The 144,179-nt window shown below is 42.8% G+C and overlaps 1 protein-coding gene and 1 non-coding gene across 8 annotated transcripts; both read right to left on the bottom strand.

The window, feature by feature from the left end:
• Positions 1-57,541: 57,541 nt before the first annotated feature.
• Positions 57,542-142,533, bottom strand: PIK3R1 (phosphoinositide-3-kinase regulatory subunit 1). 7 transcript variants are annotated; one of them, XM_036280914.1, is made up of 17 exons: positions 142,373-142,533; positions 132,409-133,115; positions 89,326-89,448; positions 84,954-85,046; positions 84,461-84,535; positions 78,197-78,328; positions 76,978-77,179; positions 76,718-76,797; positions 64,434-64,536; positions 63,590-63,688; positions 63,306-63,486; positions 62,934-63,059; positions 62,104-62,246; positions 61,708-61,884; positions 61,541-61,609; positions 60,553-60,723; positions 57,542-59,021 (listed from the first exon to the last, which is right to left on the bottom strand). In XM_036280914.1, exons 2-17 carry the CDS (start codon positions 132,740-132,742, stop codon positions 58,832-58,834), a joined length of 2,298 nt encoding a protein of 765 aa, XP_036136807.1. In that variant the 5' UTR covers positions 132,743-133,115; positions 142,373-142,533; the 3' UTR covers positions 57,542-58,831. The 7 variants fall into 7 exon arrangements, with proteins under 7 accessions (XP_036136807.1, XP_036136800.1, XP_036136801.1 ...); XM_036280907.1 differs by lacking the exon at positions 89,326-89,448 and having other exon boundaries at positions 142,373-142,532; XM_036280908.1 differs by lacking the exon at positions 89,326-89,448 and having other exon boundaries at positions 142,459-142,526.
• LOC118642984 lies at positions 116,556-116,715 on the bottom strand. Its single transcript, XR_004961890.1, has one exon. It is a non-coding gene; the product is annotated as a U1 spliceosomal RNA (small nuclear RNA).
• Positions 142,534-144,179: the final 1,646 nt, after the last annotated feature.

The following is a 144,179-nucleotide window of genomic DNA, read 5'->3' as shown; positions in this document are numbered from 1 at the left end:
TCTAACCTGAGCCAGGAGTTTTGATGTGAAGTATGTTCCCATTAACAGTTAGTTTAAAACCTTTTCTAATTCCCATGTGATTTCTTACTTAGATCAATGAAATATATACCAGTTTATTGATGAATTTTCAAACATGGAAGAGTTATTTAGTGATAGTTTTGTGAATGATTTGTAGCTTAATACCACTAAGGTCAGAGAAAATTTTTCAATCCTTTAAAATTTGTTGAGACTTGCATTATATCTTAGCAATTAGTCGATTTTAATGAATAGTCTGTATTGTATGCTTAAAATTTGCTAAGAGAGTAGATTGATCTTGAGTATATGATTAATCTGATACATGCTATTTATAGTAGCTGGTAGTGAGTCTTCTATCTGTAGCTTTTGATATCATTTTTTAAAGTATTTGTATATTTATTCTTGAAATTAAACATGTTTTAAGCATGATCGGACCAGCCTAACTGGAGCGGAAGGTGGGTATAGGAGAGTCGTGGCAGACATGTGTTTTTAAGCTGTGGTATGTGCCAATCCATACTTGCAGTGTTGACTCACAGTACTTCAAAATGATCTTGCCTTAATGCAAATGAATGGGACTCAGTTCAGCTGAAGCTGTCTTAATAATACAACCCTTTCAAAGCCTTGGGTTTTTATAGTTTTGGGGTCATTCTCCCCAATTCTATAAAACACGTCAAATCACAGTTACCTTGTTGCTGATGACAACCATGGATACCAACAATAAGAATGAATTTGAAATGAGTTATCCATGAAAGCCTATGAGATTCTTTTGGCAAGTTTTAACTTTTCTTAATTCTTCAGTCTTCAAGTAGTAGATCCTATTTATGACCATTTACTCTCTGGTAATTTATTTTTATGAAAATAATAATTTTAATAGTATAAACTTTTTATTTAGTCTCTAAGTCACTACGGGTGCACTAACATAGGCCTTTTTATGCATGTGTAAAGCTGTCTGCAAGTCACTTAAAATATATACAAGAAGCTGCAGGATTATTTGCTCTAAATTTATAATCTTTATGTAGTGATTCCACTTCAATGTGTTTATAATAAGAAAATAATTACACATGCATCAAAATGTATCCATAGGAATATATTATTTAGCCCTGTTTATATTAGTAAAATATTGACAATAATATTAAATAAATAAAACATTCAACAATAGGACATTGTATTTTAAAAGTGTCATATCCACAGTACTGAATGATATGCCACTATTTTAAAATATTATTTTAGAAGAATATTGCATGACACAGCAATTTGTAAAGTAGAAAAGAAATATTTTTAAAGAGCTACCTGATGTTTGAACCGTTGGTCCAGGAGAAAGGCGGGATTCCTTTTAGAGTAAGACTTCTCTACTGGTTTATAGAAAAGCACCTGAAAAGGCTTATTTTACTTAGAGCTGTGGCCTTTCCCCGGGGCATGACCTAGATCAGCATTTTCAACTGGTGTGCCAAAAGGATTTTTAAAACATGCAATACCTGACTATTTAGTCAGGGACACTGACCTCTTTCCCCTTAGATTGTCAAATAAAAAATGACAACAGCCAGCACAATAGCCATCGGTGTGAATGAATCAAAATTATATGGATTTTTTTTTTAAAAAAGTATACCTACTTTTTGTCAAATATATTATATTTTTTTGTTGTGCCACAGAATTTTAGTAATTAGTTAATGTGCCATGAGATGAAAAAGGTTGAAAATCACTGACCTAGTTGGAAGACATTTAGACAAGGAAGACTACTATTCCACTACTTAAAAAGCAAAAGAGTTTGGGGTGGGCCTTTAGCAGCTCCCCAGAGCAGTAGGTGGGGGTTTAGATGATACAGGAAGAGTGGATTGATTGGGGGCAGGGGGAGAGTCAACTACCTGGGAGCAGATGGGGCCCAGGGAAAGAACTGGCCAGTGGAATATTCCTGTGGTAGGGGGTGGCCAAGGAACTTACGAGCATGAATGTCTAACATTAAATTTTGTTGTTTTCTATCTGGATGGAAAACCACATGCAGTTTGTTGAACTGAGTATCATCAACAAACTACAAATAGCATAACATGTTTCCGGTCTCTTCACCATAGACTTGGTGAGAACCACAAACAAACTGTGGCTTCGAAATCTGTTTGGGCCCCTGTCTGGCCTTCATCCTTTTCTTTCCTCCTTCTCATTATCTGACCCTTGTCTTTCCCCTTCTTATTCTTTCTGGCCATGTGGCATGTCTTTGTTCTAATACTTCAACATCAATTACAGAGAACTCTGTCTTTCTATCCACAACTGTTTGAGCCCCACAATATGTAGTATTTGGCCTGTGAATGATATCCACTTTTACTTTTTTATTTTCTCTTGTGTTCATGCTCTAGCTGAGAGGAATTATGTCCTGTGCTCTGGCTTTGGCCAGGAGGCTGGGGACAGCCTCCAAGTTAAATCCATCCGGGAACGAGGCGGTCAGGTGCTACGTACTTCATACTTCAGTGCCGCAAAGTCACATAGTCCCCTGGCTGCCATCCTTCGTAGGTCTCGTGAGCATGGGGCCCCTTGGAATCCAAAGTGATTCCTGAGTCAGCCACTAAAATCTAGAGCCTTGCCGCTCTCATTTCCTTTCCTCTTTGGCCTTCTCTGCGGCCGGTTGGATTTACGCCACAGTCACCCCACTGCTATCACCTTTGCTCTGCAGCCTTTCAGCAGCTGCGGGGCTCAGAAAGCGCGCTGGGCAGAGTCCATGAGTTAGGTCCACGGACACAGGAAGGGAGAAATCTGAGGAACAGGACACATTTTATTCGCTTACCCTTTGTTACAAGATCGAACGATCACACTCCTCACCAAACCACCTTGTTTTCAAACACGAAAGTTTTACGTAGCACACAGTGACGGTGTCCTTGCGAATGTCATCCCTTTGAATGGATTACATCATCTCAGTCTCAAATCTCACCATGTTCTCTTTCGGGATCCCACTGATTTCTCAGGTTTCTTTTGTGTGTTATTTTTATTTATTTATTTATTTTGATGAATTCTGCTTTGTTTCTTTTAATGATTTTATCATCAGCTTCTTAATTACCATTCTGCATGCTGCCCTGCTTTTCAGCTCTTTCCCTAAACGTAGTTCAGACACATCCCCAAGTCCCCAAACAACAAACCAGAGTATATATCCTGTAACTGGTAATTCACTTTAGAAAAAAAATCAATTGTTTTATAAAGGCCAGTTCCCCTGGAGAGCTCATTTGAATGAGATCTAAATATTCGCTTCTCAGGGTTTAAGAGCATTACCTCGGAAACTTTAGTACACTGCCTTGGCAGCTGTCCTTACCCGGCACTTTGACCTGCTACTCCTTTGAGATTCTCGATAGCAGAAGCTGTCACTATCAGGCAAATGGAAGATTTGTAAATTGTTCCTGCTTGCGGGGAAATCCATTGGTAGCTGGCATTTCATGTATCAAATTAGGCTTCTAAGATTCAAGTCAATGTGTAGCTTACTGTTGGCTCTGTGCAGGTTATCTAACAAACAGGAGGGTTTCACATGCTTTATGGACCATGGCTCGAACATCCAGCTAATGAAGAGTTAGAGAGTGTATTGCATTATTGATAATTAATTTTCTTCTAATAACAAATAAGTATCTATTAAACAGCAGACAATGAGCTGGGTCCTGGGGCCAGAACCACCTGCACCGTTTGCAGAGCCCACTACAAAATGAAAATACAAGGCTTCCTGTTTGAAAATTATTAATAATTGAATGTTCTGACAGCAGAATAGCTCACCAAGGGTTGGGCCGATCTGAGCCCTGGGCCTCCAGTGACTGCACAGGTCACAGGCCGGGGAAGCAGGCCCTGGCCGAGGCCTCTAGGACCGCAGTGTCCCTGACCCAGACTAGTCCCTTGTGAGATGCACACTATTCTAGAATCCCTCTCTGGAGAGTCCTTCAGCGGAGGCTTCCCTGTGAAATTTATATTTTACAGTGGAGGAAATCTAAATGTTACCTGAGTTTTTCACCTTCCTTTATTTTTTTAGTTGTTAAACAAGTCACAGACCTCAAACTGCCTGAGGCACTGTTTTCACCCTCAGCCAGTCAAATGCAGCTTTTCTTAGCTTTCAGGTAATTCTTTACACACAGGGAGTCGACTTGAAAATCCTGTTTGAGAAGCTGCGGGGTGTCGTTATCTTTTGTCTCCATTACCTGGCCTGGGAAAGCCAGGTGTTCTGCTGGAGCTGGGGAAGGGCGGGGCTGTGTTTCCTCCTGATCTGTGGGCCAGGTGTCTTCTGATGTAGCCCTGACTTGGTGAGAAAGGGTCAAAGGGTAGAAAAGAGGAGTTGGAACACCCTTTCTGATGGTACTGCTGACCATGAAACAAAAGTAGATATTCCCTCACCAAAAACGGTTTACTCGGGAAAAAGAAAGGCTTGTCAAACCAGGTGTGCAGATGTGGCGAGCCACCGGCCAGAAGCAGCAGGAAGCTCGTCCACAGAGGGGAAGAGGAAGTTAAGGGGAGGGGCTGCTATACCATAGAGCTCTGTTGGGACCACAAAGTTTTCCCTGTAGGGTCTTGTTGAGGACGTAGGGTGAGAAACCACCTTCCATGGGCCCTCTGGTTGCTGTCTGGGTTAAGGTGTCATACATTTTGACGTGCAAGTCAGTCTCCAGTCCACTTCTCTGGGGAACTCACTGTGAGGGACATGAGAGTCACAGGGTAAGTGCAAGAGATGAGCTGCCACTGTCTCAGCCCCGAGACGAGTCACGGGACCCAGCCTTGTTATAAATAAAAGCTACCATTTATTAAATGCTTGCTCTGAGCCCGGCATGGTGCCAACCGACATCACTGCAATTACTAGTTACTCCTCTAATACTTGTTTCCACAGAGGGAAGCCAGGGCTTGGAAAGGTAGGTAGCCTCAGACAGCTAGTGAGGGCCTCAGAGAGGACATAACCCAGTACTGTCTGCTGCTGGTACCCCTGCCTCACCACCACACAGTGCTGCCCATCATGCCTGTTGGGGAACCTGGGGTGTGGGGATTAAACACCCACACTGGGAACAGGCCCCAGCTCAATCTCCAAAGAGGCCAGGAAGCAATTCCTGGGAATGTGGTATCGATATAGAATATACTAGAGACAATACACTGGAGAGAGAAGTGTTAGTTTTCAACGTGCCCTGAGGTAAGACCTCCTGGAGCTGGGCTTCCTCTGCAAAATGGAATCTCGTCAATGGTGCAGAGAGCTGTTGGATGTGGGAAGGCCATGAGGTGCTCTGGTGGCAGATCTCGGTGCGGGTGTCTAAGGAGCCCCCTTGGCGAGCTGGGGAGATGGCCTGGCTGGTTACTACGGCGGAGGGTGTGGCGAAGGCAGGGCTCAAATCCCAAATGGCAGCCCAAGGTTGTGCTGAGGGCACCAGAAAGCAGAGGGTGCGAGGGAGATGGACCGTATTGATTCAGCTTGGGTGAACTTACCCAGAACTTTGAAATCAGGAACTCTAGAATGAAATGTTTTGTTTCAGCATACATGTGGCTTCTGTGTTCATGTTTTATGGTTTTGTATAATGTTTCATATGAATTATATTGGGTATGATAGATATCAAAATCTTATCAGTGGTTCTGGCCTCCAACAGTTTTTGTGTGGTCCTGACTTTCGGCAACTTTTTCTCGGATCACCCATCCGTCACCTACAGATCCCTCCTTGGGCTATCCTTGCGACTAAAACCCTACACAAAGGCCCCTCTTTGGAAGGGTAAGCACTTTTGCCAGTGCATTGGGGACCATAACAGTTCTCAGTAGTCAACCGGTTTAGGGTATGAAGACACCAACATTTTCAGGATACAGGTGAGGACCTGGGGCCACTAGGAAAGGCCCTAGAACAGGGCTGTAAGCGGCGTGTACTTCTCCGTCATCTACAGTTGGTCCTGTGCACCTGTCCAATCAGTTCCAGCCTGCACTTTGGATACTTTATTTCTAACTCCAAGAGCCCCACAGAGAGCTCTTCTCTCACCTCATCGGAAGGAACGCAGACCCCTACTGGATGAGAGAGTCAACTCTATACCCGGGACTGCATTTCTTCCCCGCACCCTCATAGGCCACAGACCTTAGATATACAGGGTGTCCCAAAAAATGTATACACAACTTTGAATACTTTAAAAGCCAGTGTTTATTAAATATATTTTCTTTTCAAAATGTAATAGAATCTACAGACATTCTGTATACATTTTGGGGGGACACCCTATGTATTTGAAAAGTTACCACTTCATGGAGGACATAGAAAACCTTTGTGCATGACAAGATGATGTTGAAATGATGATAATAAGGTCTTTCATTTTTATGTGAGTTTATATTCATTAAGAACTTGGCATATAACAATTCATTATTTCTTTTAAAAAATTGTCTGAAGTGGGCACTCATAGCCCCATTGACAGACAAGTAAGCTGAAGGAGACAGAGGTTAAATAATTCACCCAGAGGCAACAGTAAATGGGGCTGCCCCGTCCCTGGTCTGAGCCCTCCCCTCCCCTTCGCCCTGTCTCTGCCTCTGTGGCGCTTCCACTTTGCTATAAAATAAGAAGGAGGAAGATAGTGTGGGATGCTGGGATCTTAGTTCAAAGGAATAATTTCTTACCTCTTTACCTTTTTTTACTTCCCTTTTATTTCCTTTAAGAGGGAAATAAAACTTAATAATCTGTTGTGAAGAGCTGTTTGCAACTGAAGTGAGAGAGGCTAACCCCTGGGAGCAGAGAACTCTCTGGTGGATTTTATGGGATTAATGAAAAGGTATTTAAATGCAAGGATAAGAGAGATAATGAGAAGGAATAAACCATCACTGTGACCTGGAGCTCCGTACCTCGCCTCCCACAAAACCCACATACATATTTTTTGAATCAAATTGAATCCAATTCTTTGGTATGCATTTTCCTCTTGAGCAATCTAACGCCAATTCAAAAGTAGAAGAAACAGCCTGCTTTCTAAAACATTTAGGCTTTTGCAAGACTGAAGGTTTTTCAGTCTCCTATAATTACCTTCACATTATTGCTACACATCAATTTAGTGTCCAGATTGAAAAATGGAATAAATGTTTACCAGAAACCCATTTACTTGTCAACTTCAACAGTGAGTCTGGGATGAGACACAATATTCTCCCAGCTGAGGGGTGTAATTTCACCCCTCCATGCCATTGTCATTGTTTCATCAATTGAAAATCAATAAACCTCAATCCGTTCCCTGGATCCTAGTACCTTAATCTTTGGACAGCAAACGGGTCCTTTCTGTTCCGGAGACCTTCAGGTGTAGCACAGTTTTACCTTTTTCCTATAATCAGCAAAGCTCAAACTGCTTGCTGATTGCAGAAAATTGCCCAGCAGCCCCTGGCAAAGGACTGGAAAGTGTTTTCCAGTTTCTAGCAATGACCTCGGGAAGTGAACGCAATTGCTGAAGGCCAGGCTCTCAGCATCGCTGCAGGCCTCTTCGTTCTTTTGTTCTTTTTCCTGTTTTATTATTTTATTTTTCCTGTGTTTGTTGTAGTGCCCTGGAGTTAGCTGGGCCACTGTCTTCTTCTGAAAGGGCCAGGGTGACCCCCATGGGGAGCCTGCTTTAGCAAAGACCTTGCATTGCAGGCACCAAATTCCCCATTCCTCCCCTCGCCCCCAGACCCTGCCGCTCTAGGAGATTTCCGCAGACTCTCCCACAGTGCAGGTGGGCTTTTCCTTGCACAGGTTAACTCTTGGGCTAGTTGGTTCTTCTGTATAGCTGCTTCTGCCTATGCTATTTTGCTAAATTCCTCCCAGTTGCCAGCACTTTTTGCTGATTTTCCGATTAAAGGTTTTTTGTTTTGTTTTTTTAATTAAATATATTCCAAAGTATGTTTTTGGTCATTTCTATAGGAACTTGGGAAGAAAGGGAGTAGTTAAATGTGCAGACTCAAATCGCCATCATGAAACGGAAGTCTTGACATCCTTTTCAAAAACAATTACTAATACAATTTATAGTCCTGTTTATGGCATAAGAGTAAAAAGCCCATGAAACTGCTCAGCACTGTAGGAAATGAATAGTTTATTAAACTGTGACTGTGCTCTAATCCTGGCTTCAGAATGATTAACTAACAAATCCATCATCTGGGGGAAAGCTGGCTTGGCAGAGATTAATTCTTAAACTATTCTTATTTGGGGGTATTGTTTGGTTTTTATTTGGGAGAACTTACAGAATGGTAAAAAAAAAAAAAAAAATAAGCACACAAAAAAACATTGTGTATGTTTGCTTTTTAATTGAGACAGATAACCTGTATTTTATTCATAGATACACTTCATACATTTTTACTAATTTTGATTTTTTTAATGGTGAAAAAGACAAGAACAGAATTTCAACAGACCCAAAAGGGAGGTAGGTATATTAGTTAGAATTTAATTGATGGCATGTACCAGAAACCAATTTATGTTAACTTAAGATCAAAGGGGAAATTTACTATAAGGCAGCTATGATGCAAGGGGGGGTCTTCCCAGAAACTAGAGCAGGTTATCAGCTACAATGTACATAGCTATGATGAACTTCTTTCTGACTCAGGTAACTGGAAGTCCAGAAGTAGGAAAGTCTCCGGGGTTGGTTGGTGATGTCATCAGGGTTCAGCTCTATTTGCCTTTCCGACTACTGGCTTCATTCTTACCCTGGTTCCCATGGTCACAAGAAAGCTGCCAGCAATCAATCCATGAGGTTTGCTGTCTTGTCTTGGCCTGGATTCCCAGAAAAACTGATGGTTCACCACTTGACTAGGGACTGGATGGCAATTTGGGGAAGCAGGAGAAGGAAAAAGGGCAGTGAGGTAGGACAGGAGAGAGCAAGTACAACGAGGAACCTTTAGAAAGTCTGCATGAGCTACTGTGTCTCCAGACCAGCTGTGTGGGTGCAGGAACAGAGAATAATTTATCCACCAGCAACTTCCAGCCCCCATCTTCACGGATCAGAGTCATTTCCATGGGCTGTAATTCTCCCTCCCTTCCTGGTTTTGTCCCTAGTTTTCTCTGTGTGGCTCCTGGGGAAGCCACAGCCCCCACAGGACCAGTGACGCCAGGGCACAGATTTGGCAACCTCTCCTTTTTTTTAAATTTATTTATTTTATTTTATTTTTATTAATTAATTTATTTTTGTTACAGATGTTTCTTCTTTTTCCTCCATTGATACCCTCCTCCTGTCCTGCATCCCCCCTCCCCCCAACTAGCATTGTCTTCTGTCCATCGGTTATGCAACCACTCCGCCAGGTACACTGCACGTGTGGCCGCTCCCTCTCTAGTGCTAACAATGGCAACTACTGGGACCTGAGCCCATAATCTCAGGAACAGCACTGTTGCTGGGGCCTTGCTGGTCTATGAGCAAGGCGAGTGCGCGGAACGGAGTGGCACGTAAACTGAGTCCCCGCGTCATCCCCATCTGGGGTGTCAGGGGGTCTCTTCCAGGAGCTGCTTCGGAAGAGTGAGGGCGCCTCTTCCTTGAATCCCACAACAGCTATCATCCTGTCTCACTGACTTCACCTGGTACCCTCATTAATGCCTGAGCCAACACCTGTGCCCAGGGAATAGCGTTATGATAAACTTAAGTCATAATCATTTGCTCATTTCCAGTGGGTGCTTGGGGTAGCTGTGGATATCACAAAGGCAGTTACCAAAAAAAGAGGAATAAATTTTAATGAGATGTTATAAAATCTACTTTAAGAAAATGCTTGGACACAGGAGCCAGAAACAGTATAAAGACTCTGTATTTCTTCCCCATGCCCATTGTTATCCTAAAGAGAATTTAGTGTGCAGGCCATAAAATATGGCCTCTAATAGCATGGATGTTAATTCCAAATCTAGACACACTCGGAGAGACAATCTTTCCTTTGTATCTGACTGACTCAACTTGAGTTCCATGTCCTCTCTTGTACCAGTCCTGCCTCAGCCAGGGGGAGGGGTGCATAAAGAATGCGTGTGATAGAAAGAAGCCAACTCCCACAAAACAGCCCTGTGGATGGAGGAAGGGTGTTTATACAACAAAACATTATTCACAACATTCCTCGATGGAACCATTTTTACACATTTTAAGGATAAACTGTGTATTTACCTCTAACATTGCCCAAACGTGACATCTAGTCAACCTCTCTAGCTATGGCCAATACCATTGGCCTGTTACTAGGCAATATCTTCTTTGGTTGTTATTACATCTATTTCTATTTTGTGGATGGTGATAAGATTTCTACCCCTTTCCTGAAAACACTAAACTTCTGCTTGTTTAAGTCTCACAACTTTTTGAAATATCCAGGAAGTCGCTCTCTGCCTGAATACCTAATTATTCTGTAAGAGCTAGCATCCTACCTTAAAAACTGGCTTTAGGTATGTCCTGAAGTCCCACTTGCCAAGTAAACAGGTGATCCACCACCGATACTCAAACTGCCAACAAAATACACTACTACCTGTCATTTTCATGAAGGAATCATAGTTGCATAAGTTAAAATAAAGGGACAAGAAGTTAATAGTTGTCCATTAAAGACATGAAGTAGAAGTGGGAAAATTGTCCTGAGGACGAATCTAAGAACAGAGAAATCAAAGAGAAATGTCAGTGTCCTTTCATAAGTGAATAGATAAACAAACCTTGGTGTATCAATACATGGAACATTATTCAGCATAAAAAAGTGATGAGCTATCAAGCCATGAAAAGGTGTGGAGGGACCTTAAATGCATATCGCTAAGTGAAAGAAGCCAGTCTGAAAACACTGCATACTGTGTATTTGCAGTTCTATCACATTCAGGAAATGGAAAAAGTACAGAGACAGTGAAGAAACCAGTGGTTGCCAGGGATTTGGAGGGGAAAGGGATAGATAGATGGAGTGTGGGGGATCTTTAGAGCAGTGAAACTATTCAGTATTGATATTGCAATGATAGAGGCATGTCATTATACATTTGCCAAAACCCTTCGAACTATACCACACAGAGAGTGTAACCTAATGTAAACTGTGGGTTTTAGTTAGTAATCTCCTATCAATATTGGTTCATCAATTATAAAAAGTGTATTGTGTTAATGCAAGATGTTAATAATAGGGGAAATTGGGGGGTGGGGCAGGGAGGGATAAGGAATATCTGAGAACTCTCTATTTCCTGCTCAATTATTCTGTAAGCCTAAAACTGCCCTAAAAAATAGAGTCTATTAGAGAAAGGAAGGAGGGAGGGAGGAAGAGAGGAAGAGAGGGAAGGAGGAACAAAGGGATGGGAAGTAGAAAGTAGAGAGGAGTGACATTTCATTATTTACACATGAAGGGAAAAAAAAAACAAGGGCCAAGCCTGTCTAGGCCTCAGCTTTGCTCTCCTTGGCCATGTAGGTGTGGTAGCTAGGTTGTCTTCCTAGTCCCCCATCTTGGGAACTGCATCCTCCCCCACCCACATGCCTTGTGGGAGTGGGTCTCTACCAGGCACATTCTCTGTGCGACTCCATCCCCCTGGCTGCCCTTGGTGGGTCCAGGAGAGGCCGCATCACTAAAGTTGGGCCAAGTAGACTCAAAGGACAGATTTGGTCTCTTTGAATATAGGTGGACTTGTAATTTTATGAACAAACAAATAAAAAATGACCCATTTAAGAATTGTAATATCAGAGAATAGATTTTGCTACTTTTAAAGATCATAACTTGTCTTCTTAAAGATTTTGCCCAATCTAATGTAAAAAGGAAGGATTTTAATTTAGATCTCCATAATATAAAGTTCTTGAGGATGCAAATTCTATCTGTAGTCAGCCCTCAAAAAACGTGTGTTGTCCATGATAGCAGTGGTGGTCCTGATGATGATAGAGGAGGAAGTCATTCAGCAAATCTTATACCAGCCTAGTCACCAGCAAAATAACATTTTCCCTTGATGTCTTTCCAGAGATGTCAGTCCTGAAGATGAATTCGGGATATCTGTCCACCCCGCTCCAAGCTGGTGCTGTGTGCATGAGTTGTAGTTTGGGTTGTGCTCCGGAAGCCCGAGGCTCACCTGCTGTGGATCGCCACAGTCCCCCTAGTCTCAGGTCTCTGCTCATGGCAAGAGGTAAGAATAGCACACAAACCTGCTCTTATGACAATGACATTGTTAATGCTTCTCAATGTTTCACCCTTCTCTTCTGTGGACCGAGAGTGCTTCCCAGCACACAATCTCTATTCTCGGACTTCCTGTGAGGCAGGCAGTCAGAAGAAATTGGGGTTCACATCTTGCACATGTCAGCAATAGCAAGTCCTTCTCCCTAAAGTGGCCTGGAGAGAGCTCGATGGCAGCAGCAGGGTCCCTGCCCTCCCCCACACTGCTGCGGAGCTTCTGTGCACAGGTCAGCAGGCATCTGGTGAGCTGATGGCAGTTAGGAAACCATTGAGAAAATGGGAGGGACATCATCTGCATATTGAAGGAAGTTGCAATGTAAAAGGAAATAAAATCTTTACTTTTTAAAACAAGGAGGCAATCTTGCCTGTCAATACTCTGACGCTTTTTTTTCTCCTCCTTTATCTTTTCTTGGGCCCTCATTTAGAGTTTCTGAACTGAGTTGCTCCTGCTTCAAACAGCTGTGTGGTTTGCGTAGGTGTGTCATGATGTGGGCGTGTAACGGCTTAGTGAGTTCAAGCTCCGTCCACTGAGTGAGTGCAGCACAGAGCTCGCCAGGTGTCGGGGGTGCGTGGCAGGCTCTGGTTGGGCAGTCATTATTGTATTCAACGGGCATGCAAAGGCTGTCAGTCAAGTGACACTGCATCGAATGACTGTCTGAGGGCCCTGATGAATGAGGGGGTTACTGCTGGGACAGGGTTGAGCAGCTCACTGAGTATCACTCCAGCTCATCTAGGGGTTACTTCTTCTGATGCTTCCCAAATGTTAACATTCATTTACATCACCGGGATCTTGTTAAAATGCAGGTTCTGATTCAGCAGGTCTGAGGTGGGGCTGATGATTCTGCATTTCTATCAAATAGCAAGAGCTTCACTAGTCCTGGCTGAGTACGCCATCATATAGCAGCCAGCCGGCATGACTACATGGGAGCATGGAATCCCATGTGTGTGTAGACTCTTCCAGCCTCACCACCTCCATGAAGGGGAAGGGACATGGCACTACCACTGACGAAGCCTCTGTCACACCCAGGCATGAGGCCAAGCTGGAGAACTTAATTATATTCTCTCAGTTGGTGAGAATCCGAGTAACTTGAATAAGAAAGTGACTAAGTGAACCTTGGTTTCGTGAGTCCCACCCCTTTCTGAGATTCTGAGTTGCTAGTGTTGCCAAGGCAACTCGAGTGGCCCAAGTTGCCAATTCTCAGAGTGGGGGACCTCAAAAGAGACATAGCACTTAACACACTACAGGAAATCCCAACTCCAAGAAAGGCCTGCCTAAAATAGAGATGTACCAATGCGGATCAGTAACCACTGCTGTTCTCGGGGTGTAAGAATAGGCTGGAAACCTCTCTGGTGACTCACCAGCTTCCACTGTTGCCAGGAGTTATCTGTAGTCAGGCAGCAAGTCATTACCTGGCAGAGGGACGCCTCCCTACAAGCCTCTTCTCAAGGCTGTTCTGGATCTGAGGAAGGAGCTGTCTGGGACCCATCAGTTAGGTGGCACAATGGGCTGCACCCTGGATTGGCCTTTCTGAGGCACGAGAGCCAGACCAGCTTGTCACAAACCCCACCCTCCCAGACTAAGTCACATGCATTGAGGAGAATGAGTTGTAAGTCTAGTGTTCTCCAAAGCCAGGTCGAGACCCATTTCTCTGGGAAACTTGGCTATATGGCCAAGTAGATGGGAACCCACAGAAGAATTAGACACTTCAAGCACCATAAGGCTGGCTCTAGGCACCAGCATACAGAGCTGGATTCTCTGTTGGGAGCAGAAGCCTTGAAAGGTTTGGAAATTGACGGTGCCACTGGCAGTAGTGTGGGAAATGCCTTCTTCTTTGCCCTTCCCTGACCATTCCGACTTACAGACTTACCTCTTCCAAAGCGGGGCTCCTCTGACTGAAGCAACTAAGAGCAGACAATTAAGGATGGTTTCTAATGATGCCAGATCTTCTGAAATGTTTACTTTTCTGCAAAATAGTCCCCAAACATCAACCACCTAGCCTCAAGCTTAGCAGAGGTATCGCTCTGGATTGTTGAAAGGGGTGGATGGACAGTGGTCATGCTGACGGGCAGCACTCTGAGGGGCTGCTGTGGGTGGAACCTCATGCTGGGATCTGGGAGATCCGACAAGTTACACCTCAAATCCTATGATCTGAAAGGGAATGGGAGTTGTGTATTCTAAATACACTAGAGTTTATAGAGCCCCTTTATATAACTTATGCTATTTGTTATAACCAACCTGTGAGGCAAAAAAAAATTATCTTCTGCAATTTGTAGATAAAAAAATTAACCTTAGAGAGGTTAATATAATTTTTTTCAAAATTAAACTGGTGTCTATATGCAGATTTGGGATTTAGCTCAGGGGTCGGGGTCTTTTCTCTTCTTCACGATGGCCAGGCCAGTTCAGCCCCTCTGGAGTAAAGGACAGCACCCATGCTCAGGACCTGCGCCCTCACCCCAGAGAGCCCTGAGCGTATACGTCTGGTTGACTGAGAGCCATCCCACACCCTTCCCTCTTCCTTCCACGGCCCCTCTTTCTCCAAAGGGCAGAGTGTTCCAGGGCAAAGCTTATAACCTTTGACAACACAGCCTCCCCCTGGCTCCCCAAGGACTTCATTTGACTTAGCCATACTGCCTTCCCTTGCTTAAAGGACAAGGAAGCAGAGTTGCTGGTGTGCAAGGGGTGAGGTATGAAAGGGACTCTACTCCACCTTGCACTGGAGCATTTTCACCAGTTACGTTTTCGGTACAGTCTACATGCTTCTAAATTACTGTGTCAAGCACTACCTTATCTTGCCAACTGATCACCTGTTCATAAGCACTCTAGACATGAATTGTGTTTTATTCTTCCTATTGGTCCAGTTCCTAGCAGAGCTTTCTATATAGTGTTTATGATTATTAGAATAACTCGGGGGTATTAAGGAAAAGCCTGGAAAACTTCTCTATTCAAGTCTATCCTCTAAGATTCTCTTTGGTGGGGGGGAAGCTTGCAGAGCATAGGTTTGCTCTGGCCTTGGTAATTCACTAATGGGTTCACCGAGCTGGGAGTTGGAGAAGCTCTTGGAAGAGGTTCAGCTAACCCACCTGAAGTTTCATCCCATTGCGCCTCTTACCTCAGCTCAGCTTGATGATTCCATCAGGCTCTGGACAAAGAGAGGACCAAAGATGCAAATTCCCACCCCATCCTTGCCCAAGAGGGGCTAGGTCTATAGATCTGGGTGGAGCCCAGCCTCGTGTATTCAGACAGGCACTCCAGGTGAGTGTGATTCAATACCAGAGTTTGAAAAGCATTGTATTAAACAGAGATTGCCGCAGTGCAGTGGGTACCATTCCCGGGGAACCTCAAATCTGAGTCATGCCCAGTCTAGTCATACCTCATCAGGCAATCCAGAAAGGCATTTCTGGGACACACCAAGGCCATTCTATGGGACTATGATGCTCCTGGTCCATCCCACAGTCGCAGTGCATGGCCTGGAATACACCCAGTATTCTCCCATTTAGGTGAGAATGAACTCACCTTCGTCCCCACCCAACAGATTTAGTAAGTACTTTCTATGTGTCCGTCAGTGTGGTGGGTCTGTCATATGTGTCATTTAATCCTCACAATAACCATATGGGTTATTCCTCCATTAGAGATGATAAAACTGAGGTCCAGAGAGGTTCTTAATGCCTAAAGATGACGTGAGAGTAGCTGAGTTGGGATATGCACCAAGCAGCCTGGCTCCACTGTCCTGTGCTCCCTTCCATCTGAATCAAACAGGTCCGGTATTGGGGAGCAAGGAAGCTCAGCGGGGCTTCTTTCCACCTGAAGGCATTTCATCTTCCACCACACTGCATTTTCATCCTGTGATCGAGTTGGAATCTTTCTCTTTGGACATATGTTCAAAGGACTAAAATAAAAGCTAAGTAGGAAGTCTACAGTGGTGAAGGTGAGCTGGAGCATTTGTGTGCAGGGCTAGATAGCCTGCCCATCTGCCATGAAATCCACCCTTTGCCCCGCACACCAACCTGACCTCGGGGAGCACAGGCAGCCCTCGCCAGGGCGACCAGGGCAAGGGTCAGGGGGAACAGACGCTTGGACCTCCTCATATCCTGGATATGTTGGTTTTGGCAGAATCTGACCTGTTCTATCCACTTCAGAATATCTGTCTCTGCATCTAATTAAAAAAAAAAGAACAGAAATGAAGGATCAGCAGAAAATATAACCATAATTAGGAATTGGTGAAAACTCTTTAGGACAGACTCATAGGCTATGTATTTGTTCTATATAAACATATATATATAATAAATTAATAACATATGTGTGTGTGTGTGTGTGTGTATTATAAATTAATAACATCTTGGTAACTTTTTCCTACAAAATCCAAAACACGGAATATCGAGTTTGGGTTAGACATGCATGGATTCCCATCGGCTTCTGCATCTTACTTGAGCAAGTTATTTAGCCTCTGCTTGAAAGTGTGAGTTGTGTATTTTAGAAATAATGTGAGCAGAAGAGGCTCTCAACCAATGGTAGCTAATATTATGGTAACTACTCTAGAACTCATTTCCAAAGTTAATAGAGTGTTTGAAGAAGAACCTAATTGTATGAAAGGTGTAGACTTCTGGTTGTTATGGTTAAAAAAAACAAAAAAACATCAAGTTTTAATTGTCATATTCTTGCTTTTGTTAGCTCAAAACACTTTACAAGTAAATAGAAATTTTGCATCTATTTTTCCATTCAGTCCTCATAACAATCCTGTGATATAAGGTAGGTATTATTTTCTTCATTTTACAAATGGCTAGGCTAATGATAAGCAAGATTAATGGTTTACCCTTAAAATTTATAAAAAGAAGACCTGAGGCTCACAACAGTTTTCTGAAACTAAATTCAGAGCTCATGCTTTCTGACCACACTAGAATTCGTCATTCATTTTCAAAGTGCCCAGTGAAAATTCATGCTCTTATCCTCTCTCATATTCAATTATTAGAAAATTGTATCCCAGAGAAGGAAAGAAAGTTTACTTGAATCACAAAAAATCAGCAAGAGGAGTGGGGATTTTTATTTATTTTTATTTTTTTATTTTTTATCCTCATTCGAGAACATTTTTGCATTTATCTTCAGACAGAGTGAGAGGAAGAGAGGGAGGAAGAGAGAGAGAGAAACATCAATGCAAGAGAGACACATTGACTGGTTGCCACCCACATGACCCCAACCGGGGCCGGGGACAAACTGCAACCAAGGTAGGTGCCCTTAGCGGGAACTGAACCTGGGACTCTCTGGTCTGCGGGCTGACGCTCCAGCCGCTGAGCCAAACTGGCCAGGGCAGAGTGGAGATTTTTAAAAGGAGAACCTGCCCTAGCCAGTCTTGCTCAGTGGTTAGAGCATTGGCCCGTGGACCAATGAGTCATGGGTTCAATTCCAGTCAAGGGCACATACCTCGGTTGGTTTGTCCTCAGCCCTGGTCAGGGTCGAGCAGGAGGCACCAGTCAATGTGTCCCTCTCATGTCAATGTTCTCTCTCTCTCTCCCTCTCTCCCTCTCCCTCCTACACTATCTGAAGATAAATAGAAAGGAAAAAAAAATGTCCTCAGGTGGTGAGGATTGGAAAAAAATAAAAAATAAAATAAAGGAGACCTTAATACATAACCAATAGAATGGCCCAAAGAGCTTGTGAAAAGGCATGGGTACTGCTACCTGGTCCCTGTGCCTCTTGGACAAGTAACTACAGCAGATCAGGCTGGAGTTTCCCAAGTTCTGAATTGAGAATAACAGTATTCATTTCACAGTGTTGCTGTGGTGATCAAATTAGATCAGAGATGAGCGCCAGGCAAATAGATGCTCAGTCGATGTGGATTTCCTCTGCCTCATGCCTTAGCTTAACAAATGTCTACTTGGCAAAATCTGGTAACTAAAGGCCTAGAGTCATGAAGCCTGCTCATGCCCACAAACCAGGCACAGCGTGTACTTGGCAGGGATGGCCAAGCATCTCGGCTGTCCTGATGAGGAACTTGTTCCTGGTGGGGCCAATGAAAATACTTCGGCCTCTGTAAGTAAATTGATTCCTGCCCTTTGGTGTGTCCGGGTAATTGCCAGTGAGGGTGCTAATGCGATCCGAAGGTTGTAGTGGTTTGTCTGCTCTGCATGACTTAGATACCGATAACAAGTAGATAGACAAGCACTAACATTCAAGTGTCATGTGAGCACATGCTTCCTGGGAACATGACGGACCATTAGCTCACAGCACAAAGACTACTGAGCCTCTTTGAAGTGATCACAGCACTGCCTTGCTATTCCCCTCAAAGCAGCAGTGAGTCCTGAGTCCCATTACCTGTTGGCCTTATTGTTGGCTACCTGCACCCAGGAGCAGTTCTCAAAGGTGCGAGGGGGAAATCCATCCGACCCAGAGGAGCCAAGCCTTTCCTGCTAGAGCTCATTTCTTCTTGGCAGACAGGGTCATTGAAGAGGCTAAAAGTTTTTCTGTCTCTGTGAGTGTATGTGTGTGCGTCGGTGTGTGTCCCCTCACCAGCTAACCATGAAGGAATACTGTTTTCATGACCATGTCCTTCTACACAACCTTGATATAGAGAACATTATGAAGGTCACCTTTTGTGAGGACATTAGCCAAGTCACCTTTCTAAAGGCCAGGCTGTGTCCACAACTCTCTATTAGGGCTCATTTACTACCCTGTCGGTGGGTTAAGCCCTGGTTTCTTGGCTTGTAAAATTTGAATTCTTGCAGTATTCTACCCACTTCATCCTGGTGGGAAAGCATCCAGTTGTTTGTTTATTTAAATTTAGTATGCTCTAATTTGATGCCAATACCTTGAATAAAAATGGTGGTCAAATGATGACCGGACTCTGGACTGCCTTGACAGCAGGAAGGACAGAGCAGGCCAAGAGAACCTTGTTCTCTGGCACCTCCGTGGGTGTGGTCCACTTCTCCGTCACAGGAACCCTAGCATCTTCCTCTCTTGTCCAGCCTGGGGCCCCTTTTGTCTTCTGAGATCACCAGAGGGGGTCACAGCTCTGTCCTGATCCTGAGGGTCATAGTCATCTCTAAACCCCTCTATTCTATGTACTTTCTGGGAGGAGGCTGCTAAAAGCTTGAGCCATAGTTGGTAGTTTTTTATTGCTGCTGCGGCGAATTAAAACAAACTTAATGGCTTAAAACAACACAAAGGTATTATTTTACAGTTCAGGGCTCTGAAGTCTCACTGGGCTAAATGTAAGGTTTGGCAAAGCTGCCTTCCTTCTGGAGGTGCTGGGGAAGAATCTGTTTTCTTGCTTTTCCAAGCTTCTAGAGGTCACCCACATCCCTTGGCTCATGGTCTCCATCCTCTCTCTTCTAAGCAGCAAGGTCTGGGTGAGTCCTTTTCCTGCTGCCATTTCTCTGGTTCTCTCTTTTCCACCTCCCTCTTCCACGTATGAGGCCTCTAGTGATTACACTGGGCCACCTAGATAATCCAGGGTAATGTCCCCATCTCAAGGTTAACTGATTAGCAACCTTAGTTCCAACAGCAACCTTAATTTCCCTTTGCCATATTCCCACAGGTCCTCAGGATTAGGTTGTGGACACCTTTGGGGGGCATTATTCTGCCGACCACACCATCCTCCTTTTCCCACATGGCAGAGGATGCACAGGGCCATGCAAATAGTAGCCTAGTCAGGTGCTGGCCTTGCAGCAGCCCCACCCCGGAGCGACCTCCTCCTGGCCATTGGTAAATGTTTGTGATCAGCCTCTCTTGGCAGCCTTTCCAGGCATGTGGTCTGAATCAACTCCCAGGGATCTCAATGTCCTCTCCCTTTCAACTGACACAGCTCTGTGTTTTAAGCCATCACCCTGTGACCAGTTCACCAAACTCCACCTAGGATGGGAATTTCACTTTGGGGGAACATGGTTGAGCTATGCTCCCTGAGGCTTTAACCATCTGATTGCTAAAACCAAGCATAGTTTCAGCCCTGAACCTAGGACTGGAGCTGCTGGATCTCTGAAGATGTTTGCAATGAGCTTCCTCCTCAGTCCCTGGGGTGGCACATGGCCTAGGCCCAGCCATGTGAGTATTTGATCCTCTGATCACAGTCTGACCTAAAGATGGGCATAGGACCCAAGCCAGATGTGTCAGGAACAGTGATGTTTCTCAAGCATTCTAAGTCTTCTCTAATATTCCTAGTCACCTTGCAGTTAGGCTGCACCATGGGGTTAGTTCTGGGCATAGGAAGGAAGAGGAAATGATATTGGTCACTTCTGAGCCCATGCCTAATTCTTGAGTCATGCTGTAGCAATAAAGGAAATCTAGTGATCCAGATGGTGCAGCTACAAAATAGTAAGAGTGTCCACCATCCTGGGTGCCTGAAGATCAATGGCACACACTGGACATGTAACGTGAGTGAGACACAAACTGGGCTGTTGAGCTTCAGATTTGCTATCATTTGTTACTGCCGCGTAAGCAGCCTGCACTGACTAACATACCAGCCCAATGAGAAGACTCGCCGGGACTTCCCAGAGCACTCAGAAGACTCTGCCTCTCTCTTCCTCTGCACTGCAAGCACATTTCGAGCTTGGAACTGCCCACGGTCACTTTGGCACAACGAAGAATGTCTGAAAATGAAGTCACTCTGAAGCCCACAGAGCTAAGAGATGAAAATGAATCCTGTTGACCTCATGTGAATCTTTGATACCCTTTGAATCTCTCAGTGATGTGACAAAGACATTCCCATTTTTTGCTTATGCTGAATGGTTTTCTGTCCTTTGCAATGGCAAGTGTTCTCCTAATCACGGCCCTTTCTTCCTACTGACTCATGTGGCCATCTAGGGTTATCTTTTTTTTTTTTCCCATATAAAGCAAGATTCCTGCAGATCAGCGTGGGGCCTTCAACACAAGTTGCTGGCCCTAGAGACAACAGTTCTTCTGTATTCTATACACATGTCCCCTGTAGAAGTATAATTACATTCTTCTTCTCCATTTCCTAAAGAGGGAGAGTGTATTACAGTCAGGAGCAGGGAGGTAATGGAATCATGAAATCACTACAGGGAAGAATTCACCAGTGGCTGAAAGTAAAACAAAGGGAAAGTGGATATTGAAGATCTCCACTTAAAGACAAAAACAATCCAGGGAAAATGGCACTGTTCTGACGCCACGTACTCTGTCAACACTGACGTGTCTTCACGGGCTTCCCGTTTGTTAGTTTGGGCCTTTTGGAGGATGACCAAAGGTTCTGAGGTTCTCCTCCCCAGGAGAAATGATGAATGAGCATAAAATCATCCACAGTCTTTCTTTTGTTCCGTCTGAGCCAGGAAGGAGGCATGTGTTTGGAACACTACTTGGAATGAGGTTCCACTCTGTGGCCATGGGATTGAACCAAGACAACAGGTCCACTGAGGGGTCAAACCAACAAAGCTGACCTCCACTTCATGCTTTAAGCAGCGGTGCCAAGTTCTGACCAGCTGACGAGGCTAGGCTGAATCACACCTTGACGTGACCCGAGCTGGCCCCCATTCCCCACAACCCGAACCTGTGGTTCCTCAGAAGGCTCCCTGAATAGACCAAAGGAAACCTCCCAACAGAAATGGCCAGTGGCCTGGAAGTAGCAGACTCAGAATTTCTTCAACCTTGACCACACACTGAGTCAGTGGATAACACCGAGTCGTCACCAAGTGTCCTTCTGGTATAAACTCAGGAATTCAGCAAGATCTATAGGAGAGATGGCATTTCACTGTGCCCAGGAAGTCAGGTTCAAGTTTCCAAAAAGCCCATGGTTAACAAACAGCTTTTATTTAGCAAGAGAATGTATACGCACATTCCTGTGTGAATATGTATTACTGACTTGGAAATTATTATTAGAAGTTTGGGAATCTCATTTCTTATTTGGACGGCTTCTAGAGGAGAGTGTTCAGACTGTCTCCCCCGCCCAACTCACCAAAGCCAGAATCAATTGACGCATATTTCAAAAGGATTTATTTCTCCACTGTAAGTATTACTATTTTGGGGTCGTGGCTAAATAGTTACTGACTTGAAGGAAAAAAAGTTGGAGACTATTTACAGTATTTCCTTAAGTTATACATCTCATTACTCTTGATAATTATAATGTTAACAACGTAACATACTTACTAGCTACAAAAGTGTGATGGCCCCTATGACCATCATATAGAGAAATACAGAATTTCTTATGTGAAGGGACGATCTAATCTGCATGCTCAGCCCTTCTCTGCAGCATCCCCACCAGCAGTCTCCCCTGCTTCCAGAGGCAGTCTGTGGCGAATGCTGCCGGAGCCCTGTCCCATCGCCCACCCACCTCTGATTTTAGCCACAGCCCAGGCCAGACTCCCCTTGAACTGATGCCGTCTCACCTCCAGTGGGTGCCCCTCTTATTTTGACATCTACTTGTGACCTTATCCCAGGCCACTTATCGTGCAAATGCAGCCCAAAGGAGGGTGCTGCTGCAGTCTTAGGGGAAACCCTCTGTCAAAAGAGGTGGACCCTGGGTCAGTGCTGCCGCGGACCCTCCTTCGGGTGCATGATTCAGGGAGGCTTTCTGCAAGATTCTCAGAGGTTTCTGGGTAATGCTCACTCACAGCAGCTCTCCTTCCTTTCTGCCTCACTACCCCACCCCCTTTTCTCTTTTCTGTTACCTGGATCATCACCCAAGTAAGTGGCTTGCAGTCAAGCCCTTGCCTCAGGCTCTAATTTTGAGGGAAACTAACTAAAATACAGCCTATTCTGCTATGGTGAGAAGAATATGAACTTTAGAAATATACTGCCTGATGCTACCTATGTGGCCCTGAGCAGCTATCTTAACCTTCTGTGCCTTCATTTATTTCATCTGTAAAATGGGAATGATGATAACATTACCTACATCCTAGGATTATTATCAGTATTTTGAAAGCTCTTGGAGGAGTGTCCAGCCCATTGTAAGTGCTGTATGAGCATTTTTTCCGTGAAACTACAATCCACGTATCCATGAAACTACAGTCATTGTTTAAGAGCTTTTCCCAGTGGTGAGTGGAATCTGTCACCCTATAAATTTCATCCTTTAGACAAAAATGGTCAAAAGTTTCAGGTCACAGTAGCTCAGATTTACAAATGAGGAGGCTGGGAAGTGAGGCAAGTTTACTGGGGATTCCGAAGTTACCTGGTAAGTCGTTTCTCTGGAGCTGGCTTTGTCCTAGGCACGAAGGCCATTAAAAACCACAAGTTCTACCGTGATAAGGCAAATAGATTATTTTGATAAATCTATAAATGGGTAGCAGTTCATTGTTACAAAGATACTAATGAAAATTGCATTATTAAATGCAATAATTTTTCCCTCAATTTCTTTTTCTTTTTAGAAGCAGGGTCTTAAATAGCAGAATACAATAGCCAGCCTCCCGACAGCCTGCGTTTATTACTGGAAATGTTCTGCTGCTGATAACACCTTGCCTCCCTTTGATACAGAGCCTAACACTGTGTTTGGATTTAATTTGCAAGTATAAAACATAAGTTCCAAGGAAGTGATAAAAATCAGAGATTGTGAGACCACAATGGGTACTTGCTGGGGTCTCCAAGTGGCAGACCCTGTGTGTGACCAGGAATACAGGGAAACCTACTAAATTGTAACCGCAGGCTCCGATTAACCCTTTCTACTGCCAGTCCTTCCCAAACAGGTCCTTTTAGTTTCCATGGCCTCTTTGCTCAAGGTGTGGTCCATGGGCCTGAGCATCAGCACTACCAGGGGCTCATAGACGCCCGGAATCTCAGGCCCCGCCCACACCGCTGAGTCAGGATCTGCGTTTCAGCAAGACCCCTAAGTGCCTCCAGAGTGCTTTACAGCCTGAGAGGCTCTGTCTAAGGAAGGTGGACCGTTTGCCTGCTTAGCCAGTCACCAGGTCCCAATTTTTCTGATACTTGCTCACATCTTCCCAGGCTTGCCCCGAACAACTGAAGGCAGATGGAGAGTAGAGCAGACTGCTTTTGCGTGGGGGAGGGGCGAGATGGCTCCGTGATGGCAGCAGGGCCCAGAGGCAGGGAGGGAGGGGGGCGGGCGTGAGCAGTGGGCCTGAGGAACAAGGTGTGTGAGGAGAATCCTGGGAAGTTGGGGCTGTGATCTCTGTTTCAGTCCTGCTTTTCAGTTCCCTCAAGAGACTTTCAATGAAACCTTCATTTTTATTTTATTTTATTTTTTACCTAGAAAAATAGTAGAACGCTGTAAAGTATAATATGGTCAATATTTATGTGCTCACCACATGCAATTCATAAAGGTTAATAATTTTGCATGTTTACCCTTTATTTAAAAGAAATAAAAGTTGTTGATAAAATAGATGTCCCCTGTGTCCTCCCTGGTCCCGTTGCCCTGTCTCCTCCAGGCAACCATTGTCATGATTTATATGCTTTTACCGCGTACATCTCTCTGAACAATATAAAGCATTATTTTTGTGGTTTTTAAATTTACATAATTGTTATTTTGCACTAACTATAACATTTTAGAAGTTATCATTTTGAAATATATGCCTATCAAAAAGATATAGATCTAGCTCATTCACTTTTCTAATTTTATTTTTTATTGTGGTAAAGTACACATAACACAATTTGCCATTTTTAAGGGTACATCAGTGGCATTAAGTATATTCACTAATTGTGTGACCATCACCATTACCCATTTCCAGAACTTTTTCATCATTGCAAACAGAAACTCTGTACCAATTAGATGATGATTCCCCATTACCCCCTTTCCCTAGTTCCCGGGAACCCCGTTTTACTTTTTGTCTTAGCCTATTGTTTTTAACGTCACTTATTTGCTTTTAATGGCTACATCACATTTCCGCGATACATGCATATTATGGATTCCCCTTTGGACTAAATCACTGTATGCGTTTTCTACTGCTGCCCTAACAAAGCTACCACAACTTGAGTGACTTAAAACAACACAACTTTGTTATCCTTCAGTCCTCTATTTCTGAAGTCTGACGCAGGCCTCGCGAGGCTAGAATCGAGGCGCTGAAGGATGCAATCTTCTCCAGGGGCTCCAGGAAAAACCCAATCCCTTGTCTTTTCCAGCTTCTAGAAGCTATTCTCATTCCTGGCCTGTGGTCCCTTTCTCCATCCTCAAAGCCTACAACACAGCATCTCTCTGGCTCAACTTCCATTGTGACATCTTTTCCTATGACTCTCCTCTTTTGCTTCCCTTTTTCACTTTTAAGGGCCCTTGTGATTACATTGAGCCCACCCAGATAATCCAGGATCATCTTCCTTTGTGAAAGTCATTTGATTTGTAACCTTACGTCAGTTGATTAGTAACCTTAATTCTACCTGTAAACATATTGCCTGTCTTGTCAAGTAACCTAACATATTCATAACAGATTAGGATGTGAATATTGTGGGGGAGGGGCATCATTTTGCTTGTCACAATTATGAAAACAAACAAAATCCATATGTATGTCTCTTGGTGCTCATGTGTGACAGTTCTTTGAGCAGTACATTTACAGTAAAATTTCATCTTCCTCCTTTATTCTTTAAGGTCACTTTGGAATCAGATTTGTCTTTATTTTGGATACAATCTATGCTGAGACTGACCCCAAGGGGGCCCAGCTGTACTCAGGTTGCACATGGATGGAGGAGTTGACCTTTACCTTTCGGACCTGGCCTTGTATTGACTCCCTTATAATGTCCTGCTTTGGAAGCTTTAAGGTCATGGTGATAACTGAGGGAAGATAGCCAGTACCACAAAAGTCCCTGGAGGATTTTGTCGCAGAGGTATCTAGGACTCGTGCTAATTATCATCATCATCATCATCATCATCATCATCATCATCATCATCAAGAACTGTCTCTGGGAGAAGGGAAATCAGCACCAAGGAGAAGAGTTGGCAGTGGACAAGGCAAGGAGACAGTCCTGGCAGCTGGCCCCAGGTAAGACTGGGTTCCTCAGCACAGGTGTAAGTATATATGAGCTGTAATAAGCATGCGCATCCGGAGGGCTTTCCCCTTTGGAGTCAACATATTACAAAGATGCTGCTGTTGATCAAAATACTTTTAGGATTTTATTAAAACCAAAAGCACATTCTTTTGACTCTCATCACAGAAGGGAAGTCTTCACTCTTTTCAGAAAAGCTTATTTCCATAGAAAACCAAAGATCATCACAGGTCAAGTCTCGTGGAAAAGGAAGCTCTTGGCTGAGTAAGAACATTTTTGGTCAAACAGTGACTCAAATTGATTTTCTGATGTGGCTCTGGAGCAGAGTGATCACCCCTCCTCGTTGCCCAAACTGAGTTTTTGCCAATATCCCAACTTCATTATTAATAGAACCCACTGTCACTCTAGTGTGTGATTAATTAAGACACCTTATTCTGAATGCAGTTCCCCAAAAGGAAGCAACAAATGTGTGAGCAATGGCAGGATTTGGGGTTGAGTGCCCAACTTCCCAATGTGACTACTTTTCAGAACACATTGATATCAATGTATGAGTTCTGATGTGCATACTTGAAAAACAAACACACAAACAAGCCACCCTCCACATTTTCCTTGGCTTTGTTGTAAAATCATGAGCATCCAGACAGCAGGCAAATAGAGGGGTGGTGTGACAGTGATTGGCAGCAAGCACCCTCCTCCCCTTTCACACACAGGATGAATTTTCATGACTTCTCTGCCTGCAGATCATCCTTGATATTATTGACTGTAACTAGACTTTATCTCAGTAATAATGTTGGGAGAAAATGCAGGAGCTCCTGTAGTAGACTGTGTCCTGGGTCCTGCAGTCCCACAGGAATGCCCTTGGAGACATGATTTTGGGGGGCGGGGGCAGGACAAAAGCAGAAGGAGTTGTGAGAACCATGACTAATGAGGGCAGCTTATTCCCGTGCATTGACAACAACTTAATTCCATACCCACTTTATCTTCCTTCTTGTGCTGGGGAAAGATATACTGGCATCACTTCATAAGCATGACCTTACTCATTATCATAATACACTTTCCCGAAAGCTGGGGAGGGCAAAAATACCTCACGGTGACTTGTGACTATTGATGTAACATCACAAAGTTCTATTAGAAACATAAAGACATAATACTGACACTTCAGACTATTTTGGGCTAAGGAATGTAAATAGACAATGTTTCAAATAGAAACATCTCCAACCTTCTGATATCAAAAATAACAACTTTGCAACAGGCTATATATCTAGGGGTTCTGGGAACAAAGAATTTCAGAGTGGAATAAAAAAAAAAAAAAACAAAAACCCATAGTGATGAAATACAGAATCAAAATAACACATTTTGGACTATTTTTGGAACTCTTTTCTCCCAAGGAAGTCAACATAATGAAGATGTTTGATCATTTTCCCAAGTGAGGCTCCCTTTTAGAAGGCAGGACTGGGTCAGAGGAGGGCTGGGAAAATCAACAGTTAATTGATGAGCAAATATTTATTGAGTGACTGTTGTGTGCAGGGCATAGCACAGTGGTTAAGTACATAGGCATTAGATCTACCTGCTCCACCACTTTCTAACCTCAGATGACTTACTTGACCCCCTCTGCTCCAGTTCTTTAGTTTGGGGCTACGAATGGGACCTGCCTCATAGATTTGTTGTGAAAATTAACAATTAATTTTAGGTATTTATAAATTATAAAGTAATTGGGCATTTATAAAGTAAGTGGCATAGAACAAGCACTAAAACATTATAGTTAGGGGAAATAAAATATCTGTGCGAAAAACACAACTGCCAAAAGAAACAAAAGGCAGCATGTGTAAGTCTGGAAGGGTTGATCTCTGTGGCTTAGAGTGGAGGAGTTCTACATGGAGGAATTGCGGTTCTACCAGAGGGGAGGAGGCCATAGGACACGTCTCCGCAAGGCCGGGTTGCAGGTTTGCCATGTGCAGGTGAGAAGGGGATAACATGAATAGATTTTCTCGCTGGAGCAGGGGGGGTGTGCAGGGAACACGTGGGAGAAAAGGTAGTAGAGGTGGTCCAAGCTTAGTTTGGGAGAAACTTAGATTCTAGCCAGTTAAGGTTCTTTTTTGGACAAGCTCATGCCTTGGTACAAGTGATGGTGTTGGGAGCATCATGGGCAGAGTCTTTTGTCGTAAACAGGGGTCAAGTGTAAGGGCCTGGACTAGGGCAAGGCAGCTGAAAGGCATCTCTCCTGCAGATTCTTCCAGATAGCAGAGGCCTCTGCTTAACTTTTGCTAACTAACTCCAAGGGCCTTCTGGTACTCAGGGGAGGTCAAAGGCCAAGGTCCAGCCTGGGTTGCTAGAAAGGCGAGGTCTTAATAAAATAACTGGTGCCTGAATTTTCTTTGTGTGTGTGTTGGGCAAGAATGTCCAATAAGAATGAACAATTCTTATTAACCATAAGCTAATATTGGGTACCTATTATTCTGCAGACATTAAGAGGAAATACAAAACCAGTTCTCTAAGCTCCCTTAGGGTCTCACAGCCAGGACGGGAAGAGAGAGGAGGTGTTTGGGGAGAGGCATCTGTTCAGAAGAAGGCCAGCCACGTGGCCTCTGGTTGTCGGATAAGTGTTGTGAGGAATGTGGATAACGTGTACTACTGAAGGGCAAGGGATTCCTGCAGGCCACCGTAGTCAGAGAAGGTGGATCCAATGGTTTATTTTATTATGAGTCAAGATATTTCTAATTTTAGAGAGGAATAAAACAATCTTGTTTTGGTTAAAGTGGAGACTAAGTTAGAAAAATAAAGTGAAACTGGACAATATTATTTATCTTTTCCTCTAATGTAAAACTCCATTGGGGTCATAGACTTGAATGAGAAGAGAGATTGAGTCATAGTAGCTAACAGTGATTGGACACTAACTTTGTGTCAGGCACTATGTTACACCACTTACATATCAGCTCAGCTCATTTGCTTCTCACAAACTTTATTTATTTATTTATTTTTATCCTCACCTGAGGATATTTTTTACTTATCATCAGATAAAGTGGGAGGGAGAAAGGAAGGGGGAGAGAGAGAAAGAGAGACATCGATATGAGAGAGACACATTGACTGGTCACCTCCCGCAAGACCCAACCAGGAACCAGGGCCGGGAACAAACCGCAACCGAGGTACATGCCCTTGACCTAATCGAACCCGAGACTCATCAGTCCATGGGCTGACGCTCTAACTACTGAGCCAAACTGGCCAGGGCACAAACGTTGTTAAACAGGTAGAGTAGTAGTATGTTCATTTTACACATGGGGAGGGAGGCTTGCTCTCGGGGGAGGTTGGGTGGGTCAGGTGCCAGAATGGGATCACAGTTTAGGAAGTAGAGATAATTGTATATGAGAACAAGTTGCAACATGATTATAGAACAAGACTGATCATTAGGAGGTAGAGCAAAGGGAGGGGACAGCATTGCCAGAGGAGGGCCCAGTGCCCTTTTTGGCTCGTGCAGAAAGTCATCTTCAGTGCTGATCAAAGTGAAGACTGAGGACCTCCTGCCCGGGCCAGCTCATGGATCCTACCGATTCAGAAGCCCCGGGAATGTCTGGTGTTTTGTTTTTTTCCTTCTCTCTCTCTCTCTCTCTCTCTCTCTCTCTCTCTTCCAAAACAAGTATACTAGGTGATTGTTAGGCTCTTGAACATTTGGTTACTATTCACCCAAGGATTGAGTGTCCTGGCAGGATCAAAGCAGACTGGCGGCTGGACAAAGCAAACCTGAGCCTTGAAATTTGATGAAATGATCCCAATTCCTAGGCCTTCAGGACATCAATTGACCAGAGAGATCATTACAAACTGGCCTTGTGGGGCATTTATTGAGTAAAGAGCACTGATCACAATCTTGCCTAATGCCAGCTCTGTAGGACACCCAGTGATCAAGGGACATGGGCTTAGCAACAGCGCACTCTGCAATGGTTTCTTCCACTCTCTTCTCAAAACTCATCCCTTAATAACAAGAATTACAGCAATCAGCGACACTGCATTCCATGGTGCTCGAAGCCAAATGAAGCCATAAATCATAAGCTACAGAGACATAAAGCAGGTGGAAGATTGGTAAATGACTTACTAAAACAGTACGAGGTCTGAACGGAAGGTCTACAGAGGATAAAGTGAATTGAGCCAATTTGCCTACAAAATTCTAGAAAAGCATCAAAATCGGAGACACCAAGAATTATAAAATATGGAAAGAGACTGGGTGGAGGAGGCTGAAAAAGGTGAATGGGGTGATTAAAAGCTACGTGAAAGTTATTTGTACCCCTGAATTCCAAATAACCACCCTATCCACTTTTTAAGGAAACTACAGTATTGAAGGGTGTACTGACTAAAAGAGAGTATAAACTAAGAAAGAAGACAGGGATTTTGGAGACAGGAAGTCTACACCGGAAGGAAGTGAAGGGAATTCCCTGGATGAGACAAAGGGAACTCCCCAAACCACAGCTATGCAGCAAGAACAGAGAACCAGCCCAAGGGGAGCAGAGGGAGCTGGGAGTAATGTCTCCGCAGAGAGGGGGAAACACAGCTCTTAGATGAGTCTGAAGATGGGAAACAATGTATTGGAAGCCATGGTACAAACTATGAGGGAGACATGGAAAGATTTTGCCATTGATTTAAAAACCCCTAAGTAAATAAAAAACTTAGGAAATAGCTGTAAGAAAAAGTTATACAATATAGGAATGAAAATAGTGTAGACATTACTTAGCTTAGAAGTAAATATCAGTCAAAATAAAAAACCATCTATAAATTTAACCAAAAATTATGATTACAATTATATTGAAGGCATTTGAGAGCTAAAATGCTCATCTATCAAAAAAAATAAGTAGATTATGCAAAAATTACAAACCAAGAGATTGAGTATATGAATATGATTTAGCCCTCCGGTGACAAATACCCAAAGACACAGGAGTGGAACAGTGAGGAGAAGAGAGAGACAGAATATGTGTGTGTTCAGGAATCTGCTACTTTTTTATTTTAAAAACTCTAAACTCAACTTTTATTATACACTTTGTAGCAGAACAATATAATATTAAATGTGCTGATTCTGGAGAAAAACTGTCAGGGTTCAAATTCTAATGTCACTACTTGGTAGCATTGTGATCTTGGAAAAGTTATCGATGATCTGTGTGCCTTGGTTTTAACATCAGTACAATGGGGATGGGATGACCCATGAGCTGGCTTGAGAATTAAGTGAGATAATTCTTGTAAAAATGCTTACAATGGTGTCTGGCATATAGGACACATTCAATAAATCCTATCCATTATCATTTTACTTTTAAACTTGCATTAATGTATGACTTTGATAAGAACAAAATAATAAGTTTTTTAAAAAGGGGCTAGGATGCCCTGGCCGGTTTGGCTCAGCAGTTAGAGTGTCGGCCGGAGAGTCCTGGGTTTGGTTCTCGCTAAAGGCATGTTCCTCGGTTGCAGTTTGTCCCCAGCCCCAGGTGGGGTCGTGTGGGTGGAAACCACTCCATGTGTCTCTTCACCTCAATATTTCTCTCACTCTCTTCCCCCCTCTCTCCCTCCTGCTCTATCTGAAGATAAATGCAAAAATGTCCTCAGGTGACGATTAAAAAAAAAGCAGATAGGACAAATACAAATCCCTATCTAGAGAGCTTTCAAGAGGCTTTCTATTTACAACAAACCCAAACTGCATCCTGGTTTAGCAGGCCCCAAAGGAAACTTAGAAAGAGAGAGAATGAAGCTTCTTGATTAATATATCTATTTAAAACAAGTTTATTTCACTCATATGTTGTCATTAGCCTTCCTCTCTAAGTCTTCACATGTGTAAAAAGAGTTCCCTTCCCAGGCCTGTATTTTTCTAAGAAGGTGGGAGAACAGTCCGGTATTTCTCCTGATGAATTGGCTCAGGTGCTGGCATAGTCCTGCTATCACCTGTGGTCCAGGGGGTGCATAATTCACAGGCCAGATCAGGGGGTTTCATGCAGACCTGTCTCTCCGCTTGTCTAACTGGGGGAAATGACAAGTTAAGGTTGGAACAGGCTGAACTGGGTGCTTTTCCCGACTGCTGCTAAATCAAAACAGCTAATTGGTACCTTTTCCAGCTCACTCTAGGTGCAGTTGGCTGAAAATCAACCATAATAGCTGATACAGCTGGAACTTGATTTTGTTTCTCCTAGAGGTTTGTCTGTAGGGCTCTTATTGGGAGCAAATAGCATCTGCTGACTCACTCTGTCTCACTCCAGCACCCCATACAAACTGTGCTCCCGGGGACCCACTGCGGGTGTCTGGAGTGTGCAGCTTCTCTTATTGCCCCCTGCAAAGAGGTTCACTGATGGCCAGGCCCCTTCACAAAGCTTTTCCCAGCACTGACCACTGGAATGGAGATGACTTCTCACTTCTTCCTGCTTGGATTTGGAAATTGTGGGCCTCCCTCCCCCGAGCTCCCCGCCCCAGCTACCTTTTATGCACTTGACCTAAATGGGTCCATTCTTTCTCATCTATTTACTGTTTATGTTTAGGTGAAGTGGCCTATCTTGTCCATGTCTTAAGCTATGAATGCCCACGGGTCGAGGTCTCAGGTTCTTTGGTTCTCTGGTTTCAGCGGTTCGCACAGCTGGAAGGTGCTTCCATAGCTGCTTTTGTAAACGAGGGCCAAGTGGAGGATTTTATTTTTTTTATTTTATTTTATTTTTTATCCTCACCTGAGGACATTTTTCCATTTTTTGCACAGATAGAGTGGGAGGGAGAGAGAGGAAGAGAGAGAGAGAGAGAAACATCGACATGAAAGGGACACATCGAGTGGCTGCCACACGCACGACCAACCAGGGCCGAGGACAAACTGCAACCGAGGTACATGCCCTTAGCGGGAACCAAACCCGGGTCTCTCCGGACCGCAGGCCAATGCTCTAACCGCTGAGCCAAACCGGCCAGGGCCCAAGTGGAGGATTTTAAAGCTCATCGAGGGTTTAGGAGAGTAAGAGAAATACCTGACCCGTGGATAAGAGAATGAGAAGACCAAGTTGAGGGACCAAGCAGCACTTTGTAGGTCATCCCTTTGCTGTATGAAATGTGTTGAGAACATCCCGTTAGGTGAGGAGCCGGAGCTGCTGGGAGGATGAATGAGGCTCAGCACTCACTGTTGGCCTTCAGTGAGTCACACGAGCCATGGTCCCTCGGCATCCACATGGAAAAATTACAAAAATAATAGTAAGTGATAGAGGAATGAGATAAGGCTGAGAAATGCTTCTGAGAGCCTCCAAGAATTGAGGGTTTAAACCTCAGGAGTGTCTCTTTTGGTTAAGTGTGACTGGGAGGGGAAATGAGCGGACTGCCTGGAAGGTGGTGAGAAGTGAGGAGGGACTGACTGGTTCAGCTCTGGACGCTGGAACACCAAGCCAGGGGGGAAGGAGAGAGGGAGTCTGGCAAGAGGGCTGCCCCTGCAGCCACAGAAAGCCAGAGGCAGGAGCATGGCTGGAGGCGGCATCGCATGTCAAACCCAACAGCAGACCCTCTCATGTCACTCACCACCTTTAGGGGCACAGGAGGCAGGCTTCTGATCCCTACTGTATTAGTTTCCCGTTGCTGCTGTAACAAACTACACCACCAATTTATTATCGTCCAGTTCGAGAGGTCAGAAGTCCGGGACATTTGTCAGGGCTATAATCAAAGCGGAGCTGCTTGCCTTCGGGAAGCTCTGGGGAGAATCTCTCTTCTTGCTTTTTCCTGTCTCTAGAGGCTCCTGCTTCTTTGGCTCAGAGCCCCTCCCACTCACCACTCTAACCTCTGCATCTGCCTTCAAATCTCCTCTCTGACTGTCATCCCTGTCTCCCTCTTACAAGGATTCTTGTGACTATATTGCCACCTGCCCCCAAATAACCCAAGATAATCTTTCCTTCTCTTAATTTAATCACCTCTGTATAGCCCCTTTTACCAGGGATGGCAACATTTTCAGAGGTTCTGGGGACTGGGGAGTGGGCATCTCTGGGGGCCGTTATTCAGCCTACCACAACTGCACAGTGACGTTCATTCCCTCCCTGAAGGCTAGCTGTGTTAATGGTAAAGCGATGACTGTTGTACAGATGTAAAATAAACACGCCAAAGATTTTATTTAATTCACAAATTAATTAAGGAGCTTAGAAAATGGCACAACTATTTCAAAGGTGAATTAAAAATCCACACACATACACAGGTCATTAGGAATGCTGAACTGATAGCTATAGATGGATATAAAATTGGCTGGCATCTATAGGACAATCACTGAGAACATCTCTGCATAATTTACATTTCTATAAAAAATGATTTGCATTACTATCAGTATTCTACAATTTATAGAGCTGTGGCTTCATTGAAAGACAGAGATAACCCAGTGTGCTATCCAGACACCCAGTAATCCTTTTTGCCCCATTTCAATCTTTCACAATGGTTTTCCACACCTCCTACAACTGAACAATTCTGTTTGCTCCTCAAAGAAACACTAGGCAGCCCTGAGGTAAGACTTGAAACAGTCTATCATCAGCACCTCCAGCCTCCTGACTGTCCCCTGCCCTTCCTAAGTGCCTCAGATCTCCCACCCCTTAGACCACTAGGCTAGCTACTTCTTTGGCATGCATTTAACAATGCTCAAATGCTTAAAATGCATATGTTCCTGTAGTGAGTGTAAAAACAAGCAGGAATGTAAGCATTGTAAATATAATGCAATAAAGTTGAAAGTGCAGGCTGCAGTTTTCACCCTGGTTAGAACTAAGTAGGGAGATTTTTTTAAAAGTCCCAGTGCTGCCCTGGCCGGTTTTGCTCAGTGGTGAGTGTCGGACTGCAGACCGGAGAGTCCCGGGTTCGGTTCCAGCTAAGGGCATGTACCTTGATTGAGTTTGTCCCTGGCCCTGGTTGAGGTCATGTGGGTGGCGACCACTCGATGTGTCTCTCTCACATCGATGTTTCTCTCTCTCTCTTCCTCCCTCTCTCCATCCCACTCTATCTGAAGATAAATGCAAAAATGTCCTTGGGTGAGGATTAAATAAAAAAGTCCCAGTGCTGAGATTCAATCCATAACCAATCAAATTAGCATTTCTAGGGGTAACGCTCAAGCACTGATAGTCTAAAAATCTCAGCAGATATTTTCATATGAATTCTTATGTGAACCACAGATATGGAGTTTTGCTACTACTCAAAGTGTGGTCCAAGGACCAGAGCGTGAGCAACACCTGGGAGCTCCATCGATGTGCAGAGTCTCTGGCCCAACCTAGACTTTCTGAATCAAATCCTGAAGATTAGCACAATCTTAGGTGGTTTGCATGCATTTTTAAGTTTAAGGGGCACTAGAGTGGAGCAGTGATTTGGCCAAATTCTGGCCAAGCCTCAGAATAACCTAGTTGGCTTGTAATAACATACATAGATTGCTGGGTCCCACCCCCTGAATTTCTGATTTGGTAGGTCTCAGTAGAATCTGAGAATTTAACTTTCTTGCAAGTTTTCAGGGAAACATACATTGAAAACTACTATGTAGAACATTAGAGAGCATGAGAGAATTCTAGGGAAGCATTTGCTCTTTCACACAAACCATGCCATACTACTGACTTACCTATTCCATTGAGCTCGTTGGTCCTCTTAGCAAACAAATAGACTCATGTATGCAAATTTCTGCAAAGCCAGGCAGGGAGACTGTTTTCAGAGCAAGAATGTGCAGAATTCATATTGGGCAGAATCAGCTTGCCTCCCCTTCTCATGTCCCCATGACACTTCACTCTTTGGAAGGCTTTCTTTGGGGAAAAGCCAGTCTTCTTTTTCCTGAGGCTGGAGAGTGAGAAGAAAACACATTTATTTTCTTTGCCTTCCTGCCTTCCTGCCTTCCTGCCTTCCTGCCTTCCTGCCTTCCTTCCTTCCTTCCTTCCTTCCTTCCTTCCTTCCTTCCTTCCTTCCTTCCTTCCCTCCTTCCCTCCTTCCCTCCTTCCCTCCTTCCCTCCCTCCTTCCCTCCTTCCCTCCATCTCTCCTTCCCTCCTTCTCTCCTTCCCTCCTTCCCTCCCTTTCTCCCTCCCCTTTCCTTTCCTTTTTCCCTCCCTCTCTCCCCATCCCTTCCTCTCTGGATCTCTCTGTCTCTCTGTCTCTCTGTCTCTCTGTCTCTCTGTCTCTCTCTCTCTCCCTCCCTCCCTCCCTCCCTCTCCTGTCAGAATCCTAGATGAATCAGGATGGCTTGCAGTTAACTGACTCCTGTTGTTCTGAGGAAGTTTTTTTTTTTTTTTTAACAATTCACTGATGCATACCCCTTCTCTTGGGTAACATCAGGGATGAGTCTCATTAACTCTATTTTATGGATGTGGCATCTAAGGCTAAAATCAAGTGCCCAAAGTCACTTAGCAAGTTGGTGTTAAGACCTGGTCAGTACCCACAAATGCCTCTAGGGCTTTTCAACATAAGCCATCCATTCAGGCTTGCTTGCTTCCACTGTCCTCCCGGGAGAAAGAGCTGCTGAGGTGGTGAAGGTGGACAGGCCTGGAGCGCGACCCACAGAAGTGGGCAAGGGAGAACAGGTCTCTGCATCCTTCCAGGCCAGAGCCCACAGTTGCACCTGGAGGCCATCCAGCAGTCCTGTGGAAGAGGGTGTGGGGAACGCTTAGACCCAGAGAGAGTGGATGGGGAAATCCAGGGTCTGAGTACCTGAGGGTGTGTCTAGCCCTGTGCCCGATTTACAGAGAGCCTGGTATTGGTGGGCAGCCCAAAGATTCCACTGCCATCCGTCTTGTTTGTTTTCTTTATCCCTTCCTTGTTCCTCAAACAGCTGACCTAGGGCCACCTTCCCAGGATGGTTAGGAGGATAAAGGCTTCTTTTCAGCTGTACCGGGAGTCAATATAACATGTTGGCCTTATTCTCCTTTTCTTTTCCTCTTGTTCATTTTGTCTACATCCCTTCTCCCACCTGCTGGCTGCATCCTTAGAACCCTCCCAGGCCCCTCTCCTCCCCTTGGCCTGAGCTGGCACTCTCACAATAGTGCATGGCCAGAGGGGCGTGGGATAAGCGCTCAGCCTCTGGGCAGTGGGCCCTGTGTGAGTCCTTCTCCACCACCGGGCTCTACGGCTCTGCAGAGACTCTTTGCTTGTGATGGTTTCCTACCAATGGCTGATATTTACTGAGAGTTTTCTGCATGCCCGGCGCTGAGCTAAGTTCTTTTATATATATATAATTTTTCGCTCAAAGAAGACCATCTGCTTCTATTTTTTTTTTCTTTATTGATTTTAGAGAAAGAGCAAGGAGAGGGAAAGATAGAAACATCGATGAGCAAGAACACTGATTGGCCACCTCCTGTGTGCCCCCCACTAGGGATCGGGCCCACACAGTGAGAGGCCAGAGATCTAAGCTGGTGTCCCCTTGAATACAACTCAGCCTAGTAGTTAGGTCAGTGATTCATTCCCCCGGGGCAGGGAATGAAGTGAGGATTAGGGTCACTTTCCTTAAGCTCCATTGGAACAGCGGGGGGCCAAGGTAAGAAACATCCCAAACTAGAAATAAGATGACCAGGGTCCTTGGTCAGGCCCCGGCATGAGTTAGCGATGTGATCCTGGCCACGGGGCTCCCTCCCTGAGCCCGCGTACTCTCCTCTGTGACGTATAGACGTATAGACGGTGATACCTGTTCTTCCTGCCTCGCAGAGGGTGGGGGTGAGGAGCAGCTGAGATAACAATACTGAGAGAATGGGTATATTACTGCATTAAAATTAATGGCTTCCAAAAACAATACGCATTTGTTATCTCACAGTTGCAGTAGGTCGGGAATGTGGGGGCAGTAGCTGAGGGGCTCAGGTTTGAGGGCGCTCATGAGGCCGCAGCCACGACAGCTGCCAGGGCCGTGCCCTCGACGGTTGGACTGGGCTTGGGGATCTGCCTCGCACGTCGCGGGAAGCTGGTGCTGGCCTTGGGCGGGAGGCCTTAGTTCTTCAGCATGTGGGCCTCTCGGCAGAGCTGCCTGGATATTCTCAGGACACCTAGCAGGCTTCCCCCGGGGCGGGCCTTCCCCCGGCTCCACAGGTCAGTCCTGTTCCACGCGGAAGGGACCACATGGCAACAGGACCGTGAGGGTCAGGAGGAACCATCTTAGGGGCCATTCTGTAAGTTGGCTACTGCAGGTGACATCAGATTTATTGTCATATCTGAGAACATTGCTGTAAGTTAGAACTAATTCTAGCTTAAGGGATGACTTTGTGTACAGTTCAGTCTCTCAGACCAGCAGCTCTTTCTGTTCTCCGAGCTTATGACCCCAAAAAGCAGTTTTCTCCAAAGGACGTTTGGGGGAGCAGGGGTGGGAAGGGAGGTCGTGCGGACGGGACGATAGGAAAGAGAAGGCAAGGGTCGTGGGTAAGAGCAAAGAGCACTGAGTAAGGATCGGATAGGAAGCTCAGGAGAGTGTCAGGAACACGAAACCAACAGTGTCTCCCTGTGCCTGTTACAAGACGGACGCAGTGCCAGACTCGACTTGAACCAATAGCTGCACGTTTCCACCCCAGCAGCCCTTTAATCAGTCCTGCCACCAAAAGCAAATGTAAGCTTGACTTCCTGTGCTGTTTCCTGCTCAGCCTCGGCAGGGGTCAGCCGTCACGGAAACCGTCCGAAGCGGTGGCCGAACCAGCGCTGAGCCTGCAGCCTCCCTGGGCTCGGAGCCGTGCACCCCCGCCCCCCACAACAATAGTGAAATGCAATCAAATCTTGACAGAATTTCTCAAAGGTTTTCTTTCGCGTCTTGTGTCTCAGGGAAATGTCATCAGGAAAATGTAAGATTGTATGAAATAAAATACTTTTTTTAAAAAAAAACAAAACACATTCCTTATATTTCTAGCTATTTTATACCTAATAAACTCAATTTTACAGGTATTTACACACTACCAGCAGTGTGCCTCAGAACTCTGCAAGACAATGGTGAGAATGGGGACTGGCACAGTACAGAGAGAATTAAAACGAGTCTGCCTTCAAGAACCTTATGGTCTATGTGGGGTGATAAGGGATTTTTTTTAAAAGAGCCTACGCGTGCCACAGTGGCAGCCCCTATTGATTGGCGGACCAGCAGCCGTTTCAGTACCTTCTCCTTGTGTCCCTTTTTCTGCAGACGCAGAACGAAGGTACTTGCTTTCTTGGCCTCACTGGAGACTAAGGTGGCCACATGACCTAGGCTTGGCCAGACAGGTATCATGTCTTCTGGACATACTTTCCTTTTCCTTAGCAAAGGGACAGGTGTGAGAAAGCTCACTGCCACTGCCCCTTCCTCTCCTTCCTGCCTTGAATGTGAATGTGATGGCTGGTGTAGGGCAGTTATCTTGTGACCATGAAGCAACAAACACAAGGCCAAAAACCCTATATGCTGAGTAAAACATGAAAGGAACCTCGGTGGTGGATGATCTAGTTGCCCTACCAAACCAATTCCAGCAACTGCCTGCCTCCAGACCTCCAATAAGATTCACTCTGCCATTTTCAAGTGGCTTTTCTTTTACTTGCAGATGAGTCCTAACTGACATGGAAGATACAAGTTAAGGCCAAATGAGAGTGTCAGAGAGTACATGGCCTGGAAGGTCAGCGAGAGGTAGATTCAGTGAGAGCAGAGAGGTAAGAGCGGGCTGGTCAGAGAAACGGGGACCATGGCTGGATGGAAACGTAGCAGAGATGAAGAATGACGTTGTTGAGTGGACGCACCGAGAATCTCTGTTCATCGTTGTCACTGACTCTATTTCGAAAGACAAGATTGTGGGTTCTATTCTCTAAAATGTAGCTTGTGGCTGAGACATCTTGTGTACCTGGAGGCAGTTCAGGGTTGTGAGTGTGAGCAAGGGCTCTGGCATCAGACCAACCTGGGCTTGGGTCCCAGCTCTGCCACATATTCCCTGCATAACTCTGAGCACTTTGCATGGCCTTGTTAAAGCCCCAGCTTCCTCATCTGTAAACTCAGGGGGAAAAATTAAATAAGACAGCATGTAAAACTCAAACACATTTCTCAATACATAGCATTCATGATATGAGTGGTAGCTATTGTCATTACTATTGTGACCAGGTATTAATTATTGTGTCCATCTTTACATGCCACCATAGGGATGCCTTCTTTACCCCCTAGAACCCAATTGTTCCATCTATCAAAGTGGAATATCATCTCTCAAACATGTATTAGATGTTAACATGGGTCCCTGTGGAATTGTTTTTCTGTGAAGCAAATTTGCCTGGAGTGTATAAATAACATAGAGCATTCTGTTATCTTTAAGCCTTCTAAATACAATGTTGAGCTATAAATCCCTATGTGACTCTCCCCCCAGCAGAAGATACAAGAATTATGTAAGGCAAGAATATCAAAACTCTACACAATGACCTTTAGACTCAGTGAAGGTTTCAGGGTTGCCATAGTATGGAATAAACTAGCTCAGACCTGTATTACATATGTTCTCATTCAATAACTATTCTGTCATTTTTCTTCTTTTTCACATATATGTTAACAACAACTGTTTGAATATTAACCGTTTTTACTGCTGTCACTGTTCTCTGCCATCTTTTAAAAATTTTTTCCCATATTTGTGTTCTTTCTCTCGATTTATTTTTCATTTGGCTGGAGGATTTTTTGAGTAAGTTTTTTTCAGAAAAGGTAAATAGTAGTCACTCTAAGACATTACACGTCTTAAATTTCTCTTGTCTTCGAACATGAACAATTACTTGGTGGTCATACAGCTATTTTGTCAAAAACCCTTTTCCTCAAACACTGTAGATATTCTTCCACTGTCTCCTGCCATTGAGTGAGGTGAAGAAATATTCATTGGTAGCATGTTATTTTTGTTTGGCTATTTGTAAAAAAAATATATATATATATATATATATATATATATATATATATATATATGTGTGTGTGTGTGTGTGTGTGTGTGTGTGTGTTTGTTTTCTTCACATCCGAAGAAGAGTTACCAGCAATTAGAGGCTCTTAACTCTTATTTTATGTTACTCAGTGGGTCCTTATATATGTAGGCTCAGTCCTTATTCAACACAAGGAAACCTTTCCTCTCGGTTCTGTCGCTGGTCCTCTTGTGCCTGCTCGGCCCTCCTGGAACCCCGGTGTGCCTGTCTAAGGCTCCTCGGTCCCCCGGCTGGTCTTTTCTCTTTTCACTAGTAGTCCTCTCTTTTCTGTGTGTTCTGAGAGGAAGAGCTGGAATCATCCAATTCACCAGTTTACGTTTCTGTAGCACCCAAGGTGTTTTCTTACTGACACAATTCCCTTTTACACTTCACTAACCGTGTTTTTCATCTGATAGCAATTAGACCTGAGCTCAAATTGTTTCCTTTTTATTATAATGTAAGGTCCTTTCATTGAGAAATTTGATTTTATTTTTTCTCCTGTTTCCTGGAGTCAGTTGGTTTTACGTAGCAGACATTTTCTCTAACCTTCCAGACATGTCCCCTTCAGTTTAATTACTAACGCTTTCCACACGCCCAGTGACTGGCTGCGAAATTTCTGCAGCACCAAGACTGTGTGGCTGAGTACTGAGAGCACATAGGGATTCTCCCAAAATCATCAGGGGGAGGAGGGTTAATCAACATTTTTGATAATTTAAAGTAAATTAACTTAAAAACAATTATTAACATTTTAATCTAAAAAGTTCTAGTTTTCTAGACGAGGAGATCATTGTTCTATAGTGAAATAAGGCAGAACTGTTGAATAAAAACAGTAATTGCCCCCGACCGGTGTGGCTCACTAGTTGAGCCATCCACCAAGAGGTCACCGGATTGATTTCCGGTCAGGGCACATGCCCAGGTTGTGGGCCTGATCCCCAGTGCAGGGCATGCTGGAGGCGGACAATCGATGTTCTCTCTCGTCGATGTTCCTATCTCTCCCTACCGCTCCCTTGCTCTGATTCTAAAATCAATAAAGAAAAAAATTAAAAAGATTAAAAAAAAACAGTTATAGCTGCCTGACAGTGCTGCTAAATGGTTAGAGCATTGGCCCACACACCAATGGGTTGTGGATTTGATTCCTGGTCAAGGGCACGTACCTGGGTGGTAGGTTCAATCCACAGCCCCAGTCGGGGCATGTGCGGGAGGCAACCAATCGATGTGTCTCTGTCATATTAATATCGTCTCTCTCCCCCTCCCTCCTTTCCTTCCACTGTCTGTAAAAATCAATGGAAAATATATCATAGGGTGAAGAGTAACAAAAAACAAGCAAACAACAACAAAAAAACAGTCATTGCTCCAAGTGGTTTTCCATGTTACTGTGATAGCCCTAAATTAAGAAACAGTCTGCTTTTTCTAACTGATGTTGTTAGGAACCTAGTGTGGGGCTACTTTTGCTTTTCTTAGAATCACCCTTCCACGCAGAAGCTGGATGTGAGGTCCACAGCAAACTGGTGCATGTCAAGGCCCATGCATCTCCCAGAGGCCTTACACATAAGACTCAGCCCGTTCCGACTGCCAGTGGGATGCTGGAGCCAACTTAAAAATCAGTTCGCTAAATTTTCGTGTATTTTGTGAAATGATTGTTAAACACTGCTATTCTTAAAATTCAATGATTCAAACTTCAAATCAAAGATATGATCACAGATCTCATTAAGAATTAAATCATATACACTTACAATCAAAGTTCAAAACTCATCACTTCCTAATTCTTATGTTATATTATATGTGCTCTTGAGGGTACTTTTTATCTATTCTATCTGCGTCGGTGACATGGGGGAGAGCGGAGGGTGGAACGTTCTCCAGCACGCCCCTGCTGGCCCATCCTGAACTCCAGTCTCAGTGTCTCTGAACTGGGGGGAGGAGAGGGTTATGCTGTGGGGTTCTGCTGAGGAGCTATAGCCACTTACTCCCCAGAGACACCTTGTCTCTACTGCCTTTTATCCTAGACAGGTCAGAACCTTCTTTCATCCTATCCTATACTCCTAAATTTTTGCAGAAATCCTCGTAAAGTTCTATGTATTGATGACAACTCTCCCCTTAGGAAAAAAAATTTTAAAAAACTTGCACCTCCAAAGATCCACGAATGTTATTTAGCTAAAATGGGTCTTTGAAAGATAAACTAAAAAATAAGCAAGCAAACAAACACTGCAGGGAAAATGAGCTGGAACTAGCATGCCCGGTGGAAGAGTGATGAACAGAACGGAGTATGCCGTGACGCTGGGCTGCAGACCAGACCAAGCCGGTGTCTGGGTGAGAGAGTGCAGCGTCCGATTCTCCGTAGCTTGAGATTTGCCACTGCCAAAGATGTCACAAGGAGTCTAGAAAAGTTGCATTAACTTATATCTTGCATTACCTTTTATTATCTACACGCCAAAACTACCACTAAGTGGCCAGTGAGATTCACCCCTGAGCGTCTGGCCTGGAACTGTGTGCGCATGAGCTGTAGTCTGCGGCGGTCCCTCTGAAGAGCTTGCAGACCAGCTTTACCAGGCCAGGTGAAGGGCGGCCCAGAGTGCTGGGAAATGGACAAACTGCGCATGAGCAGGGTTTTAGAGCCAAGCCACGGAATCTCTGTTCTAGGACAACATTCAGCTTCTGACACAGGTTGAATCAGAAAGCACAGTGGGGAATATTTCTAAGTCGATTCTTGAAAATCAAGAACATTGTGTGAGAGGCACTGTCATTTACAAAGACCCCTTTCAAGTATCAGGCGAGGGAAATGTTGCCCTCACAATGAGCTGACAAGTTCCTCCTGTTGGAGCATCAGGACTGTGAAAACATTGTGTGGTCCTTTTTTTTTTTTGGTCTGGCTAATAGGAAGCTCTGTTTTCCTTCAATTATTGGAACTTTCCTTAGGCGTCATTTGGTTTTATTTTCAGTAACTTCTCCTTTCCCCTCCTCCACTACTTGTTTTGCACTTATGTTGATCTTTAAAAAAAAAAAAATCTTGTCATGTTTGTGTTTAACAAAACGTTATACAATATTTTTTTCAGAATAACTACATACATAGAAGAGCCAGACATTCAGGAATCTGTGATTTTAGTGTGTTGGATTATCAGTAATCCAATGCTGTGTACCTAAGTCCCAATAAAAGTAAAATAATAAAATATTTTCTGGATGTTGGTAAAGGTATAAATAAATATTTTATAAGTAAATACACTTTGAGTGGGTCTACCATATATCCAGCCCTATGCTAAGAACTTTAGTAAATCAAAAGTTGTAGTTTCTTTTCTTTACTTTATTTATTTATTTATTTGTTTGTTTGTTTGTTTATATTGCCCAGCTGGTGTGGCTCAATGGTTGAGCATTGACCCATGCACCAAGAGGTCACTGGTTCAATTCCCAGTCAGGACACATGCCCAGATTGTGGGCCAAATCCCCATTGGGGGCATGCAGGAGGTGGCCAGTTGATGTTCTCTCATTACTGTTTCTCTCTCTCTCTCCCTGTCCCTTCCTCTCTCTAAAATCAATAAAGAAAAATAATTTAAAAATATATATATATATATTGATTTTTTAGAGAGAGAAAAGGGGAAAAGAGAGAAAAAGAACCATGTGACAGAGACATTGATCAGTTGCATGTACCCAACTAGGGTCGAATCTGCAACTCAGGCATGTGCCTTGACTGGGAATCAAACCAAGGACCTTTTGGTGTTTGGGACAATGCTCCAGCCAACTGAGCCACACCAGCCAGAGCAAAAGCTGTAGTTTCTTAAGAAGCTAACCTTATTGGATAGGAAAGCCTTACCATCAACCATAGTTATTGGCTTCCATATATTACTTGCCAGCCATATTTCAGGGCCATTCTATACATTATCTTATTTAATCCTCACTCCCAAGACTCCAATTCAGTAGGTCAGGTTTGCTATTAAATTGCTACCCAGGTGATTCTAATGTATAACCAGGCTTAAGAATTTCTAATCCTCTTATAAGTATTAGAAATGTAATTACAACATGATGACTATAATTAACACTGTATAGTATATTAAAAAGTTAAGAAAATAAATCCTAAGAGTCTTCATCACAGGAAAAATTTTTTTCTTCTTGTATATATATATATGAGATAATGAATATTGATTAAATTTATTATGGTAATTAATGTCACAATATATGCAAGTCAAATCATTACACTCTACACCGCAAACTTATACAGTGCTGTGTGGCAATTATATCTTGATACAACTTAAAAAGAAAAAAGAAGATTCCTGTAGTGATATGCTGTGTAAATATAATGATTGTTCACTGTACAAACTTCAGATAATGTTTTCAAAAGAGAGCACTTGGTTATCTCCAGCTTGGTATTGATATCATAAATCAGTTCAACAGACAACTGCTGAGATGCTTTTGGAAAAAAAAAAAAAGATAGATGAGTAACCACCAACATGCTTATCAGCTTTTGCTTTCCAGAGGAAATTTAGAAATTCCCTGCTCTCTGTAGCACTCAATCACAAGAGTCTGAAGAATGACCTCAGGCTTAACTTGTTAAATACAAAATTATAATGCTATACCTCTGTTCACACATGTAAAGTTTTGGCCTCTAATACAAGAACAGGACAGTCGGCTTCCAGCTATCACCACTCATCACATTAACAGCAAAGTTCCAGGATAGCGGCATTCATCACCAGGACTGCTCATTAGAATTAGGGTTTTGACTGGAAAATACGCCATGCGTTCTATGCCTAACCTACTGGAACCAATTTATTTATGGAGTTCTCATTTCAGAGCTCAATGATTTATAACCCAAGCCTTCACAAACCAAAAAATATGGATAACTTCATCACAATGGAGAAATTGTGCTGGTCACTTGATTTCATATTTATGGTCATCTTAAGAGAGACCCTGCGCTGCACGGTCCAACAATAAAGAAGACAGGTGGCTGCCTTCAAAGATCTCAGCCTGCTGGAGAAGGCAAGCTCTTAAACACCTGCCATCCATCATGAGAGATACAGTAGAGAGGGATGAACGGGAAGCCTCCAAAGGCCAGAGGGAGAACAAGTTCAGCAAAGCTTCAGAAAGGAGCTATCTTAAAATGTTACTTAGTTTAGACAAACCGGCCCTGTGCCTGGTTGCTCCTTCTCTGACAGCTCCAGCTGCCTTCACAAAATTTTATAAACCCAGTAGCTCAATGGTTCTCAACCTTCCTAATGCCGCAACCCTTTAACACAGTTCCTCATGTTGTATGTGGGCGTGTCTGCATGTGGGCGGACCCGCCTGGAGATGGATAGAGGAGCTGTGTTTTGGTTCCTAAGACCATCAGAAACGTGTGTCTTCCGATGGTCTTAGGCGACCCCTGTGAAAGGGTCGTTCGAGCCCCCAAACGGTCACGACCGACAGGTTGAGAACTGCTGCTGAGTAGCTTATAAATACCAGAAAAACAGAAGTGTACTTCTAACCGTTTTGCAGTCTAAGGAAGTCCAAGGTCACAGTGCTGGCAAGATCGGTTTCTCCTTGAGGTTTCTTCTCTTGGCTTGTAGATGGTACTTGCTGCTCTGGGCTCCTGTGCTCTCTTCTGTGTGCGTGGAGGAGGCAGCACTCAGGTGTCTCTTCTCATAAGGGCACAGTCCCACCGAGACTCACACCCTTGTTACTTTATGTAACCCAATTACCTCCCAAAGGCTCCTTCACCAAACACCATCACATGGGGGAGGGGTAGAGCTTCAGCTTATGAACTAGCATGTGGGGGGGGGAGGCAAACATTTAGCCCTTACCATTCCTCCTACTTCTGGAAACCGCAAATCTGATCGCTTTTTCTATGAGTTTTGTTTTTTTTAGATTCCTCATGTAAGATCATACAGGATTTGTCTTTCCCTGTCTGACGTACTTCACTTAGCATAATGCCCTCAGGTTTCATTTTTGTTGTTGCAAATTGCAAAATTTCTTTCTCTTTATGGCTAAGTAATATTCCATTGTATATTGTGTGTGTGTATAATCTTTTTTTATCCATTCATCCATCAATGGATACTTAGGTTGTTTCCATGTTTTGGCTATTATAGATAATGCTGTTATGAACATGAGGGTGCAACAATGTCTTTGACATAAAGTTTTAATTTCTTTTGGATATATTTCCAGAAGTAGATTTATTGGATCATATGGTAGTTCTATTTTGAATTTTTTGAGGAGTCCTCCACACTGTTTTCCGTAATGGTGGTAACAATTTACATTTGCACAAACAACGCATCAGAGTGCTCTTTCCCCCACATCCTCCCCAGCATTTGTTATCACTTGCCTTTTATATAACAACCATTCTCCCCCCGACACACAGTTTTATTGAAATATAGTTGACATACATCACTATATAAGTTTGAGGTGTAGAGCATAATGGTTTGACTTGCATATATTGTGAAATGATTACCACAATAAGTTTAGTTAGCATTCATCATTTCATACAGATACAATAAAAACAAAATGTAAAGAAATATTATTCCTCATGTTGTGTTGAGAACTTTTAGGATTTACTCTCTTAACAACTTTCATACTGCAGTCATGTGCTACATTACATCCCTAATACTTACTCATCTTATCTGGAAATTGGTACCTTTTGACCACCTTTCTCCAATTTCCCTCCTCTAAGTCCCCACATCTGTTAACCACAATCAGATCTCCTTTTCTAGTTTGTATTTTAGATTTCACATGTAACTGAGATTATACAATATTTTTCTTTCTCTGTCTGATTTACTTTTCTTAGCATAATGCCCTCAGGTTTATTCACATTGTTGCAAATGGCAGGGTTTCCTTCTTTATGGCTGAATAATATTTCATTGTCACTTGTGGAAGAGGTTGGGTTTTTATCTGGAGTGGTCTGAAGCTGTCTACCAGGTGGCTCTCAGGCCTCCCAGGAAGTGCAAGGTCAGCCACTACCTGTGTGCTGCCCGGGGTCACCTGCATGAGCTGCAGAGTGTTCTGCAGATGGTTGCTACTTGTGCTGGGCTTGGAGGTGCCCGGGAGAGGCCAAGCTGCAAACTGAGGCCAGCTTCAGCTAGTGCCAGGCCTGGGACCAGTTAGCAAGAGGTTTGTGGCATGCTGAGGCCAGATGCTGCTTGTTTGAGAGATTTTAGGAAAGTCCAAAGCATAAGCCAAGAGAGGCCATTTGTATGGGAAAGCCACTGGAAAAGGCTTAGGTAGGCCCAAAAGTTGGGTCTCAGGGAATCACCAGAGAGGGGCAAACAATGTTAGCCAGGTTGATGGCAACTCAGATATGGTGACCTCCTGCTGGCTCTGTGGCTGGGGGTGGGGTGGTTAACAAAGGAACAGTAACCTCTGCCCGCACTTCTGTCTGAGAGAAAGCTGCCTACTCTAACCCTCTTTCTGAAGGCAGACACTTTCGTTCTTACCCCTTGTTCCTGGTGCCTGTCCAGCTGCTGCCCCAGCACTGGGCTTCAGAGCAAGTAAGTGAGTAAGTCCATGCACAAGCCCTTTAAAAAGAATTTCTGGGACTCTAGAAGCACCCCTTCTCATTCAACCACAGTCTCTGTTGCTATTCGACAGAATGTTCTGTAAATATCTTAAGTTTACCTAGTATAACTGATGTTTCTTTACTGATTTTTCTTTCTGGATGATCTATCCATTGATATTAAAGTTTCCTACTATTATTATTGTATTGCTGTCTATTTCTTCATTTAGGTCTGTTAATATTGCTTCATATAATTATGTGTTTCTATGTTGTGTGCACATTTACAAATGTTTCCTCTTCTTTTTGGATTGATTCCTTTATCATTATATAATGCCCTTCTTTGCCTCTTACAGCCTTTGTTTTAACGTCTATTTTGTTTGATGTAAGTATCGCTACTGAAGCTTTCTTCTGGTTTTCATTTGTATGGAATGTCTTTCTATCCCTTCATTGCCAATCTGTGTGTGTCCTTATATCTAGTTTTATTAACCAATGTCACCCCAATAAATTCAATACAAAATTAAGTGAGTCTCTTGTACACAACATATAAATGCATCTTTAAAAAAATTCATTCAGCTACCCTGTATTTTGATTGAAAATTTTAGTCTATTTAAAGTAATTATCGATAGGTATGTGCTTATAGCCATTTAGTTAAGTGTTTTCTGGCTGTTTATACTTTCTTTGCTCTTGCTGTCTTTCTTTGTGGTTTGTGACTTTTTTTAGTTATATGCTTATATTTCTTTCTCTTTCTCTTTTGTGCATTTACGATAGGTTTTTGCTTTGTGGTTATCATTAGGCTTACATTATAACAACTTATATCTATAGCAGTCTATTTTACGTTGATAACAATGTAAATTCTCTCTATTCTTGTTGCTTTTAAAATTCTTTCTTTGTCTTTGACTTTGACAGTTTAATTATAACGTGACCTGGTGTCATCCTCTTTGGGTTCAAACTATTTGGAGTTCTTTGGGCCTCTTGGATCTGGATGTCTACTTCTCGCCCCAGGTTTGGGAAGTTTTCAGCCGTCACTGCTTTAAATACGTTTTCTGTTCCTTCCCGCTTCTCCTTCTGGAGTTACCATAATACTAATGCTGTTTCTTTTCATTGTGTCCCCTGAGTCCTGTAGGCTTTCTTCTCTCTTTTTCATTCTTTTTGGTTTTCGGGTCATTTTCTTTTTTGAAAATCCTCACCCGAGGATATTTTTCTATTTATCATCAGATAGAGTGAGTGGAGGAGAGAGAGAAACATCAGTGTGAGAGGGACGCATCAACTGGTTGCCTTCTGCATGACCCAACCAGGGCCAGGAACCAAACCGCAACTGAGGTACGTGCCCTTGACTTGAATCAAATCCACGACTCATTGGTCCATGGGCCGACGCTCTAACTGCTGAGCCAAACCAGCCAGGGCAGTTCTCTGGTCATTTTTAAACATCTCATCTACCAGGTTGCTTATTCTTTCTTCTGCATGGTTCAGTCTCCTTCTGAAGCTGTCTGTTGACTTCTTCATTTCAGTTATATGTTTTTCAGCTCTAGATTTTCTGGACTTTTTGTTGTCGTTTTTTTTTAAATATATATGGTTTCTATTTCTTTGTTGAACTAATTTTGTTCATGCATTGTTTTCCTAATTTAATTTAGTTGTCTGTATTTTTGTAGTTCACTAAATTTCTTTAAGAGAATTATTCTGAATTCTTTGTTTGACATTCTTAGCTCTTCATTTCCTTAGGATCAGTTATTAGAGCTTAATTAGTTTCCTTTGGTGGTGTCATATGTACCTGATTTTTCATGATCTTTGATTCCTATGTTGATATCTGTGTATTTGAGTAAGTGGTCTCCTCTTCCTGACTTTTCAGGTTCCCTTTGGCAGAGAGTTTTTCACCAGTTATCTTAGTAATGTCTTGGGTGGGTGGGGCCTGCCTCTGGGGCCTATTTTGGGTGAGGCAACTGTTTGAGCTCTGAGGCTGGAGGTGGGGTGTGTACCACTGCCTGAGAATAGCTGGATGGGGCTTCTGGCTTGTTCCCTGCCCAAGTGAGGTGGGAGAGTGGGCTTCGCAGTTACTTAGAGTTTCTTGTCAGGCTCATAGGTAGTTAGGACCGGTTGCTATGCTCAGCAATAGGTGAGGCCATGAATTAGCTTCCCCGACCTGACTGGCAGCAGGATGGGACCCAGGGACTGCATGGCTCATTGTTTGGGGGCCCGGATTAGGCAAGAGTGTGTACTGACTATCCTGGTTAGGTGAGGCCACCGGTTTTGCCCCGAAGACCATGGGCTGTCTCTCTGTCCAAGTTCCGCTGAGAGCAGGGCTGTTGGATGGGCTTCACAGTTCCCAAGTGCTCTGGTAAGGTTCCCTGGTGGGGCAGGCTGAAGGCTGTATTCAGCGATGAGAGGCCTGTGAATTGATTTTCCTGCCCAGGCACAGCGGGAGAAGCAGCTCCAAGGCTGCTCAGGTTCTTTGTTTGTGGTCTTGACTCTAGCTGACCTGTGCCCCACATTCCCTGGCTGTAGAGGGCACTGGCTGTGCTCTGAGAGCAGTCAGCTCTGCCGCCCGCCTCTTGGCTCGAGCATTACTTGGCTGCAAAGCTTCCAGGTGTTCTCACCAGCCCTTCCTGTCAGATGGGGCTGGGGGCCACATGTCACAGAGGGTAGAGCGGTGACTCAGCTCTTCTGTCTGGGTGTGGCAGACCTAGCTCTAGGGGCCAGCAAAACTCCTCATCTGAGGGCTCAAATCAGGCAGACCTGCACCCCATCACGTACCCTGGTCAGACTGCACCACTGACTTAGTGTTGCAGGTGAGCCAAGCTGCTGGCTGGGCTCTGCAGGTAGGAGATTAGTCAGCCAAGATCCGAGTGCTGGTTGTTGAAAGGCCCTCCCCTCTTCTCTGTCACAATCTCATTCCTGGTGGTTGAGCCCTGCAAATTCCCTTCTGGGGCAAGACCAGAGTAGAAGCTCCCAAGAACTGATTCACAACGCTGGGGTGGGGGCTAGATGTCACCTCTGAGTTCTCTTTTCCCACTGGAGAAGCCATAGGCTCAAAGGGCTTCTTGGCATGGTGCCGTGCCAGCCCGGGGAAGGGGCAATGCAGTCAGCATGTAGCCAGCCCGCCTACCCTTGTAATGCAGTCTGTCTGGGTGCAGGGGATGCTTCAGCCTCACTCCCCAGTTCTAGGATTCTCTCAGTGGTGTCTTGTCCGCGAATAGTGGTTAGTTGTTCCTCTTGTGAGGGAGAACAACGTCAGGAATGACCTACGTGACCATCTTGGTGACGTCTCTCGCCAATGATAGTCATTCTAGCAGGTGTGAGGTGAAACCTCATTGTGGTTTTGGTTTGCATTTCCCTGATGATTAGTGATGTGAGCATCTTTTCATGTACTTGTTGGCCATTTGTATATCTTCCATGGAAAAATGTTTATCTAAGTCCTCTGCCCATTTTTAAATTGGATTACTTGTGGGGTGTTTTTTTTTGCTATTGATTTGTATGAGTTCTTTATGTATTTTGGATATTTCTTCCTTATCAGATATATGGTTTGCAAATGTTTTTTTCTATTTCCTAGGTTGCCTTTTCATTCTGATTATTATTTTGCTGTGCAGAAGTTTTTTTCATTTGATGTAGTCCCACTTATTTATTTTTTATTTTGTGCTTTAGGTGTCATATGAAAAATCATTTTGAAGATTCATATCAAATAGTATTTTTCCTGTTTTCTTCTAGGAGTTTCGTGGTTTCAGGTCTTACATTTAAGTCTTTATATATGTCTTACTTTTAGACAGACTTTTAAAAAAAATTTTTTTTTTTTATCCCCACCCAAAATCATTTTTGCATTTATCTTCAGATAGAGTGGGAGGGAGAGAGGGCGGAAGAGAGAGAAACATTGACGTGAGAGAGACACATCGAGTGGTTGACACTGGGGCAGGGGCCAAACTGCAACCGAGGTACGTGCCCTTAGTGAGAACCGCATCTGGGACTCTGCGGTCTGGGGCCCACACTTTAACCTCTGAGGACTAGACAGACTGTTTAAAGAATAAGTTCAGAAAAAGTTTTTTTAATAGGCTGACACAGGATCAGATCTTAACCTAGTATGTGTGCCTGCCTCCCACCGTGTTCCAGAGCACTTAGGCCGAGTCCTCTGGCGCAGGGCCCTGTGCTTCCGAGGATGGACAAGGTGTCATTCCCAAGCATATGCCCCTCCACGTTACCAAGAAGTCGGCTGCCCATTTTGATGCACCTGAAATGTGACTACAAGACATCAGCAAGATAAGCGGGCCCGAAGTCTGCTAATGCTTTCCCGGCCATTGTCACTGACAACACGAAGGCCAATCCACAGTCGACGGCCGTGTCTGCAGCCAGGAGTCATGTGTGGGTTATCACTGTGGTCAGATCGTAGGTGGAGAACTGGGGGTGAGTCCCGCATTCTGCGCACCCATCACAGTGTGTGCTCCAGATGCAGTCCGGGACTGTCCGGACTCCTGACGTTATTTCACAGACATGGAGTTGGGTAACATCTTCACAGCTGGGTAAAGACAGATCTAAGACCAGCCTGAACCTCCTACACTGTAATCAGTCTATTTCTTTCCTGTATAGAGTCTATACAATTGAGCATAAATTATATATAAAGTATATTTATATTATTTATCAATGTACTATTTCAACAATCAAGTGACCTTCAGTAGTCAGTCTCAAACTTTAGTACGCATTAAAATCCCCGGCAAAGCTTGTTGAAACAGATTTGCGGGGTCCTGATTTGAGAGTTAGTGGGCCAGGGGTGAGGCCCTGGAATTTGCACTTCTCCCAGGTTTCCAAGCGGTGATGACGCTAATACTGTCAGTCGGGACCTCACTTCGGGACCCACTGGGATAAAGCAAGCCCGTGCCATTTCCTGCCATTCACCATTGGCCACGTGTGCACTGTCCACCAATCGAGAGCCACATGCTTAGGTCCCCGCAGGAAGAGTGACTGGTGAACTTTACCTTGAACTTCCTAGTGCCTTTTCCACTGCACGGCTGTCCCAGCACAGGGTGAGAGGCTCTCTCCTGGCTCTCACTGCTGCATGCTCTTAAGTCATTAACATCTCAGCTTCAGCTTTCTCCCCTGCAGAATGTGGGGATATTATCTCCTAACGAAACTGTGGAAGGGTGAAATCAGATCATGCGTATGAAGTGGTTGATGGATAAAAACCACTTGGTACATCAAATACTCAGAGACCAGTCAGGAAAAAGAGAAATGACTCTCGCTCTTACAGAGGGAGTTGAATAGAGAGAAATAGTTACCCAGATGAGGGAAGGGTTCAGAAACCAAACAGGGTAATGAGAAAAACCAGAGGTTTAGCAACAGCAGAAAGCAGCTACCTACCTCCCACCTCAGGCTAGATGGGAAACCTTGCCAGAGCTCAGAAGCCAGAGGCTACTGCTGAGAGGAAGCGGAGTGAGGCCGCTCAGGCCCAGAGAGGGTCTGTCTGAGGAGTGGGAGCCGGTGGGAGGCTTACTCCCTGGAAGCCATAAGGCAAAAGATACTGGGAATATAGTTCTCTTTGGTACAGAACAGAGCAGGAGAAAAGCAGGAAACGAACCTCAGAGGTATTGCCATACACAGAGAATGTCACTCACTGTTGCCCTAATTACTTCTGTGACCCTCTCATCCCCATCACTAGACCATGTCTTTTTTTTTTTTAATCCTCACTCCAAGTTATCTTTCCATTGATTTTTTTCTGATAGAGCAGGAGGGAGACAGAGAGAGGGAGAGAAACATCGACATGAGACACATCAATTGGTTGCATCCCGCACGACCCAACCAGGGCTAGGAATCAAACCGCAACCGAGGTACGTGCCTTTGACCAGAATCGAACCCGCAACTCTATGGTCCATGGGCCGACGCTCTAACTGCTGAGCTAAAACAGGGCACTAGACCATGTCTTCATGTCTAGGCCTCTCACTGTGCCTACAGGCAAAGCACCATATACATGCAAAGTGGCACTGTCATAAATTCACTCAACAAGGACAATGAAACGGGAACGTTCTTTCGGCTTCAGAATAGTTTATGTACATACTGACTAGATGCTCGACGGTGAAGCCCGAATCTGGAGCGCTGTAGCTCTGTCTACAACCTCCCGCCACCCTCTCCGTGCTGCGGTGCCTCGTGCTGTCCCCGCACCGTGGGCTGGAGGGCAGACTCACCGATTCCTTCACAAACCGTAGTTTGTAGAGCAATTCTGAAAGTCTGGAGATGGGTGGTGGAGGCACTGAGGGACAGTGGGCATTCCTATCCTTTCTTGCAGCAAGAACATGCCTTGAGATACCACCTAGAGGCATTTCATCATTAAAGATATAGTGTAATTACGTAAGCAACACTAAGCCATCATTCGTGTGACCACTCATTTTTAAAAATGTTTTTTTAAATTGACTTTGGATGGGTTGCGGGGGAGATAAACATTGATGTGAGAGAGAAACATCCATCGGTTGCTTCCCTTACAAACCCTGACTGGGGATCGAACTGGCGACACTTAGGTGCACGGAATGAGGCCCAAGCAACTGAAGCACACCGGCCAGGGCCATGTGACCACTCTTAATGCCCTTCTCACTTCAAAAAAACGAGACCATAGAAACAGCAACTTTTATTAACCCAAAAGGCAAGAGAGTGGTTTGAGAAATATTCCTTAGGTGATCATTGAAATTTCAAACCACCACTTAAGTTTCAAAACAACCTTTATTCTGTTTGAAGACCTAATACAATGCATTAAAGCAACTTAAAACAACAAGACATAGCTCCATTAAATCTATAGCTTGAACCAAATGTCAAGGAGGCATAGTCCCCCGCCCCCCACCCCAGTTGCCTTGTAAAGGCAAAATTACAACAGACCATCACATCCTCCCTCTCGTCAAAAGACCAACTTTATTTTAACAATGTCATATAAACAGATTTGTAAAAACATTGAACAGATCGTAGCTTTAAAAAATACACACATATAAGTGAGTTTTTTGTTTTTGTTTTTTTCAATAGCAGCATCCTGGTAGCTAATGCTATCTCATGATGACAAATTTAATGTTAAGTTGGATAGTGTTTCCAATGAACCCAATTCTGTTCCCTCCCTACTCACACTAGTATTTTATATAACTAGATTTTTTAAAAATAAGAATTTGGCATTTTGGAACTTTGTCCCATGTGAGGCATTGTGCTTTAAACTGCCCCTTCCCTAAGTGGCCCTGACCTCAGCTCCCAGGGCCCGCGCTCCAGCTGACCTGGACACCACGCACAGCAAAAGCACAGTTGTGAAAACCAGCAGACATTTTCTCCCATTAAGGAACATCAGTAGGACTTCCCAAACACGTGACTAGTTCATCACCAGCTATGTGACAAAGCAATTGGTTCCCTACAGAGACAGCTCACATAAACACATTTTTTGACTTGACACATCGAAAACAAGGATTTCTAAGTGAAGCAAGTCATCCAGACCAGCTTCCCAAAAGGAGTCACTTTTAAAAACAGAAAGCAAGCCAAAGAATTATGAACTTCTCACTTCACTTGTGAACAATTTTCACCTTTATAAGACGAAACAAAGCAAATTCACAGGAAAAAAAATGCAACCCATACACATAAACAAGAACTGTACTAGACACTTGCTTGTTATGCACTTGAACTCAACGACTGTGGATCTGTTTTGGCTGAAAGGTGTACTGGAAACACAGTCCATGCACATATACATATATACATATATCAAGGGCTGTGAAGTTGTTAGCTGTTGCAAACACACACTTTTCGTGTGGTTGTAATTTCTCTCTCGTGTCTAACAGCAGGTCCCAGTGCTCCCACCTGTGGAGCCCCGTCAGCCTCTCTGCAGCTTAGCGTCTGGCTTTCCTGTTTCGGAAGCTGTCTTGGGTGGGGTAAATCAATGCATGGGTAAGTGTGTGTCAGAGTGCCTCTGCTATACCCACTCATACTCGTGAGCCACGGAGACGATGTCGTTAGGAGACGACCGTCCGAAGAAACCCAGAGCCCTGCTGGCCAAACATCTGCAAGGACATAGGTGGTGGGCATGCTACACGTAGTCAAGGCACCTGCACAGGTGGAACATCACAGGTGTAATGTAAAATCGATTGTGCTTGTGAGATGCAAAAATAAGGCAGATGCCGAATACCATGTCACCCTCTAAGCGTTGAAACAAAAACACTAACAAAATGCTTTATGAAATGCAGCTGTTAATAAAACATTCCATTTCAGATCTTATATTTTAGAAATTAAATGAAAAGTATCTATACTTAATAGCATACTTGGACGTGCTACCAAAAAAATACACAGAAAACAAAACAAGAACAAAACCACTCTAGTTTATAAACTACTATGAACTAATTTGTTAGAATTCTGTGACATGGAAGGATAGCCTTAAACTAGACACTCACAGACTCAAACCAGGAAAACCATCAATTGTCTGGCGATGAGAGGGAGAGATGGTCAGATCGGTACAGTCAAGTTTGAGGGCTGACAGTCTGCTGTAAGACTGACTATTGCTCTTGATATGAGTAGCTTCATGAAAAAAGAAAAAAAAAAATACATTCTACAGTTAAGTCAGCTGCTAGACTGATTCTTTCAAAATAATTTTAAAAGGAACAACATGAAAAAAACAAAAACCCCTCACCCCAATATTTGAAGGAAAGACAAATAAAGGTGTGGGTGAATCTAATACTGAGAAGGAAAAAGTGAAATGGTAAAGATTTTACTTTAATCTACCAGCATAGTGACCATGGTTATGATTATCCTTTATTCCTCCCAATACATGCACAAGTCCCACTGAACAGAAAGGCTTTTGCATATGTGAATCAGGGAGACCTCTCACTCATGCCCTAAATTGCAAAGATGACTCTGACAACCCCTTTCTTTCCCCCACAGTGAAGTATCACACACACCATTATTTGGATGAATGAGAAGAACTGCTATTATGATTCCTGAAATGGCCATGACTTTAACGAGCTCCACAGAGCCCAGAGCAGTAACAGTTACGATCGTGCCCATTTGCTTTATGATCTAACGTGAATGGGAAGCTAGCAAAATAAACAGCCAGAGAAACATCTTTTTTCAGATTATGCTTTTTCTAAAATGAATGTTGGTTGGTTGTAATGGTAGTATAATGTTAAAAAGAGACGTTTTCTAAATGTAGCGATTATACCTTGAAATCAGTGTTCCGAACAAGGGTGGGACACTGGTCCTTCCTAAGAACGGAAATATTTGACCAGCTGGCGGTTAGAGTCCTAGCAGATCAAAGTGGGAAAGACTGAAGTATAAGCAACTCCACTTTGCAGTCACCTACTAATCATGAGAAAGAGAAAGTGCATTCCACCTCGCCCCCCCCACCCACCTGTACATCCCTTTGCTCCATCCCCCGCCCCAGATTCAAGAAGTTCACAATTCTTTATGAAACAAACATTGCCAGGTACCGTATTTTAAGAGTCTTGAAACAACATTGTTGAACTCAGAGATACTTTGTCATATTCATATATCTTTCTCTTTTTTTATTGAATAAAGCAGCTTTGAAGCTTATCAGGCCCTGCCCAACAAAACATTTAGTCCAAAAAAATCTGTTACGAACTTTTTAACCTTGGGCTAATAGCCAAGTACTCTGTACAAGAAAAAACTGTAAAATATTTCATAGTTTTAATTCTGAAGCCTTTTTTTTTTCAAACTGGCATCCTGTACATTTCTTCTTTTTTTTTAAAAAAGTAAAAGTTTATAAACAAAATGAATATTAACACAAAAAATCAGGGACAAAAGTATTTTCAAGAACAAAAATGGGGGCACGGGAAGCTTATTTAAAACTGAGATAACAACTTAATGAAAATTAAGAATTGCATAGCGCTGTGAATTTAGCCTTCAGCAAAACAAAACAGAAGCTATTTGGTATTGATACAAATCCATCTATTTGATAGTTAGTCATCCAATATTATGTACATATTTTATATACTGAATGTCATTTTAAGTCCTGTTTTCCAAGTTCCATTTTTTCCATTGGTGGGTTTTGCTTTTCGTTGAAAAGTTTTTAAACAAAACACTTCCTGGCACTTGGCTCCAACAGAAGTTCCTCTGAACGTACACGAGCTGACGTTCTCCCAAAACGTCCCTTGTGGGCGGAAGTGCCTTTCTGCTACATATCATTCGTTAGAAAGTAAGATAATCCACAGTGCGAAGTGTCTGGGTCCACCGTGCACAGCAACACCAGGCTCAACCAGGCTGGACCGAGCATTCCCAAGCCAGGGCTCCGCAGCCCCGTCCATCCTCTGGTCTACAAGGTCCCAACGTGAGCTGGTAAAGCTTCAGAAAGCATGAACGAGCACCATGGTTAAAGGCCTCTTTGTCCCTGCACGCAGAGATTTTTGCATTTATTTTTCTCTTTGTGTTGTGTGTTGTGGTGGCTTTAAATTAAACCAAAAAATAAAAAATAAAAAAATAAAAAAAAAAACAAAGGAAAGGAAGGATAAGCACTCCAGGTTAGCAACGTCTGGTCATCGCACAGTGCTGGGCTGCATGTCTTCCCACCGCTTTTTTGTCGAAAGCGCGAGTCCCATCTGAAGACAGACGGCTGGATTTCCGCAGCTCAATTCACAGGGCAGGCCGGAGGGGAGCCCTGTGCTTTCCAGAGGCCTCAGGGTGGTTGAACTTCAGGAGGACCAGGGCCCCTTCATCGCCTCTGCTGTGCATACACGGGGTAGGCTAGCGTGACGTTGAGGGAGTCGTTGTGCTGCACGAGGGAGGTGTGTTGGTAATGTAGCACCAGTTCTTTCAGGGAGCTGTACAAGTTATAGGGCTCGGCGAAGCCGTAGCCGGTCGCCGTTTTGTTTATGACACAATGCTTTACCTCGCCGTCCACCCTGGAGAGGAGAGAGAACACACGCGTTTGACCTTGACCGGGACAAATCGTGACGCTGCAAGGTGTCTTTAACAAAATCATCCTCATCCAACAAGTACCCTGGCTGCTCCATGTGGGGACAGTCCCAGGCTACCTGGCAGACTCGCGGCTCTGTCACTGACTGGCTGAGGGACTTGGGTACATCACCCAGCTTCACTGAGCTGCAGGATCCTCATCTTTACACGGGTTTAAGAGGAACCGGACAGTAATGCGTGTGTCACAGGGTGGCTTTGGGAAATGAGATGATGTGCTTGACGGATCGCCTGGAGCGCAGTGAGCACGGCCCCGCGCTGTGTGCCGGTGAGTCGGTGTGGTTAGTGACTGACAGGCTGGCTTCAGGTGTCTACGTGTCTCTCCCTCCTGGCATCTACTCTCGTCCCTTGTCCTTACTCGAAGCTCTTCTCATGCCTCCTTCCTGTAGGGCTGCCTCTCTGCTCTAATGTTGGGAGCTCATGGAGCAGAATGTGCTTTTAGAACCTCGCTGCTCTGAAATGACGTCAGTGACCCCAAACTCCCTGTTCACTCAGAGCACTCCCTGGATGGTTAAGAAAGAAAAAGAAAAAAAAACATGCTGCAGGACAAAAATGTCTTCTCCTGCCCTGGGCAGTTTGGCTCAGCGGTTAGAGCGTCGGCCTGCGGTCCGGAGAGACCCGGGTTCGGTTCCCGCTAAGGGCACGTACTTCGGTTGCAGTTTGTCCCCGGCCCTGGTTGGTCGTGCGGGTGGCAGCCACTCGATGTGTCCCTTCACGTCGATGTTTCTCTCTCTCTCTCCCTTCCTCTCTCTCCCTCCCACTCTATCTGAACAAAAAATGGAAAAATATCCTTGGGTGAGGATTAAAAACAAAACAAAACAAAAAAACGTCTTCTCCTGGGTGTGATTATCTCAAGGACAGTGGCCAGGGTTCCTTGTTCTTGTTCTGACCTGGTCCTGATGGGGACTTCTTTGCCTGTGGGTGTGCTCTCACATGAGTTACCTCCGATTCTAACTATACTAGCCTTGGGAGGCAAAAATAAAAAGCAAGCACTGCTATTTCCATTTTAAAGACGAGCCGGGCCGGTGTGGCTCAGTGGTTGAGCATCGACCCACGCCCCAAGAGGTCGCCGGTTCGATTCCCGGTCAGGACACAAGCCCAGGTTGTGGGCCCGATCCCCAGTGGGGGGCAAGCAGGAGGCGGCTAATCGATGTTCTCTCTCACTGATGTTTCTCTCTCTCTCTCTCTCCTTTCCTTTCTCTCTAAAATCAATAAAGGGAAAAAAAAGATGGAAAAATAAAAAAAGACAAAGAAGTTGCTGAATTGGGACCCAAACCCCAATCTTCCGACTAAGAAGCAGGTTTCTTTCTACCAGACTCTATTAGACAGACTTTAATTTTACTTCCTCTCCTACACTGCTGTTCCACGAGTGTCCAGATTGGAGCTCGCCCCGCCCCCAGGCTGGCGGAATGACCCCCCCGAGCTGAGTGACAGGAGCAGCAGCCAGCGGGAGACACATACACCACAGAGCAGGCGTAGCAGCCGGGTTTGCTGCTTTCCCGGACCAGGAAAGTGCCGTCCCGCTTCCCCCGCAGCAGGTTCTCGGCCTTGTTCCGGTTGCTGCTCCCGACGTTCCATGTCTTCTCGTCGTGGTGGGGCAAGTCCTCGTCGTCTTCCACCAGCGAGTATTGGCTGCGGAGGGGGAGAGGATTCTCAGAGAAGTGCATGGGAGCCCCGGGCCTGCGCCTCTCCTCCCTGCTCCTGGTCTCTGCTCCCCCACAGCAGGGCCGACTCACCCCACCTCCCAGGCCGGAGTTTGTTCCCCTCCCGGGGAAGCCCCTGTAAGCTCCCGGACAGTCGGCGCGTGAGGTATACCCTTCTTGTTCTCCAGGGTAAGGTATACCCTTCTTGTTCTCCAGGGTAAGGTATACCCTTCTTGTTCTCCAGGGTAAGGTATACCCTTCTTGTTCTCCAGGGTAAGGTATACCCTTCTTGTTCTCCAGGGTAAGGTATACCCTTCTTGTTCTCCAGGGTAAGGTATACCCTTCTTGTTCTCCAGGCGGCAGCCAAGCTCAGGGCCCGCTCAGGGCAGAGAGGAAGGTAGTAAACAATCCTGTTTGTCCAGTTTAGATCAGGAAATTGATGGACCAGGAGGACTGCCAGTTTTCAAATAATTCGAACAAAACATATGCTTCAGCTTCAAAAATATACTAAACCTAATTGGGTCCTTTTTTCCCTAATTGTTCCAAAATTATGTTGGGATTTTTCAGACATTCGGGAATAGCATTATGGACAATGTGTCACTCTAGAGCATTATGGGGAAAAAATAGATCTGTATCTTCCTTCCCTACACTTTCCCTTTAAAAAATTCTGGATAATGAGACCGAGTTATACATTTTCTCCTGCAAGATGTTCCAAACTCAGTAAAATTCTCTAAATAAAGCAAGTCATGCATTTTCCTGAAATGAAAACAATCGCTCACTGCCTCCCATCTGCGGTCACAACTTACTCTTCAGTATTTTCATTGCCCAGCCACTCGTTTAACTTCTTCTGCCGAACACCTTTCTGGGTCAACCACCTGCAAGACAGTTTCGGAAAGAGAAATGCGTTCAGGACGTGTCCTTGACCTCAGCCATTACCAACCATCCCCTCACGGGGTCCCGTCCCAGCACTCACATCAAGTACTGGTCTCTCGTCTTCCTCAGCTGGATGAGGTCGGGTTTAATGCTGTTCATGCGCTTGTCGATCTCCCGATACTCGGCCGCCTGCTTCTTCAGGTCTTCCTCCAGCCTTCTCCTGCTGTCCACAATTTCACTGATTCGAGACTTTAACTTTTCATAATTATGCATAATCCTACAGGCAAGAGAAACGCATCTGTGAGCACCTGAGTTCATCGTGAAGTTTCCCCGTCTATGAAAAGGCTCAGTGTGGGGCCAGCTGTACTCCCCAGGGAGGGAATGCTTTCTCTTTTAATTATGCAAAGCACCAGAAATCCAGATCATTTCCGAGCAGTTTAGAAGGTTCTGGTTACTTCTTGCACAGGGACAAAGGTGAAACACCCGGCTGACCAACCTTTGTATTTCTTTCTCATTGCCTTCACGTTTAAACTTTTCGATATACTCTTTGCTGTAGCGCTCCTGGGTTTGGCACTGTTCTTCAAATATTTTTATGGTTTCATTAAATGCTTCAATAGCTGTTCTTTTCATTTGGATTTCCTGCAACACAGTATTAGTAAGACCACATCACACCTCTCATAGAGCAGGTCATTTCTTAGTGTGAAACAGCCCTAGTATGCTTTGTTAGCAAGGTGGGGCTCTGATGCATAAAACCCACCACAATACTGTCACGAAAGCACACATTTCCTCTGGGAATTATTCCAGTCTATGGAAGATGACTGCTGGACAATTTCCTAAGTTTCCATCTTTGCTAAACCACCACCACCACTTCATCAGCGGTTTACTTATGACACCCCTGTTGCCCTCTACTGGTCCCAGACACACAGGCCCAGAGAAGACTCTAGGAAGCATTAGCATTGCCTGTTCTTCATGGCAGAACCTATCATGGCTAAATTTCTCTTTCTGAGATTGGCCAAGTCTGTGGGATTTCCAATCTGAAAAGAATTCTTCATTCAGGAATTATGCCAAATCAATGTGGAACTCAAAGTCACCTCTTCATTTATCTTGTGAACTGAATGTATTATTCTGATACTTATAGGTTTCATTTCCAAGGTTTAGAGATACAATGAATACATTACTAGAATAATCAATAATAATTCACAAGTGATCTTTCAACCCCACATTACTGCAAAAAACTCAACCTTTCTTAGAAGCTGACTATAATACGTGTTAGGTTTTAATAACTAAGACTTCTAAAATTTTAATCTGATTTCACAGAAAACTCACCTGGGAAGTACGGGTATAATCCTCATATAATCTATCATATTCCCGACTTTTTTCTTGAAATTGAGTGTTATATTCATGTAATTTTTTCCCTACAGCTTCAATATTATCCTCTTTGACAACCTGATCCTAGAAGAATTAGAGAGAAGAAAAAGAAACTCAGTTAATAAGGTATTTAATCAATTAAGACCCATTTAACAAAATATCTGACATGGAAAAATCCTTAGAGTATTTTATTCAGCTACTCTAAAATTATAACTTAGTGATTACAAGTACAAAGCTTTTCAAATTTCATTATATGTAATTCATCTGCTTCAAAATGTTTCTAAGCATTGAAAGTATCTTATTTAAATAATAACATGAGTATTTGATTACCTGCTGGTATTTGGATACTGGATAAAGTAATTTCACATCCAGCTTGGGATTGTACTGAGCTAGAGATTCATTCCGGTAGTGGTTTATTAATTCAACCACAGAGTTGAAGGTTAATGGGTCCGAGAAGCCATATTTCCCATCTCGGTGAAATATTTTGATTAATTTGTTATTTCCTCCTTTCCTGTAAATGCAATATAAATATCATGGCATTATAATTTTCTTTAGAGAAATGTATTTTCATGTCAACTCAAACCAAACCCATTTCCCTCCGTTCTCTGACTCACCTTAGTGTAAGAGTATAATCACCGTGCATTTTAGTAGATGCGTCTCGTACCAAAAAGGTCCCATCAGCTGTGTCTCGAAGTTTTTCATTTACTTCTTCCCTGAAGTAAAAGAACATAGGACAGTGCTCACCTCGAGGATTTAATGACTGAAGGTGCATTTTTTTTCATAGACATTTTAGAGCAATTTTGGATTCACAGCAAAATTGAGCAGAAAGTACAGAGAAAGCCTCTGTATTCTCTGCCCCTACAGATTTACACTTATTAATTCCATTTTCAGAGCTTAACAATTTATTCTTTGTTTATACAAAAGAAAGTTACAACCCCCATCTCATTATAGACAGGTGCATGGGAGTTTAAAAAAAAATGTCTACTTTCACTATTCGTATAACTGTGGTACAACGTTTTATTTTTTAAGCAAACTTGTTAACAAATCAGCAAAGCAAGTCATGACCCCAAAAAGGTTTCCTCCCAACTCCTCACCCCCCTTAACAAAAGCAAAGACTAAAAAGGCCACTTTATCTCGTTACGTGAAGATGACAGTATGAATTCTTTGACAGGGCGTGACTGCACGCTGCCTGTGAGCGGTGTCACTCACTCTGGGGCTTCCCTGCCATCTCTGTCAATACTGAACTTCTCGGGTGTTTAATTTCCTGTGGCATCCAGCACCCACAGTCCTCCAGTGGCTCAGTGACTCCTCCGGTCGTCTTTGGAAGAGGACCAACAATGCTTCAGTGCTTATGTTGGATGATATCCTAAAACCGGAACTTAGCAAGCTGGTGCTTTTCTTTCTCTCAACCTAAAACTCTCTATCTCTAGTGGAAACTAAGCCTTTCTGTAGGCTTACCTCGAGATATCTCCCCAGTACCATTCAGCATCTTGTAAGGACATATTGTTATTCATACCGTTGTTGGCTACAGTAGTGGGTTTCGGTGGTTTAGGAGGCAGTGCTGAAGATGAAGGAGAAAGAGAAAGTTGTTTGCAAACCCAACTACAATGAAACATTTTAAATTAGATGCAATTTCTTTAGGTAAAAGTAGAGTGTGAAACACAGCAATCATTCAGATTTCCGTGAAACAGTTTTATTTAAAAATAAACAAACAAACAAAAAAACCACAAATCTTGCTGAGTATGGCTCAAAGAGAAAAGAAACTGAAAAAGAGAACAGCTGAGAGACTAACAAATGAACCGGGCTAGCCACTTGAATGAATTTCAGAGTAAATCCAGAATCGGGCTATTTTCTACTTCTAGGTTCTACTTATATTTAAGTTTCATGCCTGGTCAAATCCAGCTAAAGTCAGAAACCATGCACAGATGAGCAGGAAAATCACACGGGTTGGCTTCAATTTCCTCCTCTTATTTAATAATCAGAGACAAACTCAGTTTCTGCCCTCCACAAATGCTGTGGTAACGAAGCCCATCTACAGCAGTATGTTTTAGGAGGAGAACGAGGTTTTTCTAATCTTACTATTTCAGGCACTGTTCTGCCAAAAGCCACTTTAAGAAACTCATCTGTGACCTGAATCTCCTCAGTGTTTGTGTTAATATTCTATTGGAGAAATCATGTTCTATATGCCGACTGATTAAAAACCATATTCCTCTTCCTCAATGTCAAATCAGTATTCATAAACCAACTGGTGACAAATGAAAGGCTGCAGTGTTTCTGAAATTTCTTAATTGGGAAGTGGGCTAACACAGGGATAAAATCATTTAGAAAGCAAAATAAATGTAGGATTTTTAGCTAAATTCTAAGTCATAAGTTTTAAAGCACAGTTACTATTTTAATTTTTATAAAAATTATTTCAGGAGTCTATCAAGAATATTTTAGAAAGACTAGGACTAAGGAATGGAGAGCCAACTTATTTTCTCATTATAGTATCTTAATATCAGAGAGAGGAGGCAAAGTCTCAACATTTGATCTAGCAGTTTCAGGGTGTCTAGAACTGAGTTGCAATCGTTGCTACATTTTACACGCTTTCTAAAATACCAAGTGTTATCCCTGCAAAGTATCACCCTGTTCTCTTCCACTGTCAACAGAGAAAAGCAGCACAAAGGAGGCATCACTTTAATTAAAGGAACAATATACAACAATGTAACTCAAATAGCAAAAGATCTTAACAAAAGACACCAGTGAAAAACTGGCATTCCGTTCATATCCATTCAAGTAAGAATAGGCATTTATCACATACAACCTGACCTGCTTGCTTCCACAGGCAGGCAATTTGTTTCATTTTCAAGACATGATCAAACTAATTCTTATTAAATTAGAACAAATGAATAAAAATAGAAATCTAAAGCGGCTCTGTTATAGGAGTTGTCAAAAAATAATAATAATAAAATGCCACAAAATTAACTAGCTTTCTATAAGAATACTGCAGTATTACCTGGTGGATCCATTTCTATATAAAACATCAAGTCTGTGCCACAATTTATATCTGTCTTAGCATATTCTAAATCCAGGTCTTCCATATTCCAAACAGTGTTGTACATTTGTGCGAGAGTTTCCTTGGCTGAGCTCAGTTATAAGAAAAGAGTCCGGCTTTCTTTGTAATGGTGCCTTGGAATTCATTTTAAAACCTATAAGGGGCTGCACTGTAACCTATTACATCACACACCTCAGCCAATCAAGTCAGAAAAATGTCACCAGACCACTCCTGCTTCATCATTTCTCTTCTACACCAGCCTTAGCACAATCCCAACCTCGCTAAGAACCTACATTTAATAGAACTGCAACATATACATGCTCATCATTTCAAAAGGTGTTTAATTTGACTGTTCTCCTCTAGCAGTGAGTTTTCTAATTCCTTTTTTATTACTCCTTGCAGCTTGGTACGCTCCGCCGTTGGCAGGTTGACAAAAGCTGATATGCTGCGGCACGTAGCTTTCTCCCCCTAGTGCATCTGGGTTTTTAGATAGTCCGATCATTCCTTGGTTTCAAAATCTTACAGATGCATCAGAATGGCATATTTAATGTATATGTCACAGTTCAACACCTCCCATATATATTAAAAGCAGAAAGGAGACTCTGGATATTTAATTTCAGTCCTACATAATTCACTGAAAACTCAGAACTTAAAACACTGTCACAAATGTACCACATTAGAAAGCGCAATTAAAAGGAAATATACAGGCAAAAATCTCCTCCTCTACTAAACATTGCAAAGTCAAAACTGCAACTAACATTGAAGATTCTTAACAGGAATGAAGAGGTCTGTTAGAAATAATCAACATAACCGTCGACACTGCAGAGAATTTTAATGTTACTGTCTAACAAGACTGGTCAAGGTAAGCTGTTCATATATATATCCAGAGGAGGGGTACAGTTATCCTGGCAAAGTATTTCTCACTAGTGAACCCATCCTCAGGTTTATTGTGCTAATACTGCTTGGGGTGGAGGTGGGGGTGACGTAATCATTTTCGGGGGGCTTTTATCCTCTCTATGTCAAATGCCTCACATGGAGGATGAATATTAGTATTCCTTCTTAGCAGTATTTAATGTAGAGAAATCAATTTCCCTATAAACCTAATTATTAATCTTTGTTCTTTAAAGCTGTTCTGCATATAATCCTGCTGCTCTTACAGGAGCCTAAGGTACATTCCCCTTGTGAAATGGTTTCTCTTTATGATGAGAGGGGAGAAGAGGGGGAAAAGGTGCCCCCTCCCATGTAAATGTGGCTGATTTAAAAAACTATAGTGGGCTTTGTGATCTACATTAAGTATTTGTATGAGGGTTTAAAGAGCACAGAAACCCAAAAAATGTACTCTGAGACTTTCTACAATTTTGGAATCATAAAATAGCAGAGCAAAGGCAGGCCATTCTCTGAGCACTGTCCACTTGAACCTCTCTCTAGTTTAATTCATTTTCCCATTAACCATGAAGGCAGACTTGGTCTATACCCTCCCACCCTCTCCCACTCACTTTTCTATTTGCCTAAAGGTTTAAGTAAACCTAAATTCAAATTTAAATAAAAATGGTTAAAGTGTTGGTGGTGGAGGGTGCCCTCAAATAAGATTCAGAAAGAAATCTATCAGTTTAATAAAAATATTGATCCCCCCAGCCCCCAAGGAAGGGAGAGAAATTCTCTGGGAAGCTGTGGAGCCTCCAACAGAGGGCCACCCGGTGCCTGGGAGCGCTCGGTGCAAGTCAGTCCTGCTGCTGGAGCCCATGTGGCACCGGGACCTAAGAGGAGGGCAGGGAGACAGGTGATTTTCCACGTCTCTCCCGCCTGGCCTGGCACCAACTTCCAGTCAAGCACTCTGTAATTACCTCCTTCCCCATTTCCAACCCAAGTCCATCTTTCCCTCACGCTGTGCCCCTCGAGGAAAGGGGGAGTAGCTATCTCCCCTAATCTGCCATCTGCCCTCCCCAGGGAGTGCCTAATCTCTTCTCTCACTCACTCACTCACACATAGGAACCTTTCACAGAAGTACACCCCCCGCCCCAAGCCTCACCAAAAACCCCAGTGCAAGAGCGAAGGGGCAGAGACGTGCACAAATTGAAAGCAACTTACTTTGCAGGTTATGCATTTCAACGGTTTCTCTTTGAATGCCTGTATCCGACAATGAAAAAAAAAAATCCAAAAAGCTATTCTTCCAGCAACCAGCCCAGCCCCCGCGTCTCCCCCCACGGCTCCGGCGGCAGGAGGTGCTCGCGCCCTGCCACCTCTCGGGACCCCCGGAGACAGCGGGAGCGCGGCCCCAGCTGCGCCCTCGCAGCCCAGCTGCGCCCTCACGGCCGGCTCCCCGCGGAGACAGCCGCTGGCCGTGCGGACAGAGCTGGGGAGGGAACCGGCCCGGGTGCTCGCAAGGCGCTCTTAGATAAAGATCGCGGCTTCATGATTAACTTGGGCAGGTTCAAATATTTGCTGAGCTAGGGATTTCGGGGAGGGGAGGAGAGCCCAAGTCAAAGTCAAAGTTGTCATCTGCTAACAAGTGGCCAATGCCAGCCCAACTCGCTCATTTTCAGCGAGGAAATGAGAAGGCCATTGTGCGGGGACCTAAAATAGTCTCTCGCTGGCTGCGGCGGCGCGCTAGCTGGCTCGCAGGGCTCAAGTGGCCACAGTGAAGCGAGGCACTATGCGCAGCCAAACACAGGAAGTGGCTGAGCTAGTTCAGCAAAAAATAGAATCAAAGCCTTGCTTGTAAAGGCCTGAACCTCTCGGAATGGCCCAGAACACCATGCCTTGCTGGAGTCCACCTCCTCCCACACACCAGCACAGGCAGCCCGCAGGTGTAACAGGAAAGCCCTATGTAGCAGCTGGGCAGGGAACAGGTTTAAAAAATATTTCGTAGTCCTAGGGAAGATTATTCTACCTCTGCATGGAGATTCCACAACCATGTGAAGACTGGAAAAGAAAAAAAACCCACTCTGCAGCTATTTTTATAAAGTCAACTTCAACTCGGGCTTAACTAGCTATAAGACTTGTAATCATTAAGAGGGGTGTCTGCATTGGGTTCAGGTGCCCACCACATGGAGCCAAGGACGGGAGGGCAAGCAGAGTGGAGTATCTCTTTGGAGGATTTTGTCCTCTATTTGAGAAAGGTGCAATGAACCCGACTTCGTTGGCTACTATATAAAGAATTAAAATTTGACCTAAGAAAACTTTCACTTGCATTAGCCTCACTATTATCCCAAGAACCAAAACAATGTGAAATCAGAACCACTACCTTTAAAACCAGAACGTAATTCAGAGAGGACTTTGAGCAGTTCCCTCACACTGCATGTGGACACATCCTGAGCCGGGGTAAAGTGATCTGCACACGATTATAGACCAGAACTCCTTTTCCTTCACCCCCTGGCCCTGCTTGCTCTTCACGTCCCTCTGCCACAGAAAGTAAAAATTTACAAATGAAACTGAAGCTAATTTCTTCTAAGCCACATGCCAAAAATTTCACACTTGCAGCAAAACTGACTTTTTGTTTTCTATTTTTAGCTTATCTAATTTTTTTTTTAAAGCTACCTTCTGATTCTCTTTGAAGAAATGTGGGTTCTGTCTATAATACCCTCAGATTCTGTACGGAAAGTTAACCCGGTGGTCACATGCAGTAATAAAAAAGACGGAGGTGCTGATATGAAGTCACCTGGGCAGGACCCAGATTCAAGTGAGCTGCCACGTCTGGGGAGTGCTGCTCAACTCACACGACAGTGACTTCACAAACTTTCCTTTGGTGTAATGGATGTAATGCGAAAAACCTCCTTTTCTAATGGGGGAAAAAACAACAGCAGCCAAAAACAAGTACAGAGTATAAGTGAATCTTCCAGCTCCTGGTTTACAGGGACACGGTTAGTGCAGAGAAACCAGTGCATCTTGAGAGGCATAATCTTGCTCTATTTCAAAAACAGTCTTTCTAAAGCTGGAAACCTTGAACACATACCTCAAGCATACCTGTCTGGATGCACATGATGATTCATGTCAAAACCTTCTAAGATTAAAATGCTCTCTAGTCCAACAATATATTTTCTGTTTCAGAAGAAAATTATCCACTGGAAAGCAGTATACCCTCTACTTACAGAAAAGTCTTAAAATAGATTTATAAACTTTGCTTCCAATTTCTCACAATATGCACAATCATCTACCATAGAGGTTCTATTATATTACTGAAAGTGTGAGCTGGGTCTTTTCCCATTCAATTTCAGTCCTGGAAAAGTGATCTGCAAGACACATGCTCTTTATTAGCTTAAAAAGGGCGCCCTCTGCTGGTAGAACGGAGTCAGCGACTTCTGCTTGGGAAAAAATGGGCAAGTTTCTGTACTTTCCATTCATCTTATACTATGTCCAAAATTTCACACAAAATAAACACAGTTGTCCAACTGTCACTTAATCTATATGACTCACTAACAAATAACTAATAAATTGAATTCACACATGCCATAAAAACTTAGGAAATATTTTTCATGTGAAAGAAAACATTCGTGTCAATTTCAGCATTTATCTGAGACCCAAAGAGGCAGCCACATTGGGAAACTCACATAATTAAAAATGAACTTAGCCTTCTGAATTCTTCAAGACAATATGTCTTATTACTTTTCCTTTCCCCAAAGTTCAGTAAAACTCATTTCAGAGGCAAAAATAGGCCATGTTTTGCTTCTCAGCAGGTCCCTTAATCACTAAAATATGTTTGAAAGTTATAGGCTGAACATTGTATTTATATGTGCAAATCACCATCAAATAGTGAATGTTTCACAACTACCTTTCATTCTGCACAACTTCTTACAGGTTTTTGTGGGTTATCATTTCTGAACAAAAGACCACTTTAAAAAAATCACTGAGAAAAAAAATAAATGAGTCCAAATTGCTGTTTAAGGGTGAAATGAATGCCTCCCTTTACACTTTTAACTTAAGACAATTTAGGACAGAAGGACTTTTAGGGATGATGCAAATCCATCACCCATATCCAGCTCTCCTAATGACGCTGCACTAAGAAGAGAGTCCATTTGAATTTCTAAATAAACTCAGGTTTATGTACGCACAAAAAATGACACACTCTACAGAATATCTGCAAAGGTGTGCCCATTGCTTAGGGGAGCAGGAACGCCTGCCCATCATGTCTCTCTCAGACACTGTCCCTTCAAAGAGAAGGCTGCCCTGTAAAAACAGAAGTAAAACTGAGCTGTACTCCAACATACGCACCCCGAAATATGTCTCTTTTTCAGAGCACAAGTAAAACTTCCTATTTTTCAGTACATATAACCCTGGATGGCTTGCCTCTGTTTATGCCCTACCCATCTAAATGTACGCATGCATTCCCCCCAAGGTTTCATTTCTCACCTTTGAAACAACTTCTATTAACATCAGACCACATTTTCAGCTCAACAAAAAACAAATCAGAGAAAAGTAAAACTCTTTGAAAAGTCATTTCACTCTACCTTAGTGCTTGCTTTAGTCTTGGTTGAAAAGCAAGCCCAGAGCATTTAATACAAGATTTATGAATCAGGCTCTTTAGGATGAATGTTTTGCAATGTGCCAGTGGTTAAAAATTAACTCTGACAGGTGTAGATGGGTGGGGGTGAGGGTGGGGGGGAGAGTGATTTATTTTCCACTCTGGACTTGAGGGTGCAATATCAGACTTCAATTAGGCTACATTAATATTTCTGAATGTATCCATGACATCTGAAATATGTAAATACACTTACAATGGGTTTCATTCAAAGGCACCCCATGTTAACTGGACCTGTTTTTACCTTAGTTGCCCTATAGCAATCTACTTTAGCTACCTAAGTATCAGTAGGATAAACACATGCAGATTCAAGAAACCTGCTGTTTCAGCTTTACTTTAAGACTTGCAGTAACAGAGGGCACAGCACTTACTCTGTGCTTAACCCCTCGAACCTCTGCTTCCCTGCATGAGGGGAGAAGCCTTGCTTTGCAGGTTTGCTGGGTGCATTAAATGAGGTGTGTGACAGTTCTTTAAAATATGGAATGTTTATTGAAAATTTTTAAAGTTGGATGATTATCAGTCTGTGCCCTGTTCTGTGCTAGAAGAGCCCAAAAGGAGAAGTGGCCTTTGCCCCTGAGAAATGTGGTTGAGCGGGTAAGAACATTGAAGTGTAAGAGGACGAGGGGCTTCGGGGCAGACCTGCACATCAAGCAGGGGGAGGGCCCCCTTGGGCACAGATGAAGTGGATGGCACTGTCTAGGCTGCTGTGTACAGTGGTACATTCTGTGCCCTGAACAAAGGCACCTGGGCAAAGTGGCAGAAGAAGCTCGTATTAAATCCAGGGCCCTCCACTCACCATGCCACACAGAGAGGAAAGGGCATCCGTCATACAAGGGCACCTCCTCCCTCCAAGCATGCACCCACAAGGCAGCAGCTGCCCAGTGAGTGTCTCACATCTGCATGGAAGCCCCTGCAGGCTCCCAGGGCCTGTCTCTGCCGGCTAGGAACAGGGGTCAGCGGGGAGAATGGCCCGACAGGACTCCGACAGTGCTCACCAGGGACGGTGGGTTGGAGCTGCAGGGTGAGGCAAGCCCGGGGAGGGCCTTAGAAACTAGAATTAGCGCATCGGACAGAGACCTACTGTAAGGTCACACACCAGCACCGATCACCTCATTTACTTCTCACAACAACCGCGGGACAGAGGCATTATCCCAATCCACAGACGGGAAAACGGTTTGGAAGGCTGAGTTACCTGATAACGAACTTGGCAAGTAAGTAGCAAGAGCTGAAATTCAAACCCAGTTCTATTTGCCTCCCATGGTTCTTTTTACTGCGAAACTGACGTAACTGACGGAGGGAGGGATTCGGAGCCTTATCCCAAAAGTTATAAAAACTGCTATATGGCCCTTTACTATCTGTGACCCAGAGGCGCAAATTACATGTATTTTTAGTTTATTACTTGCTGGAGACTTCAGAAGTCTTCTGACTGGACCCTAAGGAGCACCACTGTTCAGGAAGGTTCCAGAAGCCCAGGCCCAGGCAGTAGGGGCAGCAGACAGAGCTGCAGTCAGGAGCCCCGGAGCCCTCCCCACCCAGACCAGGATGCGGCCCACGTGGAAACCCTTAACCTCTACGGGCTCCACTTTCTTCGTGGGCACATGAAAAGCTGGGCAATGCTTCCAACTCTACAGTGATGCTCTATGGCACTGTCTCTGAAAATACTTCCTGCTCTTTATTTTCTGATAAGCATATCAAGACTTTTTTTTTTACCCAAAGTCAAACCATCTTCCAGTGCCACATATTAGGCCCCTGTACACCCCCCCCCCCCCATGTCCCCTTCTCCCTGGTAACCACCATTCTGTTGTCCGTGTCTAGGCATTTCAATTTAATATTCCACGTATGAGTGAAATCATATGGTTCTTAGCCTTTTCGGACTAATTTCGTCAAGCCATTATTTTTGTACTTTGCAATTTATCTTGAATAAGCCTTTGAAACTCCTTGAACTGAAATCCTATTTCTCCTTCCCCTACTCAAACTGCACCTATGATTCAAAGTCCACCTCAAGTCTTATTTTTGCTATGAGCTTTTTCTGATACTCCTTTACTCTAAAAAGGTACCAGTCACATCCCTAAGATTCTTTTTGTGCTGCCAGTACAAATCCTCGATCCAGCATTCAATCAGACACGATGTCACCTGGGTCCCGCTCGAATTGACAGGCTGCCTCAAACGTCCTCCGTGTTGCCCACCCATTCAAGTTCCATCTGGTCAAAACCAACCAAAACGGCTCTCTGCCCCCACAGTCTTCCTACCCCTTCCCACAAAAATCAGTCGCATGTTCATCTCCATTCACAATAATCAAGTTATTGCAAATGAATGACTCAGGGCCGTTGATGGAGACGCACAGGTACTGTTTCCAAAGCGCTATGGTACTAGCACATGCTGAGGCAATGACGGAGAACTCGACGGAATGTGATATTCCTACCAGGCTAAGAAACCATTTCTCTAACCAAAGGCCTCTTGCCAATCATTCTTGGGGTCATTCTTGAATACAAAGGTGTTCAGGATGAGGCATTTTTGCTGGGATGTGTAGTCTATTTTCACAAGTGAGAGACATTGAATCCTCTGTTTAATTCCAAAGGGCCTACAGAATTTCAAGAACAGCTAAGAGATATCACACAAAGGAAAGAAAATGGCTCAGACCAGGGTTTAAGGTGACTTGGATTCATTTTTTGAAGGCGCTGCATGAATCCTGAGATGGTCTAGCAAGCGTTCAAGGCTTCATTTATCATTCTTCAACAGAGCTGACGGAAGTAATCCACCTTTGAAACTGGCACACCAATTTCTTATAGAAGAATGTAGATAGGGTCTACTATATAGCAAGCAGGTTATTTTTTTTAAATTCTCACCCAAGGATATTTTTAAATTGATTTTTAGAGAGAGAGAGAGAGAAACATTGATCAGCTGCCTCCCGTATGTGCCCCGAACAAGGATCAAACCCACAACCTAGGTACGTGCCCTGATGGGAATTGAACCCCCAACCTTTTTGGTGTCGAGTACCATGCTCCAACCAACTGAGCCACCCGGCCAGGGCCTTCAAGCAGTTTTAAGTGTGCATTATGAAAGCGGCTGCAGATGAATCTTTTCTTTGGCAGAATTAGGCAGAAAACAACACAGATATTTAACCACTTTACACCAGTCACTCATTAACTCCACCACTGCTCCGACCACACCCCGTTTAGTGGAATTCTCAAAAATTCCTTGTGATGAATTCATGTGTGGGTATCTGCCACACCCTGGACGGCGTTTAGCTTCCATGTCTCCCCTCTCCAGAGGGGAGCCACCGAGGAGACCAGGGCACAAGCACCCAGCCTTTGCTGCCAGTAGGCCCTGCGCCCCCTAGGATCCGAGACAGATGCCACACTAGTCAGGGGGAAGTGAAAGATCTGCTTCCCTCCCACGCAGGTGATTAGTTTGGTGAAGGCCGGACACCAGTGGCTGGCTAGTGTTATATTCCACACCTGCCCCAACCCGTTATCACAGGTACTTTTTTTTTTAAATCCTTACCCTAAGATATTTTTCCATTTATCTTCAGATAGAGTGTGAGGGGGGCGAGATGGTGGGAGAGGGAAACATCAATGTGAGAGAGAGACATAGATTGGTTGCTTCCTGCACGACCCCGACCAGGGCAGGGGACCAAACCGCAACTGAGGTACGTGCCCTTGATCAGAATCGAACCCGAGACTCTTCGGTCCCTGGGCTGATGCTCTAACCGCTGAGCCACACCGGCCAGGGCATCACAGTACTTCTAACACATCACTGCACTCTTTCCTCCCGAGCCCAAAGGCAGCCTCTGAGCGTCACCACAGAGCTCCAAGGCCCATTCGCAGATGACCCGGTGGTCACAGGAGACGCAATCGTTGGGCCACCCCCTGTATTTTAGCCCCAGGCCATCCCTGTGGATGGATGTCCCTGAGGCAGTTCACAAACCATGCAGGTCTGGCTGTGATTTGGAACACACCTCACTTCTGCTGCCTCTCTCACCTCTGGAGACCATACTTTGGGCCTGTCCACAGAAGCCCTGCCCAGCATCTGCCTGGTTGTATCCCACCCCTGCAGGTGGGTTTCAAGCACAGGCCCTCACCTCTGCCTACCCATCCAAATGCAAACAAACGCCCCTGGGCCCGGAACACCTAACAGCACAGCTGAAGCCTCCACTGCGTGGCACGGACAACTGGGTTCCCCAGCCACACAGAGACAGATCTGGTCATCACACGAGCTGCCTCTGATGTTTCATTTAAACTCCAGGCATAAACTAAAAGTACAAGCAACACCTTTTACTGGTCCTGAAACTTCATTTACAGGACCTTAATCACTATTCTAAATGACCAGCTTTTAACCAGTATATATAGCAAAGACTTTCCACAGTAGAAGAAAAATACATCAGTTTAAATTAAATCTACTGCTAACAGGTCTACATTTCCTGCTTTGTTCAATGACTAATTGAATGCCGGCCTGCTTTCAAAGAAGTGTCTGGCTCGCTCTGGCTTGCTGCATGAACAGCCCGGTTTCATACTGCTCGCATTATTGAAAATGTTTATTTTGACAGACATTTCTCAGCATACCTGCTTCCAAAAAACACATTCCCAAATACTTTAAATTATATAGTAATTATAAATCCCCTACTTTCTAAATATTAGAAAGACAAACTAAAATGTCAACAACTAAAATGAGCTCCATAATTTATGCAGAACCAGAAGCACAGAAGTGGAGGGGAACAGAGAGCTCTCCCAACAAGCCTCATCGAAAACCAGGACCATTTAAAACTCACAAATACTGAAATACCGATAACATTTACCACACACACTACTATTCAGCTTTTGTGTTTGGTTAATCCTCACCTGAGGACATTTTTCCCATTGATTTTTAGAGAGAGTGGAAGGGAGAAGGAGGCAGGGGTTGAGAGGGAGAGAAACATTGATGTGAGAGAGACACGTGGATTAGTGTCTCCCACACGTGCTCTGACCAGAACCAGGGATCGAACCCATGACCCTTCAGTGTGTGGGCCGAAGCTATCACCATTGAGCCACACCAGCCAGGGGCAGCTATTTTTCCTTTAATCACAAGAACACATGTTACTATGGCTCTCAATTCCACAAGAAACCTATGTCATTTCAGATGAAGTCCAAAGCCACCATTTTATCAGGCTCCAAAAACCAAATAATGAGAGAATTATAAACTTTCAAAGGGCCTTACCTGGTGCAGGCTGTCGTTCGTTCCATTCCGTTGAGATTAAAATTTCTATGACTTTTATGAGGTGTTCAGTATTGTCAGAGCTACAAAAAAGAGAGTTCTATTAGAAACCTCCTCTCTAAACAACAAACCCCTTTCCATGTACATCCACTCCAGCGCACACGTGCACATGCGTCTGGGTGCTAGTACCTGTACAAGTGTACAGACCAATCCACCGGGCCCACCCGCCTCACCCAAGCACACGTTTCTCTTCTTTCACCTACCTGGCTGCTGGGAACCTGAAAAGCAGAGGGCTGAAGAGTTCAGAGAGCACTCTGGCAGTCAGAAGATTTTTGCTGCAGCTTTGGGAGAGCTTGAAGAAATGTTTGAGCAAGTACTGAAGCGTAAGCCAATATTGATGAGGTACGTTAGGTGACCTAACGAGCTTCTTCAGCAGCTGGATGTACTCTTCAGAGCTTTGTACTTCTACAAGTTAAAAAAAAAAAAAGGAAATGAAAAAAGAATAAAAGAAACTGTTTCTAGGTATCCGTGAAAAAACACCCAGAAAATGTCTGTCCTTCTGGCTACAGAAGGAGTCACTTAAAGCGAAGTCATCAGAAGACGCAGACAGTCCATTTGTTCCTCTCATTAGAAAAGGCATTGTGAGAAAGTAGAACTCTCAAGTCAAATGGAAATGCAAGCAACTCTGGGTATTAACAAAACCACAACAGGTTCAGGGTGTGCTGGCAGAAATCTGCCCTCTAGTGAGCAGCTGCAAGTGTGATTGGCTAATTTGGAGCATCAGATAAGTATCACAAGTTTTAACTTTGAAGGTTACAACCACAATTTCCTGTCCCCAAAGCACTTTAAACAGAGCATTAGCTCCAAAAACTGAGAGCCCTCTTCCCTCAACACTTGTGTAATGGCCACTTGAAGAAGATGATAAGAACATCCCCAGTCACTGGGTCCTCGTCCCGGTTCCCTGAACACAGTGATGGTACTTGGATCACTGTGGCCTTCACAGGTACAATGAAGGTAGTGAATATTGATATAGGTTAACAATTAGCCATTTCATCATGTGGACAGTCTAAAAAGCAAATGAGAATCTGGTTTCTCTACTGCAGTGGTTCTCAACCTTCCTAGTGCCGTGACCCTTCAATACAGTTCCTCATGTTGTGGTGACTCCCAACCATAAAATTATTTTTGTTGCTACTTCATAACTAATTTTGCTACTGTTATCTGTTAGGCAATCCCTGTGAAGGGTTGTTCGACCCCCAAAGGGGTCGCAACCCACAGGTTGAGAACTGCTGCTCTATTGGATGCTAATGGAGGGAAGCTGTGCTGATGGGAGTGGGGGTGGGGGAGTCACGGGTGGGGGCTGGTGGGGGTAGGAGGAAAGATTCCTACTAATATTTTCTAAAAATTATCTCTTCATATGCAGACCTCACAAGCACATCCACATGTCAGTATCTGTTCAATGAGGTTCTCAAAGAGCAAACAAACCTTGGGCTAACGAAATCATTTCATTGTAAACAGCTGCTGGAATGACAGGATTTGGTAGGTCCAAGAGATAGCGTTTGAAAGCGTCTGCTAAAACTTGAACATCAACTGTTTCCAAGTCCACAGGGGCGGCATCTGTGATAAAACAGGAAAAGAAATATCTGACATTTTATGCATTGGTACGGCCCATCTTCTGAGTGTCTGCCTTAAATGTGACACAGGAAAGGAAGCAACAAGGACCAGTGAGTTCCTCACAGGGGCTGCTCCTGGCATTTCAAACAGAACAATTTTCCTTTGCGTAGGTCTGTCCCCAGCACAGTGAAGCCCTTGCCGATGATGCCAGGAGCATATTCCCATGCTCTGGGGCAGCAAAAAATTATTCTGCGTCACCATTCATAACTCTCAGTACACCTCAGAATGTGACTATATGTGGAGATAAGGCCTTTAAAAAGGTCTTAAGTTAAAATGAGGCCATTAAGGGTGAGCCCTATTCCAGATTGACTGTGTCCTTTAAGAAAGGAAAATTTAGACACACAAAAAGGCACCAGGGGCCTTGCCAGTGTGGCTTAGTGGTTGAGCATTGACCTACGCACCAAGAGGTCACCGGTTTGATTCCTGGTCAGGACACATGCCCAGGTTGTGGGCTCAATCCCCAGTGTGGGGGGGTGGGCATGCAGGAGGTGGCCAGTTGATGTTCTCTGTCATCAATGTTTCTCTCCCCCCCCTCTCTAAAAGCAATAAAGGGGGGCACCCGGGGTGCACACACAGAGGAATTGCCACGTGAGGACACAGCGAGAAGGTAGCCTTTGCTGTAAGGCAGGGAGAGGGTTCTCAGAAGAAACCAAACCTGCCTTGATCTGGAAATTCTAGCCTCAAGAACTGTGAAAAAATAGGCTTCTATTTTTTTGGTCTGTGAAATTTTATTTATGGCACCCCTAACAAACTAATGTAGTCCCCAAAACATTTCCAAATACCTTCTGAAGGGTGGTTTTGCCCTGGTAGAAATGGGTTCCGCCTTGGGATGGCTAATTATATAGTAAATGCTTCCTAAAACCTCCACAGGAGAGCATAAAATGCAACTCCATAGATTTCCTAAAATTGAGTTGCAAAATATGGCATCTCAGGATTAATATAAATTTAACTCAACAGAGTGATCAATTAAGACAGTAAGATATTACAGAATTTTAGCAATCTCAAGAATATCCATAAAAATAACTTGAGCAGCCCAGCTAGTGTGGCTCGGTGGTTGAGCAGCATCCCATGCACCAGGAGGTCACTGGTGGGACTCCTGGTCAGGGCCAGGTTGCAGGCTCCATCCTCAGTATGGGGCGTGTGGAAGGCAGCCGACTGATGTTTCTCTCTCTCATTGATGTTTCTATCTCCCTCTCCCTTCCTCTCTCTGAAATCAATAAAAACACATGAATAACTTGAGCATCTTTAGAACATTTCCCCGCAATTCTGACAGGTACCGTGATTAGGGCATTACTAACCTAACCAGCGAGCTCTGAACTGTCTCAGAAGAACAGAAAGGTAAGTACATCTGTCCAGCAAATCCTTCAGCTGGAAAAGGTCAGGCAACTCAATAATGGGGATACAAATCAGAGTCACTTCTGAGTGCTTGAGAAACAGGCACAGTGCCCAGCAGAAAGAAGGGACACAGGGGACAGGAATGACCATGAGAAACAACAGGCTTTGGCGGGCTGCTGAAGAATACACACTCGTGACATGAAGAGTAACTTGAAGAGACTCACAGGAGGAAAGTGAGCTGATGAGCAAAATGCTACATGTTTAAACAGGTTTATTAACTGTGGTGTTAAAAATGAGTTGGGCCTTGGCCAGTGTGGCACAGTGGTTAGAGTGTTGGCCCATGCACTGAAGGGTCAGGGGTTCAATTCCCGGTCAAGGAAATTGTACCTGGACTGCAGGTTCACTCCCTGGTCCTGGTAGGGAAGCATGAGGGAGGCAATCAGTTGACGTGTCTCTTACATGGATGTCTCTCTCCCCTACCCCTTCCACTCTCAAAAAAAAAAAAAATCAATGAAAAAAATATCTTTGGGTGAGGATTAACAAGAAATAAATTGGAAAGCAGAACTGTTGGAAGTGAAGTTAACACTTTGCTCATTTAAATTCTAATACATCTAGAAATGTGTGAGACATTATCAAGGACTACCGTGAGGTGGTGACTGACTGGATGAGGCCGGAGCCGGGGAGAGAATGAGAAAGAATCCGTTTCCTCCCAAGTGCCTGAGCACAGGCAGCAGAAGGGGGGTTCTGGGTACCGGGTACTGTGAACCAAGTGTGACAGTATAAATCACTCCAGGCAGAGCCGGAAGCTACAGATGTTCCTTGGACACACCCTAATCATAATCCAAACTTGCCCAACTAACTAGATAATCACACAACACCATAAAGCTCAGAAAGGTTCGTCTCAGAGAAAATATTGACAGGTTAGTTTGGCTAAAAGAATTATAACACTTAAAAGGTAGAGTCAGCCCTGGCCGGTTTGGCTCAGCGTTTAGAGCGTCGGCCTGCGGTCCAGAGAGACCCGGGTTCGGTTCCCGCTAAGGGCACGTACCTCGGTTGCAGTTTGTCCCCGGCCCTGGTTGGTCGTGCGGGTGGCAGCCACTTGATGTGTCCCTTTCACATCGATGTTTCTCTCTCTCTCTCTGTTCCTCTCTCTCCCTCCCACTCTACCTGAACAAAAAATGGAAAAATGTCCTCGGGTGAGGATAAAAAAAAAATAAAAAAAATAAAAAAAAAGGTAGAGTCAAAGGGCTAAATCATTTAAATGTCCTACAAGAAACTAACGAGAGACCCATCACACTTCCAAACAAGCCTGGGAAAGGCGGTAACAGGTCTTTGCATAAAGGATCCACCCACCTCGAAAGTAATGCAGCTACTTACTAGCAGACTGTCAAACAAACTTGTGTGCAGATCACTATGGGAACGTTCTATAGCCACGGACTATTGGGCAAGCTCCTGCCCAACCCCTCATACTCCACCCCACATGCTTCACTCACTATGTCTCTTTGCCAGCAAATTAATATTACTGAATTTGTTCATCCTAAAACATGTGATAAACATTGGGCGATGTGGTATAAACAGTAAGACACTGAAGAGTCCACATGTCCCTCCACCAGGCAGGGTTTCTGCAAGAGCAGTGCCGGTGAGCGTATCTGTCATGCCAACGATGTGTCTCCCTACAGACAGAGCACCTCAAGGGCATGGACTGCGGCTCCTCCCTGCTCCCCTTGCTTCCCCTGGTGCCCAGCGCAGCACACGGAATGTGCCTGCTCAGTGTCTGCGGACTGAACTATAAAACGTCCTGAGAGTAGGGCTTCGGTGAATCAGCATTACTCCGGTACACGAGGGAATCCAAATGAGCCTTACGGTCTAAATGAAATAGCTGTATTGCAAGTCTATGGGTAAGTCTCTGGAAGGTCCTTCTTGCATCAACTCACCTTATGTCAAATTCCACTACAGTTCATGACATACTATGTTCTATTTTTTTTGTTAATGTAACTTTTAAAGCTTTCTGGAGTTTCTGACTCCTGTCCTATGTTTCCCTTTTTACATTGAAGCTCTTCCAAAGGCAATTCATGACTTTCGAAGCTGGCTAGGTGACAGCTGTACAGTCTGTAGGTCTGGGTGGGGGAGTTTCCAGCCCCTTCCACCCCACTGCTCACCGAGTCTCCTTGTGATAGGTAACCAGTAAACTCTGCAACACTGCATTCCTCCGCACCTGATCTCTGAGTTAGTGGTTCCCAATTCTGCTGCACCACCTGACCCCCTCCAGTCATTTGGCAATGTCTGGAGACATTTTTTTTGTCACAACTGGGGACGATGGCATCTAGTGGGCAGAGCCCAGGGATGCTGCTCTTCGTCCTATCTTGCACAGACAGCCCCTACAACAAAGAACTGTCCATCCTAAAACGTCAGTGGTGCTGAAGTTGAAAAGGCCTGATTTTTAAATACTGGGATACTATGTTAGTTTCAGGTGAACAGTGAAGTGATTTGTATTTTTATATATTGTGAAATGATCACCACAGTAAGAATAGGTAACAAAAATTTTTTTGATGAGAACTTTTAAAAGAAAAAGCCTGATTCAGGGAAAGGAAAACCAAAATAGTCAGGAAAAATTTCACACCATTAAAATTCAAATAAGACAAGAACAAAAAAAATCACTTTAGGACAATGTAGTGGGTGGGGGGGCATAAGGACTTTTGCAGTCAGAACAATTTGGGTGCAAGTCTGAGCTCTGCATCAGCAATAACTACTACTTCTACCGCAAGGTTCAAGTGTGGAGGAAATAAAAGAACTTAGCAGGTGGTAATAAAAATGGTTTCCTGTCTGTCCTGTTCAGACACTGGCAATTCACAGGGTTAGTTAAAAAGATCCATTTCTTTGTTGTTGTTTTTCAGTGTAAGTGACATATCTCTGAGCTTCCTCCAGGACACTAAAATATTTTTATGAACTGAAAAATCTTAAAGCTGGAAAGAGCCCTGGAGGATCAACTCCTAAATTTAGATAATGTTTACTTTTTTTTTTTTTTTTGGCCACATAATTCACTTTTATAGTACAAAATTCGAATGAAAACAGTGTTCTACATATGTGTTTTGATGTCAAACAGGGACAGAAATATGTCAAAATATATTGTTGATGTGCATTTTGGTTATTTATTCCATCTCACAAGTGGTGTGAGGGCGTTTTGTGTTTTTAAGCCAAACTGCATCATTTGTGTCTGGTCACATTTAAAAACTCAACCACAATTTCTCAAATAACTTTCATTTCATTGGTCTCTGATGTCTAAACATTTCCTGTGACTTTTAACACATTCAATTCCACTGATTTTCTGACCAAAACATGCATCACTATTTCAACTGGCTCAGGACAAAATTCAGTGTTTCCTTGACAAAGAAAAACAGGTTTTTCACCTAGAGTTTTGTGCTACTCGGCTTCGAATGCCCCCTCGGTGGGTACGACAGCAGCAAAGAGCACAGACAGACCTGCACAAGCGGGAGACCCATTTCCATGTGCAGAGGAAAACAAAGAAGTTAGAAAGTGTTTTTCTTAGCTTCAAACATTTGGGTGGTGCATTTCAAATGAAACTATTTACTGATAAAGATCTCATCTCCTTTTTGTCCCCCAGAAACATCTTTTCTAAAAACGTTCATAAGCTGCCTCATTTTGAAGCCGCCACACACTTCAAATGCTCACTTCCTAACGATCGATCGTGGGGGCATTCTCTGCACGCGTCTGAAAGAGCTTCTTCCGAACTGGGTTTCACTCTTCTTCATTCACACATTCAATTTGGATTAACGTGAGGAGGAAAATTATTTTTCTAAAAAAGAAAAGTGTTGGAAGGAAATGAAGGATCTGAGAGATTCCAGAAGTTGATATAAAAGATGACTTGTTGGAATGAAGGCAAGTACATGTATTCACATTTGTACAGTTTTATTCTGTATGGCAGAGGGAAGAGACAAATAACAGAACCACTACTTGGTTGAATGAATTGATGTCATTTGACAAATCCTGTGTAGGAGCTGGGGTGCACCCATTCACAGGGGCTACTGTAACCGTGCTCAATTCTGCCCGATAAGATGAGAGCTTGAAGCTGATCGTGGTGAGGATATTGACACCACAGAAATGGGCAAATGCAACAAACCAGAGCTTTCTTCCCCTCACAGAGTTGGTTTAACAGTACACCATGGACTATAACAACATCATGATATTACTTATATAAATATGGTATGAAAAAGCAAACAAACAAGAACGGAAGGAAGGCTGAAAGAAAGGAAAGGGAATGGAAAAGGAAAAAAAAAGGAAAAAGAGAGGGGAAGGGAAAGGGGGAAAAGGTCAGAAGAAACATTTGTTAAATAACACAGACTTACAAATATTTTTAAAACTGATCCAGATGAATTAGATGTAGCCAATTGCAGGGTCAGAGAAAGATGGTAGACATGTACAGCCAGATAAATCCCCAGAGGTGGCTTCTCTCCTCTGAAGTCCAGCAGGACTCAGAGGCTCTTGGCTGTGATGGCGGCCAACATGTCTACAGGCAGGCGTGCACACACCCCCCGGCACGGGAGACACACATCAAAGGTCTGCACTGTTACCATAATAGGGCAGAGGCAACTATACTTGATTTCTGGGCTCCCTTCAAACTCACAACATTGCATGGTTAAGTTCAAGTGTTTTGTGCTGTACCCGAAACAGAAAGGTAAGAACTATCCTTGCCATTTGTATCTGCAGCTCCGTGGCACTCACCACAGTCAAGAAGCTGTCGTAATTCTGCTGGGTTGCTGGAGCTCTGTGTTCTGTATAGAGTTGAACATTCCAGACCTAGGACACAAAACAGAGTGAGCATGCAGAGCAGCTCTCTGGAGAACCTGTGAGCCGGCTGCCAGAATGCATTCCTTTCCATCCAGGATCTGTTCTAGAAGTTACCAAACGTTCTCGGAAGTCCACTCCTACTGTTAATCTCATCTGGCATGTCAATAATTTTGGCAAAATCTGTCCACTAAGGAGAAAGTTAATAATATTTATAAAATTATGGAGAACTTAATAGTTTCCATACAGGAGTAACTACATGTTACTATGGAGTCAGAAATCAGACCAAGATTATGTCTCCAGCACACAGCAACACCTTGTTTGCATGTCTAGCACCGGATTTAATGAATGCCCAAGAGATAAACGTAATTCATAACACCCACGAAACAATAATAACACATTAACGGATTCCCTCTACCCATTGGATTACCTTTCTTTTCAATGGCTTCTACTAGTTTGATAAGAAGAGGCGGAGCGATGTCAGGAGGGGCAAACTGTTCTGCAAGATCCGGAAGAGTCAAAGCTGCAAATAAACAAAATCCTACGGTTATGTTTAATTTGGGGCAATCAAATGACAATGAAGAAAATTTAATTACAAAATAATTTAGTTCTATCTGACAGCTGCAAACTCAGGCCCAAGCAAGAGGGAGGCCTGTGCTGGGCCCTGTACTTTACAGGAGGCTCCTCTCTGGACCTCCTCCAGCTGTGCCTCTTTCTAGTGCCGAGTTCTGGGGGCAAAGCGACACAGCCTTCTCTCCTAGGACACACTGAGAATACTTACCCGGAACCCCCAAATTCCTATCCCCGATGGCTTCTCATGGCCTCTTCCCCAGGCCCATCCTCCCCACGGAAGGCCTCCCTGCGGGGTGGCCTGAGGAGCTCAAGATGGAACGGAGTTGGGATGTGCAAGGCCCTTGAAGAGCCACGCTCTGGGCAGAACTTGGAGCTCAAGAAATTAAATTCGAATGTGGCCGCTTGGTCGTTACAAAGAAATAACTGTCCAGGCAGGATAGAACAGATTTTATCACAGTTTGTCAATGTGATTTATAACCTGAAAATATTCAGACACAGGGTACGTGGGACTCCCTTTGTCCTCCTGTCCAAAGCCCTCCAAATGTCAGGGATGGGCCAATATCAGATCTGGAAGCCAATACACGTGACCACGGGCCACTTGCCAATCAAGTTAAGCAAGTCCCCATGTACCTGTGTTGAAACCTTTACTTGCTTACATTATTTTGGTCAGTCATTTTGTGATGCTTTCATGAACTGATTTTTCCATGCTCTATTTATGTTTTACTAATTATAATGATACAAAAGAAAAAAATCTAACTGGATGACACAAATGTCCTTCAACATTACATTGATAACTGTATTCTCTCTCTACAAACATATGAAAGCATTTTAAATTAAAAAATATTTTCTCATAATAAACCAGAAGAGGGAGCTAAATATATTCACTTTAGATTTCTCAAACTGCAACATATAAGTAAAATGATAGTCTTTTTTAAAAAAATCTTTATTGTTGAAACTATTATAGATGTTCCCTCTTTTTCCCCCACTGACACCTTCCTCCCGATTCCCACCACCTCCTGCTAAAATGATAATCTTTATGAAAAGATGTACATGTGCAACCTGCTTATTAGCCACCGATTAATAACTTTTCAGACACTTGAGGTTCATCACTGTGTACTCTTATCTAGGAATAGTTTATATAATCTAAGAAAGATCAAATATTTACAATTTTGTTTCAATGAGATTGTAGGCATGTGATTATTATAAACCATGTATCATGTTAAGCAGATTTCTAATGAGGGTCCTCTTTCTAATACTATGAGTCCGCACAAAACAACAGATTTACTATACAAAAATAAAATAAAATTATGTTATTAGATTTTGACTTCAGAGAATAAATGACCTTATATCATTTTGCAAACCCTATGGCCTAAGACCCTTTTAGATCACAATATGTCCTGTGATAGACAACATGTGATCTTGCCATCCTATTAGCCACTGCAACTACCTAGGGTAACAGAAGAGCTAAATTATGGAAGAAAATCCCGCAGCAGCGCCATCTAGTAGAACCTCTGTAATGGTGGAAATGTTCTAAGAGCTATGTTATTCAATAAAGCAGCGACTAACCACCTGCAGCTACTGCGTACTTAAAATGTAGCTGTTGGGCTGAGAAGCTGAATTTTGAATTTTTATTGATTTAAGTTAAAATAGCTGGATGTGACTAGTGACCACAGTATTGGGGAGCACAGTCCTAGAGGCTGAGCAAGGGCAAATTCTGTCAATAGCAGATGAAAGATTTTTGAGTTGACTCCGTGCTACAGAGACCCCATTATAAAGCTATCCCTGAAGACAGGGTGTCCGGACAGAGGGCTGATTGACATCTGAACTCTGGGCATGCACAGTTTATCACTCAGTTTCCTGGGTGACTTTGTGCTACTGTAACATCGTTGGAAAACATTTTGGACTTCATAAAGGTGGGATAGATATGTCACTATGCTGACAGCTGAGTGGGAATTTTATCTCTCCTGTGTTTCCTTTACCTGATTGAGCCTATGGGTCACCTGGAAAATTCGCCAGGAAATCAGAGTACTGCCATAGCCCCCTGGAACTGAAATATCCAGGAATGGAGCTAGTAATCTGTTTTGGATTAGTAGTAAGTCTTAGGATGTGCTATTATGATATGCAAGTTATGTAAGTGACTCCCTGAAAAAATCCAGCAATCCATCCCCCAAATCTCTAAATGTTAAAACGTGAGTATATTTGAAAAGCACTTAAAATACAAATGTCTTGAAAGTTTCATATAAACTTTTTAATTTAAAACATTGTAAAATTTAAAAAGAAATACTATAAACTGAAAGAGCACACCATTTCATTTCCTCTGATTAACTATAAACTACTTCCTCTTGCCTTCTAAGAGTATCAGCTCACAAAACTATCCTCCCCCGTAAATGCTTTCTCCACTGAACAAAAGGAAATATCATCCTATCAGCGTATGTAACAGAAGAAAAACACAAAGGCAGATAAATGATGTACAAAAATGTTATTAATTAGGATTTACTGCAGTGAATTCTCTTCTTAGCCCTCTCAGACTTACAGGTCTTAGCACATGCCAAGGTGCAGCCAGCTAAGATTAAATCGTAAATACACTACACACGAACCCTCATATCCATCCAACACTCATCCAATTAACATGCCCCATTCCACTCTCTTTTCACTCATAAATTACACAAGCATTATGTTTTTTAAATTAAAAAACAAATCTTTAAAGCTGGCAACTGAAATTGGAATTACTTAATAAAGGTTTATCTCCTTCCAGAATCCTTTCAAAACAATAATTTCTGTAGGCAAATATTAAAGTTAAATTAAATGTTAAAGATTTGACCTAACTGTGATTGGACTATCTACCCAATAGTTGTTATATTACCGGGTTGGCAAACACAAAAAAAGGGTTTTATCTTTCTATTTCTTCACTTCGACTTGAAGGGGGGGGGGGGGGGGGGCGGGCAAAATCTTTCTTTAGTTCTTTCGATGTTTCTTTGGCAAAAAAAATATGGTAGTTTACTTTTAGCATCCTGAGTTACAAAATATCATGTGTTTCACTCATACAAGTGTTACATGAAGTTTCTGAAAAGCACTCTGATAGCTATCAGTTATCTGGAGCTGTTCTCAGCAACTGCAAAAAGAAACGAGATGTATATGGTAGGAAGTACAGGTAATATACTGAATTTCCCACTGAATTTTAATACTGAAAAAAGCTTTTTTACATAAATGTATGCATCATCACAGCTGATCCAGGTTTTGCAATGGGAGTTTCAAAAAGTAAAATTTTACGGGAGACAATTTTTGAGAGTAACAATGCAAGGATTTCCTATTCTCTAGTACAATATCTGTGATTCAATCCACTTCCCCTTTAAAACATTTTAAACATAGGGAATGTGGAAGCCCTACCCAGAAACCTTTAAAGTTCACATCTTTTACTTCAAGCAAAAGGGTCAATTAACATCAAAAATCTAAAAAGGATTTTAAAGCAAAATATTAATCATTTCAACAATCCTAAAATCAACTATTCCTTTAATTATTTTAAACATGCAAGGTCAATATTTACTTTTCCATGAGATCTCATTTTAAGAAATTCCAACAGGAAATGACAAGTGCTAGGAATCACCAAATTTGGTAAGTTGTTCTTTTAAAAGTCCATGATAAAGCCCCACATCGTAAAGTTCAATAAGCCAAAAAACAAACAAACAAACAAAAAAAAAACCTAAAAAAACTGTATGGATCATTTATGGTGGCTATCAAACAAAACAGAAATTAGCATGATCCCCATAAAGTTTGCATATACATTCTCGTTAGATTTCATATTCCAGACAGATTTCTATCCCTGCATGAGGAATGGTTTTTGGCTGGGAATCCTGTGGTAGCCACAGTGTATAAGTCTGGAGAGTCATGTCCACTCTTAAGAATCTGGCAAATGGAGATTCTTAGCTGGACCATTTTTCCATCAGAAGATATCAGTGCTACTTAAGGAGATAGGAGACAAAAAAGAAAAGCAGAAGGGTCTAAAAGTGGTGAAGCCCAGACGTATTGTTTCATAAGAAAAGAGGAATCAGTCTTCACCATTGAACTAGGTGCCCCAAGTTGTAGAAAGAATTTTTGATGACACATCAGATTCTGCACTTTCCACCAGTTCTATTTTCCCCACTTTGCCCTGGTGACAACCAATCACGTAGAACAGAAGAGAGCCTCCTCTCCAAACTCAGGCCCTTCCCAAACCACTAACATGGACAGGCCTGAACAGTCCTTGGGCACCAATGGTGTGTGGGAGACAGTGGCATTCCTTGCATTACACGGTGCCAACACCGCTACAAAGTGCAAGATGAAACCAGCACACAGCCGCACCTTTTGGAGGCGTTCTCCATAAAAAAAGATATTTTAGACTTAGTGCCTGGCAGGGACAAATGGAAAGTTTAAGCTGAAATTCTGGGACTCCAGAGACTGCCCACGCCAAGTATTTCATTACTGATGAAAGCAGCTTGGAAGTACATGAAAAACTGCCACTTACCTTTTAAAATCTAATACAAATACGCAGAGGAGAAAGTGTATATGCTACGTGTGGCTCAATATTAAATCAAGATGTTTGCCTAATCACTGTTGCTGAATCAAAACTCGATTTTTGTCTGAAACAATCTCTCTCATTATTTCAAATAAAAAAAATGTACATTCTGGTGGGCAAGAATCTAACAAGTCCCAACACTTTCCTTAAAAGAACTTTATAAGCACGTTCACACGTTATACCTATAATGGTTAATACCATGAACCTTTAAACTTCTTAAGCTCTATGGGCAAAGCCGTAACAAATGCAGGCTATAAGACACTGCAGCTAAAAAAAAATTAAGCGAAGCAAAAGAACAAACAAACCAACCAAAAAAAAACCAAAAAAGACCACACAATTAATTCCTTAATTTTTGAGCACATCTGTTTAATCAGCAGTAGAGAAATAATTAAAAGCACAGATTTAAAGCCAAAGAGACCTGGGTTTTAGTTCTGGTTTTGTCGGTTCCTGAGTATAATCTTGAGCATGTTAATTACCTTGAAGCTCAGTTTCTTCATCTGTAAAATGGGAATAATTATTAGTGTAATAATGATTGAATGAATAATATAAATCAACATGGCAGGCATAGTGCCCAGTATGTAGAAAGCACAAACTAATTGGTAGCTATGATTAATTGAGCAATATTTATGTAATCTTTTTCAATATTAATAGATTTTTAAGATACCTAATTGCAATGGCACATTTTAAAACCAGAAAATATTATTATTAAGACAGAAAGAATTCTCGATACTTTTTAAAGGTGGCAAACCGGAAGCATATTTGAGAGGGCAGACACCTGCATTCTGATTTTAATTCAATGCATAAACATATTCAAATCTTTTCAAAAGTCATATTTAAAATATCACATTATTTTCAACACATTGCACTTTTTCCCTATAAGGACTACTATACTAACCTATTTAAATTATTACAGTTCACTTTTCCAAATGTAAGAAAAAATAAAGTTGGAATGATAATAAACTTAGTGAAAATGAGTTTTTGGGGGGTGGGTGGGGGGAAATGTGAGCAACTAAAAGTAGGAGGAAAAAGAGTAGATGTGAAAAGAAATCTTCAGCCATAACTGCATTATTTCCAGAGATAACTAGTCCAAGGAATTAAAAGAGCTGTCAACAGATTTAAACACGAAGTTTGCAAATCTTTTCAGATACCCTAAACTAATTAGCCTTCAATATCTTTAAGTTTCTCCTCTCCTACTTATCTCTTCTGCTCCACAGCTTAAAAACAAATGAAGGGAATCTGAGATCCTCCACCCCATTTAGTTTTATTTCCAGACAACAGACTAGTATAGAAACAAACAGCTGGCCAAGAGCTTATTAAACATAAGCAGACATTACAGCTTCGCTTCTGATGGCCTCAGTTAAAGCCTCAGAGTTAGGAGATAAGTGAAATGCAAGATTACTTAATCTTCGACAGGCTAGACTAATTAATTGTGATTCTTATCATCTAAATTGGAGTCTGATTGAAAAGATTACCATTTACAGTGCATAGCAAATTAAAATGCTGGGCAGGAGGTAAATGGGGAAGAAAGGGACTGCCCCCCTATCCCCACCAGGAAAATAATTTACGGTTGAGTCTGTGGGATTTAGGAGGTTAAAGATTTATAAGGGAAGTTGGTCTTTTGGTCTGTCGGCTTAGAAGTATTCCACAGGAAGTGTGACTAAGAGGCCACAAAGGGAAAGAAGGAAAGATCATGTGACAAACAATGGGTGCTGGATCATTTGTAGAATAGATAAGTATTACTGAACATCAGTTAGGAGCCACACCCCAATAGGATTTTATAGACATGCTTTCATTTATTATCCACAGCAGTTTAAAGATGTACAGTCCTTATTCTCCCCAATTTCAAGGTAAGGAAACTGAGACTTAAGAGAGATTGTCATTTGGTCACAGTAACAAGGCGGGCAGGTACTGACGCCAAGTTCAGCATGAACCTCTTTCTCTCCACCAGAATCTCAAGCCCCATTCAAGGAAAGACACCTGATTTAAAGGGTAGCTGTGATATGGGTTTGATGTGACACAGATATCTGATGCTTGATCCCAGGAGCAGCCACTGCACTTTCATGTGTAAAGATGAAGTAAAGCTACCCAATTTTACTCCCACAAAATAAGCAAGTCAGTACAATTCCTACAATTCTCCCTCACTATAGAACATTTTGAAAATGCAGACAATTAACAATGTAAAAAGAAAGCAATGGATCCTCTTGAATAACAAGAGGGAGGTGGGGCTCCAGGTAAGCCTTGCTCGCTGCCTGGCTCCCACTCCCTCCCTCGCTCCCGCTCCCGCTCCCTCCCTCGTGGCTCAGGGTGAACTGCAGACGCACTCCTTCTCTCCCATTTATATCTGATCACAGATTTTACAATCAAATATGTAAAATACAATGTTAGAAATGCTACAAATAATTAAGCAGGGTCTTCCAATGTAACTCGACAAGCCCAATCTCATAAGAATGAAAGGATCCTCCGATCAGGAGAGGGCAGAGCAGAACTGGAAACTGGAAACCAGAAAGAAGCATTTTGATCTAGGTAGGAACCTCACAAACCGCACAGAAGCAGGACGCTGGCTGACCAAGGAGAGTGCAAAGGGAGGGAGGGGCTGCCAAAGTGGAAAATCTGTCCAGCTGGGCAGAACAGGCAGCTTGAAGAATCTGGATAGAAATCAGAGAAAAGAACCACTGGATTCCATTCTAATAACTACAAAGAGATCGGGGTTTTCTCTCTGACATTTTTAAATATACTACCAAAAAGTTGAGAGAACTGTACAGTGAATGCCCATAGATCCTCATCCCAGACTCCAAAAGTAACAATTAGCTGTTTTACCACACATCTATCCAGCAATCTCTTACCATTTTTTGATACATTTCAAAGTAAGTTACAGAAATCACTTGCTATGGACTGAATTGTATCCCTGCCCCTCACCCGCTGCCCCCCCCCCCCCCCCCCCCAGCAAATCCATGTATTGAAGCCTCAACTCCCAATGTAATAGTATTTGGAGATGGAACCTTTGGGAAGTAACTGAGTTGAGATGAGGGTGGGGCCATCATTATGGAATTAGTGCCCTTACAAGAAAAGATACCAAGGAACTTCCACCTTTTCTCTTTGCTATGTGACAACACAATGAGAAGACAACTGTTTTCAAGCCAGGGAAGAGCCCACACTAGAACCCAACCATACTGGCACTCAGACTTCCAGCCACCTGAACTGTGAGAAACACATTTCTGTTGCTGAAGCCACCCAGTCTATGGGATTTCATCATGGCAGCCCAAGCTGCCTCATATATCAATATACTACACCCAAAGAGAGGAAAGAAACCTTTAGTCTGGGGTGGGGGAGTCAAATACTAATTCTATAGGTATTTATCAAACATCTTCTGTTCGCTAGGGCAATGCTTCCTAAACTCAATGTGCATAGTCAAAACCTGCTTCGGTAGATTAGGGTGGGGTTCAGGGTTCTGCACTTGCAACAAGCTCCCAGGTGATGCCCACACTGCTGGTCTTCAGACCACATTTTGAGTAGCAAGAATTTAGGTTGAGTCCACCAATGACAGAGAGAAAACATAGATCACAGTGGGAGACAAAATCCTAACAACTAACCTTCATACTTCATACTTGTTGCCTATATGCTCTGGGCTTCATGGGCTGGTCTTACACCAGATCCCAGTCATCCAACGTCTGAATGTGTGTTGGGCAGATGATACCGACTGATGCGGAGGGTCTAGCTATGAACTCTAATTAGATCTGATGCGACACCCAGTTAGGTATCAAAAGAGAGTGACTAAAAGCAGAGGCTCTGCTGCTCTGTGCATCTGTACCCACTTGTGGAAAGGGATCACATGGCCACAACTCACCAAGTTTCCACAGTAAGTTCAGGTAGAAGACTATCACCCAGTTCTTCTGATGCCCACACCTGAGCTTTTCCCACTTCCTGCCACATTCAAGAGGACTCCGCTGTTTAAATTTTGGTGGGGTAGAGTAATAGGAAATACTAGAAAGGCTGATCTAACAGATTATTACCACTAGTACAAGCACCCTACCGCTAGTTCTCACGCACTAAAAACAGTGTAGACAACCGTGCTCAGTGCTTTGCGTGCTGTCTCATTTCATCTTGACAACCCTGGAGGCATTGTAACTGTCCCCAATTTACAGGTGAGGAAACTGAGACCAGGAAAAGCTAAGCAAGTTGGCCAGTCATGTCAGCAGTAAGGTCAAGGCGGGATTTTAAAGATCAACTTCAAAACCAGCCATAGCCACTCTGAATCTCGGTTGCCTCATTGCGCAGACACACAGCATGACGACATTTGGGTGGTTACAATGCCAGGGAGCGCTTGAAACATCTTTGCAGGATATGGATGGAAAGGCACTTGGCAACAGGAGACACACACAGTTACAACCGTTAGTGCCGAGAGGTGTGTTTGTTCATCTTGGGCCGGACTGGTGGGCCCTTTTCTCACCAGCACCTCTGCTTTATCAGGATTGAACCCTCGCCAGCCCACTCAGCCAGACTAAATATTTTCAGGACAGCATTTATTAAATATTTTCTCATAAGGCTAAACTAAGCACATTCTTCCCCAAGGATGTAATGGGTTTTATTCAGCTAAATATAGCTGGCTAACTTATCATTTTCGGCAAGGTACGAATGGACTATTCTGGTTAATCACTGGGTGGAGAAAGGGCCCAGCAAATAATTTACAAACATATATATTTTTTAACATATTTCAAAGGATTCCAAATGAAATCTTACTAAGATATGCTTAATAAGTGTACGAAGGGAGTTAAAAGTGCTCATTATTACAGAGAGAAAAGAGATAAAAGATGAACTAACTGTGGGATTAGTAAGAAAAAAAAATAAAGGCAAAAAAGACAAGAGACCAGAAAATATTGAATAGAAAATTCCCTATCAGCTAATACATTAAAATTACATAAGAAAATAAGATATAGTATTTAGTCAGATTTTTTCCGATGAAAGTTTTTTTAAAAAATCACTGATACAAAACTAAGCTATCCATGTGTAATACCATTTTGAGATAAAAGTAAACACAATCCTAAACAATTGTGTGAGGAATTAGAATTTGCAATATACTTTCACTAGCTCAGAAAATGTGATTAATTCTGGTGGGCTAGTAAATTCTCATATATTCCAATGTACTATGATTGTCAGTGAAATAAACAAAAAACTATTCACCTCTCGGCTAAAGAAATTCATGGACTTATTCTGGTTATTATTTTTTTCTTAAAGATAACAATTTTAGATGGGTCACTCTGGGCAACTGTTGGATATCATTAAATTTTCAAACAAGTTTAAGATAATAAAGCGTACAATGCTACAGAGACTCATTTGCGTCAGACCAATCTACCTTTTAAAAAACAAAAAACACTGATACACAGGAAGCCCTATAGATAGAATAGATGCAAAATATAAAATGTATACTGATTACAGAAAGAAGACTGCCCATGTTCACAGAGTCTCAGAAATAAGCTAAAAAGTATAGATAGGTGAGAGGTGAGAACTGGGTCTGTTTTATAACTGCTCACAAGTCAACAGGAAAAGGGCGGCTATGTCAAATAAACTAGAGCTAACTGGTGAAAGAAAATGAGTGAAGTCAAAAATTCAGCTGGACCCAGATAAGGAACTATCCAATCAGTAATTTTCATCAACACAAGTTCTTGCTAGGAAATACACTGGTAACAATTTGTAGATTGCACACAACTACAACTTCCCAGTGGAAAGTGGGAATGGAAAGGAAAATGATGGTTTGCGCTAATGAAAATACCTGTGATGTTGTTAATGAGAAGGGACCCGGTGACTCAGGCTGGGGGGCGCCCAGAGGTGGCAGCAATCACTGATCACTGCAGGGTGTTCCTTTCTGCACTCTCATCTCAGCGTCGCCGCTTTCTTAGCAACTGTGACCACCGATGCTCCACTTCTCCATCGTGCTGCTTGGTCTTCCGTTGAAAGGGAAGTGATAGGGCCTGAACCATGGGAGGGAGTTTTGTACATTTTGTTCTATCAGATTAGGCCTCAGTAACTTTATGAATTATGAGCTGTCAACTTCTTTTTCATCTGCTATAGAATATGCTTCTTAGAAATTGTGGCTATAAATAAAACAACAGATGTTTTTTGCTGGCTTCAATAGGAGCTTGGGTAATTTTTTAAAAGGGGCTAGGAGTTAAGCAAATTACTTCAAAAGGCTGTATTAGGTTTCCCCCTGTTGGTCACTTTTTGCATTATCCTTTTGAAGGCATAGATTCATTTTACTCCATAAAATACTTTTGGGGGCCACTCAATATAACCTACTGGTGAAAGCAGAAAGGGGTTTATAACACAATGCATCCATTCTGTAACTTCATACAAAAAATATAAAAAAAGTATTCCTTGCTATGCATGACTGTTACTATAGCATATGAAAGCAGTTGAAAATCCACTATGTAGTAGTAGAAAAAACATTAGACAATAGGTGAGGACCCGAGTTCTAGATCTCTGTCAATACAGGTGGGGAACTTTGGGGAAACTAATATCTCTGGGCCTTCACATCCATATCAGTAGAGTGGGAAGGCTTAGCTAAGTAGTCCTCAAATAATTTCTAGTTCTTCAAGTCTATGATTGGAAGATAAAAATCAAAGACATCACATGCCCAACACAAAATTACTAAATTATATTTAATCATGAATTATCTCAAAATAACTCCATTTTCTCTTTAGGCACTATGTTGGTGCAAATCTGGCAAAAATCCGAGGAAGGCATCTTGGGGATGACTGGCGTTGGTACCAAACAAAAAATTACTTCAAATATGGGGAGTAATGGAGGATAAATTAAATGAATGACATTAAATAAATTTGGCAAAATTTAATTATATTTAATTGGGCTACTTTAACCTATAATTTCTAACAGAGGGAGGAGAAGCTTTTTTGAAGTAGTGTTTTCAAGTGAAAAAGAAATTTTCAGTCTGTCAGAATAAACAAATTCCAAAGGACTAAAACATTTCTCCAATTTCTGTTATGTGGATCTTACAGAAGACAACTAACTAACTACATGTTCTTAAATGTATTCCAAAGTCAAGACTACTACAAATCAGAGACTGTAACTTTAACTCAATCTCTATATATCATGATTTGGGGGAATGGGGAGCTGGAGATCATGAAACATACAAGTCAGGCTGAGGGAGGAAGGAAAACAGTCACTGGCCAAGGTGATGCTCTAGTGACTTAGGTCATTTCCTTGAGTCACGATCAGTCTTGTGAAGAACATCAGTCTCACTTTGTATGTGGGAAACACTGAGAGGTTAGTTGACTACAACAAGGTCACTTGACTAATGTCTGACAGAGCAGATAACACAACCCAGGTCTGTCTGAAATTATTTCATCATGGGGAAGGTTCTAGCATCATCCCCATTTTACAGAGGGGAACACTGAGGCTCAGAGAGGTTAAGTGATTTGTCTAGGCTCATACAGCTATACCAGTCAGAGCCAAGATTTAAGTGACAGAGGTTATCTGGCCTAGGAGACATAAAGGCATCTTCCTTCCAAGGGATCCTTATGTACTAATTCAGTGTCATCCCACTGAGTTCCTCTAGGGCATATGGTTTCCATAGAGACTGCTTTTCTTGGTACAGCCCAGTGTACGACTCTGGAAACTGGACTGCCATGAGCCAGACAACAAAGTTAGAATGATAAAGAAGTCTCTAGTTAAAGAACAGACCCAGAAAGTAGAGCACACAAGAATAACCACAACCTGATTGGCCCATTTCCCTACATATTGTATTTGTAACATTCTATGATATCCTACCGAAAATTGAGCATATCTGATTTATACCCACTACATGAAAACAGAACTTCCCAGTCATGATGACAACCATTTCCATGGTCCTATCTGCTACCATCTGATCACTTTGCAAGAAAAGACACAGGTATACGTGAAAAGAAATCCAGATGATGTATCAGAATTGTACACTTGAAACCTATATAATTTTATTAACCAATGTCACCCCAATAGATTTAAAGTTAGAAAACAAATTAGATAAAAAGAAATCCAACAGAATATACAAATGAGTACCAAGTAGAATTTGTACCAGAAATGCAGACCAAGAATGGCTTTTAGTACTCTGTAATGATGGATTCCCATTTTAAACCCTATACATAATTTTACAATTTCTAGTAGCCATACTACCAGTAAAAATAAGTAGGTTAAATTTTTTATTTAACCCTATATATTCAAAATATTATTTCAGCACACAGGAGTAGGCAAAAGTAGGTTCACAGTTGTGATACACATAAATACAATATTAATACAAGAATAAACTGTTTCACGTACTCACAACTGTAAACTTACATTTGCCCACGCCTGTATAATCAACATAAAAGTTATTGAGATAGTTTATATTCTTCTTTTGTTCTTCTACACTCAGCTCATCTCAATGTGAACCCGCCACATTTCGATGGCACCGTGGGACTGTGACATGGGGCTGGTGGACCCTGTGTTGGGCAGCACAGTTCTCAAAGACAGTCTTCAGTTTTTCTCAATGTGAATCCAGTTCTCTGGAGAATGTGTGTCCTTTGAAATCCAAACTAAAAAGATATACAAAGAAGAATCCTATTCCTTATATCCTGAGAGGGTCCAATAAGAGTTCGTTGTTCTTTATTGTCCGGATGTAATGAGTGGAAACAGCCTAACGTTCGTCCAGGTGGACTGGGAGGGAGCCGGGGCACCTGCAGCGTTTGTTATACACTAACACCAGCAGCAGGTGTCCTGGGTCTGTCACAGTGCTCAGTGTGGGGTGAGGGCATTAGGCAGACCTATAAATGGATTCTTCAGAAATGCTGTGATTAGTAAAACGGTTTCATCTGCTGGCTCTCCGCCTGTTACTGGCCACCCTTACCACGGGTATTAAATGTGTCTGCGCTCCTCCTGCTAGAGCCAGTCTGCTGACTGCAGCCGACAAAGGTCCCATTATCACGGCAAGGCTGCCACCGTCTAGCTATTAAGTCAGGGAATCTAAAATCTGCTGAGGTTCACATCTTGACATCATGAGCTGCAATCATTTCGTTTATAACATTAGTGATCTTCATGTCTGGTATTGGCCGCAAGATACAGGAACGGAAGTTAAAATAAAAGGGGTGGAGGCAGAAATGTGTATCCAGTATTGGAGGCAGAGGCAGGAGCCCGCAGGGAGCAGTCTTTCCTCCCGATAAGATGTTCCACTGGCCTGCACTTTTATAGCCCGGTATCTTCGAATTCAGTCTCTAACACATCTCTCTTTCCAAAAGAAGCAACTTAATGAATCCATTCTCACAAAAACTTGAAAACTACTTCTCAGCTATGGTGCTAGGATTATCTGTGCACCTGGGCTTCAAACTCCTGCTAAGAAGGCAGCATGGACGTGGGGCTGTGGATAAGGGTGGAGGCACCGGAGTGACAGCCTGAGCTGCCAAACGCTGTCTCCCCTGCAGCTGAGAGCAAGGGCCCGAGCTGCCCGCTCTCAGGCCTGAAGCTGTACTCTTTCCAAGTGCATCGGATATGAAGCTCAGGCCTAGCTCCTGACACTTCTAACAAAAAATAGGAGCTGCACAGCTCAAATATCTGCTTCCAGTTTGGACCCAGAAGAAAACCTCTTCCTTTGAAAAGTCAAGCAGCTATTGTTTTCTCCAAATGTGAAGTGTTTTATGGGTGTCAGAAACTGGAAGTGGCAAGCAGCTCCCAGCTCAGATTAGATGATAACATTATAAATCGCTAAAAGGTCCTGAATGAGAAATTATTCAGGAAAGGCAACCAGATCAGAACGGGGGGTGGCAGTGAGTGTGCTCCTCGGGCCTCTGTGCTCTTTCTGGGGGGAGGGCCCTGAGTCTGAAGGCAGTGGGGGGTCACTGTGCCTGAATTCCTAAGAAGAGGTTTGAAGAGCCTACTTTGAGAGACAGTTGACACAGAGAGTTTATCAAGTCAACAAAGCTTCCAGGGTGTGAATGTAATGGTTTTAGGGCTTGGCTATGCAGCTCAAACCCTGGTGTCTTGTGCTATTTTATGGTGATACCCAGGAAACTCAATCTCGGGAGGAAGTGTGCGGTCTGTAAAATTGTGTCCATACCACATGCATTAAACAGCAAGAAAAGATTAATTTCAGGTGTAAACCAACATTTCAAGGAGGGGATTTGAGATCGCCAAGAGAATGTATGCTTTGGGAGGTCGCTCATGGAATCTGTCCCAAACTCATCGTACCAGGACACCGAGGATGTGATCCATGAGTATCTGTTGATACTTATCTATAAAAAGGTCCATTGCTCCCCAAATGTTTAAGAACTCTTGGTCAAGGAGGACAATTTGAAGATGAAACTTATGATCGACTTGGACCCATTTGTGATTCTTAATTAAAAGACCTTAGGTAATTTACTAAATGCAAATGAGAGAACAATCATGTTGGAATTTGTCTGACCTGGGTTCAAATGATACCCATGCTTCCTTTGCACTTGGCGCAAAGTGTCTCCAGAGCAGGGCCTGGAGCAGAACGTCAATCACTGTGCTCAAGCTGTGTCCAGTGCCTGTCACGTGGAAATGTGTTTATTTTATTTACTGTTTATTTTTTTTCCACCACCATGTAGAATCTTTCTGGACCTCAGTATTCTTAGATATAAGTAGTATGGTCTGGGTTGTCACTTCTAAGATCCTCTCAAGTTCTCTAAGAATAACATCATGAATCGAACATTATGCTGGAAAAGAACTGAACAACCATGTTCTGTATTTCTGCTCTCAATACTGAACACAGACCCTGAAATACTGTATCATCGAGATTTTAACACCCACAAGTAACAGCCCTTTCCTTACCCAGTAGTTGAAGATAGTATATGAATAATCCACAGATTGGTGAACAATAAAAACAAAATGGTGTGGTGTTAGGAAAAACAAAAACCAAACAACCACACAAAAAAACCCATATACAATGACTGTTTGAAAATGTTAATCAATCTGTTCTGGATAAAGGAAGGAGAAGACCATTTTGTAGAACATATAAACTTCACAGTGTAGTATGCCCATTTTCTGAACCCTAACTGTCATGATTATATTACTCCCTTTGGGGGTCTTTCAAAGGCATACACGGCTCAATGTTAAATTATTAAAGGTCAGCTCTATGTTAACAGAGGTTTCTCCTCCACAGTTACGTGTGCATTTCAGCAGGTTCTGTGGTAACCAGGAGGGGGGTGCCATTTGTGGGTAGAGCTAACTTTGTAGCTCCTCCTGACGAAGAGGCAGCTTCTACTGTCTGTCTGTCCACCTCCCACTAAGCACGAATCCCTTTCCTTGCTGCAGTGGGAAAACGACAGCATGTGGGGCAAGCCGAGCCGGGGGCCGTGCAGCTCACTTCTCTGGCGCTCCCACCAGGCCGTGGGTGTGCAGCGTCCCACATCCCTGGTGGTGCATATCACAGTGGTAGCCGAGGAGACCACACAAGCGTGTCCGCCTTTCCTTGGTGTGGCCACGCCCTGAGGAGGACACTCTCTCCCACAGGACAAATACTAATGCATCACTGCCCCCCAGCTGGCGGGTCACCAAGCCACAGCAGGCTGGGTGAATACACTGACCTTCTTCAACAAGGAAAAGCCTGCAAAATTGAAAAACAGGAGGCTTGTCTTCTTTCCCCAAATTGGCAATATTTTCTTCCTCCATTATCTCATTCTCTTGCTCATCCTCCTTCCCAATCCGTGCCACTGCTCAGTGCCTTGTGCTCCCCCCCCCCCCCCGCCGGGTCTCCCCTGCTCAAAAACCAGCCTGCAGGGGGAGGGTCTGATCAACAGGTAACACTGAAATGGGAATGGCCAGCAAAGCTTCTGGTGTTATCACATCAGACACATGTGACAGATGTTAACAGGGTCTCCAGCCAAATTTTTCTAATTGTAGAATTCCAGGCATAATCTTCTCTGAAAACACATACACACATGTATGGTTTTTCAGTACTTTGCTATAAATGAGTTGTTGAAATGTGTCTAATTAAGATAATTAAAACACTCTAGTCAATGATGGATTTTGCAAAGGTGAGACCAAATGACCATGTAGGACTATCAGTACTTCAACAGCAACCAACTTCAGACCACAACGGCAAAAATATCACATGATCTCACTTGTTTTATGGAATATAATGAAAAAAACAGACCCAGAGACATAGAAGTAGGGTTCAGACTGACAAACCTTACAGGAGAGAGCCAGGGGGGGTGGGGGGGGGTGATCAGGAGGAGGGTGTCCATGGGGGAAAAAGAAGAAACATCTTTAACAAAAACAAATAAAAAAAATTAAAAAAGTATAAGAACACCACCTTAAATTTCTGTAGCACTTAAAAGATTACAAAATGCTTTTATACTTTTTTATTTTTATCAGAGAGAGAGAGAAACTAGTTAAAGAGAAAAGCAGGGGGTGGGGGGAATGAAGGCAGAGAAAGGCAAATAGGTGAATAAATAAGTTCAGGCTGCTTCCATTAAAGGGCAGAAAAACATTTAGTTGCTTTGAATGATGCGCTATATATATATATTTTTTTATTTAAATTTTTTTTTTCTTTTTCTTTATTGATTTTTTAGAGAGACAGAAAGTGAGAGGGAAAGAAAGCTAGAAACATCGATGAGAGAGAATATCAATGGGCCGCCTCCTGCATGCCCCCCACTGGGGATCGGGCCCGCAACCTGGGCATGTGTCCTGGCCGGGAATGGAACTGGTGACCTCTTGGTGCATGGGTCAGTGCTCAACCACTGACCCACAATGGCTGGACTGATGCGCTATTTTAAATAAACAGATACATACTTGGTTTTAAAGATTTCTATGACTATGCCCCCAAGAATTCAGTGTCCCATACTTGCAACTAGGTGCTTCAGAAAAAAAGAATAAAACCACACCACAAAGGCACTCATTTACCAAGCCTGCAAAGCCTATGTCCTTGTGGGTTTTTGAAGATGTTATCAGCATTTTCATGTGAAATGTCTTGCAGACCAAAGTTCTAAACAATCATCACTTCTTAGGAATTTTGCAAAGTATAAATAATGTTTCAAACAACATGAGAACATCCACTACAGGGGTGATGAATGACGACAGCAGTTACCAACGCTGGAGGAAGTAGCTGCTTCCCCCTGAAGCATGCTTCAGGCCTGCCCCATCCTCTCCCAAGTTCTAAAAGCAGTGGGAACAAGTCAGGGTGGGTCCTGAGAGAAGACAGTACCATGAAGCAGTGAGGCTGAGTCTGACAATGGAGAGACAGCTCATTCTAAAACCACTAAGTCATTTCCTCCAAGGACTATTTCACGGAGCATGGCTTCAAATTAATGGTCCATAAGGGTCATGAAGAAGCAGCTGACAAGTGACATTTGTTTAACCCACTGCTAAAGGAGACGAGGAAGCTGAACCAGAGGCTGACCCAGATAAAGATGCTATTCGCATACAGCTCGGTGGAGAATGAACACTCTGAAGACTGGGGAAAGGCCCTGAATTCACCATTTGTTCCGGTACAACACTAACCGCCCTTTATCAGTGAGAGTGGGTTATTCCTTCCACATCCTTGGCATGGAAAAACCTGTATCTGAGAAAAATTTCGAGAAGACTAAAAAGTGAGTACTTTGCAAATCAGGGGCTGAAACAATTCTCCTTTTTAGAAAATCAGATGCTGTTACATTTCATCATTCGTTTAGAAATCTCACAAGTTAAGCTCTGAAAAGCTTCTGGAGGAACCCGATGACTAATGCTCCAGGCCACTCCAGATTTATTTCCCGCGAAGGGTTTCTCCACCGGCAAGGACAGCCTCTGAGCAGCTTCGCATCCACTCACAGCACAAACCCTGGCCGACTCGTGTCAGCTAGGGACAAACGCGAGAGAAGGATTTGGAGGTTACCCAGTGGAAAATTTAGGAATAAGATTCCAGAACCTCAGGAAACCCTGATTTAATTTAAGATACTGCTTCATTTGCCTTGTTTAAAAAAAAAAAAGAAAAAAAAAAAGACTGTACTTATGCAATCTACTCCCCCCTATTATATAAAGTTTTAAGACCTAAAAGAAACATGATTATGGTTATGAACCATAGCTAAGCACTTCCAAGGGTGTCTTCCCTTAAATCACATTGAAGCTATAAAAAGCAAGTTACAAATGGTGACTAACTCAACACTTATCAGTCCATTCGGGTCAGCTCCAAGCTAAACATGGCCTAAATATTAAACTGATGTTCCAGAAACATCAGTATATATAACCCTGCACTTAGAATTTCTGACACAGGTCATTTTTTTAATTAAAAAAAAAATTTTTTTTATCCTTAACTAAGGGTATATTTATTGCTCTTAGAGAGAAGAGGGGAGGGAGATAGAGAAAGAGAAAAAGGGAGAGAGAGAAACATCGATCAGTTGCCGTTCCTACAAGCTCTGACCAAGACTAAACCTGCAAACTTTTCGTGTACAAGATAATGTTCTAGCCAAGTGAATCACCCAGCCAGGGCCATGCTCATTTTTTAAATGGAAGACTTTGCTAAACAAGTTTTTGTAAAGATGCCCTTTTGGATAGAGGTTTTAGATGACAACACCTTCAGATGACTTCTGCTCTGTAAAGAGATTCCAGTGTCCCAAAACAACATCATTCACCCTCTTTGGATTTTTCTTCTTCTTTTGTTAAATTGGACTAAATAATCCCTCTGGTCCTTTTCAAATGTAAAACCCCACTCAAACTTCTTTTCAGTAAACTTTCAATTTGCCACCCTAATTGAAGAGGGGAGAAGACAAGAGAAAGGACTTGACCATACAAACCAATAAAACATCTGGACAGTCTATGCTTAGAATTAGAATACAGAACCATTATTTTGTCAGGAGCACTCTCTCCTTGTCCGGCCTTACATTTGCTCACAGTCTCAGATGAAGAGAAAGTTCACAGTGAGACTGAAGTCTGCTCAAACAAAAAAGTGTAGTCAGCTCACTTAAAAAACGTATAAGTGCCACATTTGTGCCCGAATGACAAACATCTGAAAATCACTCAAGATTTTGCAAAGGTTATAAAAATACAAAAACAAAACATGGGATTCATGGGAAAATAAAAAGATATTTAACAGCTCTTTCTTGGAATTGATACAGATGGATTTATAGTTCATTGTTTACAGTCATTCCGCTGCCTAAACTTGCCACCTGCTCAGTCAAGTGCTGAGAGAATACAATTGCACCAAAATAAAGCAAGCATTTCATTTACCGTAAAGAACTCGAATAAGGCAAATGTGTGCAGCTGGAACTAACATGCACCACATTTCACCAATCCCGCAGCTCATGGTAGGTATTTGCAAACACCTCTGTAAGTCCCAGCTGTTATTAGTTAAAGGCGGATGCTGGAAGCCTCTTGTCTAACTCACTGGACTATTCATTTTATTTAAAATGGGATTCGGAACTCTTTCTCTTATAAAGACTAAATCCATTTATTTTCAAGTCAAATAAATGACCCAGAGATAAATTCAAGTTGAGCTCTCTTGAAAACAGTGATATTTCACATTGAATGTGCTCCTAAGGCCAGAGGAAATGTTCTTTTCCTTTCCTAAAATTTCTAGCCAAGTACGAACAAACCCAGTTTCTTCCCAAGAATATTTGTTTTCTACTTCTCCGAGTCTAAAAGGGCTGGGACCTTTCACAAGAAAGAGTTATTCCATTTGCTAGTTGGCTCTTTCTCCAAGTCCAGTTCAAGTCTTATGGGACACATAAGTCCTTGTCTGCAATGGAGGGTAAGTGTCCTGAAGCGGACTTGGACAGTGGGAAAGCACAGCTCAATGCATAAACACAGACATGTCAGAAGACCCACTCCCTTCACGGTGAAACTGTGGCAATCAGAAACACCACCAACCCTTAATTCTTTAATGGAAACAAAGAAGCCAAGGAAGCAAAAACATTCAAGGAAAAAGTATTCATATTAGTACTAATTAGAGGAGAAAACCAGCAAAGCAGATATAATTAGTATTGTTAGGAAGAATTACTTAAGCCAGACATATAGTCAATTTTTCCCATTAAATACTGTGTCAGGTATTAAGTGAAAAACAAAATAACCAAACTAGAATGCACAGGGAGAGAAGCAGAACAAGGTAGGTTTTATAACCACTCTGCCGTACGGGCAGCTGCCACTGGATGGCAGCGGCTGTCATGTACACTCCCTATAGGTCCTGCCCCGACAGCTCAAGGCTTCAGGGGGAAGAAAAGTAACTCCTCTCCACAAAGAAGGTTGGGACGTCTGGCCTAGGAATTGTAAACCTTTGTTCTGATCACCAGCAAGTCCCTTGAAAAATGCTAATTTACTGTAAGAATATGAATTGGGGACTGAAACAAATTAAAACTTTTAAATAACTACAAGAATTCTGAAATTCAACACACACACACACACACACACACACACACACACACCCTATAGTTTACTATTGAAATATTATCATCCCAAACTCAGTACAACAAATTAAAACCATATTTTATTATTCTCCTTTTTCTTATTAACTTGATGGTTTCCCCATACTTTTAAACCCTACACACTCCCTTCCCTCTCTCCCTTGGCATTTGATTTTTTTTTTTTGTAGTGAAGTCAGTAATCTTACCAGTGACAAGCTTTGCTTTAATAAGTTTATCTGCCAACTTAAACAGCATCTCCTAAGGCAACTGAATAATGAAAGACACATGTAGGTACTTGCCCATCATCAGTCATAAACTCAAGTTGGCCTGAAATTGGGCCTGTAATTCTGTTGATCCTCGGGTTTTGGGACAGCATGCCAAGAGGGGTCTAGGGTGGTCTAGGTCTTCGTCTGAGCAGCAGAAGAGAGATGCAAGGGGCTGAACCTTTTTTATTTTTTAATCTCTGCTGGACTTGCTGTGAAACAAGGCGTAAGCTCTCCAGTTCAATGGGAAGATGTAAAGGATTGCTCAAACATTTGGCAAACGTTCACGTCTTAAGACACCAAATCGTGAATTCTGCCTCGTTCCTGCTGGTGAACTGGCGGCAGTGTTCTCCCGGCGCAAACTCAGGATCCAGCCAGAGCAGCCCCAAGAGCAGCCGTTCCTCGTGCATACAGCCAAGGTTCCACCAGCCCCTCCAGGGCGCACCCTGCACAACTCCCGCCCCAGTCCCTCCCTGGACGACAAAGTGCTCCTTTCCCTCACAGTGCTGTCCACTGAGTGCTCTCCTCTGTGGGTCTAGAAAGGCTGTTTAAAAAGTCTGGAAACCGGACCAATGTAAAGGCTGAAGATCTGAAAGCTCGAACAGGATTAGAAAAGCTTCCTATTGTTTGCAGCTGGGTCAACCGTCAGAAATCAGTGGCCGAGTACTCCATCCAGGTCTACAGCAACCAAGCTTTCCACACACCCTGGCCCCAATCTGGAGACAGACTGAAGCATCTTTTATGCCTTTCCTGTGAGTGTGAGTCGATGGCTCACAAAAGTCCAGCCCCCTTAGTTCTGTGAAACAAGTAAAAACCTTGAGGACCACTAGGGCTCATAAAGACAAACTCATTTTAAAACTTCCTTCTTCTTCTTTTTAATCCTTCCTGAGGACATTTTTCTATTTATCTTCAGAAAGAGTGGGAGGGAGAGGGAGGAAGAGAGGAGAGAGAGAAACATTAACGTGACAGGGACACATCGACCCCTGCACGACCCCTACCAGTGCTGGGGAGCAAATGGCAACCCAGGTACGTGCCCTTGACCAGAATCAAACCCACGACTCTTTGGTCCAAGGGCCGATGCTCTAACCACTGAGCAAACCAACCAGGGCTTTTTTTCATTTTAACGTAGCAGGATACACTGAAAAACCAACTGAGCTTACACTGTTTATGCCTTTCATCTTCTGAACCAAGAACCTGAGTGATCTCGTGCACAGTAAAACTACCAGAGATGTGTTGCAAAGGTTTTGTCAAGAGTCATTTCCAGGACACGTTATTAAATCTAGAATATTTTAAAATCAAATCTAGAATTCAGGAATTTTAACTTCCATAACGACACAGGCGGTGTTAGCCAACAGAATCACTGTATCACCTACCTTAAAGAATCTGTGTGGCCAAAACAACAAAATCCTAGGACAGTTTAAATGGGATCTTTATGTGAAAGCAACAGCATATGTATGCTGATAGGTTTTGAAGGTAAATCTTTAGTATCTAAAAGCTGATTATTGTGTCAGACAATTAGTATCTTATTTCCCTTCTCCCCTGGGGTGTCAAAGCAACACATTGTGGGAGCACCAGGTTAATTTTACCAGATGCATATAAGGTAAACACACAGTCCTGACTTAAAAGGACTTTTTAAGACATGAATTAAGTTTCCCTTAGCTCAGTGGCACTGATAAGTACATTTTGAAACTGCCCAACGAACCTTACGAACGCCACGAGAGCCCATTCAGAACCCACCAGCAGCAGGGCCTTAGGAACAGAGGCTGGGGCACAAGCCGGCTCTCCTGGAAGGCTACATGTCAACATAGGAAGTCTTCCAACTAGCATGTGGATCGTGTTTCCAAAGCTCCTCTCTAAGTTGGTTGTGTAAAACTAGGAACACACTGCCCCCAGAAATGTTATAGTGTTTGGTGGTCCCCAGATTAGACCACCAAAGTCTAGTTCACACAAGTTATTTAAAATAACTTCATTGGTGATGACTGTAAATAAGCATATTTGAGTGACATTATGGGTAATATAAATTTCAGTAAGTAAATATGAAAACCTAACCCATGTGTGATACTCTCTATCTAAGTATGTCAAGACCAATGGGAATAATCCAAACCTCCCTACTTTGCAAATCATAGCAGAGGCAAGGTGCTGACAGAACAGGGGGGATCACGAGGGGTGGGGTACAGGGGACAGAGGAGGTCTGGCAATGCCAGAGAGCAACACATGGGTTCCCACTGCCTTGCCTTCCCAGACCCTGTGGGAGACACTGTGGCCCCACCCACCTAGACCTCAGCGCAAAGCAAGGGCTGTGACAGCAGAGAGCAGCGGCAGTCAGGGGGGAGGCAGGTGCCTCCTCCCGCTCCAGGCACCTGCTCACGCAGCTGGCACACATGCTGTCTGCTTCCCTCCACTGGGTTCTGAGGTTAGTGAAGGCAGTGAAGATGCCTTCTTCATGATGATGACCCCAACATTCAGCCCAGTACTTGTCAGAGTGGGCACATAATAAATGACGGTGGCCCTGGCCGGTTGGGTCAGTGGTTAGAGCGCTGGACAGAAGAGTCGCCAAGTTCAATTCCGGTCAAGGGCATGTACCTCGGCTGTGGTTTGATACCCAGCCCTGGCTGGGGTCCTTCGAGAGGCAACCAGTCAATGTGTTTCTCTTACATTAATGTTTCCCTCCCTCTCTCTTCCTCTATCCCTCCCCACTCCCTCCTATTCAATCTGAAAAAAAAAAAAAAAGGAAAAAGATCCTCAGGTGAGAATTTAAAAAATAAAATAAAATGACTGTGTACAGGGGGCCCAGGGAATCACCTCCACTTCTCCAGAGGAACAACTGAAGGTCACAGCCTGAGACAGGTATTCATTCACCCATTTATTCATTTACTCAGCTAAACAGTCTATCAAATGCCTTCTTTGGAACGTGCAAATGGTGGCCTGATTGAGAAAGGATCTGTGTTAACTTTTTTCTCAGTAGTTTCATTCAAAGAGCACTTGAAATGCTTGGTAAACGACGCCTATAAACACCTATTAAATTGCAGCTTTATGGGAGGTTAAATCATTATGGTAGTAGCAGGAGCTCCTGGGGTAACAGAATTCCTAGAATAGCCTGTTGAACTTAACCTGGAAGAAAGAAACTGTTTAGTTACAAAGTCCAAATGCCCAAACGATGTTTTTTAAAAATGAGAATTTACATGGTTCAGACACGTGTTTTGAAGTATTGGATTTTGTGACAGGACCAGCTAGTGCCAGGGTAGATAATTTGTCTGGGCAGCACTGAAAAAGCCCTGTGCCTCTTCGTTTATGGAAATATGCTACAAAAAGACCAAGGAGAGATACCTCTATTCAGACTTGATGGTCGAAAGAGTAGAATTAAAAAAGGAATAATAGTTGGATTCTTGGGAAAAGCAGAATTTAAGAGGAATAAAAGTTTCACATGTACCTAATTCTATTCTTTTAATGGCAGGGACATAACCAACTGGAACAGGAAAATGACTGTGAATTTTAAATAATGAGTAAGCATATGTCCCTTTTCCTAAAGGAAGGGACAAAAATAGAATCGAAAGAAGGTATCATTACTGGTAAATGGGCAGGTCTTTACAGAAGGAAATTACACAGACTAATTATAACAATGCATTTTAACTTTGCTACATAAAATGCTCATGTCTCAAGATACCTAGACAATGTTCAGTCACCTCCCCTCTCTCTCTCTCAGCATTTCAAATTATACAGTGACACCCAGTATAAGCCTACTGCTGACATCCACAGGAATCTGCTGGAATATATAAGTGTTTTACCTCCCTCAGAAAACATTCCTTGATTTATTATGACCTCAATTCCAACAATTCTTCCGTTTGGTTTTGCTTTTCGTGTGCCTGCTCATTTAAATTCATCAACATGCTGCTTTATAACAGTTTATATATATTTTTTCACACATATATAGGTGTACTATGAAAAAACTAAAGCAAATAACATATGGTTCTCTCAATTCCCATTGTACCACCTCTTTCTTTGGCTATTAGAGTACTTAATTCTCAAATTGGGGTGGGGTGGGTGTGTTAAACTCGGCCGAATTAATTAACCAAATATGTAATGCCAACAAAGGGTATCAAATGGTTATTTGGAAAGTACCTAACATAAAAAAAAGCTTAAATTTCTAAATCTAGGAACAGTGGTGGCTTTATTCCTGTTTGCTAGGATACACATCAACACACACACGAACACAATCACAGATAAAACTCTAATGTATGTAAATTTTAATTTTCTCAAGATCTGAAGAGTGTTTAGATTTAGGGGACAAAAAGGGGAGGTGGATTTAAGATAATACAGTATTACCAATAAAAAATTGCTACACTGGTGTTTTATATTTAAATATAAATATTTTTAACCATTGAATTTATGAATCTGTCCAATTATTGGGGAAAGAATGATCAAAAAGAAAGAACATTTTTCCAGTTAGTAACCATTTCAGACTTAAACAATATGTGATGATGATTTTTTTTTTTTTATCCAATGTTCCTTAAGGATGGATGTCCCAGTAACTCTGGGGAGACTGAGTCACTCAGGGCAGTGTCTTCTGTACAGTGCTCATGGCCTGGAAAAACAAATCTTGGCAGCAAATGGCGCAAAGGCTAATGTCACCAGGCCTGCCCCGCTTTAGATGGGCAGGAAATTCTGGATTTTAAAGCTTGGACTGAAGGAAAGCTCAAACTAACAACAGTGTTAAAAAGTGTTTTCAAAATAAAGCCTCCAACATTTGTCCACTTAAAAATGCATTTATTCTGCCCAGCTGGTGTGGCTCCTGGACTGAGTGTCCTCCCATGCACCAAGAAGTCACCAGTTCGATTCCTGGTCAGGGCACATGCTCAGGTTTTGGGCTCCATCCCTGGTAGGGGGCATGCAGGAGGCAGCAGGTCGATGTTTCTCTCTTACATCAACGTTTCTCTCTCTCTCTCTCCCCCTCCCTTCTTCTCTCTCTAAAACATCAATAAAACATAATTGTTAAAAATGCATTCATCCACCTAATATTCCATTAAAATGAAGTCCTTTTAAAATCTGCTTTTTAACAAGGGACTATAAGAGCCGCACACTTCCTCTCCCAAAATATCTGCTATGACTTAATGAGACTGGCTGAGAAATTCAAAGCACAGAACGAAGATTCCTCGTTAAATCATACATTTTCTGCAACACACTAAAAATTCTATTTTTGAAGATCTGATAAAAAAAATTGGTATAATTTTGTTTCATTCACACTGGATGGCTATTGTTGTGTTGACTGTTGTCATTTTTCTTTTATTTGACAACCTAAGGAAAGAGGTCAATGCTCCTGACTAGTCAGGTATTCATGTCTTAAAAATTCTTGTGGCACTGTGGTTGAAAATTGCTGATCTAGACAATAAGTTCTGAGGATTACCTGATACATTGCTTCATGAAGTTTGATGAGCTATTTTCATCATTCTTCTCTTTCATAAATACCTAGCAACCTATCACTAAAAAATTATATTTAAAAAGTACAACCTTGGCCCTGGCCGGTTTGGCTCAGCGGTTAGAGCATCAGCCCGTGGACCAGAGAGACCCAGGTTCAGTTCCCACTAAGGGCACGCACCTCGGTTGCAGTTTGTCTCCGGCCCCGGTTGGGGTTGTGTGGGTGGCAACTAGTTGATGTGTCTCTCTCACATCGATGTTTCTCTCTCTTTCTTCCTCCCTTTTTCCCTCCTACTCTATCTAAAGATAAATGCAAAAATGTCCTCAGTGAGGATTTAAAAGAAAAAAAAAAGTACAACTTTGTTTTGTTAAGACTCCACAGCATATTTAAAACTCAATGCTGGATGACAGTCAATGATATACTGTCACTTCTAACAAGGTGCTGTGCCCCCTTTATGGCAGGGAGGTTCTCAAATGGAAACAGAACAGGGTAGTGCTTGTCTATAGCCAGTTACAGCATAGACTCTTAAGCACATCCACCCCTTAGTAATTTATTTACTATCTAATAAATCGTACCATTTTCAAATACCTCAACCAAGAGCACCTTCCAAATAACTGTTTGATCACACCCACTACCTGTCAGATTGACAAATACCTCTTGGTTTTAGTTCTTTCTTTTAACCAGTAGGTGGCAATCTTTATTGCTAAGACAATTTAGGCAAAAGAGTCCGTTTAGCAAGTTTTTCCTCCCTCCTGTTATAAAAGCGAAATAGTTATAATTTACTAAGTTATTGTAATGTTGGCCTTGTAAGAGGAAAAGAAGACCTAAAAATCTAAAATATCCTTTTAAAAAAAGCACACCAAATAAACAAAAGCAAAATGAGCCTTTTTACTTTTTTTTTTTGTACCAGAATGGTTTTGACAGTATTATTACCCTCATGTAAAGCATAGGTCAAGTACAGAATATATCCATTTGGCATATTAAAGACTCTGCAATGGCTCTCATTCTCAGGTAATGAAGACATGCAATGTAAAAAGAACACAGGAACTGACTAAACAGCATGTTCCTGGGGATAAGACTTATAAATGCAAATAAAAACACAGTCTTAAAAAACTGCACTCATGCCCAGCTGGTGTGGCTCAGTGGTTGAGCGTTGACCCATGCACCCAGAGGTCGCCAGTTCAATTCCGGGTCAGGGGCACATGCCCAGGTTGTGGGCCCAATCCCCAGTGGGGGGCATGCAGGAGGCAACTGATTGATGTTCTCTCTCATTGATGCTTCCATCTCTCTCTCCCTCTCCCTTCCTCTCTCTCTAAAGTCGGTAAAGAAAAAAAAATTTTTTTAAAGAAAAAAAAGAAACAGTGCTTATTCCAGAGGTATTTTTGAGTCAACAAGTAATAGCTGTTTGGCAAGTTCACTGCCCCTTTCACTGAAACTGAAGAGAATATTCAAGTATGTGTCTTAGAAAGAATGGGTCAATATCACCACCACTGCTATCTAATTTATGCAATTCTGCTGTCATTTAACCACAATTCCTCTATGGATAGCCACAAAGAAGCCAAAAAATAGTTCATTACCACTCTCCATAAAACACTGCTTCATACAAATTCTTTTAAAATCAGCCCTACATCTTTTATGACCTGTGGCTAAACAATCTCAATCCTTTCATTTCCTTCAGATTTAAATGTATCACTTAAGTCTAAGAAACAATGTGTGTATGCATGTGCGTGCCACGTGCCAAACGTTTTTAAAAATGTTGAATGGTATCAACAAATATTTGGTTTTCACCAAATATTGGTTTTTAATACTCTACTTTGTTTTCTAGGGACTTGGTTGTAATCATGATGCCTCACTGAAATCCTTGGCTTGGAAGAGTGTCATTAATTCTATTTTACAGATGGGAACACCAACAGTAAGTCTGTTACCGTCATTAGGTCACACAACAAATTAGTCACAGCAATTAGGACTAACGGTTGGGCCAAGGGCATTGTTCAGAGCCCTGAGACACCCAGCCTGTGCACAGCGCTCCACACAGGAAGGATAATGAAGCAAGACCTGGCGGCTCTGGTGCTCCTGTAACATCAGTCACAAACTCATCCATCTGCGTATCTTTCACATGCCCACAAGGACCCACACGTTACCTATTCAACTCAACTCACTGAACATGAACAAGGAAAGAAAGCACATTGATCAGAATTCCAAACTTTGTAAGACGTACAACCATACCATTATTAAATATATTCAATCACAAGGTAATAAGTAATTATGAAATATAATTATTTTCATAAATTTAACTATTCATATAAAAATCTTTATATAAGGATTTGCTGCTGTACTAAATTTTCAAAATTTTCCTCCAACCAGGAAGTTCTTTTGATTGGAAAACATGTTAATAAAACCCATTAAATATTGCACGCTATGTTCTTTTCAGATCAGAAATGTATTTCTTCCTTTTGAGGACAGCAGCTGAATCTCAGAGAATCGACCCGAAGTAGAGGGACTTGGATGCCTGATTTAATCCGGCAATTAACTGTGAGTCACTTCACCCCTGTTTTGTTCCCTCGATAACAAAAACAATTCCTGTGCCACAGGGATGCAAAGAGGTTGATAAAACTGCACGCTACTTCAAATTTCTTAGAAATTGTCTACAAAACCCATGGGACGTATTATGCAATAAAATATTAAAGAATTTCAGATGATGTTCAGTTAAAGATATTATTTCTTACCTCAGATTCGAGACGTTCAAGCAAGTACATTTTCCCCAAACATACATTGTTTTAAAACTATTATTAGAAAACAAAGGAGAAAAACTTAAAATTAACAATGGACCTGACCAGTCAGTCAACTATTCAGTGAACAGCAACATTAATATATTCAGCGTGAGCTACAATTATGGTTACAGCAAAAACTCTTCATTGTACCACAGAAATTTAACTTATCACTAGATACAAAACATGCAGTTAGAAGAAAAGTTTTCACAAGGACTACTGAGTGAGCTTAATGTTCTAATTAAAATAAATAAATCCTATTTATGTTTCCCCCCCAGACACTCTCCTCCCAATCCCCTGCCCCCAGACAAGGCACATAGTCTTCTCTCTCTCTCTTTCTGCAATTTTTATTAATTTATTCTTGTCACAGATATTTCTGCTTTTTTCCTCCATTGACACCCTCCTCCCGATCCCGCCCCTCCAGCATTATTGTCTGTGCCCACTGATTATACATATATGCATATAAGTTCTGTGGTTTACCTCTTCCCTCCCTCCTGTCCCCCTCTTCTAAGGTTTGTCAGTATGTACCCTACTTCTATGTCTCTGGGTCTGTTTTGTTCATCAGCTTGTATTGTTCATTATATTTCACAAGTGAGATCATGTGATATTTGTCTTTCTCTGATTGACTTGTTTCGCTTAGCATAATACTATCCAGGACCCTCCATGTCGTCTCAAAGGATAGGAGATCTCTCTTTCTTACAGCTGCATAGTTTCCATTGTATACATGTACCACAGCTTTTTTATCCACTCATTTATTGATGGACACTTGGGCCGTTTCCAGATCTTAGCGAAGGTAAACAGTGCTGCTATCAACATGGAGGTACATAAATTCTTTCTGATTGGTGTTTCAGGCTTCTCAGGGTATATTCCTAGAAGTGGGATCACTGGGTCAAATGGCAGTTCAATATTTAACTTTTTTGAGGAAACACCATATTGTTTTCCATAATTATGACCCATTTAGGTAAGAAACTTTCAACACATGCTTTCTGCTAAGTCCCACTGAACCAGAGAACAGAATCCCCAATATACTCCTCACAACTGTGCATCGTGTTGATTCCTTTATCTTCTACCTCAGTAGAAAAAAAAAAAAAAAACTCCGGTCAAATTATTTCAATTTTATGTATAAATAAAAGATCAACAAGGATCAGCGGTTAGCAGAGCGTTGGTTTGCCCTGAATAAGCCACACTGCTGCTTACTGCATCTGTCAAATCCACAGGAATGTCATCTTAGTAAAGATATAATTAATGCAGCCACAGAACACTCTACATTAATGCTACAATTGAAACTACAGCTGTTAATCTTCTCATTGTAAGAGATCAGAATACCTAATGCTTGATTCGAGAAGAGCAGGAAGTAAACAAGAGTAAAGAGAGGAAACTGAAGTTACTCAATTGTCCATAAAGCTTAAGGAACCATTTTATGTACTTTCAATTAAAGAAGTCCCCTGTCACTCTGGTCTATGTGACTGTTCAAATGCAGGCTATTCAGAAACGGGATCCCAAAGCTAACTCGTTTCTGTCCGAGGCACCAAAGTTCATCAAGCACTTGCTTTGTACTAGAGCCTCGGGCTGGGAAGGGGTCTTCCTGACTGTGCTTCTTTTTGGTTAGCAAAGGAATCTGCCTCTAGAGCAGCCGTTCTCAACCTGTGGGTCGCGACCCCTTTCGCAGGGGTCACCCAACACCATCAGAAATTTCCGATGGCGATCCATAACAGTAGCAAAATTAGTTATGAAGTAACAACAAAAATAATTTTATGGTTGGGGATGACAACATGAGGAACTGCATTAAAGGGTTGTGCCATTAGAAGGTTGAGAACCACTGCTCTGAGCAAAAGAAAGCCTGCAACGGTGGGATCCCTGAGTTTATCACAGCTGGTACAGGGTATGTTCTCCCAGAGAAAAGGAAGGTACACTATTATGAACTGACATCAGTGACTTCTGTAGATATATCTGCTACGAATTATGGAATGCCCAGAGTGAAATGGTTTATCCAGCGACAGCTATAGTGGAACAGAACTTTCAGGTTCCTAACTTTGCCCTCTTTTCATTCATTGAAACTTCCATTCAAAAATGTTCTTGGTTATGACCTCCATGAATGTCCCAGAGCTGACATTTTTTTCGAGAGCGCAAACGCAGTCCCCCACTACCACAAATTATGCAGTCGAGTTTCCCACATTTGGGGAAATCGCAGGGGTCAGCACATCCGGAGTGCAATGGATAAGCCTCGCCCTGGGAAAACCACCTTCGTGATCATGGTATCTCCCCTGCCAGAGCTGACTTTTTTTTAAATTTATTTTTTAATCCTCACCCATACATATTTTTCCATTGATTTTTTTTTTTTTTTTAACATAGAGTGGGAGGGAGGGAGAGAAACATTGATGTGAGAGACATACACCGACAGGTTGCATCCCGTACGACCTTGACCAAGGCTGGGGATTGAACTCAAAACCAAGGTACGTGCCCTTGACCTGGAATCAAACCCAAGACGGTTTGGTCTGAGGGCTGACACTCTAACTGCTGAGCCAAACTGGCCAGGGCTCAGAGCTGACTTTCTCTGAGAAAATCCTCTCATCTGGTCAGAGTTCATAAGAAAGGGCACATTAAAAGACAACAACAACAACAAAACTAGGAAACATCAAAACCTTTTCAAGTTTTATGTGTCTAGTCACAGCAGCAGAACAAACCATTTCTTAATAAAAATTACTACTTTAACAGTTATAGAGCTTAGTAGGTTTCACATCAGACAGGTTCAAAAATAATTCTTCTGATACCAAGAACAGAAATATAAGTGAACAGAAATACAAGTTATGTCTCACATAACACAGAGGCAAAGGCCTCAGAATGGGCCTTCCTCTTTCATCGTGGCCTTTTGTAAAAATTGTGACAATCGACCAGTGGGAATTCTGGCAGGGAAAAAATCCCATCAGACTGGCTTTTTGTTTTAAAAAAAAAGAAGAAAGAAAGAAAAAGCCTTGCTTATGCAGAAAATTCTTGCTTTTTCCATTATGTGGTGTCTGGGGGAGGGTGGGAAGAGGAAGGCTTCTTTCTATATCTGTAGAGCACTGTAATTTACAATGAGTCATGTAAAACATAAATGAAAATGTAACCTCTGAGACCGGGGTCAGCAAATTTTATTCCTGCTTAGATCCAGTTTTCTCTGGCAAACTTGACTAAACCCAAACCAGGGGCTTTCCCTACAGATACACTCCAACTTACCCAGAAACGGAGGTTTGAGTTTTAAGGAAAGGAAGCTCAAGAAGGCAGCTTCCCAAATTGAGAAGTCATTGGCAACAGTTCAGCTGTGGTCTATTGTTGGGCCGTCTGGTCAACCCAGCAGAACTCACATTCACAGGAATGATCTTCCCCAATCCCAGCTACAGACAAGACCCTAACTCCTAGATATATATTTACTGAATATCTGCTTTCAGACTCTGTGATTATTTTTTTTATTTTTAGTTTTTTCAGTCCTCACCCGAGGACATTTTTGTATTTATCTTGAGAGAGAGAGAGACAGAGAGACAGAGAGAGAGAGAGAGAAACATCGACGTGAGAGAGACACATCGACTGGCACGACCTTGACCAGGGCCAAACCGCAACCAAGGTATATGCCCTTGACCAGAATCAAACCCAAGACTCGCTGGTCCTCAGGCCGATGCCCTAACCACTAAGCCAAACTGGCCAGGGCTCTGTGATTACTTTATTGACATGACGTCTAGTTAATCCTGCTAGAGATTCCTCTCTACCTCCATTTCACTGTGAGGTGGCAAAGGGTGATGTCTGCGTCAAGTCCCAGCTGTCCACCGTCTACTCGTGTTTGCCTCGGGAAGGTTTCTTTTTCTCTCTGGGCCTCCGCCTGGGAGAGGACGAAGTGAGATGGTGCAGGCAGAGCACGCAGCACGGAGCCCACGGAGCCCGCAGAGCCAACGCTCATGCACGCCAGCACACACATTAATAAAGAATCCTGCTGTAGAAACCTCAAACTTCTCACCTCAGAGCTAAATCATTTCATCTCACATATATTTAAGAAAAAGGTAAATAAAGTCCAGTAGCAATGAACTAAAAACAGTAATATAAAGAAATTGCAAATATAACCCTTGTAGTAAATAAAAAATGCATGTCATCATCCAGCTATTTGCCCATAACTGAGAGGTCCCGAGTAAAGCAACAAAAATTAATCAAAACCTGCACTGCCTTTGCCTAAAACAGTGGTTCTCAACCTGGGGGTCGAATGACCCTTTCACAGGAGTCACCTAAGACCATGGAAAACACATATTTCCGATGGTGTTAGGAACAGAGACAACGCTCCTCTTTCTGTCCCCAGGCGGGTCCGCCCACATGCAGACACGCCCACACACAACACGAGGCACTGTATTAAAGGGTCGCTGCATTAGGGCAGTTGAGAACAGCTGGCCTAAAACATTACCTATCAACTCTGGGAGGTAAATTTCTGAGAAATGGCTAAAACCAATCAGTAGTGGTCTCTTTTCAACTCCTTTACACAAAACATTTTTTCCTTTCATTTTAAGAAGCTTTAATGACTACATCTCTCTATTAACCCCGCCCTATTTCCTTTTTTTGGAAATTATACATTAATGTAAGACAACATCATCTGAAGATTATTGACTACATTTGCTAGGACATAAAATTTAAAATGTTTCAAAATGTGAACGAAACACAACATATAACACTGGCAAAACATGGTCCCTAGGGATGCATTCAATCAAGAGCCTCTGTAAGCAAAAGCCTCAGCTATACTTTAAATGTGTTCTAGGAAATGGATTGAGTGGGAGTTGTCTGAGCAGTGGGAGGACAAGGTTTTATATTTTGGAAAAATACCATGAAACTGAGCCCATGCTTCCCTTCTAGAGTGCATGAAAGGGAACTGGTCTCACAGCTAGACTAAAGTGAACACTTCCCCCCACCAACAAAACAGAAACAAATAGTTTCACCCTTATAGTTAAAGAATATAAATTACTCAAAATATTAAAGGGATGTAACAACTAGGTTGGAATTCACCAAAAACAGTTAGGGGCATAAAAACGGTTAATTGGTAACAATTAACTTATTTGATCACTGTCACTAGACAGGCAGAGATCTCCAAGTCGGCTACACAGATGCCAGAACCTGGCAAAGAAAACAGGAGTGAATATTCTGTGCATCTTGTGAAACCTTTCCTTCATGGGGCCAAAGTCAGATAACTCCAGTCACAGAAGAGCTGGATAGATGTGGTCTGACAAGAAACCAGAATTTCAACCTAAACAACTGTGAATATTTTGCTCCAATGTGTTTAAACTTCCTCTAAATGTTCAAGCTGACCAGGTTTCTCAAGTTTCCCTTAAAGGGAAGATTAGACCACAAATGACAGTTACACTCTAACTGTATATGTAACTACAAACAATGATGGCTAGTAAAGTAACAAGTTAGAACTAGCTTGCAATCTTTAAAGTTGATTTTAGTGAAATAGCAAATTCAATTATAAAAGTTCAGTTGTGATAATTAACTCAATAATGACTTTTCTACACTGCCTTATAGACTGGACTATCAGATATGTTTATATGTAACATTATATATAAATGCTATTATATACTTATATACTTTATATAAATGTTCCTATATGTAAACATTATATAATTTTATTTTATACACATATATATAAAGAGAGAAGCAGTAAACAAGTGAGGGTGAACTTGAACCATTTAAGCCCTGTAGGTTCCAACATGCCTTTAAACCAAAGGTTTCTCAGCCCGTAGGTCGCGACCTCTTTGGCGGGGTCGAATGACCCTTTCACAAGGGTCACCTAAGACCATATGAAAACACATATTTCCGATGGCAATTCATAACAGTAGCAAAATTACAGTTATGAAGTAGCAATGAAAATAATTTTATGGTTGGGGGTCACCACAACATGAGGAACTTATTAAAAGGTCGCGGCATTAGCAAGGTTGAGAACCACTGCTTTAAACTAATCATCTCTTCCCATCCTGTTGTTCTGATGAGTTTCTTTTGCTGGAAGGAAGAGTAACTTGTACATCTGCTTCATTCTCTTTAGTTTTTCTGGGGTATATTTTCTGAGTGAAAATCTTGCTGTTTAACTCACTTTCAAATATCAGGCCACATCATAAGTCAGTGGCAAGCCAGGGATCGTCTGCCTCTGGCTCAGAGGAACCCTGCTGGCTGATCAGCAGTCCAGGAATCAAGCCGTGCCACCCAGCAGGACCACCACCACCAAGGGCCCTTTCACAGTATGGCACTGTTGCTTAAGAACACTGGCTCAACAATCAGATGTTTTGGGGACAGATCCAACTCCTCCACCAGCTGGGTGAGCTTGGGCCATTATTTAATTAAGCTTTAATTTCTTTACACAACTGGTGTAATAATAAGGCCAGTATCACAGAATTCTTATGAAAAGTAACAAATTAATGTAGTAAAATGTTACTATAGCACCTGACACAGAACTAGTATTTGTTGAACACACAATTATAGGTAGGTAAAAATCCAGTTCTATATTTATGTATGTATACATATATGTACATATATGTTTCTTTAAAGTTTTCATACATAGTAAGCATTTTCCCTATAACAATATTTTTACACTTTCTGTTGCCTTTTTTTTAATATGCATCGTATTTCTAAGTATTTGAAAAAATATATACCTTACAGTTTTATTCTTTTACTAATTCCTCTTTCAGTTATTCAAAATAAATTATGTTTTAACTTATGCTTTTCTGATTAGAAAGTTTAAGAATGTAAAGGCAACTTTGTATCTTCTCATGTGCACGAGAAGTTGAGTATACCTCCCTGGAGCTTATTAGGGAATGTCTGTCAATGGCGTTTCCACATGAAATATAAGGAAGCAGCACATGAAGCTCCTGAGTCATCATCCTTTCTCCTCTCAACTCCACTGAAAGCCATCTGCTATCATTTGCATTTACTTTCTACAAAAGAGAAGGGAGCCTGGATTTTATTCCCTGGTAGTCAATCAGATATTTTGACTAGATGCTTTAATAGTATTTTAATAATTTTAAAAAACTGGCAAAACATATCCAGAGGTGGCCTTTCACTGATTTCATACAAACAATGTGGATAACACTGTCAAATGTGCACACATGCATGCAAGCTTCTTTTTATGTTGTTTTCACTTGCTATGATTTCCAGTTTATCAGCACTAAAATCACATCAGAACTTGTGTTTAATCTCCTTTTCTTTGGATTTTGGGAGAGCTTTATCTACCTTTCTCCTCTAGACTGCTAATTTTCTTTTTGGCTGGATAAATTCTACCCTTGACTGCCTCTCATATAAATTTTAATGTGCTATTACACTTTTGATTTCTTTACAATCATTCTTGTTGTGGTTTCATTTCCATTTCCTCCCATCCTACTGTCTTTTCGACTCATATAATCATCTATCTGCTCTCCACCCCTCTTTCGTGAGGGCCACATCTTCTTTAGTAACAGATCATTGCTGGAGACCTGCTCTTCCTTCAAATCTTTAATATGCTCTCCCGTTTCCTTTACAGAACAATAATTTACAGTAGGCTTGGCTTTATGTTTTCTGTGCATTGATCACTCAACTAGGAGGGATCTAACCAGACCTGGTGTTGGATCTGAACTACTCTTGGTCTACTTGGGTGCTGGTTTCAGACACGGAGCTGGTGGGCAGGTGGAGATGAAGAGTTCCCAGGCCAATTCCCGATGTGGTTTTCATTTCAACGTAGTTTTGCTAATCTACAAGAAAACCTTCTGCCTTCACTGCCTGGCTTTCTGAGCTCTGAATGATGGGCTCAAACAAACAATACTCACACTCTCAGTGACCACAGGTCTTTCTGAGTCTTGTCTACCTATAACACTTTACTTTTGTGAAGTAAGATTTTAAAAATATAACAGTAACAGCTCCTATCCTACCCTCCCAGCTGTGCCTGGCTCTTTTGAGTTATAACCTTTTACTGAATAAAAAGGCACTGTTGAGGGAGATGACAAGGAGGAAAGGAGGAGCTTTCTGGGGACAGCTGCCTAGGTTTTCTCCACTGGGGGCAGAGAGTTCGGGAGGAGATGGTTCTGCCTGCCTACCTGTTTTCAGGTGGTCAAAACTCATTCTGCCTGTTTGGTTTTTTTTATCCTCACCAGAGGACATTTTCCCATTTTTTGTTCAGATACAGTAGGAGGGAGGGGGAGAGAGAGAGAAAGAAACATCAACATGAAAGGGACACATCGAGTGGCTGCCACCCGCATGACCCAACCAGGGCCAGGGACAAACTGCAACTGAGGTACGTGCCCTTAGTGGGAATCAAACCCAGGTCTCTCCGGACCGCAGGCCAAAGCTCCAACCACTGAGCCAAACCGGCCAAGGACATTCTGCCTGTTTTTAAACTCAGATCCGTGGAGTTCATGGTAGACATTTCTCCCACTAGTCTAAGTTTTACAGCTGTTTAGAATATGTGCTTTCCTCTACCTTCTTAGGGACTCTAGGGAGAAGTCTCAAGAGCTGTGTCAGGACTCCCAGGCAGAGACCTTTTACAATCAGCAAATGTTAAATAAGTTTCTTTCTAAACTGAAAAAAAAAAAAAAAAAAAAAAAGCACGCAAGAAGTTTTGCCTTTGAAGACTATCTCTGTTCAATGTCACACTGTCCCTTTAAACACCTAGAAATAAAATCCACCTGTGCCTTTCACTTGCCCTCATCCACCCTCTTGTCCTTGGAATTCAGGTAACAGAAACACAATGTTTATGTTATAAACTTGGCAGTGACGGACTTTTCTGGAAAACGAAGTTTGACATTCAGAGGAATTTAGCCATTTTGCTAGTCTCTTAAAATGGCGTTTACTGTTAACTTTGACAGAACTCGGGTTTAAGCCTTCCCATTCACAGCTGAGCCACCTTGAGATTTCTTATACTTACGGATTTCAAGCAGCCGCTATCCACATGCCAAACACACCATTCCTGTGCTGGATGCCTTCACCTTTCGGCTTTTAAGCAAGTAACAACCATCCTATGTTCCATGTTATTATTTTTTTTTTATCCTCACCCAAGGACATTTTTCCACTTTTGTTCAGACAGAGAGGGAGGGAGGGAAAGAGAGAGAGAGAAACATTGATGTGAAAGGGACACATCGAGTGGCTGCCTTCCATACAATCCCAACCGGGGCCGGGGACAAACTGGAACCAAGGTACATGCCCCTAGCAGGAACCGAACCTGGGGGTCTCTGGGCCATGGGCTGACGCTCCAATCGCTGAGCCAAACCGGCCAGGGCCTCTGTTCCACGTTAATCAAAGTGATATAATTATGAGTCAGAAATAAGAAAATTTGAACTCAGGAAAACATTTGAAGCAGATACTTAACTTCTTAAAAAATAAGAGAAATGGAAGGAAAATCATTTATCAATGGTACATAACTTTGGAATATCTAATCATGGTATATTTCTTCCCAAGAAAAGCTGCATATACACAAAAACCTACACTCTGTCTTAAGTTTCATGGCCTTATCAGGCTCTCAATAACTCAACCCTTTAGTATATTTAGCAGACATAAGAAAATGTAAGTCACATATAAAGCAAATGTAGTGTGTCATGTGGTTGTATAAATGCAACAACTAATTAAACTTAGAAACAACAGACATAATTAAAGACCACCCCAAAAAACAGAAAACACCTGGTTTCTTCAGATAATTTCACAAAGACCCACACAGCTGCCTGCTGGAGGGTCCTTGATCCTGTGAATGAGCCCCCTTCCTTCTCAGTACTTCCGTAACCACTTGAGCTTGCCTTTATCTGAAAATAGTTAAAATAAGTCCATCTTTGCAGGGTGGTTGAGGAGCAAATGAAAAATATCTAAAAGGCCTAACAGAATGCTTGGCAAACAGCACCTCTGAACATTTTTAAGGTACATTTTGAAAAAGGCATTTTCAACATTTAAATAGACCCATAGAAAGTGTGGGACAATGACTAGAATATATACTTTGATATGTTCTATCCAAGTTCATTAACTCTCATTCCTTGGTACTCAGTAGATATTCAGAATTGTTTAGCAATAAAGTAAATTTTTTTTTTTTTTTTTTTTTTTTTACCCTCTTTGAATCTCTTTCCTTCAAAATGGAATTTTTCCTTTTTTACTACCTGGAAAAAACATGGTAAGATGTAAGTTAACAATGTGGTGAAATACACTGAAATATATATAAATATATACATATTTTATATATATAATTTATATAAATATATATAAATTAATAAAGACACAAATATTCAACTATGTTTCCATAGTTAGAACACAGAGATAGAAAGATATATTTACCGATAAAGCATTCTTAAACATTAAACATTATTCTTTAAAAATAGGATAAAGTGTTTAATACAATAGATTATCTTATTAACAACCTTAAGTAATTCTGACAACTGCATTTTCCAAAACCTAGTCATAGGCTGGACCAGTGCTGACTTTTCTCGCTATCACAATGGTGCCATGTGCAGAGTCAGGGGGCACTGTGGCAGTTTGCCTCCTTAGGGTGAGGTTTGCAAGATGCTGATGACTACCCCACAGTCCTACTGGCTTTACAATGCAACCTCGCCCAATGCCTATGCTAATGTGTTATTTAATATTTCTATCACATACATCTGAGGAGTGTAACTAAACAAAACTATAGCCTGAGTAGATCCTTGTTAAAACCACCAACCTCTACCTGCCTTGAAAAATTTAACCAAAAAACCCACTAGACAAATCCTTACAAACTCTGAAAGCGTATCATGCCAATAAATTTAGCTATACCACACAGGCACAGGACAAAGACGACATTCCATGAATCTTAATCTGCTCACAGACTGCAACATGTGAAACTGGAAGGTCTCAAACCAATTTAGATGTCAGAAATCGTTGAGTGCCCTCCACTGGAGGTGGAGCATAAATTCTCACACTGGTGAAATATATTTTAAAATCATCCAGTGTGCAGATATGCAAAAACTTGGTACAAAATTGGCATTTTCAATAGCAATAATCCCATGGGCCAATCTCCAATCAGAGCTTGCAATGAGGTCACATGAGTGTACCTTCCCAACTATCCCAGGTTGTTCCTCTATATTAGATCCTTCTTCTGGCTTCAGACTTGCATTACCGAGGAAATACTAGTGAGAACGTAAATTTTCTGGGTTTTGTTTCTGCAACTCTTATGAGTAAGAACGGAGAAATTTTTATTGATCATGTGTAAGAGGTCAATAAATATTGTGTAAGACAATATTTTGTTAAACTTAACATTTTAGGGAAATCATACCCAAGTAATTCAAATAAAGCCAGTATCTAGTTCCCTTTGACCTCCTTTATTTACATTAGCTTCATGGAAGCCTAAGAACTGTTTTGATATCGAATGCTATAAACTCAATCAAGGCCTCAAAACATTTAGATATAATCCATCATGCAATTACGCTTCTCATTTCTAGCTATCACACCAAGTTATTTTCTCCTATTTCAGCCTTCAAACTAATTTTATGTCTTTCCTCATGGAAATTTGTTAGCAACAAAGACACACATAAGGGACAGCCAGCTGTACTATGGACATCTGTTTTTGTTTACTAAGAAAAACATGGATATGTAAATGGCATCCTATACTTGATAGTCTTACTGGCTAGAGGTACAAAATTCTCCTCCTTTTTTATGTTACTTAGCAGATGTAAGGCATCATTTGTTGTTGAATTTCAGAATTCTGAATGTTTATTTTCTTAAACTCTGTCTTACTGGAAAAGTGCTTATTAATCAGAATTTATCCTATTTTAGACAAACATGTATTCACCTAGAAACCAGAAAAGACTGACATCAAAGTAATCAAAGAATTTTTTTAGACTAAGCTAAAAAAGAAGCACTTTTACAACACAGACAATTTTATTAAAGTATCAACATCAGCTTGACTGCAAGTAAACAAAATAAGCTCACATCACTTATACAGTTCCTATTCGAATCAGAGGTGTGAGGGCTTAATTTAGGTTGAACAGATAAGGATATTGGACCCTTTACCCATTTTGGAAAGGGAACACAGAATGAAATCTCTAAAGCCAGAGCCTTAACAAAAGCATCTGAAATTATGCCTTAATAAGTAAGAAAACAGAATTTTTTTTACCACAAATTCTGTGATTCTAAATGATACTGGTCATGAGGCCTGGCAGAAAAATTTTCATCAAATAATGTCTTATCTGTAACCTTGAACTTAACTAACAACACAATTACAGAAAAGAGAAAATTAAGTCCTTCCTGGAGGAAGGAGGGAAGAATGGATACTCCCAGAGAGGAGAAGGGACAAGGGGAGCTCCCTACCCATTGAGGGACTGCTTGTAAATTTCTAAGTGGCCAGGCCCCTCAGGGCCAACCTTCCTGCTAAAAAGCAGCAAAGGTGAGAATCCTTTCTCTTCTTGTCAATTTCCTTTTCAAATAACCCATATGGATGTGCAAATTGTTCATTAAGGTTACTTTCTTGTCTCTTTCACATTTCTGGGAAAACAAAATAGCTAAATCTAAAATTAACAGGAAAACGTCTTAAAAATCAAGAACTTAGTTAAAAAAAATAGAAATACTGGTTCTCCTGAGAGAAACTGTCAAAACACGTAAATGAGGAATATCTTCTGTGGTTGTGAGAGGAGAGGTTAGGCTCATCTGATTTTATCAAAAGTAATTGTTACATTTGTTTTCTCCAGATGTACTTACTCTTTTATTGTTACATCTTTTAGAAACAAATTCTAACACACAGAGGAAGAATACTTCAAATGTTTACACCTGGGTAAAAAAAACCCTGCATTCTGATTCACTTTTTCTGGTTGGTCAGAAGCTAGAGACAGGCCCCTACCTTCCACTGTCCCGTAAACAGCGGTGCTTTCTCACAAAAGCAGAGGTCAGTGCAGAATGGGCCTCCAGCACGGAGTCAGCTGTCTTACCCCATCATGGGGGCTTTAACAACACAAGCCTCCAACTTCACAGCAGAGTCTCACTCAAGTAGGAGAAAAGGCGAGGGCAGCTACAGCAGGGCATATCTGAACTAAACAGAATTCATACAGGCAGGAGTTTGTGAAGCAAAGCAAATTACTTTCACAGATTCTATTCCTGTGAAGAACAGTGACACGTTATGACCATGGGGCCCAGCAAAGGTGTGTAATTTGGGATCAGGTCGCTATCTTCTGTGACCTCTATACACTGTCATCAATTTATGTGATTTATCACAGCCTTGCTTTCCAGATGGGGAGCGACAACCGTGGAGGGACACTCAAATGCTGCAAGTGAAAAATGAAAAAATAACATGGCTGGGGCAACAACGAAAAGCAAACACAGATTGGGGCTTTTTTGTGTTTCTGTTTAGAAAGAATTTTGATCAAAATTTAAACAAGTTAATACCAAATGCACGCTTCATGTTTTATATGTGAAAGCAGCTGGGACCTAGGACCCGTTGTCAGAGTCAGAAGTTCGAGCTGGGTGGGGCATGAGCATGGGGGATGGAAATGGGTTATGAACGCAGATTCCTAAGTGACCTCTCAAGCTAGCAGATTTCAGTGTTCTATACAAACTAATGTAGTCACAGAATGTCACTAATCTAAATATTCTGCATTAGCATGACTTTAGTTAAAGGATCTCAAAACACTGGCTTGAGAGATAGCCCTACTGGACAGCTTACTTATGAAACGAAGAAATACATTTTCATTCCCTTACCCCTAAATCCCCACCTCCTTTTTAACTCACTCCCTTGTGTGGGAGAGGAAACATGGAACCAGGGTTGAATGGGGTTGTGTGTGCAGGAATAAAATGCCAGAGTCTGAGCCGCCTAATGCAGAAAGAGCTACAGCACTGTCTTTCAATAGCCCTCTCCTAAGGGGCAGGAAACACACCCATCAACACCCTTCACCTGTAAAAGACGTGGAAGAGGTGCTCTACAAAGAAGGAAAATGGGTCTTTACTGGGTTGTGGGAAAATGAAATGTGACCCTCATATTGAAATTTTAGCTCTCATGCCAAGGGAAGGAGATAAAAGGAGGGGAGAGAGGGCAAAGACACCTGTGTCTGAGGACACGTGCTGACCTTGACACGAGTTCTACTCACTTCGCTGAAGTGGTGGACAGAACGCACCCTCGCCTTAGCACACTTTCCCGCTTACAGAACCACCTGTCCTAAACACTGGGTAGAAAATAACAGTTCTGGAGCTCGAGCAGGCCATGGTTAAGGCCAAGGCTTGGCAAGATACCTCAGAGGTGAATGATGCAAACAAATGAACCGTAATTTCAAAAACAAGAATGGGTCTACCCGTGACATACAATGCCGGTGGCTAACTTCAAAAGTCATGTGGAACGTGAACTACCTAGATGCTGAGCTTCAGTAACAAGCATGTACCTACTTGCAGAGAACCTACTGTACTGTTCGAGATACTTGGGATAACGGAGGGACAACTGAATCCCTACCTTCATGGAGCTCACCATCTACCACTAGGACCAGACAAGACACAATGTGGCAAATAATTTAACAGTTTAGGTAACAAATGCTTTGCGAAAGCAGACAGGCAGGTTGCCACTGAAATAAGGGGAGCAGAGCCAGCCTCCAGAAGAAAGATTTGAATAAGGTGGGGCAGGTGGGTGGGGCAAAGGGACTTCTGAGGAAGAGCTGTCCAAGCAGAGGGGACAAAGCACAGCCCTGAGGTAGGAGGGGGCAGGAGAGGTCATCAGAGGGCAGAGCTGCCTCTCTTGAGCCTTAATTTCATCTTTCATCCCTGTTTCATAACACAAAGAAGGATGCAGTTCATATTTATTGAATTACTTAATTCCAACAAATACAAGATTACCCAATACACAAATTTAATCCAAACTATAGGCTAGGGCTTTGTGAAAAAAAAACAAAAAAACAAAAAAAAACTATACAAAATGTACTAGCGGAAAATACATTTCCTGAAAAGCTATTTATCACATTTTCAAATGGGCTTTTTTACTCTCTTTCTCCCTAAAAGTTACATGTCACAGCATTATTTCCAGGAACATACAAGGGAAGTGGAAAAAGGCTCTATTATATAAGAAGGGGTCCATCACACAGAATCTACCTTTCACCAGAGTCTAATGATGGCTTTCTTCTAAAAACAGAGGTGGCGGCAAGCACAGGGTACGAGGGGAAGCGATCAGTAGGAAGGTAGGTCTCAGTACCCTCTTTCCCCCGGGCCCTATGGGAGAGTGCCAACTGTCCACGGACATGATCTCAACAAGAGGGCCCTGTATGTAATCCTGAGACCTCAGGGGTCACCTCCAAATAAAATACAGGAAGTCAAACACGAAAAACAGGCTAAGTCACCTGGGAGGAGGAAAAGAAGGACTAAAGAGTTCAATTACAGTAAGAAGAGAAAAAAAAAAAAGATCCCTTCTTGTCTTTAAACACGTTGTCACTACAAAAGCTTTTCAAATAAATACACACGTAGGCAAAAGACATCAGAGTCCCATAGGTTTCAACATCTGTATATCTCCTTACAACTACTTGCCATGTCAATTGGACATGCAACTAGTAGGAACTACGGAATTCCCATTTCACAGACATCATATTTATTTAAAATTGTTGTTTATTGATTTGAGAGAGAGAGATCTGTTGTTCCACTTATTTATGCATTCATTGGTTGATTCTTGTATGTGTCCTGACCTGGAATGGAACCCGCAACCTTGGCATATCAAGGATGATGTTCTAACCAAATGAGCTAGGAAACAGGGCAGGAGTCGTATTTAAATGAGAATACAAGATGAACATTTCTAGAAAATCTAATGTTTAGTACTACATTCCCCACCCAACCCCCACATGCTGCCTTTCAACCTCTCCATTATTGCGAATTTCTCATTTATATTCAGGCCTGTTCTGATACTTTAATGCACACAATTGTGGGTCTCTTTCTTAAATTCTGCTAAAGTATTTCATTTACTGTACACTTCTATGATTTAAAAAAAAAAAAATTAAAAAACTGTTAAAATTTTCAATTGTCACTACATTACATAAGAAAGCATTATAAAAGAATTTAGGACCTAAACAGAGAAAATCAATTTTTCTTAAAAGACTTGCTTTTTCTGTATATTATATCCAAATAAAGTTACACCTGACAGCAGTTATCAAATGCAATTTTGTTTAGAAATTACTTTTACAAAATCTTTTGTCACTAATATTCACAAAATACCCCTTTCAACCTTTTTTTTTTTTTTTTTTTTTTTTTTTTTATCTTCACCCGAGGACATTTTTCCATTTTTTGTACAGATAGAGTGGGAGGGAGAGAGAGAGAGGGAAACATCGACGTGAAAGGGACACATCGAGTGGCTGCCACCCGCACGACCAACCAGGGCCGGGGACAAACTGCAACCGAGGTACGTGCCCTTAGCGGGAACCGAACCCGGGTCTCTCCGGACCGCAGGCGGATGCTCTAACCACTGAGCCAAACCAGCCAGGGCCCTTTCAACCTTTTAAATAATCTTCTCTAATCCAACTCAGATATTTTTATGGTTCTGTAATCTTTTGTATTCTGGGATAAATTACATCATTTTCCCTTTTGAATTAGCCTACTTATAAGGACGTGTTTCTAATTTACAAAACAAAAATTCAAATTAAAAACATGTAATTTGGTGGGGAAAACACAAGTATGTATATTTATTTTTGATCTACTAAGCAAAACTATGCAAGAAACACAATGATTGACAAAATTTATATATGTGTGTGTCATGATTTTGATTCACCTGAAAAAATTAAATTTTGCTTTTAAAATGTACAGTAAAACACATTTGGACATTATTGTGAAGTATGGTACAATGTTCGTGAAGTATCTTTTGGGGTGGGAGACAGAAAAGCACTTCCCTTCAGGCATCTTTAGTAAATTCTTTAACTTTTACAAAATGTCCCCAATCCTATCATTACTCTATACCAAAAGGCAGCTGCTTCTGCTTCTTCTTACATTCTGCTTCTTCATTTTGGTTACTGCATCCATTTTTGCTAGGACAAGCCGACATTAAAAAGAAGGCCTAACAGTATCAGAATCTCTTCTAGAAACATAATGCGATGCCCCAGTCAGTTCTCAACATGCAGCCACTGCCACCGGCCCACCCATTTCAAACACACCTTTCCTACCCAGCTCAGTCTCAGAGGGGAAAAGAAAAAGACTGCAAGGGGCGGGGGATAAAAAATGCTTGAAATTTACTAGTGAGAAAACGAATGGACAAAGCTGATACCAGCAAAGCCCAGTAAAAGGCTCGTCTGTGTGAAATTGAACAGAAAAAAAACCCTAAAGAGAACAGCTGGTATGCACAGCTCAGATGTGGACCATCTCCAATACACAAGGAGTGGTTTTTGAATCAAGGTGGTTTCCATTTAGGAAAAGTATTCAGCGATCTTTTTTTCTCATGAAGGCCAAGCACACTATAGGTACTAATGCTACGTGTGACATTGCCCACAAAGGAGGAGGAGGACTCCCTTCTACGGGATTGGGTTTCAGCTGTAGGCACAGTGTTCCCGGAGAGGAAACCAAGAGGTAGATACCGGGTTATGAAAACAAGGGTTTCTTCTCCCCTGAGTTCTGTGGTCATTTTATTACTCTCTACATTTTTCCATACAAATCATGTTAATGTTAAATATACTTATATTAGACTTACCCTCTACTTTGCTAAAATAATTATTTAGATATATAATACCAATTACAAGAATAAGAAAGCAATAAGTATTTAATTCAATGACAACTACAAAAGCAGTGTTTAAAGACACTCACTAAACAGGTTCTCAGATACCATCTCCTTATTTTATAACTAAACCCTCCAACCCACACACACGAATTTTTAGTTGTGCAATGAATGACCAAGCTTGTATGCACCGTATAATAGAAATTCAGGGCAGGTTGCTGAACCGACTTCTGTCCAGAGCACTTCAGCTCAATCCAAATGTAACACTTTGCCTTTAAAAAAAAGGAGGGGGGGGGGAGTGAGGTAGGGGGGTGTGTCATTAGCAATCACTCATCAATACCGACCTTGTTGCTCACTTTCTGCTTCGGTTTTCGAAGAACCTGGTGCAACAGGAAGGGGTCGAGGTGGCCGGGGCTTCGGGGTGGGAGGTGAGATTTTTTTCCTTCCAATATATTCTACATAAGTTCCTGGAAAGTCCCCTCTCTCCCCTGTGGTTTCATTATAGCCATTTAACCAGCCAATTTCTTCAGGCCTGGCTTCCTGTCCATCGCTGAATCCAAGAGCTACTAAGGACCCTTTATTCACAGTCAATATGTCACCCAAGTGCAAGTCAATATCTTCTTCTCGCTCCTTTTTATAATCATAGAGAGCCCTGTACTGGTACCCCTCGGCACTCATGTTTGCAAATCTGTGACCATGCGACAGACGACTCTGGTTACAATTTTACGTTTCTATGGAAAGTGAACTCAGAGAGTGTGTTAAGATTCCTAATATGTGTCCAGCAAAGGACAAAGGACAACTCTCCAAAGGTTTAAGAAGAGAGGTAACTGGCCATTGGCTGTCCATCTGTCCTCCATCAATGGTGTGACCGAAGACAGGGCTCCACTTCCTCTGCAGGCTGCAGTTCTCCCACTGACTTCCTTTTCAGCAACTTGTCAACACTTTGACTCCAGGATGACTCTCACAGCGAGGCCCAATCCTTTCTGACACTCCCGTCCCACTGTCCATCTGTCGTCTGATTTTACCGCTGCACTCCACACGCGAGCTTCACCTAGCAAAGGAAAAACAAGACTTAAGAATGAACATCACACTTGGCCATCTGTGTGAATTTGAATTTCCACCTCCATTCAACAAGTGCTTAATCAATCTGGCAGATGTACGCGGCCAGCGTGCTGCTGGACATTGTCCACAACAAAGATTAGTGAGACTCCCCTTGCTTTCCAGGAGCACCGGGCGGGGTGTAGGAGTGTTGGCGTGTGGCAATGTCTCAGAGATAAGACGGGTACATAAAGAACTGATACACAATAACATGAGGTAAATGCAGAAGCCAGCAGAGACTAAAGGCTGCAGAGTTCAAATAAGCAAGAGACCACATCTAAGGGTAGGAATCTGAAGACAGAATGAAATGTGCGGCATGATCTTAGGTACAGATGTGACTAAGCAACTATCATATTCTGGAAAGAGCCAGAACAGGGAGCCCATCTGCCTGGAGGAAAGAGGGAGCATCACTGACTTTGGAGGAAGCAGACTTGTCCAGGAGCATTAAGGACAGGAACTAGAATGGAAGGAGTTAAGGAACTGAAGAGGCAGATGAGACGGTTGCTGCAGGTCACTCTATGAAGACAGCTTAGTGGAAGGACAACTGGGAAACAAAAGTGTTTCTTTTTCCTTTTTTAACATAGTGGAGGCAGAGGAATTAAGAGCCAAAGATTGTCTAAATTAGTGAGTCGGCGAGTTAGCGCTGGATTGCCAACCGGACAGTGTGTGCACAGCACTCCATTCATTTCTCCTCGTTATCTCTATTATAAAGTCAAAGCCACCTAAAGGTTTCAGTTAAGCTGGCTGAACAATAAAGCAATAAAAACAATAGCCACACAATTTCACTGTGCTGTGTATCAAAGAGAGCTTGTACAAGTTTTACAACATGGAAAACTTTAGAAGTTTAATATTATAGGCACTCTTCAGTGTAGGCATCTTAAGAAGCCACATCAGATCACAGAGTAATTGTTATGTTGGCATTCAGAAGTGTAAAATATTCAACTTTACATGGCTAAAGCCTCTTAGCTGTAATATAATAACACTCTTAGGAGAGTTACATATTGAAAGAAGCAAAAACAAACACTGGAAATCTTTGTGTAGCAAGGATATTAATTTTGGTTAGTATTATTCTACTTTGTATTTCAGTTGTCAGAGAAAAAAATTAAAGCCACCAGCAGAGTGGATGAGAAAAATAAACTATATTATGTTTGAAGACTGCCTCTCCTTTTGCTAGATCCAGAATCAAATTCAATATTCACTGCATAAATTCACACAGAAATGTAGAACTAGCAAATCTCATTTTTAGTACTAATGTACTCTGTACAAATGAGACACAGAGCTCTAAAGAACATGAAAAAATTTACATATTCCTAAATGCCCCCAAAACCAGGCAGCATGCCTAAGAATAATTTAATCCCTTCAAATCTGCCTTGAAATTTTTGTTAGCTTTTCTAGGCAATTTATATCTTTTTTTTGGGGGGGGAGGATCCCTCAACTAGTAGGCTGGTAGATCTTTCCTCCAGCTGCTGCCTAAAGCTGCCTCTAGTCCAACAACCCAGTGGGCCAGTTTGGTGAGATTCTTCACAGAATGGGGCATGTAACGATCCTTCCTGCTACAGTCCTCAGCAACCGCAAGACCCTGCCTGCCACATACCTATGTAGCTCTGCATGTTCCTCACCAGGGGACGCTGTAGTAAGAAAGGCGCCCTGTCTATTCAAGGTATTACAAACCTGGAAACTGCTTATGTTGGCATGAGGCTAAATTTGTGCAAAGACAAAAATACCCAAGGAACCTGCTGGCTTTAATGAGGTCAGACTCTACAATAGCAATCTCTGCCATATGTGCCAGAGAGCTGTATGTTTCTACAAATTCCCTCTCCCTGACTATTTGCAAGAAGCTTACTGCCTGTAAATTCTGTAGATTCTGGGACCTCATCTGATAAGAAGAACCCAAGATCTTCCATGACTCTAGGATTGGAAGTGGAAGACACCTGTCCTGTCCTCTGGGACGGCTCCACCACCAAGGCCAGGAGAGCCATCAAAACAATTCCAGATTGGCCATGATTCCGTGCCAACTGGGTGATGGGAGGGCAATGTTGTAAGAGAAGAGAGAGCCCTGACTAGTCATTTCGGTGACGACTGGATTGTGTTCTAGCATGAGGTACACAGCGACCTTGGACAAGAAGAGGCAGTCACACTTCTCTGGACCACCAGGCCCATTTTAATGACTGTCATTGTCATCATCACCATGGTCAACATGGTCATCACCTGATACTTGCAGGTATTAGCAATAATTCTCATTTTACATGAGAGGAAACTGAGGTGCAGAAAATTTAGTATCTTGGCCATGATAACACTAAACAATTGAGAGGTGTAACCAAGATTCAGATGCAGGCAGTCTGCCACCAGAGCCACCACTTTATCCACCACTAGAACCTACTGCCCAAACTCAACTTGCTTCCATGCTCAAGGACAGTCCAGATATATCCTTGCAGTCCCTGATGCAGACTCCTTGCCTGCATGCTCTGACCTCTGCTTTCACTCTCTGGGACAGCAGCCTTACTGATTGTGTTTGTGGCTCTTTCACAAACACACCTGCTCAAAAAAGGGGCTGTTCTAACTCAGCAGCAGTTCCGTCAAGCCCAAGACCCAGCATCTAGGACCACGCACATTTCCTTCCAAAGAGACTTCATTAAAATGCATCCTTGCCACTCTGGTTGGTTTGGCTCCGTGGTTAGAGTGTCGGCCCGCACATGGAAGGGTCAAGGGTTTGTTCCCTAGTCAAGGGCACATACCTGGGTTGCAGATTTGATCTCTGGCCCTGGCTGGGATCCTGTGGGAGGTAAGCAGTCAATGTGTCTCTCTCACATCGATATTTCTCCCTCCCTCCCTCCCTCCTTCGCACTCTATCTAAAAATCAATGGATAAAATATCCTCAGGTGAAGATTAACCAAAAAAAAAAAAGAAAAGAGAAACACATCCCTGCAAAAGAGTCCATAAACTAGTGAATAAAAGAATGCTGGGTACATCACTTCTGGAAGGCTGCCCACTTCTGCTCTGTCTTATGAGCCGAGGCTTCGGCCCTCCATATACCTCTTGACATCTATGCCCCCTGTGGCTGTCCCAGGCTCCACATTGCACAATTTCTAAAAACTCAGCTCCTCCTTAGGGAGATACCAATTCACAGTCACAAGGGCTATCACATTTAGAGGACTGACAAGCTCTCTTTTCTCTCACCCTCCAATTCTCTGCAGGAATGCAGAAGACTCGAAGGCCTGAGTCATTGACACAGTTCGGGTAATCCTTCTGAGATGATCAGAGACCAAGCTATTAGGATCCGAAGACTGGATGTTGCCCAGATTTATAAGATTTTGCTTTCAGTCTCTTTGGCAACATACACCTGTCCATTGAACTATTTCCACCAGCGCTAACATAATTATTCACAAAGTAAAGGTTTTTATATGTGGGTAATATCCACCATCTGTAAGTTAATGTTTTCAAATAACCAAGGTAGTATTATGACATCTAGTGTCCAAGCTAGTGCAAACAAATGTTTCTGTAACAAAAAGTATAAAGGAATCCTATGAACAAATAACAAATTAACTTACTCTTATATTTACATCATATGAACAGTTCAAAGTTTCCTTAAAGGAATGATTTTGCTCCATTCTTTCAACCTTTGTAAAGACTACTCAAAATTCCGCTTATTGGAAGTGTATTTCCTCTCTCCCCTAAGATCCTGAGTAGTTCTCATTCTCTTCCTCAAAATAAATGTTGTTCTGATGCCTGACAAGAAGCAACCATGTCTTAATGTACAATTTCAATTTAGCCCTCTAACCTGCAGGCATTTTGGCAAAGAACCAAACAAAATTCTTTGAGAAGTCCTCTGACTTTGACTTATTCATTCCCCTTTTACACAAGACAAGGATTTAGCAAACTTGGTGAGCGGCAGGAATAAAAGATATTTTTAAATCACTTTAAATAAATTAAGACTATATCCTGATCATATGATTCCATCCTGCAATAAAATTAGCAATTTGGCCCTGGGTCCCAGCACAAAATGAGCCTGCAATCCAGATGCAAGAGCTATGGAGGGGCTCCTGGGCCCCCAATCCTTACCTCCCTAACTTCCATCTCTCCATCCTCAGTGTGCTAGCTCTGAGTCTAGAAAAAGCTCCCCATCTAAATTCACAATCTTTAAAAAACAAACTTCATTATTTAAAAATCTTTTCACTTTTTGAGTATGTCCTAAAAATTATGACAATCGAACTGAATAAAAGTTAACATTTTCCAGTAAACATAATGAAGTTCAACTTAAAATGACGCGCTCAGGATAAATTTTATGGCACGTGAGTTTTATCTAAACTAAACCAAAATTTAAAAGATGGGATCAGATTAACCCTGAAGTCACAGTCATCAAATACCTCCATTCATTCTGAAACCAGCCAGAGCAGGCTGCCAGCTGCCATGCTCAGGGCTGAGCCGGTACTGTGGGGAAGCCCGGTATCTAGGTCAGAACCCCTTGCCTGCAAGCCCTTTTGGGTGTGGGGTGGGGCACAGGATAAGGTGAAACTACAAGGAAGGACAAGGAGGCAGGGCTCTCCAGAGAGCAAAGCGATGGCCTGGCCTAGAGCACTGCAGGAGGGGCTGAGGAAAGAGAGGCCCAGGCCCAGCTGCAGGAAGCTCCCAAGCTCAGAGGTCATCACCTGGGACAAGGATAAAGGGTGATGCAGGCACTCACACGGAGGCTTCCTGGGCCTGAGAAACATCCTATTGCCCAGAAATGGCCACCGGGCTGACCACTCTCCTTCTCTGCATCATCACTGAAAAGAGACCCTGAGGAGGCACTATGGAACGAGAGGACTTGGAGGACTAATGTTGACCATCTAAAGTCCTCCTCTAGTTAAAGCACAATGCTATTTTGTAAAATTCTTAGCAATAAGGTTAGTTAGTATAAGCACTAAGATTTAGACTCAGCGGCTGTCCTCATCAGTGCCTAGATTTTTAAACTTGGGCAAGTTACTTAAACCTCTATGTAGCACAATTTTAGCATCTGTGGGACAGATACAAAAAAAAACAACCTACAGCTCATAGGGTTATTATGAGGATTAAATTAAATGGCATATATAAAGCACTGAGCTCCATGCTTGATAATTAGAGCTTAATAATTAACACTGACACAGTGCTTACTAGGGGCCAGGCTCAGTTCTTAGAGTTTTGCATACATAAACTCATTTAATCCTTACAACCACCCTAGGTACAATTACTATCTCCATTTCACAGATGAGAAAACAAACAGAAGTTAATTTGCCTGAAGTTACATTAACTAGTAAATTGTAGTATTGTTACTATTGTAACAATTATTAGTAGTACTGAATGACACTGCTATTTATACAATTCATACTTAACACAGGATCATTTGCCAGGAATTTTCTTTTGCACTGCCTCTAAATGCTGCAAACCGTTCTAGGTGAATCCTGAAGTAGCCAAAATAAAACTCTCCACTGTTCCCTTAACTCCTTTCCAAAGTAAACAGACAGACAGAGAGATAAAGTCTGCATGCAGACTTTGCCCACTAGTCCTCTCCCTACCTGAGGTCCAGGGTGGCTCTGCAGAGGTGGGGCAAAGGAGACTCAGGAGGCAGCAGGGCTGTGTGAGGGTGTATGTCAGGTGGGAGGTGGCTAGGAACAATCCTCCAACAGGGTTTGGTCACTGCTCTAGCTGCTCTGAGAGAGAAAAGATGAATACACTGATGCAATTCTCCAGGGACTGAAGGCAGCCCAATCAGCATGCCCCAGTTCTTGAGGCTGAGTCCTGTCTGGACCACTGGGCATGGCACAATGGCCCAGGCACTTCAATTTATTAAAGTATTCTACCCACTGATTGGTTCTCTCCTTACATTTAGGCCAGACTCCTGTAACTTAAATGACTGGGGGTTTGAGGGGGGAGCGCAGGTTCTGGGAAGGGGAAGTAACCTGAAAACTATTTTGACTACAGGTGCCTGTGGGTATGTATTTGATTTACTTTAAGAAAAACAATGCTGGGAAGATAAAACATCTAAAGATGTTTTTATAGTAGATTTTTTTTGTTTTTGTTTGTTTTTTAGCAAAATCTATACTACATTTATTCTACCCTGTCAAAACAAACAAAAAAACTAACATAAGCCAAACAGACAGGTTTATGAGTGATCACAGTCTATTTTTCAGCTCATTCAGCATAATGTACGTGAAATGGCTTTTAATCGCCACTATTTTGGCAAATTAATTCCAATAAGAGTGTTGGCAGAACCACGGCAAATAATCATATTACGGGGTGTACGTGGAAACGGGGGGAAAAAAAGCAATAAATAATATGACTATTTTAAAAATTAATCACAACCTGAGTTTTTGGTTTAAAAATGTCATTTAATTTATATTATGCCTTCAGGGTAAACACTAATTGGTAATCCCTTCCTTCCATTGATAAGTAACTTTCTCACCTTCTGAGGGCTTGCTTCCCTGAGATGTTCTATTCTCCTGCCTTCACTGGCAAATCCCTTTGCCCTCCAAAAGAGGGAGAAGAGCCTGTCTTAAAATGTGTAATATACTGAAAAAAGCACTTCCCATTTTCTCCGCATTGTGCATGCCTCAGATGTGAGAATTAAAAGCAAAACCCCAAATGCAAACGTTATCTCAGCTTTCCATAGTCTGCATGACCATAAAATGTTTTTTTTTTTCAATCTGTTCGTGTACCATCTCTTTAGTCAATAAAACATTTGGCAAATTACAAAATGCAAGCACCATAAAAGTTGAACTAGAACTGTTCCCGTTTTAATGAACAATCTTTGAGAGCATGCCTTTTTAGAATATTCCCCCAAAGTACCTAAGGAAAAAAATATTCAACCAACACACTAACCTAAAAGTTAGGTAACATTCATAGAAAAATTTAATTAAAGGTTTGGCCAATACTTTTAACAACATAAAGTTTGGGTAAGTGCAATAGGTTAGCATTTGAGAAACAAAACTCTTCTATACAGTCCCAGCAGTTAAATGCACACTACTATCACCACTATCAATAACTAAAATACAAATTGCCTGTAAGTTACCGCGCATCACTTGTTCCCCAAAACCAACCTTATGCTGCAGGGATTTCCTGATCTTAAAAAATTGCAATTCCAAGACATAGCTAAAGGAAGACAACATAATCAATCAGTGGGGAGTGAAATGCTTTTTCACATTGGCTATCAGCATCACAGATGCAAAAACACACAGTGATATCATCATTTTACAAAAGCAGATAAAACAGTAGATAATAGTGTGTAACATTGCAGAGTTCTGTTAGGGAACAGGCCCATTATCAAGATGAGAGTTAAAGAAAGCAAATGCTTATAACACTTTGAAAGCCAATATCATGACAAATTAAACTTTCTTTCAACCATGAAAGTCTACACATTTCCATGGAAAAAGTATGACTCTACTACCTACCTGAACAGACATACAGAAGCTAAGGAGGCCAGCAGTAGCATAACCCAACACTTCTGCAAGGCAGGCAGCCTCCTCCACTGGCCTTTCCAGTTTAAGCCTTGATTCTAAACCAAACACACCTTCCCAAATTTTATAGGGACCCCCCTCCAAGAAAAAAAAAAAAAATAACTGTTAGGGTATTTTCTTTGTAGTGATCAAAACATTTGCTTTTAAAGTTTAAGCAACTTTTATTCCTAAGAAAACCATAATCTACTGCTTTTAAACTGTTCAAGAACAGTGCAATCTGTCAAAAAAGTATAGCAAGAGAGTGGCTTTATATTTTCTTTTTCAACAAAACAAGATGTTTGTGGCCTTCTGTGCAGAAGTCACCAAACTTCCAATGATTTACACCTGGAAGACGCATTATTCTGATAGCCTGCCTGAGAAATGAACCTGCTTACCTATTCCAACCTTTCCTAGCGAACATCATCTTCAAAGTTGCAAAAACGCAAAACAAACTAAAGAAATATGAAAATACAGTTCCACGTTAAGCTTGGGTCAATAAGCTCTGCGAATGTCCCGCCTAACAACTAAAACTTGAATCTCATCACACAGAAATGACAATCTCATGCTGCATTCAAAACCCGGAACTGCTTTATCCATTCCTACTTCACACTGACAAAGAGGAAAACGACAGGGGAGAAAAATCAAAAAACCACTATCGCTTCTAAAGTCCTAAATAAGAGTCAACTCATACTCAGCTGCCAACAGAGCTGCAGCTCCACCAGGATTCACAGTGGAAGCGAGACCTTTCCAATATTGAGAGCGCCCAGGGAAGCGTACGAATTTCCCCCAATACAGTTCACACACATTCTGCGTTCAACATGTAACTGCCATTCCGCTCACACCCTTACATTTCATGTTCAAATTCTGGTGACCAAAGTACATTTCTGTACTGGAATGGTTGGCCTAAGCTTTTCTGTTCTCTTTGTCTGGTGATCTGCGGGGCAGTTTCTGCTCTTGGGAAGTGAGTGTTAGAGCTGTGGTTTCCAGACAATTCCCCATATTTTAGCTCGGGCACGCACGCTCTCATGCTCTCCCTAACCGGCTCCATATTGCTGGGCAAGTCCCTCCAGTGTAGCCCTGCGTTGCAAAAGCTGGATTTCCGGGCTGTTCCAAGACCCCATTAAACGTGTCTTCAACAACCTGCCCAGACCGGGCCAGCATTAGACAAGGAGCTGGGGCCCCAGCGACCAGCTGCCCCGAGGCGCACTTCCTCCACCCCGGAAGAGGAGGGAGGCAAACTTCGGGAGGGGGGAGGGCTGGCAGTGAGCTCCGGGGACCACCGCCGCTCCGCCCGCCTGGGGAAGGGCCCAGGCAACGACCCTGGCTGCAGCTGGAGGGCGCGGAGGAAGGCATCGCTCCTTCCCGCTAACGCAAAGGCAGCGGTCAGGGCGCGCTCCTCTGGTGAAGGGCCTCGGAAAACTGCAGCAAGACAACAGTGGAGACCCTCAGAAGTGTGCGGTGACGGAGGGGTGGGGGAAAGCCGGAGGTCGCCTGAAACTCCGGGGACGGATGCGCCCGGCGACGTGCAGAACCAGCTCGGAAGAGGCCGGGAAATGGGAGCCAAGACGCTGGCAGCAAGAGGGGCCCCCAGAGGGCGAGAGATGCGGGCGGCAAGGAGGTCCGGCGGCCGACCGTTTTCCCTAGGCTCGGCTCTGCAGAAGAAGCCACTGCTGGTGACAGGAAGAGAGCGGCGACAGCCGCGCACGCACGCACCGCCTCCCCCTCCCGAGCACACACACCCGGACCCGCTGCAACCGCCTACCTCCCCCGCTGGCCGGCTTCCTTCCTCTCCCGAGCCCGGGCTGCAGCGGCGGCCTCCAGCACGCACGACTCCAACGCGCCTCTGACCTGGCTCAGACCCACCAGCGTCCCCAATCCGAGCTCGCCGTCTCCAGACCGCTCGCCCGGCCTCGCCGCAGCAGCCGCTTCCTCCAGCTCCGCTCCAGCTGCTCGCGACTCCTCTCCGTACGCCCGCAGCTCCAGAGCCCGACGCCGGCCCCGCCTTCGGTTCGGCCCCTCGCGCCCCGCCCCCGAGCCCGCACCAACCAGCGCCTGCGTCTCCGCCCCTCTCGGCTGGCGCCGCGCCCTCTGCCGCTGCCACTGTCCGTGCCCGCCTCCGAGGCGGGAGGCCAACGAGGCGGAGCCCCGACCCTGTGGACTCTTCCTGTTGCCCGGCTCGCCTGTCGCCCTGCTCGCCTTCCGCCCCCGCCGCGGGGATGCCCGGGGCGGCTGGGACGCGCGCTGCCTCCGTTGTGGAGCGCTCTGGGTCTGCGTTCTCCGAAATGGCCAGGCTGCTACCCGCCCGCGGCGGAGCCGGCTGCTGGGCGTCTCCCGGACTACAGGCAGCTGGGCTCTGGGGGAGGTCGAGGACAAGTTCAGACTTACTTAGAGGCTGCGTCTCTACTCCGAGCGTCTTGAAACAAACCTCAGTCTCTTTCGAGCCCCCCACCCCTAGCAGAGTGGCTGGGCGGAAAGGACTCAGATTTGAGGGCTCGCCAAAGCCAGGAGGCCCTGCAATTCCCGGCCTCGCCAGCACAGCCTCGGGAGTGGGCGGAAAAACCACGCCACCCCGCGTGGCGCCCGGGGGTGAAGGAGGGGTGAAAGGGTGAACCGGAGGGACGAGCACCGCAGCCTTGCCGCGAAATCCAAGAGCCTGACACCACTGCCACCAGGAGCCAGGCGGGTCCGCGAAAAGGGAAGAGTTTTATGAGGGCGACGCTGGCTGATCCCTCCAGTCCTGAGATGACAGAGCAAATGTAGGTCGCTCAGGCAGACTAAGGCCCTCTCGTTGTTCGTTCATAGGGGTCGGTGGAGGAAACTCCCCTGAATTATATTGTCCCATAAATCTGTTAGCTTTCAAAGGCAGATTCTTCCACTAATAGTCATTACTTAAGTTGCCCCCCCAAAAACCTGATGTTGGTCAGACCTTCCACTGCCAAGTAGATGGAAGACCAGTACCTGTGTTCAGCTCTTTTCCATTAAAACATGTAGGAGTCCCTTTTTACAAAACTCTTCCCAGATTCCTCCTCTGCAGTTTTGAGATCTGCATTCACCCAGCCTGCTTGCCCCAAATCCCTTTTTACAGCTCTTTCCCAATTTCCTTACAAGAATATTACGGGTTTTTTTATCCTCACCCAAGGACATTTTTCTATTTTTTGTTCATGTAGAGTGGGAGGGAGAGAGAGAGGAAGAGAGAGAGAGAAACATCGACAGGAAAGGGACACATCGAGTGGCTGCCACCCGCACGACCAACCAGGGCCGGGGACAAACTGTAACCGAGGTACATGCCCTTAGCGGGAACTGAACCCCAGAACTTTCTGGACCACAGGCCGACGCTCTAACCACTGAGCCAAAATGACCAGGGCAGAATATTACGTTTTTTTACCCAAGCACGTAGATTTTGTCAAACTTTGAATTTGGTGGTTTATTCCAGTGGGCGTTGGAAGTAGAGAAAAGAACATTCCGAAATTTTTGTCCTTAGAAAATATCATTTTTAAAGGTGACTCACATTCTAAGGGAAAAGTTCTACTTTTGGTTATTCGGGTAGCGTTTTTATTATTCCAACGTGT

This window comes from Molossus molossus, unplaced genomic scaffold, assembly GCF_014108415.1.
Source record: "Molossus molossus isolate mMolMol1 unplaced genomic scaffold, mMolMol1.p scaffold_m16_p_3, whole genome shotgun sequence".
In the NCBI taxonomy this organism is placed as follows: Eukaryota; Metazoa; Chordata; class Mammalia; order Chiroptera; family Molossidae; genus Molossus; species Molossus molossus.
The sequence above is the reverse complement of the archived record's forward strand: the minus strand, read 5'-3'. Positions and strand labels throughout refer to the sequence as shown.

Excerpts from the sequence above, each read along its gene's own strand:
- PIK3R1 (XM_036280914.1), bottom strand. The coding sequence starts at position 132,742 with ATGAGTGCCGAGGGGTACCAGTACAGGGCTCTCTATGATTATAAAAAG. Across the intron at positions 63,689-64,433 it reads TACTGGGGAGATATCTCGAG|GGAAGAAGTAAATGAAAAAC; the intron begins GTAAGCCTACAG and ends CTTTTACTTCAG. Across the intron at positions 63,487-63,589 it reads GATTATACTCTTACACTAAG|GAAAGGAGGAAATAACAAAT; the intron begins GTGAGTCAGAGA and ends TTGCATTTACAG.